General features: G+C 40.3%; 2 protein-coding genes across 6 annotated transcripts in view; both read left to right on the forward strand.

Moving 5' to 3' along the window:
* The window catches only part of LOC128687657 (solute carrier family 66 member 2), a 20,923-nt gene extending 10,148 nt beyond the window's left edge, over positions 1 to 10,775 (forward strand). For all 3 annotated transcript variants that reach the window (XM_053775235.2, XM_053775236.2, XM_053775234.2), the window contains exon 5: positions 2,813 to 10,775. In XM_053775235.2, the coding sequence (XP_053631210.1) occupies positions 2,813 to 2,987 (175 nt within the window). In that variant the 3' untranslated portion in view covers positions 2,988 to 10,775. The remainder of the gene's footprint in view (positions 1 to 2,812) is intronic.
* A 2,948-nt stretch (positions 10,776 to 13,723) lies between these two features.
* Positions 13,724 to 117,053, forward strand: LOC128687658 (heparan sulfate 2-O-sulfotransferase 1). 3 transcript variants are annotated; one of them, XM_053775237.2, is made up of 11 exons: positions 13,724 to 13,744; positions 17,682 to 17,744; positions 61,050 to 61,183; positions 86,661 to 86,923; positions 96,512 to 96,597; positions 102,462 to 102,600; positions 104,656 to 104,753; positions 107,077 to 107,234; positions 111,341 to 111,420; positions 113,012 to 113,138; positions 113,909 to 117,053. In XM_053775237.2, exons 3-11 carry the CDS (start codon positions 61,051 to 61,053, stop codon positions 113,986 to 113,988), a joined length of 1,164 nt encoding a protein of 387 aa, XP_053631212.1. In that variant the 5' UTR covers positions 13,724 to 13,744; positions 17,682 to 17,744; position 61,050; the 3' UTR covers positions 113,989 to 117,053. The 3 variants fall into 3 exon arrangements, with proteins under 3 accessions (XP_053631212.1, XP_069940038.1, XP_069940037.1); XM_070083937.1 differs by lacking the exons at positions 13,724 to 13,744; positions 17,682 to 17,744 and adding an exon at positions 17,774 to 17,865; XM_070083936.1 differs by lacking the exons at positions 13,724 to 13,744; positions 17,682 to 17,744 and adding an exon at positions 30,056 to 35,636.
* The last annotated feature ends 7,953 nt before the right edge of the window (positions 117,054 to 125,006 follow it).

Here is a 125,006-nt window from a genome sequence, read left to right on the forward strand (position 1 = left end):
ATGGTAGAGAATCTTTTTGTGAATGTAATAAAACAAAAAGTAAGAAATTTGATGGGAAATTGACGAAATTATGCTCTCGTGAATTTTGATGTGTCAGCGATATTTATGAATCAGCGATTTTGCCGACTTTGACTCCCATTTTAGGCCAATTACATTATTCCAGTCGACCAAATTCTTAGCTATTTCACTAGTATTACTTCTATTCTATCGATTGAGCACAAGAAATCGCCAAGTCAAATGTTTCAACTATAAAATAAAGTGGCCGGAAATTGGTAATTTGGCCAGTTTAACACAAAGTTCAAAATATTTCAATTTCAAAATAGGGTCCAGAATAAACAATGTAGATATTCCTGGCACTAAACTAACATTTCCTCTGTTCATTAGTTACGTTTTGAGGCTTTACAAATAAATTCCATTTTGATTTTTTATTCACATAATGAATTTTTATTCACACCAAAAAATAGAAGATATACTGTTATGCAATATTGTAATAATTGTATAAATATCATCACCACATTTGAGAGTGTATATTAGACCCACCAGCTGGCGTGTATTAGACGTGTGAGGTCGTTTGTTTACTCTTGAACATCAGCAAAAATTTAACATTTCTGCCACTTTGAGCTCAGTTTCAAGCCATTTCTAGTGCTAAAATCAATCAAAATTTTCTCTATTTCTGTAATATGTCTTCCATTCTATCAAATGAGACCAAGAAATCACAAATACAACTATAAAAAACATACGAAAAAACACTGCAAAATCGCTGTTTTAATCGAAAATCACGGTCTCAGTTTTTTTCCTCTCATTATACACAGTGTGCTGCAGGATTTGTTTTATGTGGTGCACACATACCACATAGATGTATTATCTCATATCTAGGCCCAAATTTACCACTCACAGTTTATCAGAGTGAGCTGAGCTCATGACGTAGATCTACGGTTTGGACCCTGAACGTAAAGCCGTAGAGAGTTATGCTGTGGCTCTACTGAGGTGGATGGTAGAGGTTCTGGTACTAAAGTCGATGATTGTACTCGAGTGTGCATAAATTCTGTAATGGGTTTCTGTTCTATTTTACCCAGCAGTACATTACACAACTGACAGTAAGGCATCAGCTGCACTAGACACTGTTTCAAAGTCCTCTTCAGTTAAAAACTCTAACTTTAAGTCAGTCAGTAAGTCAGTCAGTCAATCAAGTAAGTTAGTAAGTCAAGTCAGTAATACAGTCAGTAAGTTAGTCAGCCTTGTTGTGGGTCAGTGCTGACCCACAACAAGGCGGCAGCTTGAGCTGGGGAAATTTTTTCCGCGCTCACAAACGGAACCGTGTAAAGTTAAAGTTAATTTTACAAAGTGTTGTATAAAATCGTGCTGCAATTTTTCAGTTGTGCCATAACCAAATCGTGCCAAATAAATTTGTGTTAAATGACGGGCTACTGTACATTATTTTAAAAACTTATGCCCTTTTTTTTTTTCAGTAGGGCAAAGAATTAGGGTCAACTTATTTAAAGGTAATACATTTTCAAAGGGTTGAAATCTGTGAACTTTATTCCCTTCACTAAAGGACATAACCTTAGTATAGAAGGCTCACAAAAATGTTATAACACAATTGCAAACAAACCATGGAATGGGTCGGCCAAGTGGACTATACACTGACCTGGAGTTTTAGGACTCGCTTGCCATGGTTTCAATATCCACTCACCTTGTGATTTAGAAAGTACAGGTGATCCTTGACTTATGATGAGGATGCTTTGCGATGATCCCGTCATAAGTTGAAAATATCTTAAGTCGAATATGAATATGATATGCTAAATAAATAAGTAAATAAATAACTACTGTTACTGAATAAGTAAATAAATAAATAATTACTGTAACTAACTTAATACATACCAGCATTGAAAAGTAAATAAATGAATACAGGTTTATCCTATCAATAAATGTACAGTACAGTGCAAAAAGAAAAGCTTTACAGATTTATTGCACCATTGTAAAGTTGAAATTGTAAGTCGAACCAGTTACATCTGTATAGAGGAGTATTGCAGTAGGTGTGTTGACTGTGTCAGAGTTTTTTTCTCTCAAAGTAACACATGCAGACTTGCTGTGATTTCTTAACTAAAACTAATTTGCTGCACTGATTGGGTTATTCTCTTCTCTTCCTCTCTCCTAACTCCCCACTTGTCATCTTTCACTATAACCTCACTCACCTTATGCCATGTAACACCAGATGAACAATGCGGGTTTATATTTTTTTATTACATTATAAAAAACAAAGTTAAAAGTCATGTTCAAATATTTATTTACAAAAATTAATTGCTGACATAAGTAAGGAACAAAGTAGGCATAATATTCACCTACACAGCAGGCTTCTTCAGTCAGATACAGTAGCAGCAGGTGTAGTAGTGAAATGAAGATGATATAATCAGTCTATCAACCTTGGAGAAATAGTATTTGAGGTGGTCAGTCCCTCATCCTGGAGAAGAGTTCAGTTCCATGGAGCTGAACTCTTCTCCAGGCTGAGGGACTGACCACCTGAAATACTATTTCTCCAAGGTTAATGGACTGATTACATCAACTTCATTTCACTACTTCACTTGGTGCTACTGCATTTGACTGAAGAAGCCTGCTGTGTAGGCAAAGCATTTCATCAGTAAAGATACCCAACTGAGCACATGTGGCATTAATGTTGGACCTCATATGGCTCTCACCAACAGCCTAGCTGATCAGACTGTAGTCGCACTGACCCTTAGAACACACTTCAGGTAGACTCCAGGTAGACAAAACAAAAATAATTGTTTAATGAGTGTAATACTGGTCATTGCAGCAGACAGATGGTGCTCATGTGGTTGATGGGTGACACATTCAAGACGGTCTACTTCTGGCTACGCTCAGCACCCCTACAGTTCTTCATCTGTGGTTGTCTACAGATTTGTATCGACATAGCAGTTCTGGGACAGTGCTTTGTGTATAGGAAGAAAAACTCACATTTAATTAACTGATCATATATTTTAGAAGACTTAAATTGCAGATAAATTTCATTAATGTAATTTAACTTGAGTAAGGAAAAAGAAGACAAAATGTTATTTTAGCTATCAAATATTTTACTTTATACAATAATGCTGTTACACTTGTCTATATTGCTTTATTTTGTAAATTAAAGCAATTATATTTGTTATCTTGTTTTACATAAATAGTAACATGGTACTCTATTTACAAAAGTAATTTCCTGTCTTTTGTTTAGCTGTAAGACAGAATGTGATGGTTATATTGTTGCACGTGCAATATATAGTTATAAGAATGTTGCAACTCGGTGGATATTAGCTCTTGCTGGTAGAGCTCTTTTGACTGACTTTCCTCCTCCTCCCCCCATTAAATATTAAAGAGAATATTTCTTGAAAATTGGGAGCAAGTGGTTAGTAACTCCTCCTCCTGTATAAATTACTAAATTTAGGTCACCCTATCTTGGTGGTATATGGCTGGTCTGTTGAGAAAAAAAATCTTGAAAATTACGATAAGCCTGACTGATAAATATATATCTCCAAGATATTGTTACATGGCATTTTAGCGACATTATTTTAATTCATATTGGTTGTACAGAACAGTTGAACCCCAAAGTTTGTGAGTTTTGCAATCAATTCTCAAACATTGCTTATGCAGCTGCTTTTTTTTTTTTTTTTTTTTTTTTTTTTTTTTTTTTTTTTTTTTTTTTTTTTTTTTTTTTTTTTTTTACTGAAAAGCATAGCTTAATATCCTCACCTATTTGTGCATTTTTTACAGTGCCTTTTATATTTGGCCCCTGTCATAAAATATGCTCGATGGCTCTCCCATACCCATATCTCTTTTATTTATTACAGTTCTTTCATATGAGAGCCAATATTAACCAGATTTGATCAATATTTAAAGAGAGATGATCTCTGAAACAATGTATGTACAGACAGACTCTGACATTACTCACAAATTTCAGGAAGGTTATATACACACGAAGGTATGCATCAAAGTGTATATATATACACACAGAGTTGTATCCCTATTTTAGGTATTAAAGTACCTTTGATGGTTGTGAAGAGGTTATATACAGTAGTTGATGGGTTTTAAACCAAATAAACCATTGATTCACAATTTTTTTGGTTCACCTATGTTGTATGTTCACAAAGATATACATACTGTGTACAGTACATATAGTATAGATATATATTGCATATACATACAGTATAGATGTATATACAGCTTCTCCTCACTTAGTGACATACTCGTTTACCAACCACTCGGACTTATGACCAGCTCTCCAACCAGTATGCTGATTTCCCCTATTCTGCTTATTACAGTATATGGTACACTACTCTATAAACATTTAAAAATATACTAGAAATGTCATAAATAGTGCAAAGGTGACATTAAAACAATGTCACCTTTGACAAAAACTCACTACCATATAGTATGATCCTCGCTTAACGACCAGCTCACTTACTGACCTACTCTTAAGAATGGAACCCCATCATTAAGTGAGGAGAGGCTGCACAGTAGTCCCCCTGTATCCACAGGGGATATGTTCCAAGACCTACATTGGATACCCGAAGCCGTAGATAGTAGCAAACCCTTTATATGTCGTTTTCCTTTACTTACATACCTATGATAAAGTTTAATTGCTAAATTACACACAGTAAGTTGAGAATCAGCCCATTTTCACTCATGGGAAGCACTTTACGGTTTCTCTTAGGCTTTGAAGAACTGTCACCATTACTAGTTTTGCACTTTGGGGCCTTAATAAGCAAAATTTAGGGTTATTTTCAGTTCATGGTAAACCGTGGATAACTGTATCTGTGGATATGGGGGGTCTTACTGTACATTGTACAATGTACATACAGTATAGATATACAGTACACTATTTTAGTCTGATATATTTTTTAATATGTTACTGAACAGGAATTTTGACCTGTAAGGACAGTCTCAAATTTTTATCCATCAAACTGTAGCTGTTTTGGTTGTCTCCCCCTTCCTTCTTTCCCCAGTCCTTACCCAACTACCCACTTCCCAAGGAAACCTGTGAAATATCTTTATGCAAATTCTAGATTAATTTACTGAAGTTTATATGTTTTAATATTAGCAGAGTTAAGTGCTAGGCTTTGATGCAAAAATTTCCATATAAAAAACCTGGCATATGAAAAATTGGTATATGCAGAAGTGACTGTCTGTATACTCTCATATACAACACATCTTTACAAATGTAAAATGTGTTGTATATTGTGTCATGTATTGGTTTTAGGAGTTTTTGTGATAAAAATTTTGTCTGCATTGTCATACAAAAGTATAGTGGACCCCCGACTTACGATATTAATTCGTTCCAGAAGGCTGTTCGGGTGCTGTTACCGAACAAATTTGCTCCCATAAGGAATATTGTAAATTAGATTAGTCCGTTTCAGACCCCCAAAAATACACTTACAAAAGCACTTACAAAAATACACTTGCATAATTGTTCTAGTTGGGAGCTGATCGTAAGTTGGGGGTCCACTGTATTTGGCTCATATAACACAGGGTTTTTTACTTAAGTTTTGGGAAAAAAATGGCTTTATACAACAGAAAATAGTATGATTATATTTGTGTTTTCCTTAGGAGGAGCGAAGAGGCAGGTTTTAACCCTTAAACTGTCCAAACGTAGATCTACGTTCACTCGTGTAGTGCTCTGAACGTAGATCTACTTTTTTTTTAAATTTTGAAGCATGTGATATGAAACATAGATCTATGTTCAGCGCTATGCAAGTGAACGTAGATCTACATTTGGACAGTTTAAGGGTTAAGATGAGCCAAAATTCAAAATGACCTTTAAAGCAGAAAACTTTAGCATTTTAAATCAAGAGCTTTATTATTGTATTGGTTTAATGGAGGAAGATGAAGACATTGTGGATGAACATTTAGAGAAGAAAAAGGAGTTTTTGATGCAAATTAAAGTTGAATAAGGTTTAGATACAATTTAAAGTTGAAAGAGTTTTAGATTAGTAAGTTTATCAGGTATACACAAATACAGTTACATAGATTATCATACATAGCAGCATATGTGTAGAGAACCTAGGATAACCCAAAAATTCAGAGTGACTTATTTCCATTGGGGCCCTTCCAGATGAAGGATGAAGGAGTTGTAGACTCAGTTTAAATTTGAAGGAGTTTTAAATTCAATTTAATGATGAAAGAGTTTTAGATGCAATTTAGAAATGAAGGAGTTTTAGATGCAGTTTAAAAGTGGAGGAGTTTTAGATGTAATTGAAAAAAGAAGGAGCTTTAAATGCAATTTAAATATGAAGGAGTTTTAGATGCAGTTTAAATATGAAGGAGTTTTAGATGCAGTTTAAAGATTAAGGAGTTTTAGATGCAGTTTAAGGATGAAGGAGTTTTAGATGCAGTTTAAAGGTGGAGGAGAAGTTTTAGACACAATTTAAGAAGAAGAAGTCTTAGATGCACATTTTAAAAACTGTTAGTGCCTTGTTTAGTAAATTAAGGAACCATGCCTTACATATTTATTAAATGTTGTGTGTGTTGTATTAGAATATAATTTCTTTTATATATAAATTTTCCCTTGATTAACATTATTTTTCTTGGTGAATAATGCTTCAGGTAAAATAATGTAAACTTACAAATAATGAACAAAGTATGTTTTTTATGTTTAGGTAGAATGTTCTGTGTTGTATATAAGGAGAACATTGTGCTTTATGGGGTAAATGACATGTATTCCAAGCAAGCTTATTATTGTGACAATGTTTTTCTTTGTCAGTGTCAAAGATTTATTTCCACATAATACATTGTACAGTGATGGGTGATATTTGATTGTACATGCAGAGCATTTTGGGCGAGTTTAAGCCTAACTTAAAGATTACAATGGGAATAATTAGTATTTACTTATATATAAGGAGATTAAAGTATAGGAACAACATATTTAGGCATTACAAAGAGAACAAACAAGCAGACCATTATTTCTTTAAAGCATAAGAAATGATAAAGCTCTACACAAGGCGAAATGTTACAATGCTCTGACTTTGATATGTCTTATACACCATCTTATTGGCATCTTGCACTTCCACATTGTACTATATCTTGGTACATTGTATAAACACTTTTCAATCAGAGGAAATGTAACCCACATGGAGACAACTATAGAAAGAATAGTTATAAGTACAGTGGACCCCCGCATAACGATTACCTCCGAATGCGACCAATTATGTAAGTGTATTTATATAAGTGTGTTTGTACGTGTATGTTTGGGGGTCTGAAATGGACTAATCTACTTCACAATATTCCTTATGGGAACAAATTCGGTCAGTACTGGCACCTGAACATACTTCTGGAGTGAAAAAATATCGTTAACCGGGGGTCCACTGTATACTTAAGCCTTTAATTGAGGTTTCCTTCAGCAGATCTGATGGAGAGAACTTCAGATAGAAGTTAAAATATACAAACAATCTTCCTGTTTTGATCTTCATGTGTGTAGAGTTTACTCTTCAGTTATTCTCTATATTACCTGAGGAGTAAGACACATGTCCAACAGTTGGGTATCTTTATTGTTTGAAATGCTTCACTTATCCAGTAGGTTTTATCAATACAGAGGAGAATGTACAGGCATACCTTACTAATGCACCAGGTTAAGTTCCAGACTGCTGACATAAAGCTAATCACAGCCATTTTTTCACTTGCTAGTGTATATAAAAGCCTAAAAACATGTTTACATTATCATTTATTAAGTGGACAATAGCACTAGGCCTAAAAAAAATGATGCAAAAGTAAAAAAAAAAAAATGAAAATTTCACCAATGTAATTATCCGTGTTGAAAATCTGGCACATCCTTATTCCCTTTGTCCTCCCTGAAGGTGCCATATAATCTGGTAAAGAACAAAAAGGCACAATACTATGACTGGAACAATACACAAATAACCCGCACATAGGAGAAAGAAGCTTATGATGATGTTTCAGTCTGACTTGGACCATTTACAATGTGAGTTTGTAAATGGTCCATGTTGGACCAAAACATTGTCATAAGCTTCTATTTCATATAATCTGGTATATGTTGTAATAAATGCTATTCAAAATGTGGTAATAGGTAGCCATAATGACAATATTGCACTTGTCATTATCGCTACAAATAAGCTGCAACATTATATAGTCCTTTTATCCTAAATAAATGACTACACCCTAGCACAGTGCTGTGTAAGTGACACAAGGTTAACACTTTTTTTATATACTAACAGTAATAGCCCACTCAAACAGATCATGACAAAATTTGAGTTGATTTGATTTAAAATTGTACAGGCACTTTTGATGTGTGATGGATCATTTTTAGAGCACTGGAGGTGTTGGAATGTAGAGCATGGTGAAGAGAGAGATTGTGGTGCATAGTAACAAGAGGGTAGTTGTGGGCCACTCTTGTGTTGCTTAATAGTGGAAGATTGTGGACTATTCTTGTGTTGCTTATTAGTGGAAGGCTATGGGCTATTCTTGTGTTGCTTAGCAACTGAGAGTAGCGACTTCCCAGGCTTGTGGTATGGCAGACTACCTTCCCCATTCCAGTAAATCAGTAAATATGCTGCAAGTTCTTACTCTCACATTTATTAACCTAAGATAGCAATAGATCATGCTAGAAATGTAATAGCTGCTGCTAACAACACCATAGAAATGAATGAGAAAACATTGCATAAGTTAGTATCACTGCAAATTATGATTTCAGAGTCACATTCTCAAAGAAAGTGTTGCATATTATACATTATATGTATGTTTCAGTATTATTGTAGTGAAGATTAGATTAGGAAAGACACTCCAGTTACTCATGTTTAATGCATCATTAGACACACAAGAAAAATTAAAGAAAGATCAATACATATACGTACTGTATTTGGTGGTAAGATAAGATTTTGTTTGGATTTATAACCTCACAGGGTTAGCCACCCAGGATAACCCAAGAAAGGCAGTGCGTCATCGAGGACTGTCTGTCTTGAACATTAAAATGGTATAAAATACCGACAGGTTGTTAAGTAAGACACATATGCAACAGTTAGGTATCTTTATTTCGAAACGTTTCGCCTACACAGTAGGCTTCTTCAGTCGAGTACAGAAAAGTTGATAGAAGCAGAAAATACTGGAAGACGATGTAATCAGTCCATCACCCTTAAAGTTTTGAGGTGGTCAGTCCCTCAGTCTGGAGAAGAGCATTGTTCCATAGTATGATGATCCATAGGGTGATGGACTGATTACATCGTCTTCCAGTATTTTCTGCTTCTATCAACTTTTCTGTACTCGACTGAAGAAGCCTACTGTGTAGGCGAAACGTTTCGAAATAAAGATACCTAACTGTTGCATATGTGTCTTACTTAACGACTGTCTGTCTTATTTCCTTTGGGGTCCTCAGACTTGTCCCCCAGGATGTGACTGACACCAGTCAACTAACACCCAGGTACCTACTTGCTGCTTGGTGAACAGAACAACAGGTGTAAGGAAACGCGCCGAAATGTTTCTACCCCACCGGGAATCAAACCTGGGCCCTCCATGTGTGAGGTGAGAGCTTTGCCAGCCAGGCCATGGAGTCACTTTATCCCTAGAAATGGTCAAAGTTCTACTGATGCTCATGTTGGATACATGATAACCCACTCACTAGAGCTTTTAATTATTTAACCAAAGCCTTTAGCCTGCTTACCAGTCCACCACATAAACAAATATCAAATAGATGAAAGCGAGGTGCTGAAGTATTAGTTGTGAAGAACATGATTTAATGTTGGTCAGTATACTTAACAATAGTCTGCTGGACCTACTGCAGTGCTTCTTTTAGGAATGGTGAAGTATAAATGTATATGGACCAAAATTAATGCAGTAATTTAGATATACATCTATTAATATACATTAGGATAGACTATATCACACTATACACTAGGATGTACAAGATCAAAATGTACAGTAGACCTAGCTGGAGAAGTACAATTAATTTATTATAGAAACAAAGGTTTGCACAAAATTCATCAACACTGTTTTCATCATAGTAGTGATTTATGGTTGCAGAGGAAGTTCCTTATGTTGCTGATATATGATTAAATTTTCATAAGTTTAATTAAAGTACAATAGAACACGACATATGGGTCATGTTTGACTTGAATCAAATGTGTCCATTTCTTTTTTTAGCACATAAGCCATTTCCCACTGAGGCAGGGTAACCCAAGAAGGAAGAAACACTCATCATCACTCACTCCATCACTGTCTTGCCAGAGGTGTGCCATACTACAGTTAAACAACCGCAATATATCCCCATCCATCCTTCAGAGTGTAGACACTGTACTTTCCTCCTTCATGACTCAAGTAAAACATAAACAAGTTATGACACTCATTGAAATTTATTTTGTTATCTCATGATGACATAACTATGACAAGAAAATCAAATTGTGTGTTAGGAGTCAGTGAATACCACTCTAGAAAACTTACCCCATTACAGAGGTGCTAAGAGGCAGGCGAAGACCTCTTGAAACTACACTCCCATTCCTTATATTAAACCAGATTTACCTCCAATTTCCTAAGTGTTATATAATGTACTTACAACTTTAATAGTCCTCAAATAATAGTAATAATAATAATATAGTAATACAGTAATAATGATAGTAGAAGAGGAAGGAGGACAGGTGCTGTAAGGTCATCATCATTATCATAATTTGTCACCTCAAGAAATGTCTTAATACAATACAATACAATTTTTATTTCTTTATGTAGTACAAATATTGTAGTTTACATGTAATAAATCATTGCTAGGCACAAAAGAAAGCCACTAATTATGCAGTTTTATTTTGGGCACACTAATCCTAATGCTTCAATGGTACTTTAGATTTAGACATAGACTATTAAGTAGGATTTCTTATGCAACTAACTACAATGATACGTACAATAAGAAAGTTTGCCAATGAACAAATGGTACACTTTTAAAAGTATGACTTATTATTTTGCACTGATTCAGTATTCTTCAGTTTTGTGGAGTGACTAAATACAGACAGTGAAGATAGAACAAGTTACTGTCTTACAGTAGAAATAAAATGGGACAAGATGTGTAATCAATTTTCTATGGGAGTTGAAAGAAGACTGGAAGAGGAACAGGGACAGAGTTGGATGACTGGAAGAACAGGGACAGAGTTGGATGACTGGAAGAACAGGGACAGAGTTGGGTGACTGGAAGAACAGGGACAGAATTGGATGAGCTGGTTTTGTTTGACATAGCTGATAGTTGGTTCACTTATGTTAGGGAGTTGAGGCACTTTTTAACAATAGCTCTGTATCGATTAGTAGACAGGGGACCTTTCAGTGCCTCAGGCAATGAATTCCAGATCTTAGGGTCTTTTATGCAAATTGAGTTTTTGCACAGGTTGAGTTGGACACTGGGGATGTCAAAAAGGGTTTTGTGTCATGTGTTATGCCTGTATGTTTTGTTGCAGCTGTCAAGGAAAAGTTTCAGAGAAGTGTGTATATTTGAAGAGAATAACCCTTATATATATATAGTTGGCACAGTACTGTAGTATGAGTTCACATTTTGTATATTAAGTAAGTTCAAGCTTTTGAAAAGTGGGGAGTGTGTTGTCTGGCAATAGAGTTTGTGATAGTCCACACAGTGGCTTATTGTTGGATTAATGAGGTAAATCCCCAGGCACAATACCATAGGTGAGATAAGGGTAGATTAGAGAGTGGTAAAATGTAAGTAGTGTTGTTTGAGGTACAAAATAATGTATCCTGTTGAGGATACCTATTGTTTTGAAGACCTTGGGTGAAGTCCTGAAGGCTCCTTGATCAATGGAGTTGTACCTACCTTTTACTTCCTTGCATTAAACCTGGTTACTTCCCATTCCCCGGGTACTGTATGACTCCTGCAAGATCGGCACTTCCCCTTAATAATAATAATAATAATAATCTTTATTTCTACAGGTACATGATACAACTTATATAGACCATAGCTGACATCAGTGACATACTATATAGAAAGCCCCTGGTTATGCAGAGCATTTCCCACAACTTAGGATGAGCTTGTCCCCCAGGATGCAACTCACACCAGTTGACTAACACACAGGCACATACTTGCTGCTAGGTGAACAGGGGCAGCAGGCGTAAGGAAATATACCCAATGTTTCAACCTGTACTGGGAATTAAACCGTGGACACTCAATAGAGGAAGTGATGGTGGAGAACGTCATGATCACGGCCCACCCTCAAACATTGCCCTGCTCCCTGGGGCACCTTGTGCAGAAACATGGATTTCATGCCTCAAAACATGTTAGAGTGCTAGAAAGATAATGACAAAAGAAATTATAATTAGAACAGTGTATACACTGTTTATGGTGCTGTACAACCCACACAGATTTGATACATTTTCATAAGCACGTGCCATCACCATATTATAAATGCCCCTCACACAATTTCAAAGAAATTACTGAAGTCTAGTATACTAAAAAAAAATTTACAGTCTTTCATGGATATTTCAACATACTGTGCATTTTTTTGAAAAGCCCCAGTTATACACAGCATTTTTCATGGCCTGAAAATGAAACCTAAAACTATCTAACACTACTACAGCAAACCCCTTATTTTATGTGAATAATAAGGTGGGTAGTTGGTGATCAGTAATGTCTGTCTGTTGATTCTGACTCGGTTGGCTCAATGGATTTGTTTCATACATTTCCAAAGTTTGTTAAATCGAGGTTCATTAACTTGAAGGATTTCTGTACAACTTAATTGTAAGTTAGAAACTTTTTATTTGATAATAGTTTATGTTCAGAAGATTGGTATGATTTAATGTATGAAATATTTAAAGGTTGTATATTGCACTGTTTGCTGCTACTATTAGTCGCAGGAAATTCACCAATATCCGAATTAAAAAATAAAATTTAAGTTATAAATTACCTCATTGCTGGCTTGTAAATTTTGTAAATGTTATTTATACATGAATAACTTGCAAGAAGATAATATCTTGGAATCTCATTAATTTACAGCTGTAAATTTTGTTTCCAGAAATATTTTTTCAATAGGTCATTTTATATATACAGTGGTACCTCGAATTTCGGTCATAATTCATTCCAGAAGGTTGTTCGAGTGCCATTACCGAACGAATTTGTTCCCATAAGGAACAATGTAAATTAGATTAGTCTGTTTCAGACCCCCAAAAATACATTTACAAAAGCACTTACAAAAATACGCTTGTTTGAATTGTATTTTTGTAAGTGCTTACAAAAGCACTTAACAAAAATACAATTGTTTGAGTTGGGAGCTCTTCGAAATTCAAGGCACCACTGTGTGTGTGTATGTATGTATGTGTGTGTATATATATACATGTGTATATATATATATATATATATATATATACACATGTATATATATACACACACATACATACACACACACACACACACTTTTGGCTGTAGCGTTTTAAGGTACCAAAAAATTGTTTTTAATTATTGCACAGCAGTGCATAAATAAAATTGTTGAAGAGAAATTCATATATGTATGTTTGTTTTGAATTACATGTACATATTATTATTATTATTATTATTATTATTATTATTGAGATCTATTATGAAGTTATTGTAAAAGGTTTTATTTCTAATAACAGTAAACTCTATAATAAATAAGTAGTAAACCTAGTGAGGTCATACAGTGATATATTACATGAAGCACTAAACTCGTAAGGATCATTCACTTTAGGAAGGAGCGGGAGGTCAGTCCTGGGGTGCTTGTGGTGACAGCTGCCGGGTCTCTCATAGCAAGTAAGTTTATTCAGGTATACACAAATACAGTTAAACAGATTATCATACATAGCAGCATATGTGTAGAGAACCTGGGATAACCCAAAAAAGTCAGAGTGACTTATTTCCATTGGGGTCCATCAACCAGGCTGTTGGTGATGGTTAAAATATACAGCATCCCCTAGGATGCCACCCACACCAGTTGATTAACACCCAGTCAGTTATATAACCTCCTCTCCCCCAGGATGCCACCCACACCAGGGTTTGATCAACCAGATTGTTACTACCAGTCACGTGTAAACCAACATAGGAACCACAGCCCGGCTGGTCAGGTACTGACTTTAGGTGTCTGTCCAGCTCCCTCTTGAAGACAACCAGGGGAATTGAAGACAACCAGGGGTATTGAAGACAACCAGGGGTTTTGAAGACAACCAGGGGAATTGAAGACAACCAGGGGTATTGAAGACAACCAGGGGTTTTGAAGACAACCAGGGGAATTGAAGACAACCAGGGGTATTGAAGACAACCAGGGATTTTGAAGACAGCCAGGGGTTTTGAAGACAGCCCCCTCAAGGAAGGTTCCTTGATGTTGGTGAGGGGCTCTTGATTTAGGGAATTGGATCTGTGCTCCAGTTCCCCGAATTAAGCCTGAATGCCTTCCACATCCCCCCCCAGGCGCTGTATAATCCTCCGGGTTTAGCGCTTCCCCCTTGATTATAATAATAATAATTCGAAGACAGCCAGGGGTTTTGAAGACAACCAGTGGTTTTGAAGACAGCCAGGGGTTTTGAAGACAACCAGTGGTTTTGAAGACAGCCAGGGGTTTTGAAGACAACCAGTGGTTTTGAAGACAGCCAGGGGTTTTGAAGACAGCCAGGGGTTTTGAAGACAGCCAGGGGTTTTGAAGACAACCAGTGGTTTTGAAGACAGCCAGGGGTTTTGAAGACAACCAGTGGTTTTGAAGACAGCCAGGGGTATTGAAGACAGCCAGGGGTTTTGAAGACAGCCAGGGGTTTTGAAGACAACCAGTGGTTTTGAAGACAGCCAGGGGTTTTGAAGACAGCCAGGGGTTTTGAAGACAACCAGTGGTTTTGAAGACAGCCAGGGGTTTTGAAGACAGCCAGGGGTTTTGAAGACAACCAGTGGTTTTGAAGACAGCCAGGGGTTTTGAAGACAACCAGTGGTTTTGAAGACAGCCAGGGGTTTTGAAGACAACCAGTGGTTTTGAAGACAGCCAGGGGTTTTGAAGACAGCCAGGGGTTTTGAAGACAGCCAGGGGTTTTGAAGACAACCAGTGGTTTTGAAGACAGCCAGGGGTTTTGAAGACAACCAGTGGTTTTGAAGACAGCCAGGGGTATTGAAGACAGCCAGGGGTTTTGAAGACAGCCAGGGGTTTTGAAGACAACCAGTGGTTTTGAAGACAGCCAGGGGTTTTGAAGACAACCAGTGGTTTTGAAGACAGCCAGGGGTATTGAAGACAGCCAGGGGTTTTGAAGACAGCCAGGGGTTTTGAAGACAACCAGTGGTTTTGAAGACAGCCAGGGGTTTTGAAGACAACCAGTGGTTTTGAAGACAGCCAGGGGTTTTGAAGACAACCAGTGGTTTTGAAGACAGCCAGGGGTCTTGAAGACAACCAGGGGTATTAAAGACAACCAGGGGTTTTGAAGACAACCAGGAGTTTTGAAGACAACCAGTGGTTTTGAAGACAGCCAGAGGTCTTGAAGACAACCAGGGGTTTTGAAGACAACCAGGAGTTTTCAATTGAAGACAACCAGGGGTTTTGAAGACAATCAGGGGTTTTGAAGACAACCAGGGGTTTTGAAGACAACCAGGGGTTTTGAAGACAACCAGGAGTTTTGAAGACAGCCAGGGGTTTTGAAGACAACCAGGGGTTTTGAAGACAACCAGGGCTATTGAAGCCAGCCAGGGGTCTTGACAACCAGGGGTATTGAAGACAACCAGGGGTACTGAAGACAACCAGGGGTATTGAAGCCAGCCAGGGGTCTTGAAGACAGCCAGGGGCCTTGAAGACAGCCAAGGGTCTTGAAGACAGCCAGGGGTCTTGACAACCAGGGGTATTGAAGCCAGCCAGAGGGGTCTTGAAGACAGCCAGGGGTCTTGACAACCAGGGGTCTTGAAGCCAGCCAGGGGTTTTGAAGACAGCCAGGGGTCTATTGGTTATCCCTCTTATGTATGATGGGAAGCTGCTGAACAGTCTTGGGCCCCTGACACTTACTGGAGTTTACCTGGAGAGTGTTCCGGGGGTCAACGCCCCCGCGGCCCGGTCTGTGACCAGGCCTCCTGGTGGATCAGAGCCTGATCAACCAGGCTGTTACTGCTGGCTGCACGCAAACCAACGTACGAGCCACAGCCCGGCTGATCGGGAACCGACTTTAGGTGCTTGTCCAGTGCCAGCTTGAAGACTGCCAGGGGTCTGTTGGTAATCCCCCTTATGTATGCTGGGAGGCAGTTGAACAGTCTCGGGCCCCTGACACTCATTGTATGGTCTCTTAACGTGCTAGTGACACCTCTGCTTTTCATTGGGGGAATGGTGCATCGTCTGCCAAGTCTTTTGCTTTCGTAGTGAGTGATTTTCGTTTGCAAGTTCGGTACTAGTCCCTCTAGGATTTTCCAGGTGTATATAATCATGTATCTCTCCCTCCTGCGTTCCAGGGAATACAGGTTTAGGAACCTCAAGCGCTCCCAGTAATTGATGTGTTTTATCTCCGTTATGCGCGCCATGAAGGTTCTCTGTACATTTTCTAGGTCAGCAATTTCACCTGCCTTGAAAGGTGCTGTTAGTGTGCAGCAATATATCAGCCTAGATAGAACAAGTGACCTGAAGAGTGTCATCATGGGCTTGGCCTCCCTAGTTTTGAAGGTGGCCCGGTGGCCCGGTGGCCTGGTGGCTAAAGCTCCCGCTTCACACACGGAGGGCCCGGGTTCGATTCCCGGCGGGTGGAAACATTTCGACACGTTTCCTTACACCTATTGTCCTGTTCACCTAGCAGCAAATAGGTACCTGGGTGTTAGTCGACTGGTGTGGGTCGCATCCTGGGGGACAAGATTAAGGACCCCAATGGAAATAAGTTAGACAGTCCTCGATGACGCACTGACTTTCTTGGGTTATCCTGGGTGGCTAACCCTCCGGGGTTAAAAATCCGAACGAAATCTTATCTTATCTTATATTATCTTCTCATTATCCATCCTGTCATTTTTCTAGCAGATGTGATTGATACGATGTTATGGTCCTGTGTTGTCTCTTAGCGTACTCGTGGGGAATATTACATCTGCAGAATCTTTTGCTTTGGTAGGGAGTGAGTTTCGTGTGCAGATTTGGTACTAGTCCCAAGAGTTACAGTAGTAGCTATAATAATAAGTTAGCGTAGTAGTTATAACATCGTTAAGTTAGTTATAACAGTTATAAAATGTCAAGAAAGTAACTTAATGTTAATAATAATAATAATAATAATAATAATAATAATAATAATAATAATAATAATATCTTTATTTCTACAAGTACATGTACAAGTTATACAGACCATAGCCCCTTGTTATACTGAGCATTTCCCGCAAATTATGTAAATTTTGTCCCAGGATGCGACCCACACCAGTCCACTAATACCCAGGTACACATTTTGAACTGATGGGTGAACAGGGACAAGCTGTCTTACTTTCTTGGGTTATCCCAGGTTCACTACACATATGCTGCTATGTATGATAATCTATGTAACTATATTTGTGTATACCTGAACAAACTTACTAAGGTAGAATAGTAGTAATAGAAGGTCGAGAGTAACTTAAGTTACAGTAGTAGTTATAACAGTATGTAAAGTTAGTTATAATAGGTGAAGAGAGTAGCTTTAGGTTGGTGCCGTAGTTATAATAGGTGAAGAGAGTAACTTTAAGTTGGTGTAGTAGTTATAAGAGGTCAAGAGAGTAACTTCAGTTATTATAGTGAGGTGGTCGGCCATGTTAGCAGCGGCAGCAGCAGCAGCTCTCCGCTGACTCCTACCTCAAAGTAAGTGTTTTTCTTGTCTTAATTGCACTACACCTGACACCTGTGCCACTCTGCCACCCTTGTGCCACCACCCTGCCACCCACACCCCCAAGACACACCCGGGAAACACCTTAAAATGGATGTAAATGGCACCCTCCGCCACTTAGCATCACTAGCATATTTAAAACGGTTTCTCCTCACTTCTTTCCTAATGACAGGTTCATAGGTGATAATTAGGTGATCTAGGGACGTATTTTCTCCTCATATATACCTATGGTGGACCTGGTTATTTATTTTTAAGCTTTGAAATTGCATTAATTCAGTACCTACGTCTGTATATCCTGGGCATTATTAGGTACCTCAGGGACCTATTTTCTCGTATATACCTATGGTGAACTGATTATTTATTTTTAATCTTCGAAACTGCATTAATTCAGTACCTACGCCTGTATATCCTCGGTATTAATTAGGTATATCAAAGGTAAGGTACCTACCTGGAGTATACCTGGAGAAGGTTTCGGGGGTCAACACCCCCGCTGCTGTGAATGTAATAGACTCGGCAGATGCAACATTCCCCCAATGAAAAGCAGGGGCGCCACGAGTACACTGAGAGGCAATACAATAAGTGTGAGGGGCCCAAGATTGTTCAACTGCCTCCCAGCATACGTAAGGGGGATTGCCGATAGACCTTTGGCTGTCTTCAAGAAGGCACTGGACAGGCACCTAAAGTCAGTACCTGATCAGCCAGGCTGTGGCTCATACGTTGGTTTACATGTGGCCAGCAGTAACAGCCTGGTTGATCAGACCCTGATCACAACGAGCCCTGGTCTCAGACTGAGCTGCAGGGGAGTTGACCCCCCCAAAAAAAACCCTTTCCAGACATACTCCAGGTAAGTACCCCAACCTTACCTTTGATATACCGTTGAAGAGTTTCAAGAGTTTCACTACTCTCGGAGCCCGGCCATGGGCCAGGCTCATCTGGTGCTTGCCTGGTCAGCCAGGCTGTTACTGCTGGAGGTTTGCTGCCCCACATATCCATCACAGCCTGGTTGATCTGGCACCTGCTGAAGATACTTGTCCAGTTTCCTCTTGAATGCTTCTACACTTGTTCCAGCAGTGTTTCTGATATCTTCTGGAAAGATGTTGAATAGTCTGGGACCCCGGATGTTGATACAGTGTTCCCTTATTGTCCCCACCGCACCCCTGCTCCTCACTGGGTTTATTTTACACTTTCTCCCATATCTCTCACTCCGGTATATTGTTATGACAGTGTGCAGATTTGGGACCATGCCCTTGAGTACTTTCCAGGTATATACTATCATGTATCTTTCTTTCCTCTGCTTCAGTGAGTACATGTTCAAGACTTGAAGGCATTCCCAGTAATTTAGGTGCTTTACTGGTTTAATGTAAGCCATAAACGATCTCTGTATTTGTTCCAGCTCTGATATTTCTCCTGCTTTGAACGGGGCCTCTGTACTGAGCAATACATATTCTAAATAGTTATAAAGTTGGTAGAATTACCGACAATATGTAAAGTAAAAGGACACAAGTGCAACTAATGTGACATTTATTGTGGCAACGTTTCGCTCTCCAGGAGCTTTATCAAGCCATTACTAATGGCTTGATAAAGCCCCTGGAGAGTGAAACATTGCCACAATAAATGTCACATTAGTTGCACTTGTGTCCTTTTACTTAAATATTCTAAATAAGGGAGCACTAGCAGTTTGAAGTGTCACTGTTGGCATTATTTCCCTTGTTTTGAAAGTTCTCAATATCCATCCCATCATCTTCCTGGCTGTCCATGATCTTTGTTTTTTCATGGTCTTTAAAAGAAAGGTCAGCTGACATAATTATTCCCAGGTCTTTTACGTGTTCCTTTTGTTTTATTTGGTGACCCTCTTGAGTTTCGTATACGTACTGTAATGTTCCTTTAGTGTTCTTCATTCTTTCCATACCTGAGAAGCTGGAACTTATCACCAAAAACACTATGATCGCATTTGAATAATTATAAAATATTATAACCTTTATATTATAATAATAAGGTAAAAGGACCCCATTGGAAATAAGTCACTCTGTCTGACTTTTTTGGGTTATCCCAGGTTCTCTACACATATGCTGCTATGTATGATAATTCTGTGTAACTGTATTTGTGTATACCTGAATAAACTTACTTACTTACTTACCAGTGAACATCATGTTGTTCTCCACTGCCCACTGGAAAACCCTGCTTATGTCTTCCTGTAATTTTTCAGTGTCCTTTACCATAGTGACTTTAATGCTTATTTTAGTGTCATCTGTAAATGATGATACAAAAGTGCGACAGGTGTTTTTATCTATGCTATAAGGATGAGAAACAGCAGAGGTGCCAGGACAGTGCCTTGGGACACTGAGCTTTTTACCTCGCTGATGCTGGATCTTGCTCTTTTCACTACTACCTTTTGTGTTCTGTGTTAGGAACCCGAAAATCCAACTGCCTACCTTCCCCGTAATGCCCATGGCCATCATTTTGTGCACTATCACTCTATGATCGCATTTGTCAAATGCCTTTGCAAAATCTGTATAAATCACATCTGTGCTTTGGTTGTCTTCCAATGCCTCCGTAATTCTGTCATAACGATTCAGCAGCTGTGACAGGCATGATTGTCTTTCTCTAAAACCATGCTGGTTTGGGTTATGCTGGATGTGCTGGTCCATGAAATTTGTAATCTACCATGTCATCACTCTTTGAAGATTTTTATGATGTGAGAAGTTAGAGCTACTGATCTGTAATTTTTAGCTAGTGCTCTACTCCCTTATGCAAAGGAGTTAGGTCTGCACTCTTTAAGGCCTCCGGTATTTCACCTAGCTCTGAGCTCTTTATTTATTTATTTATTTAGTTTATAATTTGAACATACATACAGAGGTACAAAAAAATACAGGTAAGAGCAGCATGCCAAAGCCACTTGTATGCATAGCATTACAGGCAGGCTTAAAATTAACTGAAGATTAACTAAGCAATGATATAATCAGTGATAAAACATTATTGTAAACAGATAACAATAAAGCACAAATGAGTATTACAAAGACAGGTCATATGGTTGCTTGCATTGCTGTACATTCAGTCGAATGGAGTATTCTGTTAGGTAGTGTATTTAAAAAAATAATAAAGTTAGATTAGGTCCTAGGTTTACATTTGTGTGATATAATTGTGAGTAACATTTAGGATATACAATTTATAAGGTTCAGTTATTCAGTATTTATTTGGTTTTGAGTGAGTAAGTGATCTTTGAGAAGAGACTTGAATTTATAAACAGGTAGTGTTTCTTTTATATTTACAGGTAATGAATTCCAGATTTTAGGGCCTTTTATGTGCATTTTTGCATAGCATGAGATGGACACGAGGAACATCAAAGAATGATCTGTGCCTTGTGTTATGGTCATGTGTTCTGTTGAGGTTGGCAAGGAGATGTTTGAGGGGAGGGTTAATATCAGAGTTAAGTGTTCTATGTATGTAATAGGTGCAATAATAAGTGTGGATGTTTTGTATGGTGAGTAGGTTTAGAGTTTTGAATATTGGTGGAGTCTGCTGCCTGTAGTGGGAATTTGTTATCATTCTGACTGCAGCCTTTTGTTGGGTAATTAGTGGTCTGAGATGGTTAATTGTTGTTGAGCCCCATGCACAAATTCCATAGGTGAGATAGGGGTAAATAAGAGAGTGATATAGGGCCAGGAGGGCTGACTGTGGAAAATAGTACCGTATCTTCGATAGTATGCCTACGGTCTTGGAAATTTTCTTAGAAATTTGTTGTATATGTGTATGAAATTTGAGTCTATTATCAAGGTGCATTCCTAAGAATTTTCCCTCTGTTAGCTTTGTGATAGGTGATCCGTTTATCATTATGTTAAGAGGGACATCTGTAGCTCTGTTACCAAACTGAATGAAGTTGGTTTTGTCAATGTTTAGTGTAAGTTTGTTAGTCCTCATCCAGGTAGATATTTTCTGTAATTCGGTATTTACAGTATTGGCTAGCGTGACTGGGCTCAGGTGAGAGAAGACGTATGTAGTGTCATCTGCAAATGGTGTGGGTTTGAGTAATTGCGAAGCATTTGGTAGGTCATTTATGTGTAGGAGAAAGAGAAGAGGGCCAAGGACACTTCCCTGTGGGACACCAACTGTAATTGGTTGTGCGGAAGAGTTTGCCCCATTTGCGTACACATATTGGCTTCTGTTGCTGAGGTATGAATTGAGGTAGTTGAGGGAGTGCCCTCTTATACCACAGTGTGACAATTTTATGTGGAGCAAGTCATGGTCAACTGTATCAAAAGCTTTACGTAAGTCAATGAAGATCCCCAGTGGGACTTTTTTTCTCTATTGCAGTGTATATATGTTCTAGCATGTGTATAATAGCATCATTAGTATTTTTATTAGGCCTGAATCCAAATTGGCAGGGGTTGAGTATGTTTTAGGAGATGAGGTAGGAGTAGATTCGTTTATGAGTTAATTTTTCGAAGATTTTTGAGAGAGGGTGTAAGTTGGATATTGGCCTATAGTTGTTCAACTCTGTTTGGTCTCCTCCTGAGGGCTCATGCTAGTGGTGCTTGGCACTTCTTTATAAATTGGGCATTCCATGAATCTGGTCCAAATGCTGAGTGAGTGGGCATGTCATCCATTTCTTTTTCGAAATTTATGGGATTTGTATTAATGTCAGTTAGTTGGCCTGTGCAGCCTTCTGCTGGAGTGAAAAATGTTTCTACATTTTCTACATTGCTGTCATTTAGGATTTCAATCATTTCCTGTTCATTGTCAGTATATGAATCTCCTCTCAATAATGGTCTAATTCTACAGGTAGTTCTTAGCTTGGATATTGCATAGGAATAGAAATATTTTGAGTTTCTTGCAATATCCTGTATGGCCCTTTGTTCCCTTTGTACTCCTTCTGTTAGGTATGACATCCTAAGTTTTTGCTCTAATTCAGTGATCTCTTGGCTAAGACTATCTTTCCTCTGCTGCAGAATATTTGTTTTTTTAAGCAATTCAGTAACCCGTTTTCTTCTGTACCATCTCCTACACTCTCTCTCTATATCTGATATTTTGGGTTTCCTCAATGGTAAATGCTTCATATATAATAATAATAATATTTTTTTTTTTTTCAACAAGTCAGCCGTCTCCCACCGAGGCAGGGTGACCCAAAAACGAAAGAAAATCCCCAAAAAGAAAATACTTTCATCATCATTCAACACTTTCACCACACTCACACATTATCACTGCTTTTGGAGAGGTGCTCAGAATACAACAGCTTAGAAGCATATATGTATAAAGATACACAACATATCCCTCCAAACTGCCAATATCCCAAACCCCTCCTTTAAAGTGCAGGCATTGTACTTCCCATTTCCAGGACTCAAGTCCGACTGTATGAACATAACCGGTTTCCCTGAATCCCTTCACTAAATATTACCCTGCTCACACTCCAACAGATCGTCAGGTCCCAAGTATCATTCGCCTCCATTCACTCCTATCTAACACGCTCATGCACGCTTGCTGGAAGTCCAAGCCCCTAGCTCACAAAACCTCCTTTACCCCCTCTTTCCAACCCTTTCGAGGACGACCCCTACCCCTCCTTCCTTCCCCTCTAGATTTATATTCTTTCCATGTCATTCTACTTTGATCCATTCTCTCTAAATGACCAAACCACCTCAACAACCCCTCTTCTGCCCTCTGACTAATGCTTTTATTAACTCCACACCTTCTCCTAATTTCCACACTCCGAATTTTCTGCATAATATTTACACCACACATTGCCCTTAGACAGGACATCTCCACTGCCTCCAACCATCTCCTTGCTGCTGCATTTACCACCCAAGCTTCACATCCATATAAGAGTGTTGGTACTACTATACTTTCATACATTCCCTTCTTTGCCTCCATAGATAACGTTTTTTGACTCCACATATACCTCAACGCACCACTCACCTTTTTTCCCTCATCAATTCTATGATTAACCTTATCCTTCATAAATCCATCCGCCGACACATCAGCTCCCAAGTACAGTATCTGAAAACATTCACTTCTTCCATACTCCTCCTCCCCAATTTGATATCCAATTTTTCTTAATCTAAATCATTTGATACCCTCATCACCTTACTCTTTTCTATGTTCACTTTCAACTTTCTACCTTTACACACATTCTCAAACTCATCCACTAGCCTTTGCAATTTTTCTTTAGAATCTCCCATAAGCACAGTATCATCAGCAAAAAAGTAAGTGTCAATTCCCATTTTGAATTTGATTCCCCATAATTTAATCCCACCCCTCTCCCAAACACCCTAGCATTTACTTCTTTTACAACCCCATCTATAAATATATTAAACAACCATGGTGACATTACACATCCCTGTCTAAGACCTACTTTTACCGGGAAGTATTCTCCCTCTCTTCTACACACCCTAACCTGAGCCTCACTATCCTCATAAAAGCTCTTTACAGCATTTAGTAACTTACCACCTATTCCATATACTTGCAACATCTGCCACATTGCTCCTCTATCCACTCTATCATATGCCTTTTCTAAATCCATAAATGCAATAAAAACTTCCCTACCTTTATCTAAATACTGTTCACATATATGCTTCAATGTAAACACTTGATCTACACATCCCCTACCCACTCTGAAGCCTCCCTGCTCATCTGCAATCCTACATTCTGTCTTACCTCTAATTCTTTCAATTATAACCCTACCGTATACTTTTCCTGGTATACTCAGTAAACTTATTCCTCTGTAATTTTTACGATCTCTTTTGTCCCCTTTCCCTTTATATAAAGGGACTATACATGCTCTCTGCCAATCCCTAGGTACCTTCCCCTCTTTCATACATTTATTAAACAAAAGTACCAACCACTCCAACACTATATCCCCCCCTGCTTTTAACATTTCTGTCATGATCCCATCAGTTCCAGCTGCTTTACCCCCTTTCATTCTACATAATGCCTCACGTATCTCCACCACATTCTGCTCTTCTTCACTCCTAAAAGATGGTATACCTCCCTGGCCAGTGCATGAAATTACAGCCTCCCTTTTTTCCTCAACATTTAAAAGTTCCTCAAAATATTCTCGCCATCTACCTAATACCTCCCTCTCCCCATCTACTAACTCCCCTACTCTGTTTTTAACTGACAAATCCATACTTTCCCTAGGCTTTCTTAACTTGTTTAACTCACTCCAAAATTTTTTCTTATTTTCATTAAAATTTCTTGACAGTGCCTCTCCCACTCTTTCATCTGCTCTCCTTTTGCACTCTCTTCACCTTTCTTTTACTCTCCATATACTCTGCTCTTCTTATAACACTTCTGCTTTGTAAAAACCTCTCGTAAGCTACCTTTTTCTCTTTTATCACACCCTTTACTTCATCATTCCACCAATCACTCCTCTTTCCTCCTGCCCCCACCATCCTATAACCACAAACTTCTTCCCCACATTCTAAATACTGCATTTTTAAAACTATTCCAACCCTCTTCAACCCCCCCACTACTCATCTTTGCACTAGCCCACCTTTATGCCAATAGTCGCTTATATCTCGCCCGAACTTCCTCCTCCCTTAGTTTATACACTTTCACCTCCCTCTTACTTGTTGTTGCCACCTTCTTCTTTTCCCATCTACCTCTTACTCTATATTATCTTTATTTACTACAAGTACATGTACATGGTATACAGGCCTAGCTGACATCAATGACATACTACTGTATAGAAAGCCCCTTGTTATGCTGAGCATTTCGGGCACATTAGGTCAGTGTCCAAGGATGCGACCCACACCAGTCAACTAACACCCAGGTACCCATTTTACTGATAGGGAACATAGACAACAGGTGGAAAGAAACACGCCCAGTGTTTCTACTTTGGCTGGGAATCAAACCCAGGCCCTCGCCGTGTGAAGCGAGAGCGTTAGCCACCAGGCCACCAGAGACCCTATACCCATATACCTTGTATGCTTCTATATTCATCATCTCTACGCACTGGTGGGGGATTTAGGGTGCTCATGTCTGATTCCCAAGATATGTCTGATAGCTCTTGGTTTATTTTTTTCCCAGTCAATTCTGTGGTTGTTAAAATTAAACTTACTGAACATCCCATCTCTAGCATTATTGATGCAGTTCCCTAACCCAGAGTTAATACTCATTTGAACTTCTATGATGTTGTGATTAGAATACAGTGGACCCCCGCTTTTACGATCACCTCCCAATGCGACCAGTTATGTAAGTGTATTTATGTAAGTGCTTATGTACGTGTATGTTTGGGGGTCTGAAATGGACTAATCTAATTCACAATATTCCTTATGGGAACAAATTCATTCAGTACTGGCACCTGAACATACTTCTGGAATGAAATAATATCGTAAACCGGAGGTCCACTGTATATTGTTTTTGTAACTGTTGTGTCTCTGATTAGTTCCTCGTTGTTTGTGAATATCAAATCCAGGGTATTTTAATTTCTAGTGGGATCAGTTATCTGTTGGTTCAATGAGTACAGTGGACCCTTAACCAGCGATGGCATCGATTAACGATAAATCTGACTAGCGATACATTTAAACGCAAAAATTTTGCCTCAACTAGCGCTTAAAAACCCGACCAGCGCTATTCGTTCCGTACCATACGCGTCCACTTTGGCCTGAGTGCGCCTCACTTGTCCCTTGGGTGTCAGTGTTTACAAGCCAGCCAGCCACTGCGGTCACTTCCAAACATACAACAACTGGAACATTTCATATTATCACAGCCTTTGTAGTGATTGCACCTGCAAAATAAGTCACCATGGGCCCCAAGAAAGCTTCTAGTGCCAACCCTACAGCAAAAAGGGTGAGAATTACTATGGAGATGAAGAAAGAGATCATTGCTAAGTATGAAAGTGGAGTGCGTGTCTCTGAGCTGGTCAGGTTGTATAATAAACCCCAATCAACCATCGCTACTATTGTGGGTAAGAAAACGGCAATCAAGGAAGCTGTTCTTGCCAAAGGTGCAGCTGCTGCTGCACCACAGTCAGCTGTTGTTGTTGCTGCACCGCCATCAGCTGTATTACTCGAAGGTGTGGAAAGAGTGTTGTTGGTGTGGCTTAACGTGAAACAATTACCGAGAAACGATTAACCCCGGAGGGTTAGCCACCCAGGATAACCCAAGAAAGTCAGTGCATCATTGAGGACTGTCTAACTTATTTCCATTTGGGGTCCTTAATCTTGTCCCCCAGGATGCAACCCACAACAGTTGACTAACACCCAGGTGAACAGGAAAAAATGCCTGGAACTAGTGCTCATATTGGTGAGGTTAGTGGGGAGGATGTGGAAGAGTTGGTGGAGGAGGACAATGAAGAACAAACCACTGATGAGCTGCTAGATCATCTTCAACAGTAAGAGGTCACACCTGAGGAAACTGCTTCGGAGGAGGGGAGAGAGAAATTGAAGAAGTTGCCTACTTCAAAGATTAAGGAAATGTGTGCAATATGGCTTAAAGTGCAAACCTTTTTTGATGAAAATCACCCTCACACAGCTATTGCAAGCCATGCTGGCGACTATTACACTGACAATGTTGTGAAACACTTTAGGATAAAGGAACGAGAGGTACAGGCCTCTATGGACAGATATGTTGTGCGACAGAAGTCCAGTGACTCTGAAGCTGGTCCTAGTGGCATTAAAAGAACAAGGGAAGTAACCCCAGAAAAAGACTTGCTGCCTCAAGTGCTAATGGAAGGGGATTCCCCTTCTAAACACTAACAAGATCAACGGTCTCCCCTCCTCCCATCCCATCAATCATCACCAGATCTTCAATAAAGGTAAGTGTCATGTAACTGTGCATGTCTTCTTCAGTTTGTGTGTATTAAAATTAATATTTCATGTGGTAAAATTTTTTTTTTTCAATACTTTGGGGTGTCTTGCGCGGATTAATTTGATTTCCATTATTTCTTATGGGGAAAATTAACTTGACTAACGATTATTTTGATTAACGATTAGCTCTCAGGAATGGATTAATATCACTGGTTGAGGGTCCACTGTACTTTTCACAAAGCCTCATTAGTTCCATGGTATGTGCCTGTTGAGCCAGGGTGCTTCCCGGAGATATTTCTGGTATAACATTGCATTGCGCCATTTTTCATTTTACATGAGGGAGATTAAACTCTCTAAGGAGTAAAATAAATATTTGGTGTGGGATTTTCTAGCCTATCCAGATGGCTATCTATCTTCCTTAACTGATCTGTGAATTCCTCAGCAGTTGCTGATGGAGGTTTATATACTAGGATAATTATTAAATTCCTGTTTTCAGCTTTAATGCCTAGGATTTCTACTATATCATTTGTAGAATTCAGCATTTCTGTGCAACAGAAAGTATCTTTTATATAGAGTCCTACTCCTCCTTGTGAGCTATTAATTCTATCACATCTATACATGTTATAGTTTTCTATCTTTATCTCTCCATCCAAAACATCCTTTGTGTGTGTTTCTGTAAATGCTCCAAACTAACTTTGTCGTTTTTATTTGATTTTAAACCCTGAATATTTGCAAATATGAAGCAGGAATTACCATTTGGGATGTTTTCTTTTGCTGTGTGTTTCGTTAATACCACTGGTGATGTACTACCTGGTATGGCCCTGGTTTCTCCAGTACTGACTTTGCATTAGATTGTGTATTCTGCCCTGATGTGCTGATGCCTGGTTTGGTATGTTCCATTGTGATGCCCATCTGTCTTAGGCATTAATTAGGTACCCTAGGCATTAATTAGGTACTCTGAAGGACCCCAATGGAAATAAGTCACTGTCTGGCTTTTTTGGGTTATCCTAGGTTCTCTACACATATGCTGCTATGTATGATAATTCTGTGTAACTGTATTTGTGTATATCTGAATAAACTTACTTACTTACTTACTAATTAGGTGCCCTAGGGACCTATTTTCTTTTCCTCTTCAGTTATGTAGGTTCTCTTGGGCATTTTCTTTCAGAAGAGGCCTGTCTCATCACAAACACTTGTTGCAACTTTTCATTTTGCTTTCATCTCTATCCTTCTTTGGACCCATGATGGCTTATCTCACAATAAAAAAAATTGCACCGAAGCTGCAGAATAATAAAAAATGTTCACAAGATGAACAACAAAAGTTCAAGAGATGTTTACAGCATGCAAGTTAGTGGCTATACTGACTCAGACCCATGCTCTTGACCCATTGTCCAGAGTGCATTCTGTGAGTACGTGACCCGAGCTGCTTTGTCCCTGTTTTATACACATGAAAACTTGTCCATCAACAACCAAGAGAACGTATGAAAACCAGGACATTTTTTCTCGAACACCTCGTTCGAAAACCAATTTATTTGACAATGCAATCGACAGCTGAGGCTTGACTGTATTATTATTGTAGGTTCTTAGTTACCACTGTAAAGCGGAAATCACAATAAAGTGAAACATAGCCTTTTCTCAACTTCGAAATGCATATAAAAGCCTGGTAATGTACACTATCATATACATGTATTAAGAGAGCAATAGAGCTAGGCCTAAAAAAATACATATACAGTGGACCCCCGGTTTACGATCAGCTCCCAATGCGACCAATTATGTAAGTGTATTTATGTAAGTGCTTATGTACGTGTATGTTTGGGGGTCTGAAATGGACTAATCTAATTCACAATATTCCTTATGGGAACAAATTCGGTCAGTACTGGCACCTGAACATACTTCTGGAATGAAATAATATCGTAAACCGGGAGTCCACTGTATAGTATACACATTACTTACCTTAAAATATTTACATCCTTAGCTTATAATGAGTGATGAATATGTTTATTGTAGGAAGTATGAATAAATGAAAAATGGGTATAACTGAAAAATTTCTGTATTAGCAAAATGCCGTAAAACAAGGTCCTCCTACATGTAGTGGTACCTTGGGATACGAACAGCTCAAAATGCGAACAATTATGTAAGTGCTTTTGTAAGTGTATTTTTGGGGATCTGAAATGGATTAATCTAATTTACATTATTACTTATGGGAACAAATTTGTTCGGTATCAGCACTGAAACAGCATTCTGAAATGAAATAAGTTTGTATCCCGAGGTACTACTGTACGTATTTTGAAAAAAAAAATCTTTTTTTTTTTTTTTTTTTTTTTTTTTTTATGAGTACATTTTTATGCAAGTTATAGGATAAAATTTTTTTTTCCTAGAGTCAGTACTTACCACTTGTAGAAATATTAAAAATTTATCATTTTTTTTTTTCCAATTCTTTTCTAATTTTTGTTGTTTTTATGTTATGGTGATAATGTTTTTATTTATTTATTTATTTATTTTCCAATTTGTGCACACATACAGAGGTACAAAAAAATACAGATAAGAGCAGTATGCCAAAGCCACTTATACTATGCATAGCATTACGGGCTGGCTTAAAATTAACTTAAGATTAACTAAGCAATGATTATTATTATTATTATAATCAAAAAGAAGCGCTAAGCCACAAGGACTATACAGCGCTGCTATTAAGCAATGATGAAATCAGTGATAAAACATTAATGTAAACAGATAACTATAAAGCACAAGTGAGTATTACAAAGACAGGTCATATGGTTGCATTCAGTTAGGTAGTGATTCTGTTAGGTAGTGTATTTAAAAAATAATAAAGTTAGATTGGGTTTAGGTCATATGGTTGCATTCAGTTAGGTAGTGATTCTGTTAGGTAGTGTATTTAAAAAATAATAAAGTTAGATTGGGTTTTAGGTTTAACATTTATGTGATATAATTGTGAGAAACATTTAAGATATACAATTTATAATGTTCAGTTATTCAGTATTTATTTGGTTTTGGGTGAGTAAGTAATCTTTGAGAAGAGACTTGAATTTATAAACAGGTTGTGTTTCTTTTATATTTACAGGTAATGAATTCCAGATTTTAGGGCCTTTTATGTGCATTGAGTTTTTGCATAGTGTGAGATGGACACGAGGAACATCAAAGAGTGATCTGTGCCTTGTGTTATGGTCATGTGTTCTGTTGAGGTTGGCAAGGAGATGTTTGAGGGGAGGGTTAATATCAGAGTTAAGTGTTCTATGTATGTAATAGGTGCAGTAATAAGTATGGATGTTTTGTATGGTGAGTAGGTTTAGTGTATTGAATATTGGTGGAGTGTGCTGCCTGTAGTGAGAATTTGTTATCATTCTAACTGCAGCCTTTTGTTGGGTAATTAGTGGTCTGAGATGGTTAATTGTTGTTGAGCCCCATGCACAAATTCCATAGGTGAGATAGGGGTAAATAAGAGAGTGATATAGGGCCAGGAGGGCTGACTGTGGAACATAGTACCGTATCTTCGATAGTATGCCTACAGTCTTGGAAATTTTCTTAGAAATTTGATGTATATGTGTATGAAATTTGAGTCTATTATCAAGGTGGATTCCTAAGAATTTTCCCTCTGTTAGTTTTGTGATAGGTGATCCATTTATCATTATGTTAAGAGGGACATCTGTAGCTCTGTTACCAAACTGAATGAAGTAGGTTTTGTCAATGTTTAGTGTAAGTTTGTTAGTCCTCATCCAGGTAGATATTTTCTGTAATTCGGTATTTACAGTATTGGCTAGCGTGACTGGGCTCGGGTGAGAGAAGACGTATGTAGTGTCATCTGCAAATAGTGTGGGTTTGAGTAATTGCGAAGCATTTGGAAGGTCATTTATGTATAGGAGAAAGAGAAGAGGGCCAAGGACACTTCCCTGTGGGACACCAACTGTAATTGGTTGTGCAGAAGAGTTTGCCCCATTTGCGTACACATATTCGCTTCTGTTGCTGAGGTAAGACTTGAGGTAGTTGAGGGAGTGCCCTCTTATACCATAGTGTGACAATTTTACGTGGAGCAAGTCATGGTCAACTGTATCAAAAGCTTTACGTAAGTCAATGAAGATCCCCAGTGGGACTTCTTTTTTCTCTATTGCAGTGTATATATGTTCTAGCATGTGTATAATAGCATCATTAGTATTTTTATTAGGCCTGAATCCAAATTGGCAGGGGTTGAGTATGTTTTGGGAGATAAGGTAGGAGTAGATTCGTTTATGAATTAATTTTTCGAAGATTTTTGAGAGAGGGTGTAAGTTGGATATTGGCCTATAGTTATTCAACTCTGTTTGGTCTCCTCCTTTGTGGATCGGGGTGACCCTTGCTATTTTGAGTACTGTAGGGAAGGTGGAGGATTCAATGGATTTGTTAAAGAGTGTTGCAATGATTGGTGATAGCACTTGTGACACTTTTTTGTATATAAGGGGTGGTAAGGTATTTAAATCTCCTGCCTTGTTTTTTAGTGCGTTGATAATAAGGGAGACTTCGTATGGGTTAGTCGGAGCTAGGAACAGTGTGTTCGGGTAGTTGCCGGTGAGGTAGTCATTTGGTGGGGTATCTGAGCTTGGGATTTTATTGGCAAGATTTTGTCCTATAGTGGAGAAGAAATCATTGAGTCTGTTTGCTGTTTCTGTTGGTGGGAGTTGGGGTTCATCTGTTTGTTGCAGATCTTTTGATTTCATAGCCAATTCTTGTTGAGACACAAATGTTTGGTACTGAATTAGTAATCATACTGTCACAAACACACATGTTCACACTGATAGATGAATTTGTACACCAGGAAATCAGCAAGCATAGGGCTTGTATACCAGTTGCCTGTGAACAGTGTATTCCCTTGCCAAGATATGGCTCCATCATCTTGCGAACATCATCCCCAGAAATGCCAAACATGCACCTGGTATCATTGGGTGTATTTTTTCCTGTGTAGATAATGACATCCAATACCAGTCTCACAGTCACTCACAACAAAGAGTTTTATACCAGAGCAATTACATTTGCTTGGTGTGTATTGTTTGAATGACAGTCGTCCCTTGAACAGAATCAAAGACTCGTCAGCAACAATGTTCTTGGATAAAAGTAGTCACTGAAATTTTTGCAGATACATAAACCATTCCCTGATTTTGTGTAGGAGGTTATTTTGATTTGGCGTATTCCTGTCTGAGAAGTACAGCATTCGTAGCAACAAAGTGAATCTGTTGCAGGGAAGGTGGTCATGGAAGACTGGAGTACTGATGAAGTAGTCTGTGGACCAGTAGTGTGCTATATTGTTCTTATATGCATGTGGCATAAGCATGATAGTGCCAAGGAATAAATACATTTCAGCCACAGTTGTATCTTTCCACCTGCACAGCCGTGATGATTCTGCAACATCTACGCTGTCCATTTATACCAGTAGTACATGTTGGTCTGGGTAACAGTCAGGTTCATTATAGGCTCATCAAAGTATAGTTGAAAATAGTCTAACTCTGTAGACTCATTTGTGATGCAACATTATGGCATGATGCCACTTCCACTGGCATCAAAATTGAAAGGATGTGACACGAATGGTGTACTTTCTGTCCAGTTCCATTCACAGTCATGTGGTGCAGGGTGAACCTGTGGCATGGGGAGTGGGGGAACAGGAAGAGGGACAGGAGTGGAGGCAGCACATGGTTGAGAGGGTGCTGGGCAGTCCTTTGTCTGCCCACCCGCCGTACCATGAGGTCCAGGCACCATGCCACCCACCCACCTCTTCCTCCATCCCAGCATACAGTATTCTCCTTTATGATCACTATCACTATCAGTGGCTGGGGTTTTGGATCATGACCTGCCAGGACCCTTGCCAACTACATATGGCACACTGCCTGAACGTAGGTGACAACACCTAAAAGTATGTTTCACTGGGGGAATAGTGATAATCACTTTCACTCGATGAATCCTCTATGGGCATATAATCAATTTCATCATCACTTGTATCACTTTCACTATCATCAACCCCATAACGCATGGAAAATGATAATTTCCTCTTGCGAAGTTACCTTTGGATAGTAACACTAGCAACCCCAGAGGTGCTGGGCTGAGGGTCTGTTTTGGCCACACTGGCCACATTAGCCACATTGGCCACCTCAAAAGTGTTGGGCTGAGGGTCATCTGGGTTGTCATCAATAGTTTCACTAATTCCTTGATCATTAGTGGCCCTATCAGTGTCAAATCCACTAAACTCGTGTTCTGTTTCACTTTCCGAGAATAGTAGTGTTAATATGATGAGGCATGAGTGAATCACGGGTTTGCCATGATGTTGACCCAAGATGGAGCTGAAACTAACTGGTGCTACCACGCAGTACCCTGGCATCCCTGAATTTTTTCATTCAGTGTGCACAGACCCATTCTCTCATGTCTAGGCAGCTCGAGCCTATTGTGCCAAATTTGAAGGCATGAAAAATAAAATGTAGATCTACGTTCGTAGCACTCCACGAGTGAACGTAGATCTATGTTTGGACTGTTTAAGGGTTAACTAGTCATGGTCCAAGTTGGTCCAAAATGTCGTCATGTCTTTCTCCTATGTTCAGGTTATTTGTATATTATTCCAGTCATGGTATTGTGCTTTTTATTCTTTCTAGCTAGTAACCAGTTTGTTAGATCTGCTGACACCTCAGTATCAGTGACTAGCAGTGGTACATACCTGGGTCTTAGTCTGCTGGTATGGGCCGCATCCTGGAGGACAAGATTAAAAGAATTACAATGGAAATAAGACACGGTCCTCGATAATACACTGACTTTATTGGGTTCTCCTGGGTGGCTAACTCTCCTCAGGGTTAAAAATCCAAACCAGTTTTATCCTGTCCTCCCAGAAAGGCTCTTTACAGTGCCTAAGATTTTTTCTCTCAAACTCCTCCTGTTCTTCACAATTCTCCTTGGTATGGACTGATGAAGCCTACTGTATCAACCCAGATACTTCTCTCATTTGCTTCACTCGAAGGATATGGTCAGTGGCTAGGAAGTTTAAACTTTTACAATTATCTGATCATACAAGAGGTATAGGTACACATAAGGGAAGTAAGGCACTTTTGTTTGACTGTTTTGTGTTATCCTAGGTCATTTACACTATGGATGATAATTGTACTTATGTGTACCTTTCCCTAAATAAACTTACTTAGAGCATCATGTTGCTTTAACCTGTGATAATCCATTAAAATCAAACACCGTGACTTATTTCCATTGGGGTCCCTCATTATTTCACATAGGCTTGTATATATACCACCTTGTACACTACCTGTGGTAATACTCTGTATCTTAACAGTAGAAAAGCAACACATTAAAGACACAAAAATCTGGGACATTTTGGCTGAAGATTCCTAAGGTCTCTACCTGCCTACCCCTTCAAAGCTCCTGTTAAAAGGCACTCTCTTACCTTAATGTGATTTTGACTTATGGGTTCAAACCCCCACCTGTTCTGTAGATTTTTTTTAGCATTATCTTGTCAGCAGTATACTGCACTATGGTAAACCAGTTAAGAAACCTGCAGTTTTCATCCTATCCTAGGGTTTTCTTGTTTCAGCTTTTCTTTTTTCGTCTATCATATATGTATTGTAACAGGCTGAAATTCCTTCTTTCAAATATAACTGCAAAATAATTCTCACAGAACATATAGTACATCATTACGTATAGTATTTTGTATTGTAACTAATAACACCCACCCTACTAAACTATAAAATTACATTTTTTATTGCAATATTAATTAATTTGTAACTTGTATCTATTTAAAAGTTTTTACTACCAAATAACACTGTATTAGACCCTCAGAATTTTTTAATAAAACTTAATATGTACTTTTTAAGGACAGTATGTTCTGAATCTTGCCCAGGATGCTATACATTCTATAGGTCCTCCAATTATTGTGTCCTGTATGGTAACCCTGAAATATAGGTTAGTATATTTGTGTTTGTAATGGAGTGATGTGTCTATTAACCAATACAAACATGTATGATACAATGTATGGTGCAATAATATGAATGAAACAATAATAAAACTCTTGACTATCTGTTCACCTCAAGAAAATAACGACTATCCAGTGGACTGGACCTGTATTGATCTAAGAAAATCTTTGGATAAAATAGATATAATGTAAGTTTTGTTTTGTGTATATTAATTGCTTTTTTTTTAAAAAAGCAATTAATGTACTGTACATGATAAATGATAATTAGTTGAAAAAATTACAAGGTTTGTTGCATAGTTTTAGTCCTGGTTTAGGTCTCCAAAATGATGTGCAGTCTATGATGTATAAAAATTAAGACTGTACTTTTTTGGGGGGAATTAAGAATAATAATAAATAATTTTTATTTTATTATTATTATTATTATTATGATGATATAAAGTGAGCAGTATGTATGTACAGTGGAACCTCGGTTTTCATGATTAATCCATTCTAAAAAGTCTGACAAAAACTGAAATGTACGAAAATTGAAGCAATATTTCCCATGAGAAATCGTGTAAATCCAATTACGTACTAATCCGTTCCAGACACACAAAAATATTAACAAAAAAATACATTTTTATAGAGAATAACTATAGTTTTACATACAGAAAGCAATGAGAAATATAAATGACTAATGAAATGGATAAATGAACATTTAACATAACTTTTACCTTTATTGAAGACTCTTGTTGGTGTATGGAAGACGGCGAGGAGGGGAGAGGGAGGAGGAGAGGTTATTGTTTGGAAGAGGAATCCCTGTCCATAAGAACTTCAGGTATCAAGGCCCTATCTGGGGTTACTTCCCTTCTTTGCCTTTTACTGGCACTAGGACCAGCTTGAGAGTCACTGTACTCCTGTCGCACACAAAATCTGTCCAAAGAGTTCTGTTTCTGGCGTCTCTTTAAGATTTGCCTAAAGTGGGACAAGACATTGTCATTGAACATGTTGCTGACATGACTTGCAACAGCTTTGTTAGGGTGATATTTCTCCACAAAACTTTACAACTCGCTCCGCTTTGCACACATCCTTAATCACCGAAGAAGACACATTTGAAACTTTCTTTGGCCCAATGGTGGCTTATTTAGCAGTTACACTCAATAAACAAGCACAAAAAACAATGGATTATTACGAAATGTTTCGGTTGAACACATGGGGTGATGCTCACTCAACAAGAAACAAAGGCAGACTAAATCACGAATGCATGGGATGCTTTGTGTGGGCGCTTGAGTGGCCTAGCCACATGGACACGTTTGGTATGAACCATTTTCAACTCTACGAAAACCGAGTAGATGTAGGAAAATGGGGACAAAATTTCGATGGAAAAAAATCGTCGAAAACCGAATTCTACGAAAACTGGGGCATATGAAAACTGAGGTTCAACTGTATGTAGTATGTATGTTTAATGTGGTAAATGAGTTCAAGGTGGGCGGTGGTGTGGGTTTGTGAATGTTAATTTGATATTGGTCTGATGACTTCGTTAAGTAATGATTTAGTTGTAGATAGGTTATTCTTATTGATGCCCAGACTTTGATAACGTCTCTGTCCTGATGTTGCATCACCTTAACCCTTTCAGGGTTTCGGCCGTACTAGTATGGCTTACGCACCAGGGTCAATGACGTACTAGTACTCATAAATTCTAGCACCTTTAAATCTAGTGAGAGAAAGCTGGTAGGCCTACATATGAAAGAATGGGTCTATGTGGTCAGTGTGCGCAGTATTAAAAAAAAATCCTGCAGCACACAGTGCGTAATGAGAAAAAAAAAAACTTTGACCGTGTTTTTGGATTAAAATAACGACTTTGCACTGTATTTTCGTATGGTATTTATTGTTGTATTCTAGTTTTCCTGGTATCATTGTATAGAATGAAAGGCATATTACAGAAATTGAGATGATTTTGACTGGTTTTACAATGAAAAGTTCCTTGAAATTGAGCTCAAAGTAGCAGAAATGTTCAATTTTTCCCAAAGTTCAAAAGTAAACAAATCATGCTAAGCGTCCAGTACACATCAACTGGTGAGTCTAATATTCTTTCACAAGTGCGCTGATATTATTTATACCATCTCTACACTAATGCAGTAGTCTGCATAACAGTAAATCTTCTATTTTTTGTGAGAATAAAAATTCAAAATGGAAAGCAAAAGAATGTAAGAGAGGCATGGGGATGTGACTAATGAACAGAGGAAATGTTATTTTAGTGCCAGGAATGTCTTTCTTGTTTATTCTGGACCCTATTTGGAAATTGGCATCTTTTGAAATTTGTGTGAAATTGGCAAAATTGCTAAATTCTGACCACTGTATTGGATAGTTGAAATTGGTAAATTGGTGGTTTCTTGTACTCATTTGGTAGAAAAAATGGAGTTCTAGTGACATAGTTATGACTTTTGTCGACAAGTACACTGGAATTGGCCGAAAATAGGGCGCAAAGTGGGCAAAATCGCCGATGCATAAACATCGTCGAGACCGCTAAGTTTGCGAGAGCATAATTCCCTAAGTTTTCCATCAAATTTCATACTTTTCGTGTCATTATAATCGGGAAAAGATTCTCTATCTTTTCATAAGTTTTTTTTTTGTTGGGGGGGGGGGGACCCTGAGAACAAGTCTCTGAGAGGGCCTGTGGACCCTGAAAGGGTTAATGTGTTCCTGGACATTGAACTATTTGTACCTGTACCAGGAGTATACATGGAGGGTGTTCCAGGGGTCAGTGCCCCTGCGGTCTAGTCCATGACCAGGCCTCATAGTGGATCATAAGAACATAAGAACGAAGGAACACTGCAGAAGGCCTACTGGCCCATGCGAGGCAGGTCCAAGTCTCCTACCGGCTTAAGCCAATGCACCCAACCTAGTCAGGTCAGGTCACATTGACTTAAGGGAGGAACACGGCAACCGACCTGGTAGCACAAGCTATCAGGTCTAACTCACACCCACCCACATCTACTCATGTATTTATCCAACCTATTTTTAAAGCTACACAACGTTCTGGCCTCTATAACGGTACTTGGGAGTTTGTTCCACTCATCCACAACTCTATTACCAAACCAGTACTTTCCTATATCAGGGACTGATCAACCAGGCTGCTACTGCTGGTTGTATATAAACCAATGTAGGAACCACAGCCCGGCTGGTCAGGTACTGACTTATAGGTGTCTGTCCAGCTCCTTCTTGAAGACAACCAGGGGTCTGTTGATAATCCCCCTGATAGATGCTAGGTGACAGTTGAACAGTTTTGGGCTCCTGACACGTATTGTGTTGTCTTTAGTGTACTCGAATGACTCTCTTTGTAAATAAAGCGAAACAAACAACAGATAAATATACAAGATATTGATAAGCAGGTGAGAGGTGTCAAGTGCCATGTTGATTGTCAAACATTTTTATTATGGAATTTAGCAGTATTTTTTAAAGTGTTGAATAACCAAATGGATCTAATACTTGGTGTATAAAACAAAAACAAGAGATAAGATATGTGATACAGGTAGGCATGTGTGAAGGGTCAAGTGGTGTATAGAGTATGTTAAAACATTTATATAATGAGTGTCAGTGTGTGCTGTAGAGTGAAAGTATACAGTGTTGTAGTTTGCACCAGCATGTTAACTCACTTTTAACTCACAACTTAGGTGATCAGGTATGATGTGGAGCTATTTAATTCCCTTATAACTGAAGGGTGTTGAAATGTCTTGGATATTTATGCTTTCACATTTATTTTCCATTTATTGTTACTATTTTATTGACACACATTATACAGATCATGGGCTGAGTCAAGGACCAGTCTTGGACTGGGCTATGGGGGAAATGACCCCCGGAACACCCTCCAGGTGTCCATACTGGAATATACCTGGAGGCGGTTTTGAGGGTCAGTGCCCCCATGGCCCAGTCCATGACCAGGCCTCATGGTGGATAAGGGACTGACCAATCAGGCTGTTACTGCTGGCCACATGTAAATCAGCGTAGGAACTACAGCCCAGCTGGTCAGCTACTGACTAGGTGCCTGTCAAGCTCCCTCTTGAAGACAGCCAGGGGCCTTGAAGACAACCGGGGACCTTGAAGACAGCCGGGGGCCATAAAGACAGTTGGGGGTCTTGAAGACAGCCAAGTCTCTTGACAGCTGGGTCTCTTGAAGACAGCCAGGGGTCTATTGTTAATCCCCCCTTATGTATGCTGGAAGGCAGTTGAATAGTCTTGGGACCCTGACACTTATTGTGTTTTCAGTTCAGTAAATGATATAGAAAGCGTAATAAAATCAAGAAAATAGTCATCCAGTGTATTCTTAACCCTTAAATGGTCCAGATGTATATATATGTTTTTTCAACATCTGAAAGTATGTAAAAAAATGTAGATCTTCTTTTTTGTTTTACATTTGAAAACGTGTAAAAAAACTTTTATCTACATTTTTTTTTTTGTTGTATTTGAAAATATGCAAAAAAAGTAGATCTACTCTTGTAGCACTATGACTCTGAACGTCGATTTGTTTGGACCGTTTAAGGGATAAACAGTACAGTACTCTCTCACTGAATTGTAATAATACTATTACAAGCAAGCCATAGTATGGGTGGAGTTAAAACCCAGTGTATTAACCACTGGACCAGCTGGCTACAATGAGATGCATCCAATTAGGTATATTTATACACCATAGGAAGATTATCATGGGTTCCACAGTGGGGCCCATGATAACCTTCCTTAGTACAGTATTATACTGTTAGTACAGTACTGTATTTCCTTGGGTCACCTGCCTTGGTGGAAGACAAACAGTGTAGGAAAAAAAATACTGAGCAGTATTACATACATGGTAATTTTGTACATGAGCAGAATAGAAGGAGAGGGAAATGAGAGAATAGGAAGCTAGGAAGGAGGAAGACAAAGAAGGAAAGCAAGGATGGGAACAAGAGGTAAGTGGGATTAGGCAGTAAAAGTGGTGTAAGGGTGGTGGTAAGTGAGATGGATATGTAAGGTATGAGTACAGGAGAGCTAGGGGATACAGGGTGTGAGTACAGGAGAGCTATGGGGTACAGGGTGTGAGTACAGGAGAGCTAGGGGGTACAGGGTGTGAGTACAGGGGAGCTAGGGGGTACAGGGTGTGAGTACAGGGGAGCTAGGGGGTACAGGGTGTGAGTACAGGGGAGCTAGGGGGTACAGGGTGCAAGTACAGGGGAGCTAGGGGGTATAGGGTATGAGTACAGGAGAGCTAGAGGATACAGGGTGTGAGTACAGGAGAGCTAGGGGGTATAGGGTATGAGTACAGGAGAGCTAGGGGATGCAGGGTGAGTATAGGGGAGCTAGGGGGTATAGGGTATGAGTACAGGAGAGCTAGGGGATATAGGGTGTGAGTACAGGAGAGCTAGGGGGTACAGGATGTGAGTACAGGAGAGCTAGGGGGTACAGGGTGTGAGTACAGGGGAGCTAGGGGGTATAGGGTATGAGTACAGGGGAGCTAGGGGATACAGGGTGTGAGTACAGGGGAGCGAGGGGGTATAGGGTATGAGTACAGGGGAGCTAGGGGATACAGGGTGTGAGTACAGGGGAGCTAAGGGGTACAGGGTGTGAGTACAGGGGAGCTAAGGGGTACAGGGTGTGAGTACAGGGGAGCTAGGGGATACAGGGTGTGAGTACAGGGGAGCTAGGGGATACAGGGAGTGAGTACAGGGGAGCTAAGGGGTACAGGGTGTGAGTACAGGGGAGCTAAGGGGTACAGGGTATGAGTACAGGGGAGCTAAGGGGTACAGGGTGTGAGTACAGGGGAGCTAGGGGGTATAGGGTATGAGTACAGGGGAGCTAGGGGGTACAGGGTATGAGTACAGGGGAGCTAAGGGGTACAGGGTGTGAGTACAAGCGAGCTAGGGGGTACAGGATATGAGTACAGGGGAGCTAAGGGGGTACAGGGTATGAGTACAGGGGAACTAGGGGGTACAGGGTATGAGTACAGGGAAGCTAGGAGGGTACAGGGTACGAGTACAAGGGAGCTATGGGGTACAGGTTATGAGTACAGGGGAGTAAAGGGTTCAAGGGGAGAGTAAAGGTAAGGTAGCAGTGGTAATAAGGGGAGGGTAGCAGTGGTAGTAAGGGTAGGGTAGCAGTGGTAGTAAGGGGAGGGTAGCAGTGGTAGTAAGGGTAGGGTAGCAGTGGTAGTAAGGGGAGGGTAGCAGTGGTAATAAGGGTAGGGTAGCAGTGGTAGTAAGGGGAGGGTAGCAGTGGTAGTAAGGGTAGGGTTGCAGTGGTAGTAAGGGTAGGGTAGCAGTGGTAGTAAGGGTAGGGAAGCAGTGGTAGTAAGGGGAGGGTAGCAGTGGTAGTAAGGGGAGGGTAGCAGTGGTAGTAAGGGGAGGGTAGCAGTGGTAGTAAGGGGAGGGTAGCAGTGGTAGTAAGGGGAGGGTAGCAGTGGTAGTAAGGGGAGGGTAGCAGTGGTAGTAAGGGGAGGGTAGCAGTGGTAGTAAGGGGAGGGTAGCAGTGGTAGTAAGGGGAGGGTAGCAGTGGTAGTAAGGGTAGGGTAGCATTGGTAGTAGGGGTAGGGTAGCAGTGGTAGTAAGGGGAGGGTAGCAGTGGTACTAAAGGAAGGGTAGTAGTGATAGTAAGGGTAGGGTAGCAGTGGTAGTAAGGGTAGGATAACAGTGATAGTAAGGGGAGGGTAGCAAGGGAAGGGTATCATTGATAGTAAGGGGAGGGTAGCAAGGGGAGGGTATCATTGATAGTAAGGGGAGAGTAGCAAGGGGAAGGTATCATTGATAGTAAGGGGAGGGTATCATTGATAGTAAGGGGAGGATATCATTGTCAGTAAGGGGAGGGTAGCAAGGGGAGGGTATCATTGATAGTAAGGGGAGGTATCATTGATAGTAAGGGGAGGGTACGAGTGGTAGTAAGGGGAGGGTAGGAATGGTGGTAAGGGTGGGTAGCAAGGGGAGGGTAGGAGTGGTAGTATGGGTGGGTAGCAAGGGGAGGATAGGACTGGTAGTAAGGGGAGGGTAGGAATGGTAGTAAGAGTGGGTAACAAGGGGAGGGTAGGAGTGGTAGTAAGGGTGGGTAACAAGGGGAGGGTAGGAGTGGTAGTAAGGGGAGGGTAGGAGTGGTAGTAAGGGGATGGTAGGAGTGGTAGTGAGGGGAGGGTAAAAGTGGTAGTAAAGGGAGAGTAGGAATGGTGGTAAGGGTGGGTAGCAAAGGGAGGGTAGCAGTAATAATAAGGGTAGGGTAGCAGTGGTAGTAAGGGTAGGGTAGCAGTGGTAGTAAGGGTAGGATAGCAGTGGTAGTAAGGTAAGGGTAGCAAGGGGAGGGTATCATTGATAGTAAGGGGAGGATAGCAAGGGGAGGGTATCATTGATAGTAAGGGGAGGGTAGCAAGGGGAAGGTAGCAAGGGGAAGGTATCATTGATAGTTAGGGGAGGGTATCATTGATAGTAAGGGGAGGGTATCATTGTTAGTAAGGGGAGGGTATCATTGTTAGTAAGGGGAGGGTAGCAAGGGGAGGGAATCATTGATAGTAAGGGGAGGGTAGCAGTGGTAGTAAGCTTAGGGTACCAGTGGTAGTAAGGAAAGTGTAGCAAGGGAAGGGTAGGAGTAATAGTAAGGGTAGGGTAGCAAGGGCAGGGTACGAGTGGTAGTAAGGGGAGGGTAGGAATGGTAGTAAGGGTGGGTAGCAAGGGGAGGGAAGGAGTGGTAGTAAGGGTGGGTAGCAATGGGAGGGTAGGAGTGGTAGTAAGGGGAGGGCAGGAGTGGTAGTAAGGGGAGGGTAGGAGTGGTAGTGAGGAGAGGGTAAGAGTGGTAGTAAAGGGAATGTAGGAATGGTGGTAAGGGTGGGTAGCAAAGGGAGGGTAGGAGTGGTAGCAAGGGTGGGTAGCAAGGGGACGGTAGGAATTGTAGTAAGGATGAGTAGCAAGGGGAGGTAAGGAGTGGTAGTAAGGGTGGGTAGCAAGGGGAGGGTAGGAGTGGTAGCAAGGGGAGGGTAGGAATGGTAGTAAGGGTGGGTAGCAAGGGGAGGGTAGGAGTGGTAGCAAGGGGAGGGTAGGAGTGGTAGTAAGGGTGGGTAGCAAGGGGAGGGTAGAAGTGGTAGGAAGGGTGGGTAGCAAGGGGAGGGGAGGAGTGGTAGCAAGGGGAGGATAGGAATGGTAGTAAGGGTGGGTAGCAAGGGGAGGGTAGGAGTGGTAGCAAGGGGAGGGTAGGAATGGTAGTAAGGGTGGGTAGCAAGGGGAGGTTAGGAGTGGTAGTAAGGGGAGGGTAGGAGAGTGGTAGCAAGGGGAGGGTAGGAGTGGTAGTAAGGGTGGGTAGTAAGGGGAGGGTAGGAGTGGTAGTAAGGGGAGGGTAGGAGTGGTAGTAAGGGGAGGGTAGGAGTGGTAGTAAGGGTGGGTAGCAAGGGGAGGGTAGGAGAGTGGTAGTAAGGGGAGGGTAGGAGTGGTAGTAAGGGTGGGTAGCAAGGGGAGGGTAGGAGTGGTAGTAAGGGGAGGATAGGAGTGGTAGTAAGGGTGGGTAGCAATGGGAGGGTAGGAGTGGTAGTAAGGGTTGGGTAGTAAAGGGATGGTAGTGGTAGTAAGGGTTGAGTAGTAAAGGGATGGTAGTAGTGGTAGTAAGGGGAGGGGGTGTGGTAAAGGGTTCAACATGAAGGTAGGATAGTATTACATCACTTACTATTCTAGTGTGTTGATCTTGGTCACATTGTCCCTCCCACACTCCCTTACACTACTGATGATCATTCCTGCTGCTCCTCTCTTCCTCTTGTTTTCTGTTCTTCTTGTTGTTGTTCCTGATTTCATCCTCTTGTCTTCTGTTCTTCTTGTTATTGTTCCTGCTTTCTTCCTCTTGTCTTCTGTTTTTCTTGTTATTGTTCCTGCTTTCATCCTCTTGTCTTCTGTTCTTCTTGTTATTGTTCCTGCTTTCTTCCTCTTGTCTTCTGTTCTTGTTATTGTTCCTGCTTTCTTCCTCTTGTCTTCTGTTCTTCTTGTTATTGTTCCTTCTGTCTTTCTCTTGTCTTCTGTTCTTCTTGTTATTGTTCCTGCTTTCTTCCTCTTGTCTTCTGTTCTTCTTGTTATTGTTCCTTCTGTCTTCCTCTTCTCATCTGCTGTTCTTGTTATTGTTCCTTCTGTCTTTCACTTGTCTTCTGTTCTTCTTGTTATTGTTCCTTCTGTCTTTCTCTTGTCTTCTGTTCTTCTTGTTATTGTTCCTTCTGTCTTTCTCTTGTCTTCTGTTCTTCTTGTTATTGTTCCTTCTGTCTTTCTCTTGTCTTCTGTTCATCTTGTTATTGTTCCTGCTTTCTTCCTCTTGTCTTCTGTTCATCTTGTTATTGTTCCTGCTTTCTTCCTCTTGTCTTCTGTTCATCTTGTTATTGTTCCTGCTTTCTTCCTCTTGTCTTCTGTTCATCTTGTTATTGTTCCTGCTTTCTTCCTCTTGTCTTCTGTTCATCTTGTTATTGTTCCTGCTTTCTTCCTCTTGTCTTCTGTTTATCTTGTTATTGTTCCTGCTTTCTTCCTCTTGTCTTCTGTTCTTGTTATTGTTCCTTCTGTCTTCCTCTTGTCTTCTGTTCTTCTTGTTATTGTTCCTTCTGTCTTCCTCTTGTCTTCTGTTCTTCTTGTTATTGTTCCTTCTGTCTTCCTCTTGTCTTCTGTTCTTCTTGTTATTGTTCCTTCTGTCTTCCTCTTGTCTTTTGCTCTTCTTGTTATTGTTCCTTCTGTCTTCCTCTTGTCTTCTGTTCTTCTTGTTATTGTTCCTTCTGTCTTCCTCTTGTCTTCTGTTCTTCTTGTTATTGTTCCTTCTGTCTTCCTCTTGTCTTCTGTTCTTCTTGTTATTGTTCCTTCTGTCTTCCTCTTGTCTTCTGTTCTTCTTGTTATTGTTCCTTCTGTCTTCCTCTTGTCTTCTGTTCTTCTTGTTATTGTTCCTTCTGTCTTCCTCTTGTCTTCTGTTCTTCTTGTTATTGTTCCTTCTGTCTTCCTCTTGTCTTCTGTTCTTCTTGTTATTGTTCCTTCTGTCTTCCTCTTGTCTTCTGTTCTTCTTGTTATTGTTCCTTCTGTCTTCCTCTTGTCTTCTGTTCTTCTTGTTATTGTTCCTTCTGTCTTCCTCTTGTCTTCTGCTCTTCTTGTCATTGTTCCTTCTGTCTTCCTCTTGTCTTCTGTTCTTCTTGTTATTGTTCCTTCTGTCTTCCTCTTGTCTTCTGTTCTTCTTGTTATTGTTCCTTCTGTCTTCCTCTTGTCTTCTGCTCTTCTTGTCATTGTTCCTTCTGTCTTCCTCTTGTCTTCTGTTCTTGTTATTGTTCCTTCTGTCTTCCTCTTGTCTTCTGTTCTTCTTGTTATTGTTCCTTCTGTCTTCCTCTTGTCTTCTGTTCTTCTTGTTATTGTTCCTTCTGTCTTTCTCTTGTCTTCTGCTCTTCTTGTCATTGTTCCTTCTTTCTTCCTCTTCTGGTCTTGTTATTGTTCCTTCTGTCTTCCTCTTCTCATCTGCTGTTCTTGTTATTGTTCCTCCTGTCTTCCTCTTGTTTTCTGCTGTTCTTGTCATTGTTCATGCTGTCTTTCTCTTGTCTTCTGTTCTTGTCATTGTTCTTAGTTTATTCTTTGCTATTATCATTTAGAAACTGGTTGTTAGCATATGACAAGCTTGATGACTTAATAAAACTTTCACAAACACTTTGTCACACATTACACATGTTATCCTCACTCTCACTTTTATTCCTACTGCCTGCTTCATGTCTTTCATTTTTGTTAATTTGTCATGTCCTGACTTTCACACTTTTATTCCTACTCTCTATATTATGTCTTGTGTTTTCGTTAGTTTGTTTATATGGCTTGTAATTATTATACAACCTTAAGTGTCAACTAACTGCTTATATGCTCTCCATGTAGTTTATTAATTTGTCCTTTATGAGCCCTTAGACTATATATACAGTGGACCCTCGACCAACGATGGCATCGATTAACGATAAATCCGACCAGCGATACATTTTAACGCAAAAATTTTGCCTCGACTAGCGCTAAAAAACTCGACCAACACTATTCGTTCCGTCTGAGACACGTCCACTTCTGGCCAGTGTGTGATGTAGTTCAGCTGGGCTTGTGAGGTCTCTGGGGAGACCTAATTTAACCAATTATATGGTCACACCTTGCCTTGGCAGACGTCTGTAGCCACGCCCATGTCTGAGGTCTCTTGTTCTTGACAGCGTCAGACCTAGGCGTCAGGTCGTACACGTGGTTGCGGAGGGTGCTTGGACCACCATAAAAGCCCAAGGAAGAGCATGATCAGGAGATTCGAGCGGAGCTGCTGCTGGGGTGCAGAGCTCCTGAGCAGAGACTTCGAGCGGAGCTGCTGCTGGGGTGCAGGGCTCGGGAGAAGGCTGCTGAAGTCTCTGGAGGAGACTGTTGGAGGCAGTGGGCAGAGTACTGGCTTGGCGCAGTACTCATGCTGTGTAGGTCTTGGGACCTGGGGCTTAGTTTTTATTTATTTATTTATTTATTTAGAGATTTAGCATACATACAGAGGTACAAAAAAGATACAGGTAAGAGCAGCATGCCAAAGCCACTTATATGCATAGCATTATGGGCTGGCTTAAAATTAACTTAAGATTAACTAAGCAATGATGAAATCAGTGATAAGACATTATTGTAAACAGATAACTATAAAGCACAAATGAGTATTACAAAGACAGGTCATATGGTTGCATGCATTGCTGTTCATTCAGTAGAATGGAGTATTCTGTTAGGTAGTGTATTTAAAAAAATAACAAAGTTAGATTGGGTCCTAGGTTTAACATTTATGTGATATAATTGTGAGTAACATTTTGGAAATACAATTTATAAGGTTCAGTTACTCAGTACAGTGGACCCCCGCATACCGTTGGCATCACATAACGTTTAATCCGCATACCGCTCGCTTTTATCGCAAAAATTTTGCCTCGCATACCGCTCAAAAACCCGCTCACCGCTGTTCGTCCGAGACGCATCCAATGTGCACCCTTAGCCAGCCTCACATGTGCCGCCGGTGGCATTGTTTACCAGCCAGCCTCCGCGGTAACATCCAAGCATACAATCGGAACATTTCATATTATTACAGTGTTTTTGGTGATTTTATCTGCAAAATAAGTGACCATGGGCCCCAAGAAAGCTTCTAGTGCCAACCCTACAGCAATAAGGGTGAGAATTACTATAGAGAAGAAGAAAAAGATCATTGATAAGTATGAAAGTGGAGTGCGTGTCTCCGAGCTGGCCAGGTTGTATAATAAACCCCAATCAACCATCGCTACTATTGGTGGTACAGCTGCTGCTGCTGCTGTACCACCGTCAGCTGCTGCTGCTGCTGCTGCTGTAGCACCGTTGTTGGTGTGGCTTATTGAGAATACCAAGAAACAATTAACCCCAGAGGATTTGCCACCCAGGATAACCCAAAAAAGTCAGTGTCATCGAAGACTGTCTAACTTATTTCCATTGGGGTCCTTAATCTTGTCTCCCAGGATGCAACCCACACCAGTCGACTAACACCCAGGTGAACAGGGAAAAATGCCTGGAACTAGTGCTCATATTCGTGAATTTAAAGCCAGCAAAGGTTGGTTTGAGAGATTTAAGAATCGTAATGGCATACACAGTGTGATAAGGCCTGTTCTGGAAGAAAATGCCAAACAGGACCTACAGTACTCAGGAGGAAAAGGCACTCCCAGGACACAGTGTCTCATCAGTCATTGCTGCATCTTCAATAAAGGTAAGTGTCATTTATTCTTCATTTAGTAGAGTAGTACATGCACAATATATATTGTGCATGTACTGGAGATTACCTGGAGAGAGTTCTGGGGGTCAACGCCCCCGCGACCTGGTCTGTGACCAGGCCTCCTCTACTATTGTGCATGTATCCTTCTCTTTGTGTGTAGGAAAATGTATATTTCATGTGGTAAAATTTTTTTTTTCATACTTTTGGGTGTCTTGCACGGATTAATTTGATTTCCATTATTTCTTATGGGGAAAATTCATTCGCATACTGATCATTTCGCATAACAATGAGCCCTCTTGCACGGATTAAAATCGCTATGCGGGGGTCCACTGTATTTATTTGGTTTTGAGTAAGTAAACTTTGAGAAGAGACTTGAATTTATAAACAGGTAGTGTTTCTTTTATATTTACAGGTAATGAATTCCAGATTTTAGGGCCTTTTATGTGCATTGAGTTTTTGCATAGCTTGAGATGGACACGACGAACATCAAAGAGTGATCTGTGCCTTGTGTTATGGTCATGTGTTCTGTTGAGGTTGGCAAGGAGATGTTTGAGGGGAGGGTTAATATCAGAGTTAAGTGTTCTATGTATGTAATAGGTGCAATAATAAGTATGGATGTTTTGTATGGTGAGTAGGTTGAGTGTTTTGAATATTGGTGGAGTGTGTTGCCAGTAGTGAGAATTTGTTATCATTCTAACTGCAGCCTTTTGTTGGGTAATTAGTGGTCTGAGATGGTTAATTGTTGTTGAGCCCCATGCACAAATTCCATAGGTGAGATAGGGGTAAATAAGAGAGAGATAAAGGGCCAGGAGGGCTGACTGTGGAACATAGTACCGTATCTTCGATAGTATGCCTACAGTCTTGGAAATTTTCTTAGAAATTTGTTGTATATGTGTATGAAATTTGAGTCTATTATCGAGGTGGATTCCTAAGAATTTTCCCTCTGTTAGCTTTGTGATAGGTGATCCGTTTATCGTTATGTTAAGAGGTACATCTGTAGCTCTGTTACCAAACTGAATGAAGTAGGTTTTGTCAATGTTTAGTGTAAGTTTGTTAGTCCTCATCCAGGTAGATATTTTCTGTAATTCGGTGTTTACAGTATTGGCTAGCGTGACTGGGCTCGGGTGAGAGAAGACATATGTAGTGTCATCTGCAAAAAGTGTGGGTTTGAGTAATTGCGAAGCATTTGGTAGGTCATTTATGTATAGGAGAAAGAGAAGAGGGCCAAGGACACTTCCCTGTGGGACACCAACTGTAATTGGTTGTGCGGAAGAGCTTGCCCCATTTGCGTACACATATTGGCTTCTGTTGCTGAGGTAAGACTTGAGGTAGTTGAGGGAGTGCCCTCTAATACCATAGTGTGACAATTTTACGTGGAGCAAGTCATGGTCAACTGTATCAAAAGCTTTACGTAAGTCAATGAAGATCCCCAGTGGGACTTCTTTTTTCTCTATTGCTGTGTATATATGTTCTAGCATGTGTATAATAGCATCATTAGTATTTTTATTAGGCCTGAATCCAAATTGGCAGGGATTGAGAATGTTTTGGGAGATGAGGTAGGAGTAGATTCGTTTATGAATTAATTTTTCGAAGATTTTTGAGAGTGGGTGTAAATTGGATATTGGCCTATAGTTATTCAACTCTGTTTGGTCTCCTCCTTTATGGATCGGGGTGACCCTTGTTATTTTGAGAACTGTAGGGAAGGTGGAGGATTCAATGGATTTGTTAAAGAGTGTTGCAATGATTGGTGATAGCACTTGTGACGCTTTTTTGTATATAAAGGGTGGTAAGGTATTTAAATCTCCTGCCTTGTTTTTCAGTGCGTTGATAATAAGGGAGACTTCGTATGGGTTAGTCGGAGCTAGGAACAGTGTGTTCGGGTAGTTGCCAGTGAGGTAGTCATTTGGTGGGGTATCTGAGCTTGGGATTTTATTGGCAAGGTTTTGACCTATAGTGGAGAAGAAATCATTGAGTCTGTTTGCTGTTTCTGTTGGTGGGAGTTGGGGTTCATCTGATTTTGCTAATTTTATTTCGCTATGTCGTGATGTCTTTTTTTTTTTCCCAGAATTTCTGATAGGGTCTTCCAATTTTTTTGCCCTTCTTATCAGGCTGGTTAGGATTGACGAGTAACGTTTTGTTTGGTCTCTGGTTATGTGACCCATTCTGTACTGTTTTTCATATCGGTGTTTTGTATTTATGGATTTGAGAATGCTGGGTGTTAGCCAGGGACTGTTCAGTCTCTTAGCTGTCATCTGTTTAGTTTTTTTAGGGCAGTGCTTGTTATAAAGGTATTGGGTCTTTTTTAGAAAATTATTAAAACATTCGTCAATATCTGTATAGATTTCTAGCTCAGTGTGCCAGTCAATGTTTGTTACTGCTGTTGTGAAGTTATTAATGGCTGCCTCATTGTGAAGTCTGAAGGTGACTTTAGTAGTGTCTTGGGGTATTTTACCAAGAGTTGTTATGAGGAAAGTAGGGTAGTGGTCTGTGGTATTATCTGTAATTATGCCTGATTTTAAAGGGGATATGGTGTTGGTCCAGATGTGGTCAAGTAGGGAAACACTAGTCTCTGTAACTCTTGTAGGTTTTGTTACTGTTGGTAGCAACATGCAGTTACTCATTGTGTTTGTGAATTCAGTAACGTGTGGGTCCTGGTCTTGCAGGAGATTTATATTGAAGTCACCTGAGAGTAGTAAGTGGTCTTTGTTCATGCGTGCATCAGTTATCATACTTCCTAGGTTTTGACTAAATTGGCTAATGTTTGATTGTGGAACTCTGTAGATGTTTATCACTGTGAGAGGTTTTTGTAGGTATTTGGATTTGAATTTAGCTATTATATATTCCCCATGTTCATCCCTTGTGCAAGTATTAGTGATACATTCTAGTTGGTCTGAGTAGTATATAGCAGTGCCACCCCCTTGTTGGTCTGGCCTACAGTTGTGTATGGCTGTGTAACCAGGAATGGCATAGACATCTGTAGTATCAGGCTTTAGCCAGGTTTCAGTTAGTGTAATGATGGACATATTGGCATGCAAGGAATTTAGTAATGCTATGAGGTCATCGTAATGCTTGCTTAAAGATCTGATATTGTAGTTAAAGACAGTTATGTTTTTGTTGGCTCTGAGAAGTGCCTTTGATTGTTCTGCTGTGTAGTAATTACAGTAACTGTTTGATTCATTTAAGTCATTCAATAAGAGGTTGGTATCAGGATCAATGCTTGTAATCATAAGATTTGTAGTGAATCTATAGTTAGAATTAAGTATAAAACAAAGTAAATATTCTAAAGCTAAAAAATAGCACCTGAATTATTTAACAAATGTAAAAATAATGAGCTAAGGTAGTTTTTTAAAGCTAAAATAAAGGAGACAATATAAAAGGGACTAAAATAATTTGTGGTGAACAAATAAAGTGATGATCAAATAATGGAGCTTGGGAATATGATAGTAGGTAGTACTTTAAAGGTAATTCTTTAAAGTTAGAATTATAATATAAAATTATAATATAAAAGGGACTAATATAAGTTGTGGTGAACAATAAAGTGGTAATTAAATAAATGAGCTTTGGAATATAATGGCAAAATAGTGAACTTATCACACTTTAGCACCTGAGAATTTATGTTCCCTCTTCTCCTTCCATAACTGATCCTTCAGCAATATTGCTACCCCCTTCCTTAGCTCTAACTCTCTTAGATACTCCTGACGTAATCCCATTTATTTCTCCCCACCGAAACTCCCCTACCCCTTTCAGCTTTGTTTCACTTAGGGCCAGGACATCCAACTTCTTTTCATTCATAACATCAGCAATCATCTCTTTCTTATCATCTGCACTACATCCACGCACATTCAAGCATCCCAGTTTTATAAAGTTTTTCTTCTCATTTTTAGTAAATGTGTACAGGAGAAGGGGCTACTAGCCCATTGCTCCCGGCATTTTAGTCGCCTCATACGACATGCATGGCTTACGGAGGGAAGATTCTTTTCCACTTCCCCATGGACAATAGAGAGAGAGAAAAAAAAAGAGCTATTAAGAAAAAGAAGAAAAACCCTAGATGTGTGTATGTATATATGTATATGCATGTGCATGCCTGTGTAGTGTGACCTAAGTGTAAGTAGAAGTAGTAAGGTATGTTATCCAGCGTGTTTATAAGACAGAAAAGAGACACCAGCAATCCTACTATCATGTAAAACAGTTACAGGTTTCTGTTTCACAGTCACCTGGCAGGACGGTAGTACCTCCCTGGGTGGTTGCTGTCTACCAACCTGTGTGTGTATATATATATACATATATATACACACATACACCTAAGTTGGTTAAAATGATGTAGATGGAGTAGTAGGTAAATTTGGAGTGCCAGGGGTAAATGAAAATACTGAGCCTTTAATTGAACTATGTGTAGAAAGAGGTTTGGTATTAAGTAATACATATGTTATGAAAAAGAGGATAAATAAGTATACAATATATGAAATAACACGTAATGAAAGTAGTTTATTAGATTATGTATTGGTGGATAAAAGGTTCATGGGTAGGCTTCAGGATGCAACAGATATATCGGGTTAGAGTAAGAGGTAGATGGGACAAGAGGAAAATGGCAACGGTAAGTAAGAGAGAGAGGTGAAAGTTTATAAACTAAGGGAGGAGGAAGGTAGGGTGAGATATAAACAACTATTGGCAGAAAGGTGGGCTAGTGCAAGTATGGGTAGTGAAGGGGTTGACGAGGGATGGGATAGTTTTAAGAATGCAGTATTAGAATGTGGGGCAGAAGTTTGTGGCTATAGGAGTGTGAGTGCAGGAGGAAAGAGGAGTGATTGGTGGAATGATCAGGTAAAGGGTGCAATAAAAGAGAAAAAGGTAGCTTATGAGAGGTTTTTACAAAGTAGAAGTGATGTAAGAAGGGCAGAGTATATGGAGAGTAAAAGAAAAGTGGAGAGAGTGCAAAAGGAGAGCAAATGATAGACTGGGAGAGGCACTGTCAAGAAATTTTACTGAGAATAAAAAAAATATTTTGAGTGAAATAAACAAGTTAAGAAAGCCTAGGGAACGAATAAATTTGTCGGTTAAAAACTGAGTGGTAGTGATGGTGGTAGAGGGTGGTAGTGATGGTGGTAAAGGGTGGTAGTGATGGCAAGCAATCAAAGATGTCAAGAAGTTGTTGTTGGCATGGATCAGCGAAAAACAGTTAGCTGGAGATAGTGTTGTGGAGGCAATAATTTGAGAAAAGGCAAGGCAGTTGCGTGCGGATCTTGTAAAGAATATACCCAGGTTTTCGTCCTTAATCCGCTCCAGAAGGTCAGTTCAAATCCGAAATGGACGAAAACCGAAGTATTAATTCCCATAAGAAATACAGTGGACCCCCGGTATTCGATGGCATCGGTATTCGATAAATCCTGTATTCAATTCATTTTAACGCAAAAATTTTGCCTCGGTATCCGATTGAAAACCCGGTATTCGATACGATTCATACAAGATGTGTCCACGTGTGGCCTGAACTGCCCCATGTGTGCCAGTGTTTACAAGCCAGCCAGTGTGCACGCATCTAAGGATACATTCGGTACATTCCATATTATCCATATTATACCCCGGTTTTCGTCCTTAATCCGCTCCAGAAGGTCAGTTCAAATCCGAAATGGACGAAAACCGAAGTATTAATTCCCATAAGAAATACAGTGGACCCCCGGTATTCGATGGCATCGGTATTCGATAAATCCGGTATTCGATTCATTTTAACGCAAAAATTTTGCCTCGGTATCCGATTGAAAACCCGGTATTCGATACGATTCGTACGAGACGTGTCCACGTGTGGCCTGAACTGCCCCATGTGTGCCAGTGTTTGCAAGCCAGCCAGTGTGCGCGCATCTAAGGATACATTCAGTACATTCCATATTATCCATATTATCACTGTTTTTGGTGCTTGTTTCTGCAAAATAAGTCACCATGGGCCCCAAGAAAGCTTCTAGTGCCAACCCTGTGGTAAAAAGGGTGAGAATTAGTATGGAAATTAAGAAAAATTTTGAAGGGTTTAGGGCTAACCCTGAGAAGCCTATGCCAGTTGTGGAATCCATTGTGTCTACTTCAAAAATTAAGGAAATGTGTGCACAGTGGGTTGAAGTGCAAACCTTTATGGATGAGAATCACCTTAACACAGCTATTGCAAGCCGTGCTGGTGACTATTACAATGACAATGTTGTGGCCCATTTTAGACAAATCGTAAAGGAACGAGAGGTACAGAGCTCTATGGACAGATTTGTTGTGCGACAGAGGTCCAGTGACTCTCAAGCTGGTCCTAGTGGCATTAAAAGAAGAAGGGAAGTAACCCCGGAAAAGGACTTGCTACCTCAAGTCCTAATGGAAGGGGATTCCCCTTCTAAACACTAACACCATCCACACACTCCCCTCCTCCCATCCCATCAATCATCACCAGATCTTCAATAAAGGTAAGTGTCATGCAATTGTACATGTCTTCTTCAACTTGTGTGTATTAAAATTAATATTTCATGTGGTAAAAAAAATTTTTTTTCATACTTTTGGGTGTCTTGCACAGATTAATTTGATTTCCATTATTTCTTATGGGGAAAATTGATTCACTTTTCGATATTTTTGGTATTCGATGAGCTCTCAGGAACGGATTAATATCGATTACCGGGGGGTCCACTGTAATGTAAATCCAATTAATCCATTCCGGACACCCAAAAATATTAACAAAAATACATTTTATATAGAATAACTAGTTTTATATACAGAAAACAATGAGAAATAAATATAAAGCACTTATTTTAATAGATAAATGGACATTTAACCCTTTCAGGGTCCAGAGGCCAAATTTCAAAGGTGCACCAGTGTCCAAGAAATTTCAAAAAATAATTTTGTTATTTTTTTGTATGAAATGGTAGAGAACCTTTTTCTGAAGGTAATAAAACAAAAAGTACAAAATTTGATGAAAAATTTACAAAATTCTGCTCTAACTAATTTTGATGTGTCAGCGATATTTACGCATCAGTGATTTTGCAGACTTTGACTCCCATTTTAGGCCAATTACATTATTCCAGTTGACTAAATTCTTAGCTATTTCACTAGTATTACTTCTATCGACTGAGCACAAGAAATCGCCAAGTCAACTGTTTCAACTACAAAATAAAGTGATTGGAAATTGGTAATTTGGCCAACTTAATGCAAAGTTCAAAATACAGTTGACCCCCGCATACCGATTTTAATCCGTGCAAGAGGGGTCATTGTTATGCGAAATAATCGGTATGCGAATGAATTTTCCCCATAAGAAATAATGGAAATCAAATTAATCCGTGCAAGACACCCAAAAGTATGAAAAAAAAAATTTTACCACATGAAATATACATTTTCCTACACACAAAGAGAAGGATACATGCACAATAGTAGAGTAGTACATGCACAGTATATATTGTGCATGTACTAGTCTACTAAATGAAGAATAAATGACACTTACCTTTATTGAAGATGCAGCAATGACTGATGAGACACTGTGTCCTGGGAGTGCCTTTTCCTCCTGAGTACTGTAGGTCCTGTTTGGCATTTTCTTCCAGAACAGGCCTTATCACACTGTGTATGCCACTACGATTCTTAAATCTCTCAAACCAACCTTTGCTGGCTTTAAATTCACCAATATGAGCACTAGTTCCAGGCATTTTTCCCTGTTCACCTGGGTGTTAGTCGACTTGTGTGGGTTGCATCCTGGGAGACAAGATTAAGGACCCCAATGGAAATAAGTTAGACAGTCTTCGATGACACTGACTTTTTTGGGTTATCCTGGGTGGCAAATCCTCTGGGGTTAATTGTTTCTTGGTATTCTCAATAAGCCACACCAACAACGGTGCTATAGCAGCAGCAGCAGCTGACGGTGGTACAGCAGCAACAGACGATGCTACAGCAGCAGCAGACGATGCTACAGCAGCAGCAGACGATGCTACAGCAGCAGCAGACGATGCTACAGCAGCAGCAGCAGCTGACGGTGGTACAGCAGCAACAGACGATGCTACAGCAGCAGAAGATGATGCTACAGCAGCAGCAGACGATGCTACAGCAGCAGCAGCAGCTGACGGTGGTACAGCAGCAACAGACGATGCTACAGCAGCAGCAGACGATGCTACAGCAGCAACAGACGATGTTACAGCAGCAGCAGACGATGTTACAGCAGCAGCAGATGATGCTACAGCAGCAGCAGCAGCTGACGGTGGTACAGCAGCAACAGACGATGCTACAGCAGCAACAGACGATGTTACAGCAGCAGCAGACGATGCTACAGCAGCAGCAGACGATGCTACAGCAGCAGCAGCAGCTGACGGTGGTACAGCAGCAACAGACGATGCTACAGCAGCAACAGACGATGTTACAGCAGCAGCAGACGATGCTACAGCAGCAGCAGCAGCTGTACCACCAATAGTAGCGATGGTTGATTGGGGTTTATTATACAACCTGGCCAGCTCGGAGACACGCACTCCACTTTCATACTTATCGATGATCTTTTTCTTCATCTCTATTGTAATTCTCACCCTTTTTGCTGTAGGGTTGGCACTAGAAGCTTTCTTGGGGCCCATGGTCACTTATTTTCCAGAAAAAGCACCGAAAACACTGTAATAATACGAAATATTCCGATTGTATGCTTGGATGTTACCGCGGAGGCTGGCTGGTAAACAATGCCACCGGCGGAACATGTGAGCGTGGCTGAGGCCGCACATTGGACGCGTCTCGGACGAAAATCGGTGAGCGGGTTTTTAAGCGGTATGCGAGGCAAAATTTTTGCGATTAAAGCAAGCGGTATGCGGATTAATCGTTATGTGATGCCATCGGTATGCGGGGGTCCACTGTACTCCAATTTCAAAATAGGGTCCAGAATAAACAATGCAGGCATTCCTGGCACTAAACTAACATTTCCTCTGTTCATTAGTTACATTTTCAGGCTTTACTAATGAATTCCATTTTGATTTTTTATTCACATAATGAATTTTTATTCAAACCAAAAAATAGAAGATTTACTGTTATGCAATATTGTAATAATTGTATAAATAAGATCAGCACATTTGTGAACATATATTAGACCCACCAGCTGGTGTGTATTAGACATGTGAAGTCATTTGTTTACTCTTGAACATCGTCAAAAATTTAACATTTCCGCTACTTTGGCCTCAGCTTTCCGCCATTTCCAGTACTAAAACCAATCAAAATCATCTCTATTTCTGTAATATGGCTTCCATTCTATCAAATGAGACCAAGAAATCGCAAATACAACCATAAAAAACATACAAAAAAACACGGCAAAGCCGCTGTTTTAATTGAAAATTACGGTCTCAGTTTTTTCTCTCATTATGCACTATGTGCTGCAGGATTTGTTTTATGTGGTGCACACATACCACATAGATGTATTCTCTCATATCAAGGCCAAAATTTACCACTCACAGCTTATCAGAATGAGCTGAGCTCATGACGTATATCTACGGTTTGGAATTTACCTGTAGTTTACCTGGAGAGAGTTCCAGGGGTCAACACCCCGCGGCCCTCAATGTAAAGCCGTAGATCTATGGCACGGACCCTCAAGGGGTTAAATAACTTTTAAAAGATAAAAGTGATTTAAATGTTCATTTATCCATTAAAATTAGTGCTTTATATTTATTTCTCATTGTTTTCTGTATATAAAACTATAGTTATTCTCTATAAAATGTATTTTTTGCTAATATTTTTGGGTGTCTGGAATGGATTAACTGGATTTACATTATCTCTTATGGAATTATTACTTCGGTTTTCTTTCATTTTGGATTTCAACTGACCTTCTGAAACAGATTAAGAACGAAAACCGGGGTTCCCCAGTACAGTGGACCCCCGCATACCGTTGGCATCACATAACGTTAAATCCGCATACCGATACATTTTATCGCTAAGATTTTGCCTCGCATACCGCTAAAAAACCCGCTCAACACTATTCGTCCGAGACACGTCTAATGTGTGGCCTGAGCCAGCCTCACATGTTCCGCCGGTGGCATTGTTTACAAGCCAGCCTCCGCGGTAACATCCAAGCATACAATCGGAACATTTCATATTATTACAGCGTTTTTGGTGATTTTATATGCAAAATAAGTGACCATGGGCCCCAAGAAAGCTTCTAGTGCCAACCCTGTGGTAAAAAGGGTGAGAAATATTATCAGAATACTGTGGTACCATGGTCAACTGCTGATGCTGCTGCTGCTGTAGCACTGTCAGCTGCTGCTGCTGCTGTAGCACCGTCAGCTGCTGCTGCTGCTGTACCACCGTCAGCTGCTGCTGCTGCTGTAGTACCGTCTGCTGCTGCTGTAGCACCGTCTGCTGCTGCTGTAGCACTGTCAGCTGCTGCTGTAGCACTGTCAGCTGCTGCTGTAGCACTGTCAGCTGCTGCTGCTGCTGCTGCTGCTGTAGCACTGTCAGCTGCTGCTGCTCTAGCACTCAGCTGCTGCTGCTGCTGTAGCACCATCAGCTGCTGCTGCTGCTGTACCACCGTCAGCTGCTGCTGTAGTACCGTCTACTGCTGCTGTACCATCGTCTGCTGCTGGTGTAGCACTGTCAGCTGCTGCTGCTGCTGCACTGTCAGCTGCTGCTGCTGCTGCTGTACCACCGTCAGCTGCTGCTGCTGCTGTAGTACCGTCTGCTGCTGCTGTAGCATCGTCTGCTGCTGCTGTAGCACTGTCAGCTGCTGCTGTAGCACTGTCAGCTGCTGCTGCTGTAGCACTGTCAGCTGCTGCTGTAGCACTGTCAGCTGCTGCTGTAGCACCGTTGTTGGTGTGGCTTAGTGAGAATACCAAGAGGGTTAGCCACCCAGGATAACCCAAAAAAGTCAGTGTCATCGAAGACTGTAACTTATTTCCATTGGGGTCCTTAACCCTTTGAGGGTTTTCGTCGTACTAGTACGTCTTACGCGTAGGGGTTTTTGACGTACTAGTACTCATAAATTCTAGCGACCTCAAATCTAGTGGGAGAAAGCTGGTAGGCCTTCATATGAAAGAATGGGTCTATGTGGTCAGTGTGCACAGTCTAAAAAAAATCCTGCAGCACACAGTGCATAATGAGAAAAAAAAAACTTTTTCCATTTTTTTTAATAAATCAGCGACTTTGCAGTGTATTTTCGTATGGTATTTATTGTTGTATTCTAGTTTTCTTGGTCTCATTTTATAGAATGGAAGACATATTACTGAAATTGAGATGATTTTGACTGGTTTTACAATGAAAGGTGCCTTGAAATTGAGCTCAAAGTAGCAGAAATGTTCGATTTTTACCAAACTTCAAAAGTAAACAAATCGTGCCAAGCGTGCAATACACGTCAACTGGTGAGTCTAATATTCTTTCACAAGTGCACCAATAATATTTATACCATTTTTTACACTAATGCAGTAGTCTGCATAACAGTAAATCTTATATTTTTTGTGAGAATAAAAATTCAAAGTGGAAAGCAAAAGAATATAAGAGGGGCCTTGAGACGTGACTAATGACTAGAGGAAATGTCATTTTAGTGCCAGGAATGTCTTTCTTGTTTATTCTGGACCCTATTCCGAAACTGGCATCTTTTGAAATTTGTGTGAAATTGGCAAAATTGCTAAATTCTGACCACTGTACTGGATAGTTGAATTTATAAATGGGTGGTTTCTTGCACCCATTCGATAGAAAAAATGGAGTTCTAGCGAAATATTCATGTTTTTTGTCGACTAGTACAGTGAAATTGGCCGAAAATGGGGCTCAAAGTGGGCAAAATCGCCGATCCGTAAACATCGCCGAGACCGCTAACTTTGCGAGAGCATAATTCCGTAAGTTTTCTATCAAATTTCAAACTTTTGGTGTCGTTATGATCGGGAAAAGATTCTCTATCTTTTCATAAGAGAAAATAATTTTTTTTTTTTTTTAAATTTGGCCGACCCTGAGAACGAGTTTTGGAGAGGGCCTGTCGACCCTCAAAGGGTTAATCTTGTCTCCCAGGATGCAACCCACACCAGTCGACTAACACCCTGGTGAACAGGGAAAAACGCCTGGAACTAGTGCTTATATTGGTGAATTTAAAGCCAGCAAAGGTTGGTTTGAGAGATTTAAGAATCATAGTGGCATACACAGTGTGATAAGGCCTGTTCTGGAAGAAAATGCCAAATAGGACCTACAGTACTCAGGAGGAAAAGGCACTCCCAGGACACAGTGTCTCATCAGTCATTGCTGCATCAATAAAGGTAAGTGTCATTTATTCTTCATGCACAATATATATTGTGCATGTACTACTCTACTATTGTGCATGTATCCTTCTCTTTGTGTGTAGGAAAATGTATATTTCATGTGGTAAAAAAAAATTTTCATACTTTTGGGTGTCTTGCACGGATTAATTTGATTTCCATTATTTCTTATGGGGAAAATTCATTCGCATAACGATAATTTCACATAACAATGAGCTCTCAGGAACGGATTAATATCGTTATGCGGGGGTCCACTTTATTTCAAAAAGATGGACCCAATTTCAAAGCAGTAAATTTCACCATTGGGTCCATAAGTTTTAAACACCCTGTATAATTACTGAAGTTTATATGAGCTATACAAACTACTGTAGTTTGTGTGGCTCATAAGAAATAAATAATTTTAATTTAATTTAATGTATGTATTTTGCACTTGCCAACACCTGTTACTTTTCATTACAGTACAGTAAGTCATCAACTTACGAACACATTGAGAATCTTCTGTAATGTATATACATGTAATATTATACATAATTTAGGAGGTACCCAATGCGTTTGTAAGTTGAGGATTTGCTGTATTATGAGTATTATACACAATTTAGGAGGTACCCAATGCGTTTGTAAGCTGAGGACTGGCTGTATTTCAGACTTTCAGTTTTTCTTACAAGGTCTCTGCTATATACAGCTAATAAAGTATATTGTAATTTTCAGTATGACAAGTTCGCGCCTTCAGACTTCCCGTGTGGTTGTCTTGTTGATGGTGGGAGTGAGTGCGGTCTTGTTGCTCATGTACTTACACTTGGCAAAAGAAGTCTGTCACCTTCGCAATTATATCCATTCTCATCGTAAGTTGACTGTTGATGTTATATAGGTTGGAGATGGCTTTTATTTAAGGCAGTTCCATGGAGATAGCCTTTATTTAAGGCAGTTCCATGGAGATAGCTTTTATTTAAGGTACTTCCATGGATATAGCTTTTATTTAAGGTACTTCCATAGAGATAGCTTTTATTTAAGGTACTTCCATGGAGATAGCTTTTATTTAAGGTAGTTCCCTGGAGATAACTTTTATTTTGGTAGTTCCATGGAGGATAACTTTTATTAGCTCTAGTGTCTTGTGCTAGGCAGGAGATAATCACACTTGCACTAATATTATACAGTACATGAATATAATTAACTTTTATTAGTTTAATATCTTAATGCCAAAATATCTTGTTTCTTTTATTGGCATTACAGTACAGTGGTGCCTCGGGATATGAATTTTTTTTTGTTCCAAAAGGCTGTTAGAGTGCCGATACCGAATGAATTTGTTCCAATAAGGAATAATGTAAATCAGATTAATCAGTTTCAGACCCCCAAAAATACACTTACAAAGAGCACTTACATAAATGCACTTACATAAATGTTTTGAGTTTTGAGCTATTCGTATCCCAAGGTACCACTGTATTTTCTTTTTTGTAATTTATGTATAAAATTCAGTCTCTGTAATGTTGAACTATTCTTGATAAAGTAGTAAAATTTTTATATTATAAAAGACTGTGGAAGCAGTGATATGTCAGAGGTCAGTGTGTGAGGTGTAAATATGCAGAGAATAAAAGTGTAGAAGTTAAAAGTTGTAGTGGCGGTAGAGGTTTTCAGAGAGTGGAGGGAAGAGATGAAAAGACCAAAAATCCAGACACTTATGGCACTTTTATTGAAAGTGACTTATTCCTTGTGTATTTGATCACCTCAAATATATAAGGAGTATGAGATAAGACCATAAATACAGTTACATAGATTATCATACATAACGCTTATGTTTAGAGAACATAGGCTAACCCAAGAAAGTCAGATGGTGACTTGTTTCCATTGGGGTCCTTTTAACCCTTTGACTGTTTTAGGCCCCTCTCTGAAACTGTCATTCTATGTCGCCAAATACAGTGGACCCCCGGTTAACGATATTTTTTCACTCCATAAGTAGTATGTTCAGGTGCCAGTACTGACCGAATTTATTCCCATAAGGAATATTGTGAAGTAGATTAGTCCATTTCAGACCCCCAAACATACACGTACAAACGCACTTACATAAATACACTTACATAATTGGTCGCATTTGGAGGTAATCGTTATGCGGGGGTCCACTGTATTCGAAAAAAAAAAAAAAATTTCTTATGAAAATGTTAGGAATATTTTTAGTAGTGTTTTAAGCCTAAAAAAAAATTTTGCCATCAGTACTTACCAAGATATAGAGCCGCAAAGTTTGCAGAAAGTGACGTGCGTACGGCAACAGCGGCGACCGCCGCCCACCCGGTATTCTTTTATTTACTCTTAATTCAAAGGTTTCTTGCATTTTTCAATATTTTTCTGTTCCAGGTAACTTATGTGGCCTGTGAGACCAATGTAAGGTGCATTGTTCAAATATACACTCATTGTTTACAACACAATAACAGAACAAACTTTATCACTATTAGTTTGTGTATACACTTTGTTTACACAAACAAACAATACAAAACAATGTTTATTACTATTGTTCCATAATATATATACATATGTACAGTCACTAACCACGTTCCTAGAACTGCTGCAGCTTGTGGAACTCTTTGAAACATGGGTATATGCAGAGGGGCACTTCACACTCCTCACACATAAAACGAGTGTCTCTGCGTGTTTGTGGGCGTTTTGTGGTATGCATACATACTTAACACCTCTTCTGAGCATTTTTCTTGGCAGTAGTAGGAGGCAGTTGTATGGGGTAGTGATCACCAGGCCTCAAACGAGATGACGTCTGTGGGCGCTGGTCTATTGCAGGAGTTGCTCCTTGGTACTTTGCAATTATTTGTCTGATTACTGACAGGCAAAATTCACCATATTTTGGTGTTTTGTTGATCTTCAACTTGTATATGTTATAAGCGTTTAGCATAGAGATATCAACAAGATGGAAAAAAAGTTTTATATACCACTTATAACTCTTGCGTACACAGTCTGCAAACCCAATCTGCATGTCACATTTGTCCACTAAGCGCATATTGAGGTTGTAGTCCATGACAGCTGCAGGCTTTAGAATGGGTTCATTGGTCTCTCTGTTGTCCCTGCCACTGGGTACCATTTCGTTTCTGTGAACTGATGTCAACAATGTGACATCACGTTTGTCATGCCACCGAAATGCCATGATGTCATTGGCAGCAAAGGCTTGCACCTCACCTCTGCGAGTGCCAGCGTTGAACCTTGGCATATGTTTACGATTACCACGCACTGTGCCACACACGTCTGTCAAGTTCACTCGCAAGAAATCACTGAGTAAGGGGCTTGTGTACCAGTTATCAGTAAATAACATATGCCCCTTACCAAGATATGGTTCCATCATTGTTCGAACCACATCACCAGAGATACCCAATAACTTCATGGTATCTCTCAAAGTATTACTGCCAGTGTACACAATTATATCCAAAACTAGACCACTTTTGCAATCGCACAGTACAAATAGCTTTATACCAACGCGTTTCCTCTTGCTTGGTATATATTGCTTGAATGAGAGTCTTCCTTTAAATAAAATCAAGGACTCATCAATAACAAGCTTCCTGAAGGGATAAAAATACATGCAGCACTTTTGTTTCAGGTACATAAACACATTTCTGATCTTATATAACCTGTCACTTCTGTCAGGCCTGGTTTTGTCTGAAAAGTGTAACATACGTAACAGTATCAGGAAACGATTGACACCTATAATGTCACTAAAACCTGGAGTTGAAATCAGGCGTTCTGTTGCCCAGTATGTGGTGACAGTGTGCTTATACACATGCGGCATAAGCATTATTGTGGCAAAAAACGGGTACATCTCTGCCACAGTTGTCTCCTTCCACTTGTGTAGCCGTGATTTTGGTGAGAGAATTGTATTTGCCATGGTGTAATCACAGTATGTGTTTGTTTCCCTGACAATGATGTCCATCAGGGGTTCATCGAAGAATAACTCAAAGCAGTCCAGTTCACTGGCATTGTTCCCAAGTGGACAAGATGGCTTTATTCCACTTTGTGTTTCATCAAAGTCATGGGGACTGGGAACAAACTCGTCACCGTCCTGCCAATCCCAGATGCGGTCTGCTGGTGGGGTCTGGATATTGTACCGTGGTTGTGGTTGTGCAGGTTGTGGTGGTGCAGGTTGTGGGAGTGTGGGGTAGGGTGAGGCTGGTTGTTGTGCTGCGTCAGCAGCGTGGGTAGTAGCGTGGCCCGCTGATGGTGCCACATGGGCCGTGCCACCCTCACTATCACCACCACTGCCTCCTCCCTCACTGTCACCATTCATACCCATCGTTACAATATCGTCATCTTCACTATCAGGTCGTGGTGTAGGGCCACGGGATGTGCTCCCAGAGTTTCTCCTTCCCCTTGGAACAACATGTGAAACACTACCAGACCGCATGCTACGTCGTACATACTGCTGCTTCACTGGGGAATATTCACTCTCACTCACTAGAACTGCTTTCAATGACCTTGAAATCACTATCACTGCTATCATCTGGGTGTTGTACACGACCAAATAGTTTCCTCTTTCGTCCTGGTACAGGCGAACGTGAACGTGAACAAGCCGGCACAGCACCAGAGGTGGAAGGTTGTGGGTCATCTGGGTTTTCATCACTAATTACGTTATCCTGGGCACTTTTTCCGGTAACACTCACTTCAAAACCCTGGAATTCACTGTCACTGACATTTTCATCGCTGTTAGAGCTATCACTTGGGAACAAAAGACCTCCAATCCGCCGAGGAGTGAGGAACTTCTTACCGAGAGGCATGGTGAAAATGGACTAACAACATGGCGTTCCCACAATGCACCGCTGGGTCCCAGATTTTTTTCACAGGGTGCACACCGACCACTGAGACCCATTCTCTCTCATGTAGGCCTACCAGGCCTTTGGCGCTTGATTTGAAGCCGCTAGAATTTGTGCGTATAAATACATCAGAAACATTGGCTCGTAAGACGTATTTATACGTCGGAAACAGTCAAAGGGTTAATGCCTTATTATTATACTATAGAGGAGATATACTAGTAATAAGGTAAAATGACTTATTTATATTTACACGTGCATTAGCTAAAAAAATATAAAAAATCATTCTTTTCCCTTTGTCGCTACATTCATTAGGCATCTTTGGGCTTTCTTCTTGAACTGGTTCATGCTGTGACTGGCTTTGACATGTGTAGGCAGTCTGTTTCATTTCTTTATTGCTGTTCAATAAAAGGTGTTTGAAGCCTGGCCACAGATTGTGGGTACTACAAAGTTGTGCTCTCTCCCCCTAGTACGTACAGTGCAACCTCGACTTACGAGTGTAATCAGTTATGTGACCCTGCTCGTAGCCCCAATTTGCTCGTATATCAAATCAATTTTCCTCATTTAAATTAACTGAAGTGCCATTAATTTGTTCCAGCAGAATTCCTGCTCTCGGGAGGCAGGACAAAAATACTTCAATATGACGCTAATATCAACTCTACAGCTTATTTATGTATCACAATTTATCTAATATGACATAAACAGTATAATAACATAGAAGCATAATATATACTCTAGAATGAATAAAGTAGCCATAATATGGCGAGTGGTGGCGGCGGCATCCATTCCCTCTCCCACTCTAACTATGTCTTCCCATGTTCTTAAAGAAAACACTGAAACAATGTACACCTACCATCCGACTTACGACCGAGCATGGGTGCGACTAACCAGTCATAAGACAAAATGGACATAAGTCGAACCTTACTACTGATTATCAATGTCACATTATTGTAATGATTTTGTTTTATTGTTTTATTTTGGTATCTCAGTTTTTACTTCACTTTTTATGCATACAAAACATGATTGTATGTCGAGCAGGTCATAAGTCGGAAGGTAGGTGTATTTATAAATAAGAAATATTGTATAAAAACATGATAGAGAACATATAGAAATACAGTGGACCCCCGCATAGCGACTTTAATCCGTGCAAGAGGGCTCATTGTTATGCGAAATGATCGGTATGCGAATGAATTTTCCCCATAAGAAATAATGGAAATCAAATTAATCCGTGCAAGACACCCAAAAGTATGAAAAAAAAAAATTTTTACCACATGAAATGTTAATTTTAATACACACAAACTGAAAAAGACATGCACAATTACATGACACTTACTTTTATTGAAGATCTGGTGATGATTGATGGGATGGGAGGAGGGGAGAGAGAGTGTTAGTGTTTAGAAGGGGAATCCCCTTCCATTAAGAGTTGAGGTGTCGAGTCCTTTTCTGGGGTTACTTCCCTTCTTCTTTTAATGCCACTAGGACCAGCTTCAGAGTCACTGGACTTCTTTCGCACAACATATCTGTCCATAGTGGCCTGTACCTCTCATTCCTTTATGACTTCCCTAAAGTGTTTCACAACATTGTCAGTGTACAGGTTGCCAACACGGCTTGCAATAGCTGTGTGAGGGTGATTTTCATCCATGAAGGTTTGCACTTCAAGCCACTTTGCACAGATTTCCTTAATCTTTGTAATAGGCAACTTCTTCAATTTCTCTCTCCCCTCCTCTGAACCAGTTTCCTCAGGTCTGGCCTCTTGCTGTTGAAGTTGATCTATCAGCTCATCAGTGGTTAGTTCTTCATTGTCCTCCTCCACCAACTCTTCCACATCCTCCCCACTAACCTCCAACCCCAAGGACTTTCCCAATGCCACAATGGATTCTTCAACTGGCATAATCCTCTCAGAGTTAGCCTCAAACCCTTCAAAATCCCTTTTGTCTACACATTCTGGCCACAGTTTCTTCCAAGCAGAGTTCAAGGTCTTCTTAGTCACTCCCTCCCAAGCCTTACCTATAAGGTTTACACAATTGAGGATATAAAAGTGCTCTCTCCAAAACTCTCTTAGAGTCAGTTGAGTTTCTGAGGTCACTACAAAGCACCTTTCAAACAGAGCTTTTGTGTACAGTTTTTTTGAAGTTTGCAATAACCTGCTGGTCCATGGGCTGCAGGAGAGGAGTGGTATTAGGAGGCAAAAACTTCACCTTAATGAATTTCATGTCCCCATAAAGTCGCTCTGCCACGTCTGTAGGATGACCAGGGGCATTGTCTAACACCAGGAGGCACTTAAGTTCTAATTTCTTTTCAGTTAGGTAATCTTTCACATTGGGGGCAAATGCATGGTGTAACCAGTTATAGAAAAAGTCCCTAGTGACCCATGCCTTACTGTTTGCCCTCCACAGCACACACAGATTCTCCTTGAGGACATTCTTTTGCCTGAACGGTCTGGGAGTTTCAGAGTGATACACTAATAAAGGCTTCACTTTGCAATCACCAGTAGCATTGGAACACATCAACAAAGTAAGCCTGTCTTTCATAGGCTTATGTCCTGGGAGTGCCTTTTCCTCCTGAGTAATGTAGGTCCTGCTTGGCATTTTCTTCCAAAACAGGCCTGTTTCATCACAATTAAACACTTGTTCAGGTTTCAGTCCTTCACTGTCTATGTACTCCTTGAATTCCTGCACATATTTTTCAGCTGCTTTGTGGTCCGAACTGGCAGCCTCACCATGCCTTATCACACTATGTATGCCACTACGCTTCTTAAATCTCTCAAACCAACCTTTGCTGGCCTTAAATTCACTCACATCATCACTAGTTGCAGGCATTTTTTTAATTAAATCGTCATGCAACTTCCTAGCCTTTTCGCTTATGATCGCTTGAGAGACGCTATCTCCTGCTAGCTGTTTTTCATTTATCCACACCAATAAGAGTCTCTCAACATCTTCCATCACTTGCGATCTCTGTTTCGAAAACACAGTTAAACCTTTGGCAAGAATAGCTTCCTTGATTGCCTTTCTGTTGCCCACAATAGTAGCGATGGTTGATTTGGGTTTCTTGTACAACCTGGCCAGGTCGGCGACACGCACTCCACTTTTATACTTATCAATGATCTCTTTCTTCATCTCTATAGTAATTCTCACCCTTATTGCTGTAGGGTTGGCACTAGAAGCTTTCTTGGGGCCCATGGTCACTTATTTTGCAGATAAAATCACCAAAAACACTGTAATAATACAAAATGTTCCGATTGTATGCTTGGATGTTACTGCGGAGGCTGGCTGGTAAACAATGCCACCGGCGGCACATGTGAGGCTGGCTAAGGGCGCACATTGGACGCATCTCGGACGAAGAGCGGTGAGCGGGTTTTTGAGCGGTATGCGAGGCAAAATTTTTGTGATAAAAGCGAGCGGTATGCGGATTGTACGTTATGTGATGCCGACGGTATGTGGGGGTCCACTGTAAAGTGGTTTTATAAAGTGAACATACGCTGGTGGAGGTGGAGAGTGGAAGATAGGCTACTTGCTAGCTCGTACTGCCACCCGCACACCTCACTTGTTTATCTGTGATTTCATGCTGTAATTCCATGGCCATCATCCTCTTTTTCTTCTCAGCACTGTCCTTTGCACATACTTTCTTAGGACCCATGGTTAGAAAAAAGAAATTTGGTAATAATAACATGAGAAATGCTTCCACAGTGACATAAACACATGCACAGCTCAGCTGATGATGTGGCATTCACTGCAACACCAAGTGACGGTCTTCTGAAGCTCACTCATTATTATTATTATTATTATTATTATTATTATTATTATTATATTATTTTTTTTTTTTATTATCACACCGGCCGATTCCCACCAAGGCAGGGTGGCCCGAAAAAGAAAAACTTTCACCATCATTCACTCCATCACTGTCTTGCCAGAAGGGTGCTTTACACTACAGTTTTTAAGCTGCAACATTAACACCCCTCCTTCAGAGTGCAGGCACTGTACTTCCCATCTCCAGGACTCAAGTCCGGCCTGCCGGTTTCCCTGAATCCCTTCATAAATGTTACTTTGCTCACACTCCAACAGCACGTCAAGTATTAAAAACCATTTGTCTTCATTCACTCCTATCAAACACGCTCACGCATGCCTGCTGGAAGTCCAAGCCCCTCGCACACAAAACCTCCTTTACCCCCTCCCTCCAACCCTTCCTAGGCCAACCCCTACCCCGCCTTCCTTCCACTACAGACTGATACACTCTTGAAGTCATTCTGTTTCGCTCCATTCTCTCTACATGTCCGAACCACCTCAACAACCCTTCCTCAGCCCTCTGGACAACAGTTTTGGTAATCCCGCACCTCCTCCTAACTTCCAAACTACGAATTCTCTGCATTATATTCACACCACACATTGCCCTCAGACATGACATCTCCACTGCCTCCAGCCTTCTCCTCGCTGCAACATTCATCACCCACGCTTCACACCCATATAAGAGCGTTGGTAAAACTATACTCTCATACATTCCCCTCTTTGCCTCCAAGGACAAAGTTCTTTGTCTCCACAGACTCCTAAGTGCACCACTCACTCTTTTTCCCTCATCAATTCTATGATTCACCTCATCTTTCATAGACCCATCCGCTGACACGTCCACTCCCAAATATCTGAATACGTTCACCTCCTCTATACTCTCTCCCTCCAATCTGATATTCAATCTTTCATCACCTAATCTTTTTGTTATCCTCATAACCTTACTCTTTCCTGTATTCACCTTTAATTTTCTTCTTTTGCACACCCTACCAAATTCATCCACCAATCTCTGCAGCTTCTCTTCAGAATCTCTCAAGAGCAAGTGTCATCAGCAAAGAGCAGCTGTGACAACTCCCACTTTGTGTGTGATTCTTTATCTTTTAACTCCACGCCTCTTGCCAAGACCCTCGCATTTACTTCTCTTACAACCCCATCTATAAATATATTAAACAACCACGGTGACATCACACATCCTTGTCTAAGGCCTACTTTTACTGGGAAAAAATTTCCCTCTTTCCTACATACTCTAACTTGAGCCTCACTATCCTCGTAAAAACTCTTCACTGCTTTCAGTAACCTACCTCCTACACCATACACTTGCAACATCTGCCACATTGCCCCCCTATCCACCCTGTCATACGCCTTTTCCAAATCCATAAATGCCACAAAGACCTCTTTAGCCTTATCTAAATACTGTTCACTTATATGTTTCACTGTAAACACCTGGTCCACACACCCCCTACCTTTCCTAAAGCCTCCTTGTTCATCTGCTATCCTATTCTCCGTCTTACTCTTAATTCTTTCAATTATAACTCTACCATACACTTTACCAGGTACACTCAACAGACTTATCCCCCTATAATTTTTGCACTCCCTCCTATCCCCTTTGCCTTTATACAAAGGAACTATGCATGCTCTCTGCCAATCCCCAGGCACCTTACCCTCTTCCATACATTTATTAAATAATTGCACCAACCACTCCAAAACTATATCCCCACCTGCTTTTAACATTTCTATCTTTATCCCATCAATCCCGGCTGCCTTACCCCCTTTCATTTTACCTACTGCCTCACGAACTTCCCCCACACTCACAACTGGCTCTTCCTCACTCCTACAAGATGTTATTCCTCCTTGCCCTATACACGAAATCACAGCTTCCCTATCTTCATCAACATTTAACAATTCCTCAAAATATTCCTTCCATCTTCCCAATACCTCTAACTCTCCATTTAATAACTCTCCTCTCCTATTTTTAACTGACAAATCCATTTGTTCTCTAGGCTTTCTTAACTTGTTAATCTCACTCCAAAACTTTTTCTTATTTTCAACAAAATTTGTTGATAACATCTCACCCACTCTCTCATTTGCTCTCTTTTTACATTGCTTCACCACTCTCTTAACTTCTCTCTTTTTCTCCATATACTCTTCCCTTCTTGCATCACTTCTACTTTGTAAAAACTTCTCATATGCTAACTTTTTCTCCCTTACTACTCTCTTTACATCATCATTCCACCAATCGCTCCTCTTCCCTCCTGCACCCACTTTCCTGTAACCACAAACTTCTGCTGAACACTCTAACACTACATTTTTATTATTATTACAGTGGAACCTCTGTTTTGTTTGTCCTGGTTTTTGTTGAATTCAGTTTTCAGTGATTTCCTCAAAATATTGTTCCAGTTTTCGTTCACCTTGGTTTTTGTCCAACTTACCAAACGTATCCGTCTGCCCGCACCCACACAAAGCATCCCACGCACGCATTCTGAGTCAGTCAGGCTTTGTTTCTCGCCAAACGAACATTACCCTGCACATTCATGTGAAACATTTCATAATAATCCATTATTTTTTTGTGTTTGTTTATTGAGTGTGACTGCTAAATAAGCCGCCATGGGACCAAAGACAGTTCCGAGTGCCAGCCCTTTGATAAAGAAAGCGAGAAACACAATAAAATTCAATGGTGGTAGAGGGTGGTAGTGATGGTGGCAATGATGGTAGATGGTAGTGATGGTGGTAGAGATAACCTCTCCTTCCTCTGTCCTCCTCGCCGTCTTCCGTACACCAACAAGAGTCTTCAATAAAAGTAAAAGTGATTTAAATGTTCATTTATCCATTTCATTAGTCCTTTATATTTACTTCTCATTGTTTTCTTTGTGTAAAACTATAGTTATTCTCTATAAAATGTATATTTTGTTAATATTTTTGGGTGTCTGGAATGGCTTAATTGGATTTGCATTATTTCTTATGGGAAATATTGCTTCAGCTTTCGTCGAATTCAGTTTTCATCAGACTCTCTGGAACGAATTAAAGACGAAAACCAAGGTTCCATTGTATTAATTTAGGGAACTGGAACACAGATCCAATTCATTAGATCAAGAGCCCCTCACCAGTGTCAAGATACGATGGCTCGTATATTGAAAAACTCGTATGTTGGGACACTCATAAGTTGAGGTTCAACTGTGCTATGATTGTTTTGGTTCCCAGCCTTGACAAAATTGGCAGCAAGATATTCTGGACACTGAGCAATTTTATAAACTTGATAGTAGTGGCGATGGTGGCAGCAACAACAGTAGTAGTGGTGGTGGTGGCAGCAACAGTAGTAGTGGGAGTATTAATATGTAGTGGAGTGTGCAGTGTGCTGGAAGTGGAGGAAGGTTTATCTTATGACTATGTCATGTGGCAGTCTCAGGGAAGCATGTTATAAGTATTGCTAGGATAGTGGAAATGTAACTGCACCACTGTGGCAGCTTTTTGAGCCAGTGTTTTTGAGGTGGCAATGAGTCATGTTTAAAGACACCACTGCTGCCCCAACTCTGGCTCCCCATAAATTTGCTTAACATCATTCCATTGCATATCCTTCAGTGTGACAGTAATGCCACACAGAGGAGCATGCTGTATGTTTTCTAATTCATATTTGATATCCTGGGTAAATCTCTAGAAATTCTGCTAAATGGAGAACATTTACACTAGCTACAAGATAAATAATATTCTTTTTACAGCATTGGCCATTTTCCAATGATATATGGTGACTTAAAGGAATTTTTTTTTTTCAACATACTGGCCATCTCCCACTGAGGCAGGATGACCCGAAAATGAAGAAAACTGAAATTTTTCTTTTTACATTAAGTAATTTATACAGGAAAAGAGGTTACTAGTTCCTTGCTCCTGGCATTTTAGTTGCCTCTTATGACATACAGGTGGCCCTCCACATTCACGAGGGTTAGGGGATCAAGAACCTTGCGAATGTTTGGTGCACAGATATATTGTAGGGAAATTTAATAATAGTATTTACTTAGCCTAACAATACTGCTTCCTTAGCCTATTGAACCATGAACAATCATAAAACTAATAAAACACATGAAAACATCATAAAATACATACTGTACATGTAATTACATGTTATGGTTTAATAACAAATAATGAACAAACAAAACACTCACCATTCGTAAGGTTAGGCAGACGAACTCTGATGACTTGTGATGATGATGACAATGACAGTGATGATGGTGATGATATCCATGCAGTTACTGATGACAGTTGAATGGAGGTGATTATGTGGAGTGTAACTGCATGGCATGATGAGTCTAGTGTGTGGATTCTAACTCTTCACTGCCAGCGTCACTGCTGATAATAGGCGGTGGATCATCGACATCGCTAGAGTCAGAGTTAGCAATGGGAGTAGTGGCAGGCTTCCTTTTGAAGAACATTGTGATGGGCAGCAGAGACCGTTTCCTCTTCATATCTACAAACAGAGTTTTGTAGGGAATTATGCTCCTATCAATGTCGTTCATCACCTTCAAAGCCCTCAACATCGATGGGTCTGTGTTGTCAAAAAGTTGTTTGAGATGGGCTGTCATTCTCATTGCTTGCTCTAGTTTTTCAAGGGTGAAGGCTTGAGATTGATTGGCCTCAGCAACACTCTTCTCTTCTTCATATTCATTCTCTGCCTGCACAATCTCCAACAACTCTTCATCATTTAGGCCCAATGCATGCTCTTCAACCAGTTCTCTCACCTCACCCTTCTGCATGTCCTCAAACCCTTCACCACCAACTAGCCTTGCTAACTCCAGTCTTCTTCACGGCTTTGTTAAGCTTATCTTGAGGATCAAATCCAACAAAATCACACACACACTGGCCACAAAGCCCTCCTTGACACTCTCATGCACTATTGATTTGCAGTCAGCGATGGTGAATTTTTTCCAGTATTGAGTGACACTCATATCTGGATCTGCATCCAACACCGAGTGGAGCCTTTGCATTGACCTTCGTGTGTAGTAGGCTTTAAATGTAGCTATCATAGCCTAATCAAGAGGTTATGGGTTATATCAGGGAGGTTGTGTTTGGCAGCATGAACACCTCAGCATTGTCACACATTCCCTCCAGTGATGGTGGGTGTCCTGGAGCATTATCAAGACGCAGGAGGATTTTGTTTAGAAGGCCCTTCTCTTGTAGGTACGCCCGTACCTCCGTCAGGAAGCAGTGGTGAAACCAGTCCACACAGATGATGATGGTGGTCCATGCTTTCAGATTGTGCATCCAGAATACCGGAAAGAGATTCTTGTTGTGTCCCTTCAGTGCTCTGGGGTTGGCAGATTTATAAATAAAGCCTAGCTTTATCATGTGCCCAGCAGCGTTAGCACATAGCATTGATGTGCATTGGTCTTTCACAGCCTTGAACCCTGGTGCACTCTTCTCCTTGGCAATGAAGGAATCTCTTCCAATACAGGGCTATTTCATCCATATTCCACACCTGCTCAGGTCTGTATCCCTTCTCATCAATGATTTTTTTTCAAAGCGCCAGGGAATGCAGCTACCGAAACGTGATCTGCCGAACCTGATTCTCCACTCATCTTCAGGGTGTGCAGGGAGAACCGTCTCTTAAACTTACCAAACCATCCTTTACTTGCTAGGAAATTAGGATGGGTGATGGTAGGACATCCTGGTTCTGCACTAGTGCTAGCCTCATCACTAGCCAAAATATCATACAAAGTCTTTCCCTTTGCACGAATCGCATTGCTCTCTAGGGGATTTCCTTTTCTATTTTGGTCTGAAATCCACATAAATAATACTGCTTCTATCTTAGACATCACACTGTTTCTTACTTGTGACACTTGCTTGGCTGAGGAAGGAGCAGTAGATGCTAGTGCCGCCCTTATCTTTGCCTCATTTTTCTTGATAGAGTGCACTGTGCTTTTGTTTACATGAAATAATTTTTCAGTGGCAGAACTGCTCAAATAACCTGCCCTACACTTGTCTAGCAATTTCACCTTCTCCAGATTCATGACTTTCTTTGAGCGCTTAGGGGCTGGCTCATCAATAGCGGTTGCTGCTCGCTTGGGGGCCATACTTGCACCACCACACAAACACACATGTATGGTAGGACACACACACACAGCACATACGAATTCGAAGAGTAACTGGACAATGACTTGAGTGAGTGGCGGGCTGGCTGCCGGTTGAGGGGGTAAGTAGGAAGGTAGTAGGGACATGGTGGGAAGCATAAATGTGATTGATTGGGTGGCTGGGCATTCACAAATGTTCGAAGTTCACGAATGTGGAGAGCCACGTGAACACAGACTCAAAGGAAAGTCTGTTTTAACCCTTTCAGAGTTGGTCCCATACATGTACGGCTTGCGAGCCAGTGTTGGTCCCATATTCATACACCAAAATTCTAGCGCCTTCAAATCTAACGGGATAGAGCTGGTAGGCCTGCATGTGAGAGAATGGGTCTGTATGGTCAGTGTGTGCAGTATGAAAAAAATCAGGGCACCCGCATTGCATTGTGGGAGTGGTAATTCAGTGTACCTTGGTCACCAAGCCAAGCAGTAAGGAATACCTCACTATCTGGCAAATTGGGACTCTTCCCTTTCCAGTGATAGTTCTTACACAGATTGACATGTCAGTGAAGATGAATCTAATGGTTTTGAGGAGTTTGTGATAGAAAGTAATGACCAGGATACCAGAAATAGTGATGAAATCCCCACACCATTATCAACCTTCCACCAAAAAAGTCAGCGGCCATGTGTACACAAAGGTTCCCACACACACACCATTCAGAGTCAGTGTGGCATTGTTTCTCAGCAAGTGAGTCACCATCACCCCACGTGTTCATACGATAAATTTCATAATAATCCATTGTTTTTTGTGCTTGCAACTGCTAAATAAGCCACCACAAGCCAAAAGAAAGCTCCTAGTGCCAGCCCTTTGGTAGAGAAGGCGAGAAACACAATAGATTTCAAGAAAGAACACACCAGCCAGGGTATTTCCCAACACACACCAGCCAGGGTATTTCCCCACACACACCAGCCAGGGTATTTCCCCACACACACCAGCCAGGGTATTTCCTCACACACACCAGCCAGGATACTTCCCCACACACACCAGCCAGGGTGCTTCCCCACACACACCAGTCAGGGTACTTCACCCCCCCCCCACACACACACACACACCAGCCAGGGTACTTCACCACACACACGATTTTATTTGAATGGGATTTGCACATGAGTGAATAGAATTATCAAAGCTTATTGCTTGGGGAGCATTGACAATTGGGTTGGGCAAATATTCTGTTAGTGGAATGGTTTGTGAAGGACCTGCCTAGTATGGACCAACAGGTCTGCAGTGTTCCTGCTTTTTTATGTTCTTATGACCACCAGCCAGGGTATTTCCCCACACACACCAGCCAGGACACTTCCCCACACAAACCAGCCAGGGTACTTCCCCACATACACGATTTGATTTGAGTGGGACTTGCACATGAGTGAATAGAATTATCAAAGCTTATTGCTTGGGGAGTATTGAAAATTGGGTTGGGCGTATATTCTTTTAATGGGATGGTTTGTGAGGGACCTGCCTAGTATGGGAGAAACAGGTCTGCTGCAGTGTTCCTGCTTTCTTATAAGAACACAAGAAAAAAGGAACACTCCATATACCAACAAGAGTCTTCAATAAAGGTAAGTGTGATGTTATTATTGTTTTATACTTGATTTCTCTTTCTTTTCTGTATGTAAATCTATATTTAATCTATAAAAAATTTTTTTTTTGTTAATACTTTTGGGTGTTTGGAACGGATTAATTGGATTTACATTATTTCTTATTGGGAAAATGGTTTCGAGTTTCGTGAATTTCGACTTTTGGCAGGCTCTTTGGAACGGATTAATCACAAAACTCAGGGGCCCACTGTATATACTTACCTCACCTATGGTATTTGTGCCTGGGGATCAACCACAGCTAACCACCTTAAACGTTTTAACCCTTTGAGGGTTTTGGTCGTACTAGTACGTCTTACGCGTAGGGGTTTTTGACGTACTAGTACTCATAAATTCTAGCGGCCTCAAATCTAGTGGGAGAAAGCTGGTAGGCCTTCATATGAAAGAATGGGGCTATGTGGTCAGTGTGCACAGTCTAAAAAAAATCCTGCAGCACACAGTGCATAATGAGAAAAAAAAACTTTGACCATTTTTTTTTAATAAATCAGCGACTTTGCAGTGTATTTTCGTATGGTATTTATTGTTGTATTCTAGTTTTCTTGGTCTCATTTTATAGAATGGAAGACATATTACAGAAATTGAGATGATTTTGACTGGTTTTACAATGAAAGGTGCCTTGAAATTGAGCTCAAAGTAGCAGAAATGTTCGATTTTTACCAAACTTCAAAAGTAAACAAATCGTGCCAAGCGTGCAATACACGTCAACTGGTGAGTCTAATATTCTTTCACAAGTGCACCAATAATATTTATACCATTTTTTACACTAATGTAGTAGTCTGCATAACAGTAAATCTTATATTTTTTGTGAAAATAAAAATTCAAAGTGGAAAGCAAAAGAATATAAGAGGGGCCTTGAGACATGACTAATGACTAGAGGAAATGTCATTTTAGTGCCATGAATGTCTTTCTTGTTTATTCTGGACCCTATTCGGAAATTGGCATCTTTTGAAATTTGTGTGAAATTGGCAAAATTGCTAAATTCTGACCACTGTACTGGATAGTTGAATTTCATAAATGGGTGGTTTCTTGCACCCATTCGATAGAAAAAATGGAGTTCTAGCGAAATATTCATGTTTTTTGTCGACTAGTACAGTGAAATTGGCCGAAAATGGGGCTCAAAGTGGGCAAAATCGCCGATGCGTAAACATCGCCGAGACCGCTAACTTTGCGAGAGCATAATTCCGTAAGTTTTCTATCAAATTTCAAACTTTTGGTGTCTTTATGATCGGGAAAAGATTCTCTATCTTTTCATAAGAGAAAATAATTTTTTTTTTTTTTAATTTGGCCGACCCTGAGAACGAGTTTCGGAGAGGGCCTGTCGACCCTCAAAGGGTTAATAACCCAACAAAAAGCTGCTGTGTGGATGATTACCAACTCCTGTGCTAGACAACACACCCCACCACTTTTCAGAAGCCTGAACTTGCTAAATATATGAGACATACACTAATTGTGCCTACTACATATACAGAACATTAAATTCCACCATAAACCCTCCACTTTAACTACTCCTTGACAGTTACAACAGAATGCACAGTCACAACACAAGGCATAAGGCACTCTTCAACATCCTTCGTGTCAGTCTCGCACTATGCAAAAACGCTATGCACATAAAGGGCCTGCAAGATCTGGAACTCGCCACCGGAACCTGTGAAGGATCCCTGACTATGTATAAATTTAGAACTTGTTAAAAAATCATCTTCTCTCAATACTAACCAAATCAATCAAAACAACTACTGATTAGTTATATTATGTGACCTCTAGACCTTTAAACTTCTGCCAATCCATAAAATATTACTGCCTGAACTCTTATTTGTAATATTGTTTTTACTATTGGCAACTTCAGGATTATTATTCTTATAAACCTCCACCTTGACTACCTTGCATTAGTATTAAGATTAAATAAAATTGTAATACAGTTAACCACTACTGTCTTGTCTAGTTTTAAGTACAGTGGAACCTCTACTTATGAGTTTAATTCGTTCCATGACCTTGCTCGCATCTGGATTTGCTCGTTTGCAGAGTCAATTTTCCTCATTTAAATTAATTGAAATGGAATTAATTCGTTCCAGTGGAATTCCAGGCACAAGAAAATACTTTAATAATTTCCCTAATATCATCTCTACAGCTTATTTATCTATCACAATTCATGTAATATGACATAATAAACAATATTAATAACATAGAAACATGATATATACACTAGAATGAATAAAATACCTGTCATTACATATGTGGCTAGTGGTGATGACAGCGGCCATTGTTGTTGTTGGTGTTTATAGGGCCACCACAGTGGCCATTCCTGCTCCTGACTACATGTGTAGAGAACCTAGGATAACCCAAAAAAGTCAGACAAAGTGACTTATAAATGCTACACTCTTAATTTTTTTTTTTTTTTTTTTTTTCAACAAGTCGGCCGTCTCCCACCGAGGCAGGGTGACCCAAAAAAAGAAAGAAAATCCCCAAAAAGAAAATACTTTCATCATCATTCAACACTTTCACCACACTCGCACATTATCACTGTTTTTGCAGAGGTGCTCAGAATACAACAGTCTAGAAAAATACACACATAAAGATACACAACATATCCCTCCAAACTGCCAATATCCCAAACCCCTCCTTTAAAGTGCAGGTACTGTACTTCCCATTTCCAGGACTCAAGTCCGACTATATGAAAATAACCAGTTTCCCTGAATCCCTTCACTAAATATTACATTGCTCACACTCCAACAGATCGTCAGGTCCCAAGTACCATTCGTCTCCATTCACTCCTATCTAACACGCTCACGCACGCTTGCTGGAAGTCCAAGCCCCTTACCCACAAAACCTCCTTTACCCCCTCTCTCCAACCCTTTCGAGGACGACCCCTACCCCGCCTTCCTTCCCCTATAGATTTATATGCTTTCCATGTCATTCTACTTTGATCCATTCTCTCTAAATGACCAAACCACCTCAACAACCCCTCTTCAGCCTCTCTGACTAATACTTTTATTAACTCCACACCTTTTCCTAATTTCCACACTCCGAATTTTCTGCATAATATTTACACCACACATTGCCCTTAAACAGGACATCTCCACTGCCTCCAACCGTCTCCTCGCTGCTGCATTTACCACCCAAGCTTCACACCCATATAAGAGTGTTGGTACTACTATACTTTCATACATTCCCTTCTTTGCCTCCATAGATAACGTTTTTTGACTCCACATATACCTCAACGCACCACTCACCTTTTTACCCTCATCAATTCTATGATTAACCTCATCTTTCATAAATCCATCCGCCGACACGTCAACTCCCAAGTATCTGAAAACATTCACTTCTTCCATACTCCTCCTCCCCAATTTGATATCCAATTTTTCTTTATCTAAATCATTTGACACCCTCATCACCTTACTCTTTTCTATGTTCACTTTCAACTTTCTACCTTTACACACATTCCCAAACTCATCCACTAACCTTTGCAATTTTTCTTTAGAATCTCCCATAAGCACAGTATCATCAGCAAAAAGTAACTGTGTCAATTCCCATTTTGAATTTGATTCCCCATAATTTAATCCCACCCCTCTCCCAAACACCCTAGCATTTACTTCCTTTACAACCCCATCTATAAATATATTAAACAACCATGGTGACATTACACATCCCTGTCTAAGACCTACTTTTACCGGGAAGTAGTCTCCCTCTCTTCTACACACCCTAACCTGAGCCTCACTATCCTCATAAAAACTCTTTACAGCATTTAATAACTTACCACCTATTCCATATACTTGCAACATCTGCCACATTGCTCCTCTATCCACTCTATCATATGCCTTTTCTAAATCCATAAATGCAATAAAAACTTCCCTATCTTTATCTAAATACTGTTCACATATATGCTTCAATGTAAACACCTGATCTACACATCCCCTACCCACTCTAAAACCTCCTTGCTCATCCGCAATCCTACATTCTGTCTTACCTCTAATTCTTTCAATTATAACCCTACCGTACACTTTTCCTGGTATACTCAGTAAGCTTATTCCTCTATAATTTTTACAGTCTCTTTTGTCCCCTTTCCCTTTATACAAAGGGACTATACATGCTCTCTGCCAATCTCTAGGTACCTTCCCCTCTTTCATACATTTATTAAACAAAAGTACCAACCACTCCAACACTATATCCCCCCCTGCTTTTAACATTTCTGTCATGATCCCATCAGTTCCAGCTACTTTACCCCCTTTCATTTTACGTAATGCCTCACGTACCTCCCCCACACTTACATTCTGCTCTTCTTCACTCCTAAAAGATGGTATACCTCCCTGACCAGTGCATGAAATTACTGCCTCTGTTTCTTCCTTAACATTTAAAAGTTCCTCAAAATATTCTCGCCATCTACCCAATACCTCCATCTCCCCATCTACTAACTCCCCTACTCTGTTTTTAACTGACAAATCCATATTTTCCCTAGGCTTTCTTAACTTGTTTAACTCACTCCAAAATTTTTTCTTATTTTCATTAAAATTTCTTGACAGTGCCTCTCCCACTCTATCATCTGCTCTCCTTTTGCACTCTCTCACCACTCTCTTTACCTTTCTTTTACTCTCCATATACTCTGCTCTTCTTATAACACTTCTGCTTTGTAAAAACCTCTCATAAGCTACCTTTTTCTCTTTTATCACACCCTTTACTTCATCATTCCACCAATCACTCCTCTTTCCTCCTGCCCCCACCCTCCTATAACCACAAACTTCTGCCCCACATTCTAATACTGCATTTTTAAAACTATTCCAACCCTCTTCAACCCCCCCACTACTCATCTTTGCACTAGCCCACCTTTCTGCCAATAGTCGCTTATATCTCACCCGAACTTCCTCCTCCCTTAGTTTATACACTTTCACCTCCCTCTTACTTGTTGTTGCCACCTTCCTCTTTTCCCATCTACCTCTTACTCTAACTGTAGCTACAACTAAATAATGATCCGATATATCAGTTGCCCCTCTATAAACATGTACATCCTGGAGCCTACCCATCAACCTTTTATCCACCAATACATAATCTAATAAACTACTTTCATTACGTGCTACATCATACCTTGTATATTTATTTATCCTCTTTTTCATAAAATATGTATTACTTATTACCAAATTTCTTTCTACACATAGCTCAATTAAAGGCTCCCCATTTACATTTACCCCTGGCACCCCAAATTTACCTACTACTCCTTCCATAACATTTTTACCCACTTTAGCATTGAAATCCCCAACCACTATTACTCTCACACTTGATTCAAAACTCCCCACGCATTCACTCAACATTTCCCAAAATCTCTCTCTCTCCTCTACACTTCTCTCTTCTCCAGGTGCATACACGCTTATTATAACCCACTTTTCACATCCAATCTTTATTTTACTCCACATAATCCTTGAATTAATACATTTATAGTCCCTCTTTTCCTGCCATAGCTTATGCTTCAACATTATTGCTACTCCTTCTTTAGCTCTAACTCTATTTGAAACCCCTGACCTAATCCCATTTATTCCTCTCCACTGAAACTCTCCCACCCCCTTCAGCTTTGTTTCACTTAAAGCCAGGACATCCAGCTTCTTCTCATTCATAACATCCACAATCATCTCTTTCTTATCATCTGCACAACATCCACGCACATTCAGACTTCCCACTTTGACAATTTTCTTCTTCTTATTCTTTTTAGTAATCTTTACAGGAAAAGGGGTTACTAGCCCATTGTTCCCGGCATTTTAGTTGACTTTTACAACACGCATGGCTTACGGAGGAAAGATTCTTATTCCACTTCCCCATGGATATAAAAGGAAAATTAATAAGACCAAGAACTATTAAGATAAAATCAAAGAAAACTCAGATGAGTGTGTATAAATAAATGTGTACATGTATGTGTAGTGTGACCTAAGTGTAAGTAGAAGTAGCAAGACATGCCTGTAATCTTGCATATTTATGAGACAGACAAAAGACATCAGCAATCCTACCATCATGTAAAACAATCACAGGCTTCGTTTTACACTCACTTGGCAGGACGGTAGTACCTCCCTGGGTGGTTGCTGTCTACCAACCTACTACCTACACTCTTAATGCTACATTTAATTGCTACACTCTTAATGCTACACTTTGCCACTGCTGCTTCATGTTGTCTGCCACTGCTACCTCATGATGTCTGCCACTGCTGCTTCATGCTGTCTGTCACTGCTGCTTCATGTTGTCTACCACTGCTACTTCAAGTTGTCTGCCACTGCTACCTCATGTTGTCTGCCACTGCTGCTTCATGTTGTCTGCCACTGCTACCTCATGATGTCTCCCACTGTTGCTTCACATTGTCTGCCACTGCTGCTTCATGTTGTCTGCCACTGCTACCTCATGATGTCTGCCACTGCTGCTTCATGTTGTCTGTCACTGCTGCTTCATGTTGTTTGTCACTGCTGCTTCATGTTGTCTGCCACTGCTACCTCATATTTATTTTTGTAGTACAGGTCCTCCATCACAAATCCGGCATCATTGGGACCTGTAGTGTGCCGGATTACTGAGTTTGCCGAATTACAGAGTGGTTAGGTTAGAATACACTTAATAAAATTAACCAACTTGACTTACACAGTTCATTGAACATTGGCAAAAATCAAACATTTCCCCTACTTTGAGCTCAATTTCAAGGCACTTTTCATCATGAAAGTAATCAAAATCATGTCTATTTCTGTAATATATCTTCCATTCTATCAAATGAGTCCAAAAAAATGAGAATACAACCATACGAAAATACAGTGGACCCCCGGTTAACGATATTTTTTCACTCCATAAGTATGTTCAGGTGCCAGTACTGACCAAATTTATTCCCATAAGGAATATTGTGAAGTAGATTAGTCCATTTCAGACCCCCAAACATACAAATACAAACGCACTTACATAAATACACTTACATAATTGGTCGCATTCGGAGGTAATCGTTATGCGGGGGTCCACTGTATACTGCAAAGAGGCGGCTAATGGCTGAGAAGTTAACTCCCTTATTTATCGTCTGCCTTTTTTATTTTTGTTGTACGTTAAGAAGCATCTTTCCATCATACATTGCCCAAGTTTCAATGAGATAGCCCAACAAACAACCGAGAAAAAAAAAATATTTACCAAAAACCATATATGGCAAGCCCAAGTAAGGTACTGGAAATAAGTCACTTTGTCTGGCTTTTCTGGGTTAACCTAGGTACTCTATACATACACTGCTATGTATGATAATCTATGTAACTATTTGTGTATACCTGAATAAACTTATTTACTTCTAGTCTGTCAACTGAGTACAAGAAACTGCATATTCACTTATTTCAACTACCCAATAAAGTGGTCAGAAATTGGCAATTTGGCCAATTTCACACAAATTTCAACAGATGCCAATTTCAAAATAGGATCCAGAATAAACAATGCAGACATTCCTGGCACTAAAACAACATTTTCTCTGTTCATTAGTCATGGCTACAGGCCCCTCTTATATTACTCTTGCTTTTCATTTGGAATTTTTATTCACAAAAAAAACTGAAGATTTACTGTTATGCAGACTGCTGCATTATTGTAATAATTGTATAAATAATGCCAAGCCATTCTTGACTCCGTATTGGACTGGCAGGCGGACAGGTATTGGACGGTGACGTCATTTGTTTACTCTTGAGCTTCGCTAAAGAATAGAACATTTTCGCTACTGTGAGCACAATTTCAAGGTACTTTTCATCATGAAAGCAATCAAAATCATATCTACTTCTGTAATATATATTTCATTCTATCAAATGAGACCGAAAAAATGAGAATATAACCATAAAAACCATACAAAAATATACCGCTAAGCAGCTGCTAATGGCTGAGAAGTGAACTCCGCTATTTATGGCCTGATTTCTTTCATTTTTGGTGTACGCGAAGAAGTATCTTTTCATCATACATTGCCCAAGTTTGAATAAGATAACTCAACAAACAACAGAGAAAATAATAATAATAATATAATAATAATATCTTTATTTACTACACGTACATGTACAAGGTATACAGGCCTAGCTGACATCAGTGACATACTACTATATAGAAAGCCACTTGTTAGGCTGAGTATTTCAAGAAAATTAGGTCAGTGTCCCAGGATAACACCCACACTAGTCGGCTAGCACCCAGGTACCCATTTACTGATGGGTAAACATAGACAACAGGTGTAAAGAAACACGCCTAATGTTTCTACCCTGGCTGGGAATCGAATGTTTACCAAGAATCATATATGGCTAACCCAAGCCAGGTAATAAAAATAAGCCACGTTGGCTTTTTTTGGGTTATCCTAGGTTCTCTACACATATGCTGCTATGTGTGATAATCTATAGAGAGAAAATAACTTTTTTGTTTCATGTTTATGGTGGAGTATGAGTGTATATCATAGTTAGCCCTGTGCTATACTCCATTTTCTCTAATATAAGCCCCCAAGACAGGGATAGGAGAATGGTATTTGTATACCATATCCTCTTCATACCTCCGTCAAACTGCTCGGTGTTATGCCAAATATTATTCATTCTGGAGTATTTAACATATTTTATGTTATTTATATTGTTTCTTATGTCATATTAGATCAATTGTGATAGGCAAATAAGCTGTAGTGTTGATATTAGCGTAATAAAGCATATTCTCCTGCTTCATGAGACTGAGCTCATGGCAACCGACAGTGGCTTCAAAGCCACCTTATCTTTAATGGATAATGTACTGTGTAGGTGCTTTACATAATGAGAAGCATTTCTTTTATTCATTGGAACCATGGCTAGGGCTAAAAGTAAGCAGGTTAAAACAATAAATGGAGAAAAAGAAATTGGAATGACTTATGCAGCAAGTAGCATCACCAAACAGTACCAGCAGGTTGGTGTAGCAACCCTGGAAATTTGAAATTATGCTAGCCAAAATTAGTGCCGAATAACTGAAGGGACCGAATGACTGATTGCCGGATTTGTGATGGCGGACCTGTATATCTTGCATTCTATCACATGAGACCAAATAAAACAAGAATACAACCATAAAATCCATACGAAAATATACCACTGAGGGGAGGCTAATAGCTGAGAAGTGAACTCCGTTATTTATGGTCCAATTTCTTTCATTTTTGGTGTGCGTGAAGAAGCATCTTTTCATCATACATTGCCCAAGTTTCAATAAGGTAGTCCAACAAACAGCTGAGATCCAGTTCCCTAGATCAAGAGCAAGAGCCCCCTCACCAGTGTCAATTAACCTCCCTTGAGGCCAGCTCGCATCTGGAAATTTTGCTCGCGTCTGGAAGCAAAAAATCGAGCGAGCAGCTGCTCGTATCTGGGAAAACTTGCACATGGATGCACTCGTAAGTAGAGGTTCCACTATAGTTCCTATGTACGTATGTACATGTATTAGGATTAGTCTGCCCGAAATGCCCCGGCACGATAGCGGCTTTCTTTGTACAGTTGTAATTACATATTACAAAGAAATAAACTCTTTATCTTTATCTTATTTTTTGTGTGAATAAAAATTCAAAATGGAAAGCAAGCATATTATAAGAGGAACCTGGAGACGTGACTAATGAACAGAGAAAATGTTATTTTAGTACTAGGAATGTTTGCATTGTTAATTCAGAACCCTGTTTTGAAATTGGCTTTTCTTGAATTTTGTATGAGACTGGCCAAATTAGTAATTTCTGATCACTTTATTGGGTAGTTCAGATAGGTAAATCGGCAGTTTCTTGTACTCAGTCAATAGAACAAAAGGAGTTTTAGCAAAATAGCTATGAATATAGTCGAATGGAACTGGCTCAAAACAGGGCACAAATTGGGCAAAATGGCTAATGTGTAAATATCGCCGAGACCGCTAACTTCGCGAGGGTGTAATTCCGTAAATTTTCCATCAAATTTCATACTTTTGGTTTCATTACCATCAGGAAAAGAATCTGCCATTTCATAAGAAATCATTTTTTTTTTTTTTAATTATTCGACACTAAGAGCAAGTTTGCAAGCATGGATCTCAACAGTGAAAGGGTTAAAAATCCTTGCATTTTCTTCCTTGCAGCTGCCTTGGATCTTCAAGTGAGCAGTACACTTACAGGCAGCAGTAGAAGAAATATTAAAAATGAAAACAGCCGAGGTAGCAGCAGCAGCAGCAGTATTAATGGTCTCGACCTGGAGAATTTAATTGTGATTTATAATCGGGTCCCAAAGACAGGATCTACTTCCTTTATTGGCCTGGCATATGATCTCTGCTCCAAGAATAAGTTTAATGTTATTAATGTTAATACCACTAAGAAAAACCCAACGCTCTCCTTAACAGACCAGGTAAAGTCTTGTTCTTAACAGACCAGGTAAAGTCTTGTTCTTAACAGACCAGGTAAAGTCTTGTTCTTAACAGATCAGGTAAAGTCTGGTTCTTAACATATATACAGTAGGGCCCCACTTATACTGCAGGTTAGGTTCCAGGCTACTCCCGGAAAGCAGACATCACTGGAAAGCAGAACGCCATTTTTTCCACTTATAAATGCATATAAATGCCAGATAACAAGTTTACACTAACATATATTAAATTAATAGTAGAACTAGGCATTAAAAACAACAAAAGGTAAAATACACACAGTACATGTTATTTACCTCAAAATATTTGTAGTCTTAATGCAGGGCAAAAGTTGAGTAGTATTTACTGTAAGAAGTTAGGTGTGGTAGCCCTCCTGGACTCCCCACCCACACAAAATATACTATGACAGTGCTTAAAGCTCCATAGAGTGATAAAATGCATATACAGTACACTCATTACATACCTTAAAATATTTGTAGTCTTAATGTAGGGTGAAAGGTGAAAAGTATTTATTTGTAGAAAGTGGTGTGGTAGGTAGGGTAGTGTAGGGAAGCCAGCCTGGCCACCCCACCCACTATGTAAACAAACAGACGATGCATCTGGTTATGGTTCACAAACATTCATACAAACACCTTACATTGTGCACGAGTTGTCTCCACAGTGGTACAGTAGAATAAATAAAACTGACTCACAAAATCGTAATGACACAATTGCAAACAAACCATACCACGGGTGGGGTTTGAACCCGCTGTCAGAGAGTCTCAAAACTCAGACCGTCGCGTTAACCACTGGGCCAGCTAGCTTCAATAAGATCCATCCAACTTCTTATTGAAGCTAGCTGGCCCAGTGGCTAACGCGACGGTCTGGAGTTTTGAGACTGACCGCGGGTTCAAACCTCACCCGTGGTATGGTTTAGAATAAATAAGGACCAACACTTCCACTGTCAAGTAATTTTTAGAAGGAATGATGCTCTAACAAATTATTATTATTATTATTATTATTATTATTATTATTATTATTATTCATCTTCATCTTCATCATCTTCATCATCTTCATCTTCATCATCTTCATCTTCATCATTTTCATCTTCATCATCTTCATCATCATCATCATCATCTTCATCATCATCTTCATCATCTTTATCATCATCTTCATCATCATCATCTTCATCATCATCATCATCATCATCATCATCATCTTCATCATCATCATCATCTTCATCTTCATCATCATCTTCATCATCATCTTCATCATTTTCATCATCATCATCATCATCATCTTCATCATCATCATCATCATCATCATCATCATCATCATCATTCATCATCATTCATCATCATTCATCATTCATCATCATCATCAATCATAATCATCATCAATAATAATAAGTACTAAACCCACAAGCATTGTGAATTGCTATATATAGAGTGAAGGCATACGAAAGGAATACTTATCTACAGTTATCCCCCAGTGTTTGACTAGAGAAAATGTAATTCTTCCGACACTCCTACAAAGTCGCTTTATAAACAGATCTTATATTTACGTCAGTTTTTATTCTGTGGGTGTATGTATAATGTTTATGTGCTATGTAATGTGTTTCTTATATAATTTTGAAGAAAATATCATAGATGAATTAATGAAAATGTCTATATTAACGTAAAATAAGATATATGCCCAAGAGAGATTATTATTACGTAGTATCACTGTGGCGTCATGAGTAGAGAGAGACTTAGTAATTTTAATGTTTACCCTCACTCCAGCACAGTGTGTAAGTATACAGTGGACCCCAGCATAACGATCACCTCCGAATGCGACCAATTATGTAAGTGTATTTATGTAAGTGCGTTTGTACGTGTATGTTTGGGGGTCTGAAATGGACTAATCTACTTCACAATATTCCTTATGGGAACAAATTCGGTCAGTACTGGCACCTGAACATACTTCTGGAGTGAAAAAATATCGTTAACCGGGGGTCCACTGTATTTAGGTACCAGTACACATAAGCATAATTATCAGAATACATATAAAATACAGTGGTCCCTCAATAATCGTCCATAATCCGTTCCTGGAAGTGGGACTATTATCGAAATGGACGATTTTTGAATCAATTTTCCCCATAAGAAATAATGTAAATCCAATTAATTCGTTCCAGACACTCAGAAGTATCAACAACAATTTTTTTTTTTTACCTAAAAGATAGATTTACATGCACAATAAAATGAACATTCAACATGACAGTTACCTTTATTGAAGGCTGTTGTTGATGAATGGAAGACAGGGAGGAGGAGAGAGGGAAGAGAGGTTATTTGGAAGGGGAATCCCCCTCCATAAGGACTCTAGGGCACTAATAAAATGTATAAATGAACATTGGTAATAGGGGTAGTTGATGAGTGGAACGGTCTGCCTAGTAGGGTGATCGAAGCCAAAACATTTAGTTTCAAATTTAGGTTGGATAAATACACGAGATAGAGGGGTTGGATTTGAGTCAGACTTGCACCTGAGCTTATTGCTTGGGTAGCATTTGTTCTGTTAGTGGATTGGATTTGTGAAGGACTGGCCTAGTATGGGCCAACAGGCCTATTGCAGTGTTCCTCCTTTCCAATGTTCTAAAAGCTATGGCTTGGGTAGTTTCAAATTTAGGTTGGATAAATACACGAGTGAAAGAGGTTGGATTTGAGTCGGACTTGCACCTGAGTTTATTGCTTGGGTAGCATTTGTTCTCTTAGTGGGTTGGATTTGTGAATGACCGGCCTAGTATGGGCCAGCAGGCCTGTTCCAGTGTTCCTACTTTCTTAAGTTCTTATTTAACATCACTTACCAGTAGGGTGATCGAGGCTAGGACCTTGGGTAGGTTCAAGAAGACATTGGACAAATATACGAGTTGGAGGAGCTGAGTTTGATTTGTGTCATTGGGTACGGGAGTAAATTCTTGGGTAGCTTTGGGTGGAGGTCATTTTGATAAGGACCTGCCTTGTATGGGCCAGTAGACCTGCAGTGTTCTTCCATTGTTATGTTTTTACTGGCTATTTGTTTGTGAGGGAGGGATGGCAAGTTTATTGTTGGAGAATATGACACTAATATCAACTCTATGGCTTATTTATCTATCACAATTCAACTAATATGACATAATAAACAATATTAACCCTTTGAGGGTCGACAGGCCCTCTCCGAAACTCGTTCTCAGGGTCGGCCAAATTTAAAAAAAAAAAAAAAAATTTCTCTTATGAAAAGATAGAGAATCTTTTCCCGGTCATAAAGACACCAAAAGTTTGAAATTTGATAGAAAACTTACAGAATTATGCTCTCACAAAGTTAGCGGTCTCGGCGATGTTTACGCATCGGCGATTTTGCCCACTTTGAGCCCCATTTTCGGCCAATTTCACTGTACTAGTCGACAAAAAACATGAATATTTCGCTAGAACTCCATTTTTTCTATCGAATGGGTGCAAGAAACCACCCATTTATGAAATTCAACTATCCAGTACAGTGGTCAGAATTTAGCAATTTTGCCAATTTCACACAAATTTCAAAAGATGCCAATTTCCGAATAGGGTCCAGAATAAACAAGAAAGACATTCCTGGCACTAAAATGACATTTCCTCTAGTCATTAGTCACGTCTCAAGGCCCCTCTTATATTCTTTTGCTTTCCACTTTGAATTTTTATTCTCACAAAAAATATAAGATTTACTGTTATGCAGACTACTGCATTAGTGTAAAAAATGGTATAAATATTATTGGTGCACTTGTGAAAGAATATTAGACTCACCAGTTGACGTGTATTGCACGCTTGGCACGATTTGTTTACTTCTGAAGTTTGGTAAAAATCGAACATTTCTGCTACTTTGAGCTCAATTTCAAGGCACCTTTCATTGTAAAACCAGTCAAAATCATCTCAATTTCTGTAATATGTCTTCCATTCTATAAAATGAGACCAAGAAAACTAGAATACAACAATAAATACCATACGAAAATACACTGCAAAGTCGCTGATTTATTCCAAAAAAATGGTCAAAGTTTTTTTTTCTCATTATGCACTGTGTGCTGCAGGATTTTTTTTAGACTGTGCACACTGACCACATAGACCCATTCTTTCATATGAAGGCCTACCAGCTTTCTCCCACTAGATTTGAGGCCGCTAGAATTTATGCGTACTAGTACGTCAAAAACCCCTATGCGTAAGACGTACTAGTACGACCAAAACCCTCAAAGGGTTAATAACATAGAAACATGGAATATACTCTAGAATGAATAAAATAAGTCATTACGTATGTCACGAGAGGTGTTGTGTTGTTGTTGGGTATATAAGGGCCACTGAGTGTAAGCCGTCCATAATGGTGGTGAGGCGGCGGTGGTTTTTGTAGCCCTAAATAACTCCAACAACATTGGAGGAGTTGGTAGAATCGCTGAATCACTACGACCTTCTACCACTATTACAACTGTTACCACCATCACTACCTTCTACCACCATCACTACTACCTTCTGCCACCATCACTACCACCAAATAATGCTTCTAGTGCCAGCCCTTTGGTAAAGAATGTGAGAAACACATAATTTATGAAAAAGTTTGTAGAAAAATACAAAGATGGTGGTGGTAGAGTGGAAGCAGTTGTGATAGTGGTTGATGAACATAAGAAAAGAGGATCACTGCAGCAGGTCTGTTGGCCCATGCTCGGCAGGTCCTTTACAATTCATCTCACTAACAAAACATTTTCCCAACCCAGTCCTCAATGCTACCCAAGAAATAAGCTCTGATAACTCTATCCACTCATTTGGGACTTGCATGGTAGCTTATTTAGCACTTGCAAGCACTAAAATCAATGGAATATTATGAAATATTTCGTAGGAGCATGTGAGGGGACCGTCACTCACTGGTAAACAATGGCACACTGGCTGGGAAGGAAAGGCCGAGGCGGCTCAGAGCGTAAGTACGCGTCCAAGATGAAGAACTATTAGCGAGTTACCGGACCATTTGCGAGCCAATATTTTGACGAAAAAACAGGACTATTTCCGAAATGGACGACTTTCAGGCCAGACGATTATTGAGGGACCACTGTATGTAGGTAGTAGGTTGGTAGACAGCAACCACCCAGGGAGGTACTACCGTCCTGCCAAGTGAGTGTAAAACGAAAGCCTGTAATTGTTTTACATGATGGTAGGATTGCTGGTGTCTTTTGTCTGTCTCATAAATATGCAAGATTACAGGCATGTCTTGCTACTTCTACTTACACTTAGGTCACACTACACATACATGTACACGTTTATTTATACACACTCATCTGAGTTTTCTTTGATTTTATCTTAATAGTTCTTCGTCTTATTACTTTTCCTTTTATATCCATGGGGAAGTGGAATAAGAATCTTTCCTCCGTAAGCCATGCGTGTTGTAAAAGTCAACTAAAATGCCGGGAACAATGGGCTAGTAACCCCTTTTCCTGTAAAGATTACTAAAAAGAATAAGAAGAAGAAAATTGTCAAAGTGGGAAGTCTGAATGTGCGTGGATGTTGTGCAAAGGATAAGAAAGAGATGATTGTGGATGTTATGAATGAGAAGAAACTGGATGTCCTGGCTTTAAGTGAAACAAAGCTGAAGGGGGTGGGAGAGTTTCAATGGAGAGGAATAAATGGGATTACGTCAGGGGTTTCAAATAGAGTTAGAGCTAAAGAAGGAGTAGCAATAATGTTGAAGGATAAGCTATGGCAGGAAAAGAGGGACTACAAATGTATAAATTCAAGGATTATGTGGAGTAAAATAAAGATTGGATGTGAAAAGTGGGTTATAGTAAGCGTGTATGCACCTGGAGAAGAGAGAAGTGTAGAGGAGAGAGAGAGAGAGATTCTGGGAAATGTTGAGTGAATGCGTGGGGAGTTTTGAATCAAGTGTGAGAGTAATGGTGGTTGGGGATTTCAGTGCTAAAGTGGGTAAAAATGTTATGGAGGGAGTAGTAGGTAAATTTGGGGTGCCAGGGGTAAATGTAAATGGGGAGCCTTTAATTGAGCTATGTGTAGAAAGAAATTTGGTAATAATACATATTTTATGAAAAAGAGGATAAATAAATATACAAGGTATGATGTAGCATGTAATGAAAGTAGTTTGTTAGATTATGTATTGGTGGATAAAAGGTTGATGGGTAGGCTCCAGGATGTACATGTTTATAGAGGGGCAACTGATATATCGGATCATTATTTAGTTATAGCTACAGTTAGAGTAAGAGGTAGATGGGAAAAGAGGAATGTGGCAACAACAAGTAAGAGGGAGGTGAAAGTGTATAAACTAAGGGAGGAGGAAGTTCGGGCGAGATATAAGCGACTATTGGCAGAAAGGTGGACTAGTGCAAAGATGAGTAGTGGGCGGGTTGAAGAGGGTTGGAATAGTTTTAAAAATGCAGTATTAGAATGTGGGGCAGAAGTTTGTGGTTATAGGAGGGTGGGGGCAGGAGGAAAGAGGAGTGATTGGTGGAATGATGAAGTAAAGGGTGTGATAAAAGAGAAAAAGGTAGCTTACGAGAGGTTTTTACAAAGCAGAAGTGTTATAAGAAGAGCAGAGTATGTGGAGAGTAAAAGAAATGTGAAGAGAGTGGTGAGAGAGTGCAAAAGGAGAGCAGATGAAAGAGTGGGAGAGGCACTGTCAAGAAATTTTAATGAAAATAAAAAAAAATTTTGGAGTTAAACAAGTTAAGAAAGCCTAGGGAAAGTATGGATTTGTCAGTTAAAAACAGAGTAGGGGAGTTAGTAGATGGGGAGATGGAGGTATTAGGTAGATGGCGAGAATATTTTGAGGAACTTTTAAATGTTGAGGAAGAAAGGGAGGTGGTAATTTCATGCACTGGCCAGGGAGGTATACCATCTTTTAGGAGTGAAGAAGAGCAGAATGTAAGTGTGGGGGAGGTACGTGAGGCATTACGTAGAATGAAAGGGGGTAAAGCAGCTGGAACTGATGGGATCATGACAGAAATGTAAAAAGCAGGGGGGGATATAGTATTGGAGTGGTTGGTACTTTTGTTTAATAAATGTATGAAAGAGGGGAAAGTACCTAGGGATTGGCGGAGAGCATGTGTAGTCCCTTTATATAAAGGGAAAGGAGACAAAAGAGATTGTAAAAATTATAGAGGAATAAGTTTACTGAGTATACCAGGAAAAGTATACGGTAGGGTTATAATTGAAAGAATTAGAGGTAAGACAGAATGTAGGATTGCGGATGAGCAGGGAGGCTTCAGAGTGGGTAGGGGATATGTAGATCAAGTGTTTACATTGAAGCATATATGTGAACAGTATTTAGATAAAGGTAGGGAAGTTTTTATTGCATTTATGGATTTAGAAAAGGCATATGATAGAGTGGATAGAGGAGCAATGTGGCAGATGTTGCAAGTATATGGAATAGGTGGTAAGTTACTAAATGCTGTAAAGAGCTTTTATGAGGATAGTGAGGCTCAGGTTAGGGTATGTAGAAGAGAGGGAGAATACTTCCCGGTAAAAGTAGGTCGTAGACAGGGATGTGTAATGTCACCATGGTTTTAATATATTTATAGATGGGGTTGTAAAAGAAGTAAATGCTAGGGTGTTTGGGAGAGGGGTGGGATTAAATTATGGGGAATCAAATTCAAAATGGGAACTGACACAGTTTTTTTTGCTGATGCTACTGTGCTTATGGGAGATTCTAAAGAAAAATTGCAAAGGTTAGTGGATGAGTTTGAGAATGTGTGTAAAGGTAGAAAGTTGAAAGTGAACATAGAAAAGAGTAAGGTGATGAGGGTATCAAATGATTTAGATAAAGAAAAATTGGATATCAAATTGGGGAGGAGGAGTATGGAAGAAGTGAATGTTTTCAGATACTTGGGAGTTGACATGTCGGCAGATGGGTTTATGAAGGATGAGGTTAATCATAGAATTGATGAGGGAAAAAAGGTGAGTGGTGCATTGAGGTATATGTGGAGTCAAAAAACGTTATCTATGGAGGCAAAGAAGGGAATGTATGAAAGTATAGTAGTACCAACACTCTTATATGGATGTGAAGCTTGGGTGGTAAATGCAGCAGCGAGGAGACGGTTGGAGGCAGTTTAGATGTCCTGTCTAAGGGCAATGTGTGGTGTAAATATTATGCAGAAAATTCGGAGTGTGGAAATTAGGAGAAGGTGTGGAGTTAATAAAAGCATTAGTCAGAGGGCAGAAAAGGGGTTGTTGAGGTGGTTTGGTCATTTAGAGAGAATGGATCAAAGTAGAATGACAGGGAAAGCATATAAATCTATAGGGGAAGGATGGAGGGGTAGGAGTCGTCCTCAAAAGGGTTGGAAAGAGGGGGTAAAGGAGGTTTTGTGGGCAAGGGGCTTGGACTTCCAGCAAGCGTGCATGAGCATGTTAGATAGGAGTGAATGGAGACGAATGATACTTGGGACCTGACGATCTGTTGGAGTGTGAGCAGGGTAATATTTAGTGAAGGGATTCAGGGAAACCGGTTATTTTCATATAGTCGGACTTGAGTCCTGGAAATGGGAAGTGCAATGCCTGCACTTTAAAGGAGGGGTTTGGGATATTGGCAGTTTGGAGGGATATGTTGTGTATCTTTATACGTATATGCTTCTAAACTGTTGTATTCTGAGCACCTCTGCAAAAGCAGTGATAATGTGTGAGTGTGGTGAGTGTTGAATGATGATGAAAGTATTTTCTTTTTGGGGATTTTCTTTCTTTTTTGGGTCACCCTGCCTCGGTGGGAGACTGCCGACTTGTTGAAAAAAAAAAAAATATGTAAAATACGCAATAACTTTCAAACACTTGAAATTTTGGAAAGTTTCCAGACGTAATAGATGTGCTCACGGAGAATGTAAACAAACCGGGTGGGGCACTCCGTATTTGAAAGACCACTTGCCGTATAGCAAATTTTGGTCATAATTTGAAATCGCAGTATTAGTGGAACGCCGTAAGGTGAAGCGCCATAAAGCGGGGCCCTACTGTATTCTTGTCTGTTTTATTATCAGTCTTAATTGTAAATACAATATTTTCTCTGAAGTTTGTGTAACATACAATGTACATTGCATACATTTAAGATGGTATTTATATATGTTTATAATGGAAGCATTTCAAACATTTGTTAGACAACATTTGCTTACTGTATTCTCATAAAGAATGCTGCACATCAATTAGGAATTGGCCATTGTGACTGTTAGTCAGCAAACTTTTAGTGTTTTTTCTCTCTGTGCTACTGTAACACCACAATTTTTAAATTGGAGCTTCCTGTACACTCTGCAACAGCACAGTTTTCTCAACATTGTACAGCAATCAAGGATGAACATATTTCATAATCAAAATTGCTAATAGTAGCACAGATTTGCTAAAACAAAAATTTCTCACATTATTTCATGTTTTATTTTTCTGAGAAACATGGACAGTAAGTCCTCAGCTTACAAACATGTTGAGAATCTTCTGTATTGTGTATAATATCATTATTGTACACAATGTAGAAGTTCTCAAATGTGTTCTTAAGTTGAAGACTTAATGTATTATGAATATTATAACTGTACAGAAGATTCTCAAAGTGTTTGTAATTCGAGGACTTACTGTGTAAATTCTTCACTGCTACAGATGCGGCTTGTGTATAACATGTCAAACTGGGACGAAAAGAAACCAGGAATTTACCATGGTCATCTTGCATACTTAGATTTTAATAGGTAAGTTGAATGTTCAGTTATGTTCATTTTCATTTGTTACTGAACATTGCTGGAATGATAAAGGTTATTGCCAGATTAAGGTTTTAGTACATTAACCCATAAACTGTCCAAACGTATATATATGTTCACTACCCCGGTGCCCCGAATATTTTGAAAAGTAAAAAAAAAAAATTTTTTAATGAAAATCTAAGTGTTATAGGCTAAAAAAAATTAGGGTCAGTACTTAGAGATATGAGGCCGAGAAGTTGGCACTGGATGCTCACGTGACGGCAACATCGAGTCCTGCCGCTTGCAGAAGTATTGCCGATATGTATATCTCTTTTTCTATTTTTCATATTATTTTATATAATTTTTATGTTCTGATAATTACAATTTATAGTAGTTCTTGTCATTTCATAACCAATCTTTGTTCTGACACTAGTATTAGGTACTGAAATTGTACTCAAATTGTCACACACTGACAGGTGGACATTTACACCTGCCTTGGCCATTTACTGTTGTCTTGGAATACAGTTGACCCTCAACTAACAGCGGCATTAAGTAATGGCAATTTCGTCTAACTGCGCTTTTTGCCGTAGAAAAAAATGCCTTAACCAGTGGCAAAAAACTTAACCAATGACGTTCGTCCAGAACATGTCCCCAGCCACTCCAAGACTCAGTGTGCCATTGTTTACAAGCTGTTGCGGTCGGTTTCCACGTGTGCCTCCCATACATTTTGGATTATTCCACTGTTTCTAGTGCTTGTAACTGCTAAATAAGCCACCATGGGCCCAAAGAAAGCTTCTAGAGCCAGCCCTTTGGTAAAGGATGTGGGAAACACGATAGAATTCAAGAAAAAGTTTGTAGAAAAATACGAAAGTGGTGGTGGTAGTGATGGTGGTAGAGGGTGGTAGTGATGGTAGTAGAGGGTGGTACTGGTTGTGATGGTGGTAGAGGGTGGTCCAGTGATTCTCAAGCTGGTTCTGGTGGCATTAAAAAACCAAGAAGGGAGGTAACCCCACCAAAGGACTGGGTACCTGAAGTCTTTATGGAAGGGGATTCTCCTTCCAAGCAATAGACAATCCTGAATTTCCCCTGCTGCTGGCACATCACTCATCAACAACTCTACAATATAGGTAAGTGGCATTTAATTATTGTTTATTTTGCATGTCCCATTCCTTTCCATATAAGGAAATGTATATTTCATGTAAAAAAAAAAATTCAGACTTTGGGGTGTCAGGCACGGATTAATTCTATTTCCATTATTTCTTATGGGGAAAACTAACTCTACCCAAGGCAATTTCGACGAACGGCAAGCCCTCTGGAACAGATTAATGCCATTGGTTGAGAGTCCACTGTATATACAAAGTACAGTAGGGCCCCACTTATTCGGCGGGTTAGGTTCCAGGTTGTTGCCGGAAAGCAGACATTGCTGGAAGGCAGAACGCCATTTTTTTCCATTTATAAATGCATATAAATGCCAGACAACAAGTTTACACTAAATTATATTAAGTTAGTAATAGAACTAGGCATTAAAAACACACAAAGTAATATACAGTCACAGTAAATTCATTACTTACCTTAAAGTATTTGTAATCTTAATGTAGGGAGAGACTTTGAGCCCTATTTTCAGCCAATTCCGTTGTTCCAGTTGACCAAACTCATAGCTATTTCTTTAGAACTCCATTTTATCTATCAGCTGAGTACAAGAAACCTCCCATTTACCAATTTGGACTACCCAATATGGTGGTCAGAAATTGGCAATTTGGCCAATTTCATTCAAACTAAAAAAGATGCCAATTTCAAAATAGGGTCCAGAATAAACAAGGTAGACATTCTTGACACTAAAATAACATATCCTCTGTTCATTAGCCACATTTCTAGGCCCCTCTTATATTATTATTGCTTTCTATTTTGACTTTTTATTCATACAAAAAAATACAAAATTTACTGTTATGCAGACTACTGCATTATTGTAAAAATTGTATAAATAATATCAGTGCACTAGTAAAAGAATATTAGACTCCCCAGTTGACGTGTATTGGATGTGTGGTGTGATTTGTTTACTCCTGAACATTGGTAAAAATAAAACATTTCCGCTACTTTGAGCTCAGTTTCAAGGTCGTTTTCATTGTCAAAGTAATGAAAATCATCTCTATTTCTGTAATATGTTTTCCATTTTATCACCTAAGACCATGAAAATGCAAATACATCGATAAATACTATATGAAAATGCACCTCAAAGTCGGCGTTTTAATCCAAAAAAACGATGTTTTTTTTTCTCATTACGCACTGTGTGTTGCAGGATTTTTTTTATGTGGTGCACACTGACCACACAGACCCATTCTCTCACATGTGGGCCTACCAGCTTTTTTCTGCTTGATTTGAAGCCGCTAGAATTATTGAGTATATATACGTCAGAAGCAGTGGCGCGTAAGACGTATTTATACGGCGTAAACAGTCAAAGGGTTAACAACATGTATGTTATTAAATACCACTGCCTCCACCACTTTATAATATTAATAATAATAATAATAATAATAATAATAATAATAATAAATGTTATTCATAATGTACTATTATTATTTATAACATATATGTTAGTAAATCTAGGTAGTAGGTTGGTAGACAGCAACCGCCCAGGGAGGTACTACCGTCCTGCCAAGTGAGTGTAAAACGAAAGCCTGTAATTGTTTTACATGATGGTAGGATTGCTGGTGTCCTTTTTTCTGTCTCATAAACATGCAAGATTTCAGGTACATCTTGCCACTTCCACTTACACTTAGGTCACACTACACATACATGTACAAGCATATATATACACACCCCTCTGGGTTTTCTTCTATTTTCTTTCTAGTTCTTGTTCTTGTTTATTTCCTCTTATCTCTGTGGGGAAGTGGAACAGAATTCTTCCTCCGTAAGCCATGCGTGTTGTAAGAGGCGACTAAAATGCTGGGAGCAAGGGACTAGTAACCCCTTCTCCCGTATAAATTACTAAATTTAAAAAGAGAGACTTCAGTTTTTCTTTTTGGGCCACCCTGCCTTGGTGGGATACGGCCGATGTGTTGAAAGAAAGATGTTAGTAAATATCACTGCCTCTACCACTGCCTCAACTGCTGCCTCACCCACTGCCTCTACCACTGCCTCTATCACTGCCTCTACCACTGCCTCTACCACTGCCTCACCCACTGCCTTTACCACTGCCTCTACCACTGCCTCTACCACTGCCTCTACCACTGCCTCTACCACTGCCTCAACTGCTGCCTCTATCACTGCCTCTATCACTGCCTCTATCACTGCCTCTACCACTGCCTCACCCACTGCCTTTACCACTGCCTCTACCACTGCCTCAACTGCTGCCTCACCCACTGCCTCTATCACTGCCTCACCCACTGCCTCTATCACTGCCTCTATCACTGCCTCTACCACTGCCTCTATAACTGCCTCTACCACTGCCTCAACCACTCCAGTCACGCTCAATCTACAAGCACCAAATACAATGAATTATTGTGAAATGTTTGGAAGAGCACAGAGACTAATACTCACTCCAGCATAAACAAAGCCACACTGATGATGCGTCAGCCACTTCCTCCACCACTGCTTCAACCCTCGTATTTTTGTACAATTTCCTTCTTCAATTCTATCGTATTATTATTATTATTATTATTATTATTATTATTATTATTATATTAATATTATTATTATTATTATTAGCAGTAGCAGAAATGTTTGATTCTTTGCTGTGTTCAAGAGTAAACACATGATGTCACCTTCCAATACCTGTCCGAATAGCCATTCTAATATGCAGTCATAAATGGGTTTACATTATTTATACTGTAGTTTAATAGCAAATAATGAACAAACAAAACACTCACCACACAGTGGTGGGAGGGCTGGCTGCCAGTTGTGGGGGTCGGAGGGAGGGTAGTAAGGACTCGTGGCGGTAAACTTAAATATGATTTGGCGGTTGGGAATTCGCGAATGTGTGAAGCCCGCGAAAGTTGAAAACGCGAATGTTGAGGGAGACCTGTACTAATGATGCTATTATACACATGCTAGAACATATATACACTGCAATAGAGGAAAAAGAAGTCCCACTGGGGATCTTCATTGACTTAACGTAAAGCTTTTGATACAGTTGACCATGACTTGCTCCACATAAAATTGTCACACTATGGTATAAGAGGGCACTCCCTCAACTACCTCAAGTCATACCTCAGCAACAGAAACCAATATGTGTATGCAAATGGGGCAAACTCTTCCGCACAGCCAATTACAGTTGGTGTCCCACAGGGAAGTGTCCTTGGCCCTCTTCTCTTTCTCATATACATAAATGACTTTCCAAATGCATCGCAACTACTCAAACCCACACTATTTGCAGATGACACTACATACGTCTTCTCTCACCCGAGTCCAGCCATGCTAGCCAATACTGTGAATACCGAATTACAGAGAATATCTACCTGGATGAGAACTAACAAACTTATTCTAAACATTGACAAAACTTACTTCATTCAGTTTGGTAACAGAGCTACAGATGACCTTCTTAACATAATGATAAACGGATCACCTATCACAAAGCTAACAGAGGGAAAATTCTTAGGAATCCACCTTGATAATAGACTCAAATTTCAAACACATATACAACAAATTTCCAAGACCGTAGGCATACTATCGAAGATACGGTACTATGTTCCACAGTCAGCCCTCCTGGCCCTATATCACTCACTTATTTACCCCTATCTCACCTATGGAATTTGTGCATGGGGCTCTACAACAATAAACCATCTCAGACCACTAATTACCCAACAAAAGGCTGCAGTCAGAATGATAACAAATTCCCACTACAGGCAGCACACTCCACCAATATTCAAAACTAAACCTGCTCACCATAAAAAACATCCATATTTATTACTGCACCTACTACATACATAGAACAATTAACTCGGATATAAACCCTCCCCTCAAACGTCTCCTTACCTGCCTCAACAGAACACATGACCATAACACAAGGCACAGATCACTCTTTGATGTTCCACCTGTCCACCTCACACTATGCAAAAACTCGATGCACATAAAAGGCCCTAAAATATGGAATTCATTACTTGTGAATATAAAAGAAACACAGTCTGTTTATAAATTCAAGTCTCTTCTCAAAAATCACTTACTCACCCATAACTAAATAAATACTGAATAATTGTATCTCATAAATTGTATCTCACAAATGTTTCTCATAATTGTATGTCATAAATGTTTAACCTATGACCCAATCAAACTTTGTTATTTTACATTACATTGCCTAACTGAATACTCCATTCTACTGAATGCTCAGCAACACAGTAAATGACCATATGACCTGTCTTTGTAATACTCATTTGTGCTTAATTGTAATCTGTTTACAATAATGTTTTACCACTGAATATATCATTGCTTAGTTAGTCTTAAGTTAACTTTAAGCCTGCCCATAATGCTCTGCATACAAGGGGCTTTGGCATGTTACACTTAATTACTGTATTCCTTTGTACTTCTCTGTATCATGTTCAAATTAATAAATAAATAAATAAATAAGTAAATAGAGTTGATATTAGCTCTATATTGAAGTATTTTCCCCTGCCTCCCGAGAGGAGGAATTCCACTGGAACAGATTAATGGCATTTCAGTTAATTTCAATAAGGAAAATTATTTGATTTACAAGCAAATTGAGTTACGAGCTAGGTCATGGAACGGATTAAACTGGTAAGTCAAGGTACCACTGTACTCTATTTTCACATTTTTCTGGTTTTTTTTTAGACTTTTATAGGCATTATTACCCTTGTAGATTTAGTGCTTAGTTGTGTTTATAATGATATAGACATTATTACAAATAATATACTTTGTGTATGCAGGTTTGGTGTGAGCGTTCAGCCATTGTATATAAACATTGTAAGAAATCCCTTGGAACGTCTGGTGTCTCATTACTATTTCATCCGATACGGTGATGACCTCATGCCACAGCGAGTTTATAAGAAAATGGGTGACAAAATGGTAAGTTTTTCTTGTTCACTCTGGTTGATAATGCTCTTATGCACCTCTTATCCATCCTGTGGGTGGTAGTCACCACATAACCCTCCTGTGGGTGGTAGTCACCACATAACCATCCTGTGGGTGGTAGTCTCCACATAGCCATCCTATGGGAGGTAGTCACCACATAACCATCCTGTGGAGGGTAGTTACCACATAACCATCCTGTGGAAGGTAGTTACCACATAACCATCCTGTGGGAGGTAGTCACCACATAACCATCCTGTGGAAGGTAGTTACCACATAACCATCCTGTGGGAGGTAGTCACCACATAACCATCCTGTGGAAGGTAGCTACCACACGTACAGTAAAAAAGATAAAATACTACACTAATATTTGCTATGTCAAATAATCTGTTTACTCTCTTGACACAACTATTATTGTAGTGAGATGGTAAAGGAGATTGTAAGGTTTGAAGACAATTGAATGAGGCATTCACAAATTATAGCATAAAAATCAGAGACAACACAGTAAGTTTCAGGTGCCCAAGACTGTTCAGTTGCATACATAAGGGGGATTACCAGTAGATCCCAGCTGTCTTCAAGAGGGAACTGGACAGACTCCTAAAGTCAGTACCTGACCAGCCAGGCCATGGTTCCTACGTTGGTTTACGTGCAACCAGCAGTAACAGCCTGGTTGATCAGGTCTTGATCTACCATGAGGCCTAGGCATGGACCAAGCTATGGGGATATTGACCCCCAGGACAACCTTTGGGTATACTTCAGTTAAATTGTCCCAATTTCTTAATAAAATTGGCAAATTGGACCTGCACAACCTAATATCAATTTAAACTTTTCTCTAAGATGCATCAATGTTTTAAGGTTTGAAGTCTATCAGAAGAGGCATTATCCAGTTAATGCATTAAAACTAATTTGTTGTTAAAACTGGCAAATTAAAACTTAAATAAGTCAAAATAAATACAAAAGTTCCTTTGAGAACAATACAACAATGCTAAAAGTCTGAATGTGACTACAAGATGATATATTCTTCAATTATGTCACAGTATACAACAATTCCAAGTTTATTAACTAAGTAAATTGGAAAATTTTCATATATGAAGCCTAGACCAAAAAGATATTTTCATAAGATGAATCATTTATTACACATTACACAAATAACTGGCACATATACTCGTTCTCTACCTTCATGCTTCTCTGTGACTAGTTAATGGTCCAAATGGGACTGAAACATTGACATAAGTTTCTCCTATGTGCGGGTTATTTGTGTGTTGTTCCAATCACAATATTGTGACTTATTTCTGTTCAGTAAAGATTGAAGATGTTCAGAAGAGACTTGCTCAGTTTATTTCAGGGGAAAAAATAGCATACCATTTAAGAATTAAAATCAGCATATTGGCACTTGGATTACCCAAGATTGTTATTAATGAAGATATCCACTTCATCTAAGTGTCATTTACAGTGGACCCCCGGTTAACGATATTTTTTCACTCCAGAAGTATGTTCAGGTGCCAGTACTGACCGAATTTGTTCCCATAAGGAATATTGTGAAGTAGATTAGTCCATTTCAGACCCCCAAACATACACGTACAAACGCACTTACATAAATACACTTACATAATTGGTCTCATTCGGAGGTGATCGTTATGCGGGGGTCCACTGTACTCCTAAGTTAAAATATACAAATAACCTGCATGTAGGTGAAAGAAACTTATGATGATGTTTCAGTCTAACTTTGGCCATTAACTGAACAATCTATGATGAATGAGCCTGCATATAATTTTTTTTTTTTTTTTTTTACACATCGGCCATTTCCCACCAAGGCAGTGTGACCTGAAAAAGAAGAAATACTTTCATCATCATCATTCACTCCATCACTGTCTTGCCAGAGGTGTGCAGATACTACAGTTCAAAAACTGTACCATATCCCTAGAGCACTGGACTGTACTTCACACCTCTAAGAATCAAGGCTGGCTAACCAGTTTTCCTGAATCCCTACATATATGTTAAAAACATGTAGTTTACTTAAACAGTACTACACATGTGTTTTAAAAATTTCAGACTTTAGATGAATGTGTAGCCTTGCAGCATCCAGACTGCTCAACTAACCATTTATGGATGCAGATTCCCTTCTTCTGTGGTCATCTTGCTGAGTGCTGGTAAGTTTGACACTCATATACTCTGAATGCTCCTGGATGAGCCTTAAGGATTTTATTGTATTATTGATGGTATACAATACCAACATGTTGATGAACATAAGAAAGAGCACTGCAGCAGGCCTACTGGTCCATGTTATTTTTAATACTGCACAGTTTTAGCTTCATTGACATTTCTCAGGAGTTTGTTCCACTCATCCACAACTCTGCTACCAAACCAATGCTTTCCTATATTCTTTATAAATCTAAATTTTTCTAACTTGAATCAGACACGTATGGAACACTGTTGTATCTTTATTGCTGGAATGAGGGGCTCTTGATCCAGAGAATTAGAGCTATTCTCACTTTCCTTGTATTGAGTCTGATTGCCTCCTATTCCCCCTGGTGCTGTATGACCCCTGGAGGTTCAGCACTTCTTCTGACTAGTAGGAATATTCTAATAAAGCTTTAATGATAGATTATAAGTGCTCCTCAACTTACAATGGGGTTAAGTTCCGACGAACCTGTCATAAGTTGAAAATGTTGTAAGTCAAATGTGAATATGATATGCTAAATATATAAATAACTACTGTCACTGAATAAGTAAATAAACAAAAAATTACTGTAACCAAATACCAGTATTGAAAAGTAAATAAATGAACACAAGTTACAGACTTTCTGCCTTCACGGTGGCCCGTGGCCTGGTAGCAAAGCTCTCGCTTCACACCTTGAGGGTCTGGGTTTGATTCCCGGCAAGGGTGGAAACATTAGGCATGTTTTCTTACACTGGTTCTCTATGTTCACCCATCAGTAAAAGTGGGCATCTAGGAGTTAGTTGACTGGTGTGGGTCACATCCTGGGACAAAATTGACCTAATTTGCCCAAAATGCTCTGCATAGCAAGTGGCTTTCTATATAGTAGTATTTCATTGATGTCAGCTAGACCTTATTACCTTGTACATATGCTTGTAGAAATAAAGATATTATTATTATTATTATTTTTTTCAACAAATCGGCTGTCTTCCACCGAGACAGGGTGACCCAAAAAGAAAGAAAATCCCAAGAAAGAAAATACTTTCATCATCATTCAACACTTTCACCTCACTCACACATAATCACTGTTTTTGCAGAGGTGTCCAGAATACAACAGTTTAGAAGTTTTTTTTTTTTTTTTCCAACAAGTCGGCCGTCTCCCACCGAAGCAGGGTGACCCAAAAAAGAAAGAAAATCCCCAAAAAAGAAAATACTTTCATCATCATTCAACACTTTCACCTCACTCACACATAATCACTGTTTTTGCAGAGGTGCTCAGAATACAACAGTCTAGAAGCATACACATATAAAGATACACAACATATCCCTCCAAACTGCCAATATCCCAAACCCCTCCTTTAAAGTGCAGGCATTGTACTTCCCATTTCCAGGACTCAAGTCCGACTATATGAAAATAACCGGTTTCCCTGAATCCCTTCACTAAATATTACCCTGCTCACACTCCAACAGCTCGTCAGGTCCCAAATACCATTTGTCTCCATTCACTCCTATCTAACACGCTCACGCACGCTTGCTGGAAGTCCAAACCCCTCGCCCACACCACCTTTACCCCCTCCCTCCAACGTTTTCGAGGACAACCCCTACCCTGCCTTCCTTCCCCTACAGATTTATACGCTCTCCATGTCATTCTACTTTGATCCATTCTCTCTAAATGACCAAAGCACCTCAACAACCCCTCTTCAGCCCTCTGACTAATACTTTTATTAACTCCACACCTACTCCTAATTTCCACACTCCGAATTTTCTGCATAATATTTACACCACACATTGCCCTTAGACAGGACATCTCAACTGCCTCCTCGCTGCAACATTTACAGCCCAAGCTTCACACCCATATAAGAGTGATGGTACTACTATACTTTCATACATTCCCTTCTTTGCCCCCATAGATAACATTTTTTGCCTCCACATATACCTCAATGCACCACTCACCTTTTTTCCTTCATTAATTCTATGAATAACCTCATCCTTCATAAATCCATCCGTTGACACATCAACTTTCAAATATCTGAAAACATTCACTTTTTCCATACTCCTCCTCCCCAATTTGATATCCAATTTTTCTTTATCTAAATCATTTGATACTCTCATCACCTTACTCTTTTCTATGTTCACTTTCAACTTTCTACCTATTATTATTATTAGTAGTAGTAGTAGTAGTATTCTTAATGCTGGGTAATTATCTCAAGTTTCCTCTGCAAAGTAATTGGTATTGTACCATCATGAAGTTTAAATATTATAAGTTGAGAAACACCTGTATATCTGTCTAGATTGCTTAGTTCCTTTTCTTTCAGGGTCCCGGGTTCAAGTTGGGCTCTGGAACTGGCTAAGCATAACTTAGTACATAATTATTTCCTTGTTGGAGTTACTGAAGAATTAGAAGATTTTGTGGCTATGCTGGAATATACACTTCCACGCATGTTTAAAGGTGCTCTGGATCTCTATGTCTCAGGTGAGGACTGATTACAGTTTGAATAACATTAATGTTTTATTTTTGTTGCACTCTGAAGGACGGGTAGTGATTTGTTGCAGTTTTTGTACTGTAGTATCGGCACACCTTAGGAAAGACAGTGATGGAGTGAGTGAGCGATGATTTTTTTTTTTTTTTTGGGGGGGGGAGTGTCACCCTGCCTTGGTAGGAAATAGCCAGTGTGTTAAAAGAAAATGTTTTATTTTTGTTGCATTGGATAAACCTTCAGTGCTGTCAAAGAATTCACTAATTTCTACATCTTGTTGATAGACGTACCTATAGAAAAATAGTTTATCACCGGATCATTAATATTCATTATTCTTTTATCACAACTGCCATTTCCCACCTGAGTCAGGTGATCTTGAGAAGGAAATATATTCAGCATCATTCACTCCGTAACTGTCTTGCCATAGGTGCACAAACATCACAATTTACATTTTTTTTAACACATTGTCTGTCTCCCACTGATGCAGCGTGACTCGAAAAAGAAAACGCTTTCGCAATCATTCACACTGTCACCATCTTGCCAGAGGCTCGAAGATACGACAGCTTAAATGTCACTCTGGTATAAGCCTTGGTAATAAATACTGACAAGCTGCTTAGGAAAACACGTAAGCAAACACTAGGACATATTTATTAGAAAATGTTTCATTCCTGAGACCTTGATCACTTCTAACACACAGAGGATAAAAGACATTGTACAGTATGTAGATGGAGAGCGAGGATGAGGATGGGTAGACGATGAGGTCATGTGACTCCTATGTTGCTGGGTAGGTGGTACTTTGCCTGGTTGAGAATCATGTATGCTAAAGTTTTTGAAATTTTATGCTTTCCAGTGTTACATTCTATTGTGTTTGTGATGGTGATTACGAGGCTTCTAGGCACCATCGGTGTCTAAGGTCATGTTCGGTGAGAATGAATTGTGCCTCATCCCAGTTCATCAGATGCCTCGTGGAGTAGTCTCTGTGGAGGACACAGGCATATCTTAAGTCATCTGTTACTGACATTTTGTTGTTCATTCAGACAGACCGCAAGATCTCTGCCTGTTTCACCTACATATTTCTTGGGACAGAATTCACAGGGGATGGTGTAGATGTCTGCTGTGGAAGTTAGAGGTGTGAGGCTGCGTTTCATAGTGAGGGCTTTGATAGATGATGTGTTTACGGTAAAAACATTCATGTTACTTGTAGCAAGTGCCAGGTGAGTATTCATGGCAACATCACCACATGGGATACATCCAAGCGCTCAGGGACTTGGCTAACAACGATGATATCATCGTTACTACCTCTGACAAACGAGGTGGTGTGGTGTTACTCAACACTGTCGACTACAGCAATAAAGTTTTAAATCTCCTTAGTGATGCCAACACATACCAGCCTGTTTCAGAATCAGTGTTACTTCCAAGCACCCAAACTTTTCTTCAAAAGGCCCATAGCATCTTACAAAAATCAGACCAAGGCAAGAAACTAAAGCTTTTACCAGGTCAACCGAAACCAGCACGCCTGTATGGCCTACCTAAAATACACAAGCCTGGCATCCCACTATGTCCTATCACTTTGGGCATAGGGAGTGCACCACACAGATTAGCTGGCCACCTTACCAAATACCTTTCAGCACTTTGGCTGCCACCAGTCAAGCCTACCTCAAACACTCCAGTGACCTTCTCTCTCGAATTTCCAACCTGAATGTTAAAAACAAAAGCATGGCTTCCTCTTTACCAATGCCCCTACTGATGTTGCAGTAAACATTCTGAGACAGAGGCTCACTGAAAACCACGACCTCCCTTTACCTCTTCTAGATTTCATCAGTCTAGTGGAGCTCTGTGTTAATGTCAACTTCTTCAAATATCAGGACAACTGTTACAAACAGTGCTTTGGGATGGCAACGGGCAGCCCGCTCAGTGCTGTGCTTGCCAACCTCTTCATGGAAAACCTAGAGACAGAGAAGTTCAGCACCCTTATTCTAAACACCGTTACCTGGCTAAGATACGTTGATGATGTATTGGTTTTCTACCCGAAACGTTTCAATATCCAGGCCCTCCTCAGCAAGTTCAATGCATCCAAACCATCAATAAAGTTTACACTTGAATTCAAAAAAGATAGCAAACTTCCTTTCCTTGATGTCCTCCTGTGCAGATCTCCCAGCAGTGACAAACCTCTCTTCAAAGTGTATAGAAAACCTACCAACAAGGACGATCTTGTACACTTATATTCACACCAAGACACCTGCACTAAAAGAGGATTCCTCATTGGCTTTTTCTTGAGAGCTGTTCACATCTCCAGCCCTTTCCTTGAAGAAGAATGTATCTACATAACACAAGCCTTTACACATCTTCAGTTTCCATCTTTCTTCATCCAGGATTGCAGACTCAAGGCACAAGCTATCCTCAACAAACCGCCCATGGAACAGCCGTCTAAGCAGTTCATAGTGCTCCCGTGTAGTGATGTTGCCACGAATACTCACCAGGCACTTGCTAAGAGTAACATAAATGTTTCTACCATAAATGCATAATTTATCAAAGACCTCACTACGAAATGCAGCCTCACACTCTAACTTCCACAGCAGGTGTCTACACCATTCCTTGTGAATTCTGTCCCAAGAAATGTGTAGGTGAAACAGGCAGAGATCTTGCGGTCCATCTGAACGAGCATCGAAATGCCAGTAACAGAGATGACTTAAGATACGTCTGTGTCTTCCACAGAGACTCCATGGGGCATTTCATGAACTGGGATGAGGCACAACCCATTCTCACCGAACATGACCTTAGGTGCTGATAGTGTCTAGAAGCCTTGCTAATTGCCATCAACGACACAATAGAACATAACACTGGAAACCACAAAATTTCTAAAACTTTAGCATACATGATACTCAACCAGGCAAAACGCCACCTACAGGAGTCATATGATCTCATCGTCTAATCATTTTCATCCCAATATGGCATTCTTCAGGTCACCATGCATCACTCACACCTCACTCTCCATCTATATACACTGTCTTTTAACCTCTGTGTGTTAGAAGTGATCAAGGTCTCAGAACTGAAATGTTTTCTAATAAATATGTCCTAGTGTTTGTTTAGGTGTTTTCCTAACCAAATGTCACTAAGCAGCAAATATCCCTATCCCTCCTTTAGAGTGCAGGCACTGTACTTCCCACCTCCAGGACTCAAGTCTGGCTAACTGGTTTTCCTGAATCCCTTCACAAAATATTACTTTGCTCACACTCCAGCAACAGGCTTTGGTGCCTACACAGGAATACATGTCATAAGCACCAAGAGCTTGACCGACTTTTCCATCAGTCAAGAGCCTTAATCTAAGCCCAGACTAAGGGAGCAGTGAACCTTGGTACCATTTATGGGTAAAATAGTCTTAAAATATGCCTGAGAGGCAGGCTGACATCCATCTCATGGCCCATCATGATTCACGAAATCATAATAACAATTACAAACAAACTGTGGAATGTGGCTAGCCTGGAGGTTTAGGACTTGTTTGTCATGTGTTCAGTCCCCACCTGTTTCATGTTTTTTTTTTATTTTTTATGGTCCAAATTGTAATTTACCATCATTTCAGTATATGTTGACTTGTAATTGCATGTTTGGTGTTAAGGTGTGAATGAATGTGATTATTCCTTACACAGAATGGAGAAGAATTTGATGTTTATGGAGAGTCTGATGCTGAAGAATGTTGAAGAAAGTGAGAATTTAATTTATTAGTAATATGGAACAGAGGTCAAAGAGAGCTGTATTTTTCACAGATAACCCCCACACAGTAGAGAGATGCTCAGAATGATGTCACTTTGGCTTTGTAAATGGTCCAAGTTGGACCGAAACATCATCCTGTGCTTCTCTCTCCTATGTGCGGGTTATTTGGTATTGTTCCAGTCACAGTATTGTGCCTTTTTTGTTCTTTATTTTTCAGTCTTGGTCAGAGACCTTCTTTAGCAAAATGAGGTCAATATGTATACTACTTCTTTATTACCTGTTTCTCATATTTCTACCCTAGTTAGTTCTCACTTTGCATCAGTCATTGTTAATCATACTTTAAGCATTGCAGAAAAATTTTCAATATCCTCTTTGCTTTTGTTTTTTACAGGTTCAAAATCTCATATAAGAAAAACCTCAAAGAAGATAATGCCTTCTGACGAAACTATAGCAAAACTTCAGAATACAAAGGTAGTTACATTTTTCATTCAGAAACAGAGTATTTCTTAACTACTGTTCTTGTTGAGGATGTAGTGTAGCTACATGCAGACTCTGCTTGAAGGGTTACCTTGATAAGATAGGATTTGTTAGGATTTTCAACCCAGAGTGTTAGCCACCCATGATAACCCAAGAAAATCAGTGCATCATCAAGGACTATCTTATTTCCATTGTGGCCTTTCAGTCTTGTCCTCCAGGATGCCACCCACACCAGTCCACTAACACCAAGGTACTATTTACTGCTAGGTAAACAGTGAAAGCATATGTAAGGAAACACCCAGCATTTCCACCCATGTTGGGGATCGAACCACGGACACTCAATGTGTGAGGCCAGAGTGTTGTCAACCAAGCCACAGGATTCATGGTAAAAGACTCATGATCTGAGGAAATGGAGCAGTCCTCCCCTTGGATCAAATCTAATAACCTCTCATTCCCCAGGTGTTATATTAGGTTTAGCTTCCTCATTAATGTAATAATCTGTTGATTTAGGAGAATTTTGTATGAGGTAAAGAATTCACAGCTTTTCTTTGGAATGGATGAAAGAAAAAAAGATTTTGTAGAACAGTACACACTGGTCTCATACCGGGCTGAAGGGGCGTTGAACCTCGAAACCCTCTCCAGGTATACTCCATTTATGAAAAGCATATGTGCTGTGTATTACAAGTTACGAAGTGGAGCAACTGCTGTTAGCTTCTGAGAACACTCTCCTTGTACACTGTATAATACTGGACACAATATTGTGATCAAGAAAAAAGAAAAACTAGAAATGTGAGCTTGAGAATTATTATATACTGTATAGCCATCCCATTGATCATTTTCCAGCAGAGCCAGAGAATGATGCTAACTACTATTGCTCATTCATTAGCTGTTGTGCCAGAACTACACAGATATTGAAACTGAAATGACCCTCTGTATAGTATATTGTGGAAATCAACCCTATACAGTGTGTGAAAACAAAACTCATTACAAAAACTGAACTCTTAAATTTATAATCCAATTTGTCTTTGTCTAATTAGTTGTCTTATTTTAAGTCGAGATTAAAAATAGATGTATGGAACGGCCGAGCCATGAAATCATAATTTAGAATTCAATAGTCTGTCTCACTGACCTCTAACTTATTACAATAATTTACTGTATTATATATGATTTTTCCCATGTGGCTTTTAAGTCTTAAGAAAATCTACTTTTTGATGTTCTTACATCTACATTTAATATATTTGAACTTGCAAAAGAACCATGGGGGGGGGAGATGAATGATATGCCTTTTGTGTTGCAGTCAACACATCAGGAGCTTGCAGTGTTGCAGAAATTAGTAAAAAGTCCAAGATTTGTTCAGGGGAACATTTCATTCCCTGAACAAATTTGCTTGGACTTCCTACTTATTTCTGCAACATTGCAATCTCCTGATGTGTTGGTTGCATCACAAAAGGCCTAGAGCTATCATTCAACTCCCCCTGTAATTGTTTAGCATGTTGTATCACTTGTTCATGAGTATTGCACATTTAAGCTTATTTACCTCATTCAAAATAAATATAATTTTCCACTTAGGTATTTGTCTTTGCAGGTCTGGAGAATGGAAAATGAATTCTATACTTTCGTTCTGGACCACTTTCATTTCATTCGTAAGAAGACCCTTATAGAAGCAGCAAATGGTGGTGGCCTTGTGGATAGAGGACAGAATTTTGAATATGGTAAAATTAAGCCCAGGAAAAGCTAAGTAGTGTTATAAAAAAAAACTGAAATTAATGGTGCTATATAGGATAAGCAAACTCATTAGGAAATGTGATTCTTTTTAGGTGCTTGACTTTGATAGTTTTGTATACCAGAGAGTTAGTCTCCACTTTGACTTACCCACAAGTGCCTCATTAACATTCTGATAACTCTAGTATTACACTTAAGTATGACAGATATGGCGGCACATAAGAGACAAACTTTGGAAATTATCTAGACATTATGTACATAAATTTATACTTCTGTAAGAAGTATTAAAGTTTTCAGTATAATTTCCATCTTGTTCCATGAAGTGCATTGGAATAGTGGAAGGAAAAAGATGATTCTGTGAATCACTCTTCAATACTTGAGCTGCCACACTTTGCTCTGCAACCCATCCTCAGGCCTCACCTCTTACAAATATGAAGATTTGAACATTTTGTATTTTTGCTGCCTAGACACCCTACGATTAGATGTGTCATGCCAAGTTTTTCTTTGAATTTTTTTTAATGTCCACCCCAAATTTTAGATCATTCAGGAGTTCTTGGTAAAATACAGGAGAGCCCCATTTGTATGACTTAAGTTCCTGACCCTGTATGGTAAGCGAAAATCACCAGTGGGTGGAAGAGTATTTTTTAATGATAATGTGTTTACACTGTCATATATTAAGTGTTCAATACAGCTAGGCGTAAAAGCATATAAAAAGTAAAATAAATACACAGTACATACAATACTTTTTTTTTTTTTTTAGCCGTGATGGTGAGTGCAGGCCCAAAATTTGCCTGCTGGGACGGCTGGCCTCTTGGTTGCTTCTCACCCATTATCTGCTGAGAAGTCCTTCCTTATGACTATTACTACCAGGGGTTATGCAGCCCTAAAGCCAACCCACTGGTTATGCATTCTCCACTGTACTATGGAACCTTCAAAGGCCTTCACAACATACAATTCAACTTTAGAAGATGGTATACATAATTCTTTCTTGAGTATCTTGTATGTTTGTGGGGACATTGCTCCTCTGCAGATGATTATCACTGCTCCAAGGACAACTTCTTGAGGGTGAATGGGCTGTGCGTCGATGATGGTAAGCTGTGACTCAGCATTGTCTTGTGATGTATTGTAGAGATGAAGCTGCTGGGTCGCCCAATGGGCAGCCCAGCTCCTAATCTGGCCAATATCATAGTACTTGGCCTTCTGCTGTTGATACTGATCCGCCATGGACGCGATGTTAGAGTCTCTCACAATCTTCACGTCGAGCACGAAAGCCTTCCTGTTTTCCAAATCACAAATCAGCAAGTCAGGCTTTCGTGTATCAAGCACTGTTGGTATCTGCGGCTCCTTAGCCACAGCATGCTTCTTTGCCACACAATCCACAGCGATGGCATCCACCATGTTATCATGTCGGACCCATTGCTCATGGAGTCTTGGACAAACCTGCAGAAGGTGCCCCAGGGACTCATGTTGATCACAACCTTCACAGGTTGCATTTATTTGTCTTTGTCCTCTTGCATGCCTTGTTTTAGTTGGCATTAAATTATGTTTGATATTCAAGGCATCATTATACATGGCCCCCTTCATGAGGCTCGTTCCATTCGTCATCCATCTATGGACCTGCTGGACGAAATGATGTTCCTTCAGTCCCGTGCCATCTACCAAACCCACCAAAACATTCACCTATTCCTTAAGCTCCTACCGTCTAGTCGTTACGACAACATTCCTCACTTTACTTTGTCCAACAAACCATAATGCCTTAAGGGTGTTCGGGTGTAAGGCTAGGTTCTGTATTACGCGATCTTCTGGATTGTGGAACGCAGCAAGCCAGTTCCTCCGCAATATCGGAACCCTTGTTGACAGATACACCCTCGACCCCCCGCAGCTGCCGGTGCATAATAAACACCAATTGATGTATCTTTTGGTAGCTTCAGCCATTTCTTCATCTGCCTGATCAATTTGTCAGACATCCTCAAGGTATCCTGACAGACACCACCCAGCACCATAATATATATGATGCCAGGAATCAGGTGTTTATTTAATATACAGTGGACCCTCAGCTAACGATATTAATCCGTTCCAGAGAGCTCATCGTTAGACAAAATTATCGTTAGCCGAATTAATTTTCCCCACAAGAAATAATGGAAATCCAATTAATCCGTTCCAGACAACCAAAAGTATTAAAAAAAATAATTGTAGGGAAATATACATTTCCCTACAATTATGCCACTTTGTAGGGAAATATACATTTCCCTACAAAGAAAACAATGAGACATGCACAATAACTACATAAATAAATGTTAAAATGACACTTACCTTTATTGAAGAGTATTGATGAGTGATGAGACACTGCTTTTCTTGAACAGTCTAGGATTTTCAGAGTGATACCTGAGTAAAGGCTTCACTTTACAATCTCCACTAGCATTACAACAAAACAAGAAAGTTAGCCTGTCTTTCATAGGCTTGTGTCCTGGGAGTGCCTTTTCCTTCTGAGTAATGTAGGTCCTGTTTGACATTTTCTTCCAGAACAGGCCTGTTTCGTCACAATTGAACACTTGTTGGGGTTGAAATTTTTCAGCTTCACCATGTCTTATCACACTGTGTATGCCACTATGGTTCTTAAATTTCTCAAACCAACCTTTGCTGGCCTTAAATTTACCAATATGAGCACTAGTTCCAGGCATTTTTTTCTGTTCACCTGGGTTTTAGTTGACTGGTGTGGGTCACATCCTGGGGGACAAGATTAAGGAGCCCAATGGAAATAAGTTAGACAGTCCTCAATGACACACTGACTTTCTTGGGTTATCCTGGTTGGCTAACCCTCTTTGGTTAATTGTGTCTAGGTAATTGTTTCTCGTTAAGCCACGCCAACAACAGTCTCTCCACATCTTCAAGTAGTACAGCTGACGGTGGTGCAGCAGCAGCTGACCACGGTACGATAGTATTTCTCACCCTTTTTACCATGGGGTTGGCACTAGAAGCTTTCTTTGGGCCCATGGTGGCTTATTTAGCAGTTACAAGCACTAAAACCATTGGAACAATACAAAATATATCGAATGTATGCATGGAACCAGCCACCCTGGCTTGTAAACAATGATGGCAGGGCAGCTGAGGCGCTCAGGCTGGACGGACAGGTTCGGGATGAATCACGTTGGTTGAGTTTTTCATTGTTGGCCGGGCCAAAATTTTTACGCTCAAACGCTTCGTTGGACGAATTTATCGTTAGACGATGCTTTCGTTAGCCGAGGGTTCACTGTATTTTACCGTTGTTGTGGTTTTAGGGGAACTTCATCAAGCTCCACGAGTTTCTTGCGAAGCTTCTGGATGTCAGGCTTTCCCCTTCCAGCTGAAGAGAGGTGCATACCAAAGTACTTATATACTGTTGTTGTTTGAAGGGAATGTACTTGGGCTCTGTAAATCTCCATTTTATGTGTCGTGTCCACGTACCATTTCTTCATTCTTGGTACCATTTGAAGGTTTAAAGTGGCACACTTCTGTGGGTTTATTTCTAACCCTGATGCTTCCAGCTGTCTCAAAAACAGCTGCAACTCTGCATGAAGGCCTTGTTTGGACTCAGCAACCAACACAACATCATCAGGAAACACCAAGGCAGACACTTTTGACTCAGCATCAGCTATTGGCCATCCAATTTGCTCGTTTAAAGCCAACAGCGCTTCATTCATTACTTTATTAAAGAGAATGCATGAGAGGGGGTCCCCTTGCTTCACCCCTCTACACACATTCCCTTCTTTTCCCATAACCTCAGTAGATGCATCAGCATAAGTTGACATAATATAATTAATCACCAAAGGAGGTACATTGTGTATTTGTAATGCCCTTCTAACCAAAGAATGGTTTACCGAGTCTTAGGCTTTCTTTACATCTAAAAATATAGTATACAGCTGTTTTATCTTGGTTTTACTTTCGCTAATTATTGCATCTAACAACATCACATTCTGGGCCAGGCCATCTGTGGGTAGGAACGCTTTCTGTGCCACGTGGAGGGGAACCCAATTGACTCACCTCGTTGCTAATATTTTATGAAACACGCTCACAATAATACTAGATATAGCAATGGGTCTGTACTGGCCTGGTTGGTCAGGATGATCCACCTTAGGCAGCAAAACAGTTCTGGCATTTCTAAAAACCTTTGGTAAATATCCAATATACATCCAGATGTTAAACAAATCAACCCAGAACTGTTCAGGAAACATTTTCAGATCTTTAAGCATCCCTCCATCAGGACCTGGCACAGAACTGCCATTGGATGCAGCTACTGCTCTCTTAAACTCATCAACTTGCAGCTGCCATAATTGATCTCCAACAAGCATCCGCCTTGGTCTTGCATCCTCTTCAGGTGGTCTAGCAAACAAATTCAACCAAAACTCCTGTAATTGCTCTTTAGATACAGCTTGTTGTTCCGGGGCACCCAAGTGCCGCCATCTTCCTTCCAGAACCATCTTTGCACACTTGAACCTATCCTTATTATACAGCTTCTACAGATCCCTATAAGCTTGTCTTCTAGCTCTTCTTCCTCCCCTATTGTTGTTATACTGGGGAGTATTCCTTCCTTGATTTTCTTCTCTTTCATTTTTAGTAACATAAGTAAGCATAGTTTCTGCCATTTCGTCCAATACATTCTGGACAGAGGCAACACATTCATTGTTAAAACCAACCTCCCCATACCCATCCCTCATTTTCTCCACACAGTGTAACATGTTCTGTAGTTTCTGATATGTACTCAATGTATCAAGTAGGTGCTGTGTTAGTACATGTACTGTTGGAACACTCAAATTGTGGGAGATCTCAATTCCGAACTGCCCATCCCTACCCCCAATTTTGTCGTTCCCAGCCTCCTGGCGAGGAACATATTGAATCCTTTGAACACCTCCACCATCAATGACAACCTCAGACATTAATCTATCTACTAGAGCTCTATAGGACGCCACCTTCCAGTGACCCTTTATTGCCTCCACCGATCTCTTGGTGTGGGCTTCCGCCAACAACAGGTTCATCCCCGCAGGGACACCTTGTCCAACATTCCTCGCCTCTCTCAGGATCTTCATCTCTGCCATAGCCAACGTATACTCCTCCTTAGACCATCTGGTCCTCACATGGGCAACTGCCCCCTCCACATCCCTATGATATTCGTCGGGATGCTTACTCTTCTTATGGATGGACAACCCACTCCTGGTTCTACAAACCATACTACACTCAAGACATCGAAATGGAGCTCCATTACCAACAGCCGCCATCATTAAATAAAGGACCACTCAACAGAGGTAGGGTTTTGCCACACACAGAACTATAGTAAGACTCACTCACTCATATGACAACCCATACAAGCTAAATTCACATAAAAAGGCTCTGCGTGCAGCAAAATGTGCAGCTTTAGCCACAGGCTGACTGATCACCAAAGCTCTCAGCCACCATCTGCATTACTGACTCCCACCTGGAATATATCCAGAGGTACTGCACGAGGATCTTAATCACTCAAACTGAGAGAATAGAAAGTGGTGCACCAAATGCTATTCACCAAGAACAAGTGACTTCAGTTGAGCAAAGGAAGGGCGCCAGTCGCCCTTCCTTTACTCAACTATTGTGCAGAAAAGCAGTAAAAGCACTGAACATAATGAACAATGGCTCAATTGAAAGCCAACGAAAACGTGGAACTCTGAAAAGTGGATCCTCTTCAAGGGGGGCTCCTTGGCGTGGTGAAGAGGCTCTTGGTCTGAGGAATTAGACCTGTCGGTCTACTTCCTCAGACCGAACCTAATTACCCCCCCAATCCCCCGTTCCCTATGCCATCCTCCCCTTTTTCCTTTCCTCCTCCTCCTCCCCACCCCTCCCTTTTGCCCTTCCTTTTTGGCCTTTGGTGTTTTTTTTTTTTTCCCCACAGGCACGCTAGTTCCTAGGTAGGGGAAAGAGTACCGGGGTCCATCCCATTCCGTTGAGGTTCTTGGCGGTGGCGTAGTTTGCCGTGGAATCTGGATTGCCTGGGGATGTCCTGATCCCTCTCCGGTATCCCGGAGGGTGGCTTTGGGTGTCTCTCGGGCGACGGGTGTATCTCTGGAAGCCACCTTTCAGATTCCGGGGGTGGTGGCCGAAGGAGGTATGCTTTGTGGCGGATTTCCGGCTGCCCTCTCTTTTGTCCACCGAGGTAGCTCGGCAGATGTGAGGTTGCTATCCCGGATTGCCGGTTTACTGGCATGATGGGTAGGGTATGGCGCGGCTTCGATGCTGCATCTGCGCTACTTGCGGTGCTGAGGTCCTCTTGGGCGCGGAGGGAGATTTCTGGCCCTTTCATTCCTCCTAGGAACTATCCCTCCCCGGTCCCCCCTTTTTTTATTCTTTTTTTTTTTTATTTTTATTTTCTTTTCTTCTTTTTTTTTTTTTTTTCTTAAAAACAAAAAGAAAGAAGTAACCTAACCATGGCAGTCCTAGTCCATGAACCTGCTACCCCCGGGCCCCTTCTTGATACCGCACCCCGTTCTGACCCCGCCTCGTCTTTGGACCACTCTTCGGACAGTCCTCATGCCTCTGTACCTCTTCCCAGTGCTGTTTCCTCACCCGCTTCAGGTACTGAGGCCTTGACTGACTCCTTCGATTTATCTGACCTTCGCTCTTCTCTGACTATGCTTCCGGCCTCTCCCTCTATGGTGCGGCAATTTTCGAATCGCCGGCCCGTTCCACGTCGGACCAACTCTGGTCCCACGCCTAAACGCCAACGACAATTACCTGCTGATGATACTTCTCCACCTTCTCGTTCTTCTCAGAAAAGATCGACACGTCCTTCACTACCTTTCCACGCTCAGTTTCAGACTGCACAATGGACTAAATTCTTCACTTTACGACCGGCTTCCTCTACTGCCTATCTTTCTGACCACAGTATTGGCAAGGCACTCCTACGCCATGTTGGTAAAGATATTTCTTTTCATGCTCTTAAGAGCGGTACGCGCATCGTCACCGTACAGAATGCTACCCAGGCTCATGAGCTTTCTCGTCTTTCTCATATCGATACTGTTCCTGTAACTATTGAAAAGCATCATTCCCTCAATTCTTGTAGTGGTACCGTCATTCTGCCCCATACCATAGTTCAACAAAATTTCCAGACATGTGGCACTGACATTCTTGAACAGCTGGAACTACAAGATCTCCCAATCCTCAAGGTAGACACTTACGTTCTTCCCTAGCAATGTGGCTCGTTTAACTTTTGACAGCCGTGAACTCCCATCCTCAGTTTATGTAGCAGGACATCGGTTACAAGTTCGAAAGGTGATCCCTACACCGCAACAGTGTAGAAATTGCTGGCGATTTGGCCATCCAGCGAAATATTGCAGATCTATCGCCGAATGCCCAGTCTGTGGTGCCGATGACCATTCTAATACGTCTTGCAATCGACCTCCCTCTTGCCTTAATTGTCATGAGGCTCACCCTTCGTACTCTCGCCATTGTCAAGTCTACTTAAACGAGCGGGAAATCCGTTACCTCAAAGAAGCAGAAGGTCTCCCTTGTGCCATGGCAGTTTCTCATCTCCGCCTCCAAGGGAGACTACCTCGTGTTTCTTATTCCCGTGTTTCAAAACGTCCCCCCACTTCTGGTATCCCATCTTCTGCACCCACCTCTGTGGTTACCTCTCCCATAGTCACTCCTGTAGCTAATTCTTTTGCTGTCCTCAGCTCAGACGTCCCTACTTCAACGTCTCAGTCTGATCTTGCTTCTTCGTGTTCTCTCTCACAAGCCTCAGTAGCGACGAGATCTCGTATGACACCTCCTCCCAATCGTCCCTCTACTTCTCAAAAGTCAAAAAAGGTCCATTAACACCTCCTACCCATCTTCCACCTCCTCATTTTCCCTTCCCTGTCTCTGTACCTGGTTCTCCCCCTCTCACTGGCTCTGTTACAAGTGTAGAGGTTCACCCTCCTCCTCGTACTGTACCTTCCTTCCCTGTTCCCTCCCAAGTTTCTTCCTCTTCTGCCACCTCCCAGGTTTCTGCCTCTTCTGTCCCCTTCCACACTTCTCCAGTTCCCTGCACCCTTTCGCCCCCCCTACCTTGGTACAGTCCATTACAGTTCCAATCTTTACTCATCCTCCCCCTACCATTTCCAATATTGTCTCCCATACGACGTCTCTGAATTCTGAAACACTTGAAGCAATCTCTGAATATATTGCAGAGACCAAACCATCAATGGACACTGATCCACCCTCCGCTCCTTCTCTCTCCTCTACTCCATCTGCGCAACTCCTTTCTTCACAGCGCACCGTTCCTTCGCTGCTTGAACGTTTTCCACTGCCTCCGCATGTGGACTTTTCTAACCCCTCTAGTCCATAGGAACCCTTACCTGCGGATTTCAGGTATCTTTATCATTGCCAATCATGGCCTATTTACAGTGGAATATATGCGGCCTCAGGGGTAATTGGGGTGAGCTTCAGATGTTACTCTCCCAGTTTTCCCCTGTTGGTGTTTGCTTACAGGAACCAAAATTACACTCTGCTGTTATCTCTCCCATCTCAGGCTATAATTTATTGTATTCTTCAGATCCTTTTCCTGATGGGACCTTTAATGAAAGTGCCCTTCTTCTACGCACTGATATTCCGTACCATCAGCTATTTGTTCGTACTTCGCTGCATTACACAGCAGCCCGTATCCACTTGCATAGGTGGTATACTCTCTGTTCTTTATATCTCTCTCCTTCTCGGGCATTATCTATTCCGGATATTGCCTTTCTTGTTTCGTCATTACCACCACCGATTCTGTTACTTGGTGATTTTAATGCCCACCATTTCCTCTGGGGGAGGGGGTCTCACTGTGATTCCCGTGGCATTCAGTTAGAGGCTTTTCTTGCCACCCACCCCCTCCATGTTTTAAATACAGGTACTCACACCCATTTCGATCCTCGGACTCACACTCTCTCTTGCATCGATCTCTCAGTCTGCACTTCCTCCGCCGCATTAGACTTCACTTGGTCTGTTCTTCCGGACTTGCATGACAGCGATCATTTCCCAATCATTCTTACTTCCCCTTCATATTCACCACCTCTTCGCATCCCACGCTGGCAATTTGATCAGGCAAATTGGAACCTTTACTCACACCTAACTGTTTTTAGAGAGGTTCCTTCTTCGTCCTCCATCGATGAGCTTTTACACCTCTTCTCGTCCTCCGTTTTAACCGCAGCTTCTCATTCTATACCCCAAACTTCGGGCAGGCATTCTCAGAAATGCGTGCCTTGGTGGTCTCCTGCTTGTGCTCGTGCAGTACGTTTGAAACGCGCTGCATGGGGCAGGTACCAGTACAATAGAACCACAGAGAGACTTCTTGATTTTAAGCAGAAGCGTGCGATCGCTCGCCGTGTCATCCGTGACGCTAAACGCACTTGCTGGCGAGATTATGTCTCCACCATCACCTCTGCTTCATCTATGAGTGCAGTCTCCGCAATCCTTCCATTTATAGAATGGTCACTGATATTAGTAGACATTCTTTATTTGTTCGCTGCCCCTGCTTACTCCGTCCCTTCTCTCTTCGCCTTCATTCGCTCTTGTCTTCTCTTCAACTACCACCTTTCTATGTACATGTAGCATCTCACTTTTCCCTACCCCCCTGGGAAGTTCCAGCTGTTCGAGTCTGTTCTTTCTCCCTCCCTTGCTCGAAAGCCCAACTGTCTACGGACGCTTCCCGCTCTCTTTTTCTTGACCACTTTCACTCTCATTCTCATGCCATTGCTGTGTACACAGATGGCTCTAAGTCTTCTGACGGCGTAGGATTCGCAGCAGTGTTTCCGGACAGCGTCGTACAAGGGCATTTACTATCTTCGGCTAGTATTTTTACTGCTGAATTATATGCCATCCTTACAGCACTTATCCGTATTGCATCTATGCCTGTGTCATCATTTGTGGTTGTCTCAGACTCCCTTAGTGCTTTACAGGCTATACAAAAATTTGATACACCTCACCCCTTAGTCCTCCGTATCCAACTTTGGCTACGCCGCATCTTTACCAAGCATAAAGATATTGTTTTTTGTTGGGTCCCTGGTCATGTTGACGTACAGGGCAATGAACAGGCAGACACTGCTGCGCGGTCAGCAGTACATGACCTACCAGTTTCTTATAGAGGTATTCCATGTACGGACTATTTTGCTGTAATATCTTCCCACCTTCACACCCGTTGGCAACAACGTTGGTCTACTATGCTCGGCAACAAACTTCAGTCTATTAAACCGAGTATAGGTTACTGGCCGTCTTCTTATCACCAGTGTCGAGGTTGGGAGACTACTCTCTCCCGTCTTCGCATTGGCCATACTCGTCTTACTCATGGATATCTCATGGAGAGGCGTCTTGCTCCTCTCTGTGAGAATTGCCAAGCTCCATTATCAGTCAGCCACATTCTGTTGGACTGCCCACTTTATCAACGAGCACGCAGAATTTACCTCTGTCGTCGTCTTCGCCCCGCTGCTCTCTCTTTACCTTCCCTTCTCGCTGATGAACCCACCTTTCATCTGGACTCTCTCATTGACTTTTTGACAACGACTGACTTACTTCACAAATTCTGATACTTTCAGCCCTTTCTACTTCAATCTCTTGCTACCCTCTACCCCCGTACTATCCCCTGCCCCGCTGTTTTCTGTAACCTGCTGATCATCCCCCCTCCCTTCTGCCATCCAATTCCCTTGCTTCCTTCCCTACCCTGCAGCGCTGTATAGCCCTTGTGGCTTAGCGCTTCTTTTTTGATTATAATAATAATAATATGAGTGCAGTCTGGAAAAAAGTACGAAAACTGAGTGGTAAATATTCTCCTGACCCGGCTCCTGTTCTGCGGGTTGCCGGTGTTGATATAGCAAACCCACTAGATGTTGCCAGTGAAATTGGCAATCATCTGGTCCGTATTTCTCAGGGACTCCATCTCAAACTCTGCCAGAGAGTTAGCACCCTTGGACTTTTCTTCTCTCAGAGAAGAACAGTATAATGTGCCTTTTACACTTCAAGAACTGGAGGCAACACTCTCAGCTTGCCGATCATCGGCAGCTGGGCCCGACGACGTTCATATTCGTATGCTACAACATTTACATCAGTCAGCCCTTGCAGTCGTATTATGCCTTTACAATCTTATTTGGTCACAAGGAGTTCTTCCACAGCTGTGGAAATCGGCCATTGTTCTCCCTTTCCGCAAACCAGGCACTACGGGACATGAAACCTCCCACTATCGTCCCATTGCTCTTACCAGTGCAATTTGCAAAGTGATGGAACGCCTAGTAAATAGACATTTAGTGTGGTATTTAGAGACACACAACAGTCTCTCCACTCGTCAATATGGCTTTCGTAAGGGACGTTCTACCATAGACCCCTTACTACGCTTGGATACGTATGTTCGTAATGCCTTTGCGAATAACCACTCAGTTATTGCCATATTTTTTGACCTTGAGAAGGCATATGACACAACTTGGAGGTATAATATTTTAGCCCAAGCCCACTCCTTAGGCCTTCGAGGCAATCTACCATCCTTCCTTAAGAACTTTTTAACTGACAGGCATTTCCGTGTTCGGGTTAATAATGTGCTCTCCCCGGACTTTATCCAAGCTGAAGGTGTCCCCCAGGGATGTGTTCTGAGCACAACACTTTTTCTCCTTGCTATTAATGATTTGGCCTCTAGTCTTCCATCAAATATTTGTTCATCACTCTATGTTGATGACTTCGCTATTGCCTGTGCAGGCGCTGACTGTCACCTCATTACAGTTTCTCTCCAACATGCAGTCGACCGTGTTTCCAATTGGGCCACCACACGTGGGTTTAAATTTTCCAGCACTAAAACCCACCAAATTACTTTCACTAGACGCTCTGTCATCTCCAATCATCCTTTGTACCTCTAT

This window comes from Cherax quadricarinatus, chromosome 11 (genome assembly GCF_038502225.1).
Source record: "Cherax quadricarinatus isolate ZL_2023a chromosome 11, ASM3850222v1, whole genome shotgun sequence".
Lineage (NCBI taxonomy): Eukaryota > Metazoa > Arthropoda > Malacostraca > Decapoda > Parastacidae > Cherax > Cherax quadricarinatus.

Bases quoted from the DNA above. Each gene is read 5' to 3' on its own strand.
- LOC128687658 (XM_070083936.1), top strand. From the start codon at position 35,521: ATGAATGAAACAATAATAAAACTCTTGACTATCTGTTCACCTCAAGAA. The intron at 61,184-86,660 runs GTAAGTTGACTG...TCTTCCTTGCAG, and splicing joins CAATTATATCCATTCTCATC to CTGCCTTGGATCTTCAAGTG. The intron at 111,421-113,011 runs GTAGTTACATTT...TTGTCTTTGCAG, and splicing joins CAAAACTTCAGAATACAAAG to GTCTGGAGAATGGAAAATGA.